This window comes from Hevea brasiliensis, chromosome 4 (genome assembly GCF_030052815.1).
Source record: "Hevea brasiliensis isolate MT/VB/25A 57/8 chromosome 4, ASM3005281v1, whole genome shotgun sequence".
Lineage (NCBI taxonomy): Eukaryota > Viridiplantae > Streptophyta > Magnoliopsida > Malpighiales > Euphorbiaceae > Hevea > Hevea brasiliensis.
The window spans coordinates 17,451,800-17,595,978 of NC_079496.1; the positions used below are offsets into that span (position 1 = coordinate 17,451,800).

The following is a 144,179-nucleotide window of genomic DNA, read 5'->3' on the forward strand; positions in this document are numbered from 1 at the left end:
AATTTATTTACAATAAATTGAAAAATTTTTTATGAGAATAAAATTTTATTGAATTATAAGATAATTTTTCGTTTTCTATTTTGACTATTAAAATAATATTCTAAAAAATAAAATAAAAAATCTTATATAGCTTGTAATTTTCTATTTACAAAGAATTTTTATTATATTATAATTTGATTTTCTAACAAAAATAATTGTATTTACAAAAAAAAAATATATATAAAAATTATTATGGTAAATTTAATAAAAAATAATTGTAAGAGGTTCAAAAAAACTTTTGAAAAATGTTTTAAAATTTTAGATAATTAAAGAAGGGTATTATAGGCAATTTCAAGAAAAAAAAAACTACAATTATAATGCCAAAACTTTTTAGGGAATGTCAATATCACCTCCCTTCAAAAATTCCGTATTATCTATATGTGTAAAGAAGACAATCGATTAATCCTATCAAATTAAAAAGAAAAAAAAATCAATTAATCTCTCTTTCCATATTATGTTATTTTTCTCTGTTATTTGTTAAATAATATTAAAGAAATAATTAATTATTGTAAAACGTACCATACAAATGTTTTAATACTATAGTAAAACATAAGACTTTTTTTTTTCTTTGCATATCTATAATTAAATTTATAATTAAAAAATTTTTTTGATAAAAAAATGTCATAGTGAATATATTGAAATTTAGTTATTTTATGTAGGCAGAAGTTAAGTAATTTAATTATTAAGATAAGAATTAGATAGCCTAATATGATAAAAAAATTTATTTTCTATTACTATTTTATCCCTTATATACCAAAAAATAAGAATTTCTCAAAATTAAAAGGCAAGCATGTAGATATAATAAGAAGAATTATACCAATTTGATTAAAAAGATATTAAATAAGGATTGTGAAAATAGTTATATGCTTATATTTCATGTAAGCCGTTAGTTTTTTTGTAATATAGTTTTAATTATAAATACATTAAATTATATTATAATTCTTAATTATAAGTGCATTATTCTATATACTATACATATGCTTAATTCATAATTATATTTGCATCTTATAGTTAAATATTATATAATTAATAAATAGCTAAAATGCATCCTATATGATACACTTATACTATTATATTATATATAATATGTTTAATCCTAAATTATATATGTACCTTATAATTAAAGATTATATAATTTAAAAAAAGCTAAAAAATATATTATATGATATACTAATTATCCACTTCAAAACTTAAATGATAATTCAAGTATTACTTTTTATAGAAATAACTGCCTAAAATTTTTTTAAGAATTGCGAACCGAACTTGAATTATATTAAACCAAATTGAAATCGAAGAATCGAGAACCGTCCTAAACTAAAATCGTACCAAAATTTTGGTTTAATTCTAGTTGCTAGATAGATCTTAAATCAGAACCACGCACCTCTAAGAGTGTAACAAATCAAAATTTTTTTACTTATTATTAATTTAATTATTAAATTGTTTTTAGAGTTATATAGTTTTCTTCCATTTGCATAAAAATATTTTTGAGTTTATTTATAGGTTATAACTTTTGTCAGGTTAACTTGTACAATTTTTGAATTTTAAATTTTTATATTATGAATTATAATTTTGTAAATTTAAATTCATTTAAATTATTTGTTTGGACAGAATGGATGAAGAACTAGTGTAGGGCAAAAGTGTAAGAGCTTGGGACCTAATTCAAGAATTTTTGAAAGTTTAGGGTGTAACACCTCTAACTTTTAAATAATTATTTTATATGTAAATATAAATATTTTAGTCTAACCCTTGGTATTGTGGGCTTTGCATAGGTACTTTCGTTTCGTGGCAATTTGACCGTCGCCCAGATTTACAATTTCGGGCTGAGCAGATAAGCTGCTAAAATCACTTCGGAACTGGATCAAATTTATAGGCTATCATACCATTTTCAGACACCCCGGACGCATTTCAAGCGTCAGAATTGGCATAGGTAAACCCGAACTCCGAGTTTCTTCAATTTTATAGTGCTAGGTTTAGAATAAAATTTCATAAAATATTCGTGGGTAGTTAGAAAACTATAATTCCTTTTGTATTAGCTTAGTAATATTGCTAAGGACCGCAGAGCAAAATTTTAGAATTTTTAGAGCTCATTTTGATAGTTTTTGCAAAAAGTGTTAGTTGTAAGGACTAAATTGTAATTTTTCAAAATTATAGTTTTTGACTGTTTGGATGGGCCTAGGAGGGGCCATGTGATATGATTGAGTTGTTTGACTTATGGATATAAAAGTGTATTTTTGAGCCCTTTTGCAAATTGGATAAGTCCTAGGCATAGGGAGAATTCTGTCAGATTTTCGGCACAACTTAGGGTGTCTTTAATTCTTTTTAAGTTATATTGAGTCAATTATATTAAATAAATGTAATGTAATTGTCAGGTGAGTTAGAACAGCATTCCTCCTCCGTCCAGCCACCACATTGACCTCGGTTTACGTCTGTGAATAAAATATTGATTTTAATTATAATTTCGATATTATTATATATTCAGGCATGTCCATGCATCACTTATAAATATATATCTATGTAGTTAAATACTAGGCACGTTTTATATTGCATTCTTAATTGATGAAATGCTATGGATGTTGTTTTATGATAATTTAGAGCAGTGTACGTGTGTTGGCGTGCGTGTGGTATATGGTATTGGATATGGACATGACACATAGATGCGGCTAGAGCTTGACTCACTGGGACCCGATCCTTTTATGGATAATTCAGGGTAAGCACAGCTCGAGATGATCTCGTTGGCCCCCGCATTTAGTCTATTAAGTGAAAGTCCGGCTTGAGATGTACTCGCTGGCAGATGTTGGATTAAGAGAGCTGTATAGGGGATCAGCTCCCATATATGTACTGTTTGAATATTATATGGGTGTGTGAGCCTCTATTTGGAGGAAGGTGAATTAATAAAAGATAAGGGTAAGTAAGGGTAAGCCTTACCCTCATTCACTCCTCAAATCTCAATTTTTCTTATATCCCAAACTGGGTGTGGTGTTAAATGAGCAAAAGTTCCCACATCATTGACGGGTGTGGGTAAAGAAGTTAGTCCATAGGACAGATAGTAGAATAGATAGTGGAATAAAATACAACATAAGCATAGAGAACAATAGAAGATATCATAGAAGGAGATCAATTAGGGAGGGACAGGATAGGAGGAGAATCAAGGTTGGTACTTAGAATGTTGGATCACTTACAGGAAAATTAATGGAGCTTGTGGATACCTTGGAAAGGAGAAGGGTGAATATTGCTTGCATTCAGGAGACTAAATGGGTGGGAGAAAAAAGCAAGAAAGTAAGTAATTCAGGGTACAAACTGTGATTTACCGAAAAGGAGAGAAATAAGAACGGAGTGGGCATAATCATAGACAGGACATTGAAAGATCCTGTAATAGTTGTGGAAAGAATAGGAGATAGAATTATACTAGTAAAGGTAGTACTAGAAAGAGAAACAATAAATGTAATTAGTGCTTATGCCCCTTAAATAGGACTAGATAGTGAGAGTAAATAAAGGTTTTTAGAAGATATAGATGATCTAATACAAAGCATGTCGAATGAAGAGAACATTTTCATCGGTGGAGATTTGAATGGACATGTAGAAAGTGATAGGCAAGGTTATGAGAATGTTCATGGAGGTTTTAGTTTTGGCAGCCGAAATGAGGAGGGAAAAAGCATCCTGAATTTCGCTATGGCATACGACCTAATCCTAGCAAATACCTACTTTATAAAAAGAGAGTCACATTTAGTGACTTTCAAAAGTGGCTAACATATAAGCTAAATTGACTTCCGCTTAACCAGGAAGACAAATAGAGCTATATGCAAGGATTGCAAGGTCATTCCGGGAGAGGTTTTAACAAGTCAACATTGGTTAGTGGTCTTGGATGTCAAGTTTAGGAACAATTCAAGTAAGGTTAGAAAAAATAGTGTAGCTCCAACAAAGTGGTGGGAGTTCAAAGGAATAAAGTAAGTGAAGTTCAAAAATGAGCTTCTCGAGTCCGAAGCATGGAAGCTGGATATAAAGGCCAATGGTATGTGGATATATATGGCATTAAAGATTAGAGAAGTAGCTAGAAAAGTAGTTGGAGAGTCTAGAGGACATAGACCACCCTCAAAAGAGAGATGGTGGTGGAATGAGGAAGTATAAAAGGCAGTAAAGAGAAAGAGAGAATGGTATAAGAAATTACCTAAGTGTGATAATAATGAGACATATGAACAGTACAAGATAGCAAAGAAAGAGGTAAAAAAGGCAGTTAATTAAGCAAGAGCGCAGGCCTTTAAAAAGTTATATGAGAAACTTGAAACTAAAGAAGGGGAGAAAGATATTTATAGATTAGCAAGGATGAGAAGAAAGAAATGTCAAGATCTTAATCAAGTTAGGTGCATTAAGGATAAAGAAGGAAAAATGTTGGTGAAAGATGAGGACATTAAAGAAAGATGGAGAAATTATTTTAATGTTCTCTTTAATAATAGTCAAAATGGTAATAGCGTGAATATATAGTACAAAGTAATAGAAAAGAATGTGAATTATACTAGAAGGATTAGATCTTTAGAAGTAAAGGAAGCACTTAAGATAATGAAAGTGGGTAAAGCATGTGGATCGGATGGAATACCAATTGAAGTGTGGAAGTGTTTGGGAGATATGGGAGTGACATGATTAACTAAATTATTTAATAAGATTCTAAACTCAAAGAAAACGCCTGATGAATGGAGGAGGAGTATTTTAGTACCTATTTTTAAAATTAAGGGAGACATACAGAGTTACTCAAACTATAGAAGAATTAAACTCATGAGCCATACTATGAAGTTATGAGAGAGAGTTGTGGAATATCAACTACGTCATGATGCTTCTATCTCTCCTAATCAATTTAGCTTTATGCTCGGTCGTTCAACTATGGAAGCGATCTTTCTCATTAGAAGTTTGATGGAGAAATATAGAGATGTGATGAAATATCTACATATGGTTTTTATAGATTTAGAGAAGGCTTATGATAGTGTTCCAAGAGATATCTTATGGAGAGTGTTAGAATAAAAGAGGGTATCTATTAGGTACATACAAGTATTGAAAGATATGTATGAAGGAGCAACTACTATTGTGCGCACAGTGGGAGGGGACACAAGAGATTTTCCTATCTCAGTTGAATTACACCAAGGTTCAGCTGTAAGCCTTTACTTTTTTACTTTAGTTTTAGATGAATTGACGAAACATATACAAGAGAGTATCCCTTGGTGTATGATGTTTGCGGATGATATAGTTCTAATAGATGAGATACGAGAAGGAGTCAATAGAAAGCTAGAGCTTTGAAGAAGTACTCTAGATTCAAAGGGCTTTAAGTTAAGTAGAACGAAAACAAAATACATACATTGCAAGTTCAGTGAAGGCCGAACTGGTGATGGGGAAGGAATTAGTTTGGATGGAGTGGTACTGTCCCAAAGTAATCACTTTAAATATCTCGGCTCAGTCCTTCAAGTAGATAGGGGATGTGAGGAGGATGTTAGTCATAGGATTAAAGCCGAATGGTTGAAGTGGAAACGTGCCACTAGAGTTTTATGTGATCGCAAGATTCCCAATAAGTTGAAAGGAAAATTTTACCGTACAGCCATACGACTGACCATGTTATATGTTAGCGAGTGTTAGGCACTGAAGGAGTCGTATGTATCTAAGATAAGAGTTGCGGAGATGAGAATGTTAAGGTGGATGAGTGGCCATACTAGACTAGATAAATTCTGTAATGAGAGTATTAGAAAAAAGTAGGAGTGGTGCCAATTAAGGATAAGTTGAGAGAAGAGAGATTGAGATGATTTGGTCATGTGAAGCATAGACATACGGAGGCTCCAGTTAGACAAGTAGAGCACATTAGGTTAGAGGATAGAAAGAAAAGAAGGAGTAGACTTAAACTGACTTAGAGGAGAGTAGTACAATATGACCTAGAAGCATTATACATTTCCGAGGATTTAACCCAAAATCGTTTAGAGTGGAGAAAGAGAATCCATATAGCCGTCCCCAAATTTTTGTGATAAAAGCTTAGTTGAGTTGAGTTGAGTTGGGGTGTAAGAAAGAGTAAGGAGGGGAGTATAAGAGCTAGAACTATTTTATTTCTTGCACTACTGAAATTTACCATTCATTTAATCAAATATAAAAAATATACATTACCTCTATTTACCTTTCCATTAATTTACTCATTTCAAAACATGATTTTTTTTATTATAACCCTCTTTATCTTTCCTCTTATTTATTTATTTTTTTACCCTTATATTAATTACATTTTCCCCACCGCATCTAATAAGAGTTTAATGGCATATTTGAGAGATAGAATGGTCTGATATTGGGAAAGAGAGGGATTAGAAATTTGAATTTTAGGGAGTGTGGGAGAGAAGAAAGTAATAAGAATAGGCGATGAGTTATGAGGACTTGTAAAGAGAGGAAGGATCAATAGGATGAAACATAAGCTCGATGGATGTATGTGAAGGGTAGAGGAGATAGAAATGGCCATGGCATATAGAGAATATGAGAATTTTGAAGAAAAAGTATGGCGGGTGAGAGCAAGTTATGGGTAATTAGGTTATTATATATTTTTTTAAAAGGAAAGTAACATTAGATTAATTTGATAATTAAAAATTTGAATAAAACAGGTAAACAGATTTTTCAAAATGTAAATTAAAATGAAGTGACTTATTATAATAAATTAAAATTAAAAAATAAAAATAAAATAGTTTAAATTTAAGCAATCATTAATTAAAATTACTTTATAAAATCTTTAATTTATAAATGTAATAAGTTAATTAAGAGTGACTATTCAGTATTTTTAGAGCACATACTCATTCTATCATAATATTTAAAATTTATCTTCTTTAATATGAAAAATAACTAAATTTTTTTTTTATGAGCATCAATATTTTTTAATATTATAAAAATATTTTATAAATTTCATTTAATTATATCTCTTTCTCTTTTCAAAATATTTGCTCGAGATTTGAGGTTAAAAAATACTTAAAAAAAGTATTATTTTAAATAATATTTATAAAATTAATTTAAAAAAATTATTTTATTATTTTATATTTTTAAGACAAAAATTTAATTTTATATTTAATTTTTAATTTTCTCTAACTAATATATATCTTAAAAAATTAGCTCTAAAATAAACCCTACTACTCCTTTTATTTGATATATACAAAAATAAAAAGAAAGTGAAACAGTTAAAAAGAGAGACAGAGGAGGGTGTGAGAGAGAGTTTGAGATCTGATCCATTCTGTTTGGTTTTTGCCAAAACTCGAAACTTGGGGGCCCTTTCTCAAGAGGGTCTTCTCTTTCTGCTTCCCTTCCTTTCTTTCTCTGGTAAAATTCCGTCATTTTTATAATTTCTTCTGTTATCATATTCAATTCTGTTTCTTTTTATTTCTCCCTCTTCCCCTTCTTTTTTTTTCCCTGTTGGTTAATTTGTATTGATCTTGACCTTTAAAGACTATTTTACGTACGTGATCTATTCTGGGTTTTTGTTGTTTCTGTTCGATTTGTTTGTTGGGTATCGATCTTTGTGATGAACATTTTTTTTTATGATTTAATGTGATTTAGTTGATAATGGTTTGTTGCTCAATTGAGTTAGATTTGCTTTTCTTTTCTAATTAATGGATTGGATATATCAATTCCATGGACATGTTCCTTTTGTTTTCTTTCTTGATTCTGGATTTGCTTTCACATCTAAATTGATTTTATTTATGGGTTTATCTATTTTTGGTTGTTATTCAATGATCAGTTTATGTTCTAGTTGATAGCTTATTGTGGCAAACTGCTTATTGTCTGTAAGATTTATAGATTCATTGATTAGTTGATCTAAAATTCTTGAATATATTTATTTAAATAATTTTTGTTAGTATTTGATCCTTCATCAAGGACGCTTGCAAAACAAATGGATTTGTACTGGCTTGACATGATTATAAAATGTGTTTTTGTTGAAATTTAATTTACATGATATTTTATTGCTTTTTAAATCAGGTTTTTTCATTTTTAAGCCTGGTCTTTGCACAGAAGGATGGGCGTGGAGGTTGTGGTATCTGAGATGGTTCAAGTACCTGTTGAGACTGTCGTTGAATTAGATAATTCATTTATGCATGAGAAGGAAAATGGAAAACTGGATAAGGAATCTGGGATTAAAGAAACTATAAATTTTGGTTCACATGAGGAGGAGCCAGCTATACAAGAAGGGGATGAGGTTGCAGATTCCAAGTTCCCAAAAGATGCTGTTGATGAGTGGCCTGCTCCAAAGCAGATCTATACGTTTTATTTTGTCAGATACCGACCATTTGATGATCCAAAAATAAAATCCAAAATTGACCAATTTGACAGGGAGATTCAGAAGAGCAGTCAATCTCGTTTTCAGATTACTGAAGAATTGAAAGCAAAGAGGGTATGTTAAAAAAAGTCACTTGTTCTGATCACTTGAGATATCGTTTTCAGTTGTATGATCGAGATAGATAAATTATTTTCTTTGCGTAATCCCATTTGCCAACTGTTATTTATTTGTTCAAATCTAACAAAATTTGGAGCAATTATGATAGTTAAGGCCGTAAAGGAAGTGCTTAACTATCATAAATTCTCATGCCATACAAGCCATTTCTTTCTATGCTGCCACTTGTTGATTGGTGATGTAAATAACACTCTTGTAGAACTTAATGAATTTATCGAGAGCTACAAAGACTAATTGGAATCCAGGTATGTTTACTGTATGCCAAAGATTTTTATTTATCTGGCAAACTGTTATAGGTAAAAGAAATTACTTAGTTACTTTATAGGTACAAGATAAATATGACCAACTTTTTCATGTGAAACCCATTTCAAGACACAATATTGACAATGTGTTTGGTGATTAATTTTTTTTTCCTAATTTTTTAAATTATTCCATTCTCTTGAATTCTTATTTGGAATGATAAATAGGAGGAATGATTTTGGTAGAATTTTCCTTTGATTGACTAAAGTTTTAGGTGCAATAGTTGTGTGTGAGTACACGTTTAGCAAAGTGGAAGAGTCGAAGTTTCTTGTCCAAAGAATCATGGATTTTTTTTTCTTTACTTTCTCTTTAAAAGGTTGATAGAATGGAACCCTTGGATTTAACATGTCCGTGATTAATGTTTGAGTTTTAGATCAGCTTATGGACTTAACTTATTAACTTGTAGCAGGCCAAATTATTTCTCATCTTAAAGCATCTGGTAAATGTGCATGTCACCAGATTGATGTGTATGGTGTAGTTATTCTTTCCAATGTTTTTTTTTTTCCATACATACTTATTGTGGCTTTTGAAACATCTTTTAGATGTGAGGATTATTTAGCATTCATTGCATTACCATGTAGTACACATTTATTGGACCATGTAGATTTTGACTTAAAACATGAGTTTGAGGAGGATAATATCAATCTATTATGTTGAATGCTGTTCCATACATTGATTTAGAATTCCATTCAAGTTGTAGACGACATCATGCCTAATGTTACAGCCAGTCATGTTCCAATCTCCACACTGTTAATTCTAATTGTTTGTTTCCTTTTCTCCTGCAGTCAGAGCGTTCAGAATTGATGGAACAATTGAGGGCTCTAAGAAATGAGAATGAACAGTACAGAACAATTTTTGATGAGAAGAAAAAGGAAATAGAACCTCTGCAGCAGGCACTGGGAAAGCTACGCAACACAAACAATCCAGGTCGTAGTGGTCTATGTTCATCTGAGGAAGAGCTTAATGATCTTGTATGTTGTATTTGCTTTATTGATCTTTTTATTTAATTGCTAGGTTTCTGTAATATTGTTATTCAATAATTTCTTTTGAGTAGTTGCTGTTACTGCATTTTTACCTAACATCTTGCTTTGGTATTGTTGAGTATAGATATACAGTTTGCAATATCGCATACAACATGAGAGCATCCCATTAACTGAGGAGAAGCAAATACTTAGAGAAATCAAACAGCTTGAGGGGACAAGGGAAAAAGTAATTGCTAATGCTGCTATGAGAGCAAAGATTCAGGATTCATTGGGCCAGAAAGAAGCTATTCAAGACCAGGTCAAAGTAAGAGATTTGTAGTTTTGGCTTTTATTTACAGAATTTGTAGTGTCATTGACTTCTAGGGTTGTGATGAATGTTCTTTGTCATTAGCAAGTGTATGCTAACTTATTACATTTACGGTATTTTAGCTTATGGGCGTGGATTTGGATGGAGTTAAAAAAGAGCAGCAGGCAGTTAGGGGAAAAATTACCCAACTCAGGGAAAAAGTGAAGGGATTAGAAGCTGAAATCAAGTCTTTACAGGATGATCTGACAGCTGTGACAGAGAAGAGGGACAAAGCATTTGAGAATATCAAGTCATTAAGGCAACAACGTGATGAAGGGGTATGTTTATTTTATGTCAATTATTATTTGCAACTGTGTAATCCCTTTTTTTTTTGTTTTTTTACATTCGTCTCTCTCTCTCTCTCTCTCTCTCTCTCTAGACAAGAATATCATGGTCTATCCACAATTTTCTTGATAAATGATTTCTGCAGTAAATTATGTTTACATTGAACCTGGGTACTGTTTGGGTCAACTTTACGTGATTGGGCAAAACATGTTGTCAAATTAAAGAAATGGAATATTGAAATGCTAAACAATTGGAGCTGATGTGTTAAGCATGTTATTCTCATTGTAGCAAGCTGTTTGCAGCAGTTAATCATGTAATATCTACAGCAAATTAAGACTTCTCTTTCTATTTCTGTTTAATTTCCCCCCTTTTATCTTTCCTTTCTTGCCTCTTCAGCTTACCCTGCATCATTTTGGGAGGGTAACTACTTCTGTTTTATGCCATCAAAATAATGAAGAGTGGATTGAAAATATATCAATACCATCAAAACCTCTAGCTACTTTTGTAATCAGGAAGAATTTTATGGGTTCATTGGATTAATCAGTTCGGTTTCAACAGATGAAGAAGCTGAGTCCATACATCTTTACTATGAACAAATTCTGGGTGCATGATAAACAAAATGCTTATTTGTGTTGTGTATGGCTTTCAAAGCTTGGTGAGTGAGATTTGTAGCCTAGATAATATGCTGAGAAGCATTCCTTTTAACATCATGAGTTTATTTGATTTTTGATTAACCAATTGTGTGAAAGCTTGTTGTGGAAAGTCATGCCTGGACGAATTATTCACTTGGAGGCTGTTCTTGTAATTCTTATTTCTCTCCATGCACTTTGTACTTATTATGTGCTCCCTATCTGTATTCTGAGGCACATTATTGAATTAACTTTCTGTTTTTGTAATATGGAAAATCAGATTTACCTTGGATTCGTCTTTCTTGCTACCTTTTTTTTCCAATATGCATTTAGATTAATGTTATACTGTCTCTATCAGAATGTTCACTTCTATAATAGCCGCAAGGCCATGACTGAAGCTAAAGACCTTGCTGCCAAGAAAGATATAAAGGCTCTTGAGAATCTTTGCTATGAAGAGGTAAGAGTAGTTGTTGGGAACATCTCTTATTTGATTATCATTGTAACATTCTAATCTTGTACTTTGAAATGTTAACTAGGTTGAGAAATTTATGTCCCTCTGGAACAACAACAAGGCCTTTAGGGATGATTATGAGAAAAGAATTTTGCCATCGCTTGACAGTCGACAGTTGAGCAGAGATGGACGAATCAGAAACCCTGATGAGAAGCCATTGGTGGTATTGGAGACAACAGTACCCCCTGAGCAGGAGCCAGTGGCAAAAGCTAATATAAAACGAGCGAAGGAAGAACCAAAATCCACTCAACAAATGGATAATTTGCCCACCCAGAATGTCCAGAAAGAATCAAGCAAGACAGATTCAAAGGCCACTTCAGAGCATGTTATTGTGTCTGAAGAGATCTCTGGGTTAAAAAAGCAGCAAAATAATCCTCCTGCAAAGCAGGAAATAGATGAAGCAAAATTGAAGGAGCTTAAAAGAGAAGAAGAGATGGCAAAAGCTAAACAAGCCTTGGAAAGGAAGAAGAAATTGGCTGATAAAGCTGCAGCTAAAGCCGCTATAAGAGCTCAAAAGGAAGCTGAAAAGAAGCTTAAGGAAATTATTACTTTATTCCTTTGTTCTGATAATTACTTGCTACATACCATTTGGTTGATTTTGAATCTTAAACATTTATTTGATTTTTGCTTACAGGAGCGTGAAAAGAAATTGAAGAAGAAAGCTGCAGCATCTGGACCTTCGGTTGAACCTGAGGATCCAGCTGAAGAAGTTGCAGAGGCAGCAGACACTGAGAAGGTGCAAGTGCATGATGAGCCTCCTGCTTCAGTGAAGGGAAAAGTTAAGAAGGAGAACAGCGTCAGGCACAGGACTCGGCCAAGGGGCCCAGATTCACTTTCAAAAGCTATCCTGAGGAGGAAAAAGTCGACCAACTATTGGATGTGGGCTGCTGCTGCTGCTTCGCTACTTCTTGTGCTTGTAGCTCTGGGATGCTACTATCTTCTGTGAAGAATTTAAACTAGGATTAAGCAGAAGAGTTGTGGACAATTTTCTGCTTGATGAGCGTGCGAGTGGGTAGGTTTGTAGTAGCAGGAATTAAGACATTTTTTGTTCGTTGCATCCTGTGGTGGATGGACTGAAAGCTCATAATGTTGGTGGTAGTAGTAGTTCAGGCAGTTAAAAAATATTTATCTGGGAAGAATTTGATATTCATTTGGTTTGTTTTTATATCCTTCCAAATTTTGACTTTGTTAACTTTGATGAATGTTAATTTAAGCCTTTGCCTTATTTGGCATGTTTGATGAGTGTTTACTTTCAGCATATATTTTGAGCTTATTTCCTTTCCATTTGACGCGAGAATTGTTAATTAATGGGCATCTCTCCTTGTCAGTTTCTTTTTTAGGGAGGTTTGGATTCCAAAGGTTAATCCAAACCTTCCACAAAATTAGTATCTAAAAATGGTTGGAATAAGGTTCAATTTTCCCCCCTATACTTGTTAGAGTTAGGGAGGTTTAATTTACTCCAATTTTAACTTTTGGTTCAATTTAATCTAAAAATTTTAATTTATATCCGATTTAGCCCAAATTTAAGGAAGGTGCAACTAACTCACTCATCGTTTTAGTGCGTTAGTTGTCTTTTTTTTTTTTTTTAATTTTTTAAATATTTTTAAAGTTAATTATTTTTTATTGTTAATTGCTTAGTTAATAATTTTTAATCTTAATTAATTAACTATAATTAATTATTTTTATATTCTATTTTTTTAATATTAATTAATAATATGGAAACAAAAAAAAATATTTTATATTTTTAATTTTATTTAATTATAATTTTCTAATTTTAAATTAAAAGCATGAAATACAAAAATCATATTTTTTTCATTTAAATAATTAAAATTAATTATAGTAATAATTTTTAATTTTAATTAATTATATGAAAATGTAAAGATATCTTTTTTTTATATTTTCAGTTTAATTAATAATAAAAATAATATTTTTATTTTTATTTAAATAATTATACAATATAAAAATAATATTTTAATATTAAAAAATAATTAAATATTAAAAAATAACACATATTAATTAATTAATTAAGCTAATTTAAGCATAAATCAATTTTTGTAGGTTAAATTTAATCAAAAATTAAAAATGAACTAAATTGAGCTTCCCCGAGTAAATTGACCCTTATTCCAAAAATATTTATGCTCTCTCGATGCCAATACTGCTATTGTAATATCAGCTATCACACCGAGATTTTGCTTGGTTAGGGGTAATTCAACTTTAGAAACTTTAAGTTTACAGGGAGTATTAAAATTTGGTTTGTTTGGTTGGTCATTATTTTTTATTTTTCGAATAATTAAGATTCTTAAATCATTCACTTTTAAGGAAATAACTTATTTATCCCAAACTAGTTTAGTTACCTTTTGGGATAGGTTGTTTGGTAATAACTTTTAAGCTAACATTTAATGTTTTAACCTTAGTCATAATATTATTTCTCTTATTTTTATAAGATAATATCATTATTTTTTATATATAACTATTATTTTTATTGAATACTTTTGCTTTAAATCACTGTATAAATAATTAATCACAGACCACTGATAATTACTAAAATAGTTAACAATTATTGGAACAGCTAATATTATTGAACAAAGTTCATGTCATTTAATTAATCACAGACCACTGATAATTACTAAAACAGTTAACAATTATTGGAACAGCTAATATTATTGAACAAAGTTCATGTCATTTTAACCCCTCCTCTCTTTTAACTTGTAAATCATTTGTAATTTTGATCACAAAGTAGTAGGATGATCCCTTGTGAGAGAAGGAATACAAGACATTCCATCTCATAATTTCTCAAGTCTTATTCTTAATGATCAAGTAAACTTTACCTTTCCTTTGGAAAGAAGGGGGAAAAAGAGTCAAACATCAACATTGTTCCATCTAGTTTTGAGTGATAACTTGCCATAAACAAACATAACCAAGAGTCAACTTGAAACAAACTTGTTCATGTATACTGCTGCCTGAAGAAATACAGCTAAATCCATCTATGCATTGTGTTTGTGCCTAAAATATATAATCTGTTAAGCATACCCACATGATCCATAGTTGCAGGGAGTACCTGGAGCACATTTATTGTTGCACTTGCCACAGTGGTAAGCATTATATGCAACGTTAACACAACTTCCATTGCAGCAGAGCTCTCCAAACCTGCATTTGTTACCACACTGCCCACAGTTGTTCTCATCTCCTAGAACATTCCTGCAATGAGTCTTGCAGCACTGCAACAAGCTTGTGCCACTGTTTGCTGAGACTCCATTACATATGTTGCGAGCAATGTGATTACAATCTGTACCTTCCTTTATTACAGTGGCTAAGAACCTGCTTCTTGACCTGAGATTGGGCAGAGGCGTGTCAAGAACATACTCTTCATCTTCTTGGATATTGGAAGATAGGGTTTTCTGAGTATGCAGGGTGAGTAGTACAAAGATGGAGAGAATGGTAATGAGCTTGAGTAGAGAAGGAGCCATTCTCTCTTTCTGAAAGGGGAAATTTGTGCACAGAAGTGTAGTTTAAGGGAGATGCATGGAATGCTATTTTAAGATGAAAGTTTATAATGAAATTATTCCATAATCCAATGGGAAAAAGAAATGGTTGCTGCTGCCTCCCAAGTTGTTAATCAAGTTGATGAGTTTAAGCATTCTTAATTATTGATAGATCTCTAGATTCTCTGCTGAGTTCATTAAATATCTGCTTTGACTAATTGGAATGAAAGCTGGCTCTCTGCATGGGGTTTGAACTAAAGGAGCCCTTAATGCGACCATTGGGCAAGACATCAACGCTTAATTTTCTGTGAAATAGGAATTGATCACAAAAATAATAATAACAGTAGTAATTGCTTGATTGGGAACTCCAGAGGCTACGTCACCGGAGATCGCGTGGAGGATCTTCTTTCCCGGCGGCAAACTCGTTGAAGCCATCCATCAAACAAGAGACATGGCACTTTATTGTCCCATAAATACCATAGTCTCCTAGTTTGCACTTTTATTATATATAAATAATTGGCCAATTGCTATTGTTTGATAACTTCTTTTTCCAGAAAATTCCAAGTTTTCATCTATCAAAATGTATAATAATGATGATGATAAGTTTTTAATTCCTTTCTTTTTTTTTTTTTAATGTAAATTACTAGAAGTTGACTCAAGTTTATCATAATATATCATAGTGGTCTCTACTTGAATTATAAAAATAAAAAACAATTTTAAATTTACATTTATTATAAATATTAAAATTTTATTTAATTGAATCATAAAAGATTTGATATTAAAGAAATATCTAATTTATTATTATCACTTCTAATACGGGTTTACATAATTTAGTTTGGTGCGATTTGGAATGATTTTCAAATGAAAAAAAAATTAAATTAAAATATTTTTATTTTCATTTTTAATAGAGTTAGAATTTAATTTTTATTTTAAGTATATTAAAGAATCAATATAGTTGGTTTGAGTGGTAAAAGACTCTATATCTCTTAAATAAGGTGGAGTATTTGATCTTTGTGAATGGAGAAAATTTCTACTAAGAGCGCGGCGTAGCCAATTCATGGAGTTGGAATTGGAGTCGGCTTGAATTCTATTTAGGAGGAGATAAAATAAAATAAAGTTGTATCCTTTAAATAAGATCGAGTGTTCGATTCTTATAAATCTAAAAAATTTCTCTTAAGAGCGTGGCATAGCCACTTCCTGAGGCTGGAATTGGAGTTGGCTTGGATTCCATTTAGGCGAAAATAAAATAAAATAAGTTTTTGTAAAGTAAAATTTTTTAAAGTTTTTTCATGATTTTTAAACCTCTCTAATTCAAAAATAAATTTTAGTAGGCTTTTCACTAACTCAATTAAAATTTTAGATTTAAATAATAAATTTTATTTTTCATTTTGAATGGAAAAATAAAAATAAATTGGAAAAAAAAGTAGTATGAGAGGAAAATAATAATAAATGATAAAATTTTAATATATAATATTTATAAAAAGTTTTTTAAAAAATCAAATTACTAGACCTAAGGCCAGTTGGTTGTGGATGGGTATAGCCTATAGGCCGAAGAAAATGGGCCTGCTTTACTGGCCCTAAGGCCCAAAAAATTCGGAGCCAACGTCTCTATCCCACGCAAAATTCAAATTCAAAACTAATTCTTCACCTTCAGGCTTCATTTTTTCTCTTGAATCTTACAATGGCAACTGGAAATGCTTACCTGCCAACACCCACAAAAACCCCATTATCGACGTCCTCTTCATCCCTCTCCAGGAAACAACACAACCCAAACTCCACCACGACCTCCTCCTCCAGCTCCAGATTCGAGGCCTACAATCGCTTGCAAGCGGCCGCCGTAGCCTTCGGTGAGAAATTCCCTATCCCCGAGATCGTAGCACTTGGTGGACAATCCGATGGCAAGAGCTCGCTTCTCGAAGCACTACTGGGATTCCGCTTCAATGTCTGTGAGGTCGAGATGGGCACCCGCAGGCCCCTCATTCTCCAGATGGTCCATGATCCTAATGCTCCGGAGCCCCGTTGTCGTTTTCAGGTCCATTATTTTTTTTGTAATTGCTTGTGTGGGTTTTAATTATTTTTATGGGTTTTGTATCATGGAATGGTAAAATTTGTTATTTTAGGGATTTTATTTTGGCAATTAGGTTATTGCGTGCTAACAATGGGGATTTTCATTTCTGTTTGGTTTCTGAGAGATGGAGAAAAATGAAATAATATTGGTTAGTTCCGATATGAATCCAGTTAAACCAAATTCATGCAATTTGAATCCTTAGCCTTTGGTTCTATGTATGTATGACACGTATATACTTTGATTAAATGCTGATGAATGTTTATACTACTTTGCTTTTACAGCTACCTCTTTTGTATTAGTATTACTTGCCTCTTTGAGAAGCTTTGGTGTTTCTAGTCATACAAGATACTGAAAGCTTACAATTAAAATAGGAAGAGGATTCTAAGGAATATGGGAGCCCTGTTGTGTCAGCCACAACAATTGCAGATATTATAAGATCACGTACAGAGGCACTTTGAAAAGAACTAAAGCTGCAGTTTCTTCTAAGTCAATTGTGATGAGAGCAGAATATGCACATTGTCCTAACCTCACCATTATTGATACCCCAGGCTTTGTTCTTAAGGTGAATCATGTCTTGTATTGAAGCTATTAGAGAAGAGAAAATCTGCTACCTTTTTTGTTTTAATGTAGTTTTGAACTTTGAATGCTCTTAATGGTTTGAAAATCTGTTGGCAGGCAAAAAAGGGAGAACCGGAGAAAACTCCAGAAGCAATTCTTTCAATGGTGAAGTCATTGGCTAGCCCACCTCACCGCATTCTCTTGTTCCTTCAACAAAGTAGTTTGGAATGGTGTTCATCCCTGTGGTTGGATGCAATTAGGGAGATTGACCCGACTTTCAGAAGGACTATAATAGTTGTCTCCAAATTTGACAATCGGCTCAAGGTAATATCACGCTTCTCTTCTTGCTTATTTGAAAAAGAACTAATGCAATGGAAGTGCAATGGTAAATGAGACAATAGGACCAATTTTTATTTGTATACTACACAGATTGGATATGAATCCTGCAGCTCTGCCTAATTCTGCTGTCATTGTAACCATTTTGAGGCTCCAGTTAGACAAGTTGAGCACATTAGGTTAGGTTAGAGTATAGAAAGAAAAGAAGGGGAAGACCTAAACTGACTTGGAGGAGAGTAATAAAACATGACTTAGAAGCATTATACATTAACCCAAAATCGTTTAGAGTGAAGAAATAGAATCCATATAGCCAACCCCAAATTTTTTGGGATAAAGTCTTAGTTGAGTTGAGTTAAGTTATTGGTAGTTAGCCGAGAGAATAATATAATGGCCATCTTTAGGTTAATTGTATATTTGTATTGGGCAAAACTGGGGATCATTCATTTGTTTAAATTAAATGGATAAATTAAGAAACCTTTTTTCCATCCTGCAGAACTATATTTTGGTAACTTAACTTTTGCAGTGGACTTGTAACCGATGATTCTGATTGGAGGAGTTTCAAACATATCAGGAATTTAGTGATCGGTGGGAAGTGGACCATTATTTGAGTGCAAATGGGTACCTTGGTAAGAGTACTCGCCCATTCTTTGTGGCTTTACCGAAGGACAGAAGCACCATCTCAAATGATGAGTTCCGCAGGCAAATATCTCAAGTGGATTCAGAAATTTTACGCCGTTTGTGTGAGGGTATTAAGGGAGGGTTTGATGAAGAAAAGTTTGGGACCAATATTTGTTTCAGCAGTCTGAGGGTCTATTTGGAATCAGAGCTGCAAAAGAGATACAAAGAAGCTGCTCCTGCGACCCTAGCTCTACTGGCGCAGCGCTGCAGTCAAGTTACCTCTGAGTTGGCCAAAATGGATTAAAAAATACAGGCTACTTCTGATGTTGCTCAGCTGCCCAAATCTGCAATGTTGCACACAGCTTCTATTTGCAATAATGTGGCATGCAATTTGTTTGACCATTTCACAAATTGTCTTATAGACAATTTGTAATTTCTCAATCAGGGTAGATAAACTATTCTTTCCCTTGATATTTAGTTAGTTAGAAACGTGCTTCCCTTACTGGTTTTCAAAGATTTATGAGCCTATTTTCTATTTTTGTGCGATTACTTTTTCATTTCCAGATGTTATATTTCATTGTAGGTTGTCCTTCAATAATATATGGTACCTGGAAGTAAATATTTCCTCATCTGAAGAAAGCAAAACTTGGCATTTCCATTTTCATTATATAAGAAAGCCTACAGAATGTAAAGTTTTCATTGAATAATAAATTCTTTGTGAACTTTATTTGTTGTTGAAGGGATCTTTGATTGATGGAGCAGCAGATCCTTCACCAGAGCAGTGGGGGAAAACAACAGAAGAGGAGCGGTCAGAGATTGGTATTGGGAGTTGGCCAGGTGTTACTGTCATCATAAAAGCTCCTAATGCTACTCTTAGGCTCTATGGAGGGGCTGCTTTTGAAAGATTGATGCGTGAATTCAGGTGTGCTGCATATTCATTGAATGCCCCCCAGTGTCAAGAGAAAAGGTAATTATTTTCAAAAACTACTTTTTTCTGGGTAATCCAATCTAGGGCATGTGAATTCGATAAAAAGTGTAGCGGTGCATTTTCCTTCTTCAAGCAGGTGGCAAATATATTGCTTGCCCACGCTGGCCAAGGAGAGGGTAGAGGTGTAACAGAAGCAGCTGCAGAGATTGCCCGTGCTGCTGCTCGATCATGGCTTGCTCCTCTTCTTGACACTGCTTGTGATAGACTTGCCTTTGTTTTGGGGAACCACTTTGATCTTGCTGTAGAAAGAAATAATATCCGTGACTCAGAATGTAAGAGGCTGATTTAAGTCTTTGTTGGCCTACACTAAGTTATTCGATAGATGTTTCAGTTTCTTTCGCAAACCCATGAAGCAAAAAGCTGTTGTAGTTTCCTGTTAAGAATTCTGCATGTGAAACTTACTGGACGATAAATAATCATCTCGGGGTTGGTTCTTCCATGATTGATTGTGGAAATAGAAGCCTAAGCTTTCCTGATGGTTTGTACTATCTGAGAATATCATTAGCTGAACGTATTCATAGCTGTGCATCACTTGAAATCCAGCAACAACAGTGAGTCTTTAGTGACAGCATCTACTCATTTCTGTGGGAGGGCTGTTAGAAATGCATTTCATGCCTTTGGAGTCTGGGCAGTTAGTATTCACTGCAACATTTTCTCTTTTCCGATCTTTTTTTTCCCTAGTTCTTTTAATGCTAATTGTTCCAAAATTATTTGCAAACTATGGCTAACTCTTCCAATTTTTCAGATGCAAAGCAAAGTGGAAATTTGGACGGATGTGTTGGCTTCTTTCCTTCCTTAAGGCCTGCTTACAATCGATTCATAAAGGATCTTGCTAAACAATGCAAGCAATTAGTTCGACATCATCTTGATTCAGTTACCAGCCCATATTCTCAGGTTTGTTATGAGAATGACTTTCAAGGAGGCTTTGGCTTGGGTGAAACATCTATTTTTAAATTAAACCAAGCATCTGCCCGTTCATTTTATGTCTAGCTATCACTTGCCACGGAATCATCTCATGATGAAACAAAGAGAGATCAAGAGAACATATCTCCAGAGAAGAATGTACAGCAAACCACTCCAAGAAAAGTAGCAGAAGCCAGAGAAGCTCTCAAAGAAAGCCAAATGACTGTGCCTGAGACTCCATCTCCTGACCAACCATGTGACATGGTATATGGTGGGGCAAAGAAAGAGCATGGAAACTGCATTGAAATTGGACCAAGAAAGCGGATTTCAAGAATGACAGGAAATAGCAGAAATACTGAGCATTTAAGAGCTCAAAATGGTGGTGGTCTTCTCTTTGGAAATGGGGATAGTGGTTTGAGATCGTGCTCTGCTTACTCGGAAATCTGCTTATCTGCTACACAGCATTTTGGACGGATACGTGAAGTTCTTGTCGAGCGAAGTGTGATGTCAACCTTGAACTTTGGATTTTTAACCCCTTGGTGAGTTTCCTTTCTTTTCTAAAATTAAGTTGAATCAAAAAGAAGATATGCATAACAAATTTAATAACACATGCATGGTAAGCAATGCCCAGAATTAGTGTGTACATGGGTCGGTTTGGGCGAATTCAATGTATTTTATCAAATCAAACTGAAAAAGTCGGTTTGATAGTATTCAAACTGTTACCAACAAATTAAATTACGAAATCACATATGAGTTTGGTTTGGGCAGGTTTTACTTGTTTTAATACTTTTTTAGTTTTTATAATTCAACTCTTGTTAAATCTTTTTCATATATATATATATTATCATGCATTAATTGAAAAATAAGATATTAATTTAAGATGTATTATTCACTAAAAATAAATAAGAATAAAAAATGAAATAAAGTTATTTAAGTATTTCTCTCTTATATATATATATATATATATATATATATATATATATATATATATATATATATTTATTTATTTATTTATTTATTTATTTGGTTTGGGTTTGGTTTTTATTATGACAATCCGAAACTCAAACAAAAAATTTAGTTTATAATTATTTTCAAATCATAACCAATATTTAAATATATAAAATCACTAATTTCGGTTTGGATTTATTCGGGTTGGTCGAGTTAATCGGTTTGTCAGTTTCTTTGTATACTCTTACCCAGAAGCACTATATATGGTGAGATTCAGGGATGAAAATTATGGTCTGTATCCTAGCACTAGCCACAAGGTAGATAAGGCTGCCATCTAAATAATTATAATAAACTGTTATCTTGACCATTACAATTGTTCAGAGGCCTAATAGCTTTTGGTGTTATGGTATAGTCACCTCAACTTCCTTTCTAGAGTTGTATTGTTGACGCTAAATTGCTATTGCTTTCTTATTCACATATCAAAGACCTTTTGATCCATTTCTAAGTGCACTCTTATTTTAAGTTAACTCTTACCTTCATACTCTTGTTCTGTAAGCAATGAGGACAGGATAAACATGCTTCAAATTTCATCCAAAAATTTCACCCTCTTTTTTTCAAGTTTTTTTATTTATATTTTCTGACTAAGAGCAGAGCTCTGGTTCTAGAGATGGTCAATTAACTAGGCTGCAAAACTTTGTTTGATAATACTAGGCAAATTTCTGCAGAGGCCTTGTAGTACAAATGCCACCTAACTCACCTAAACAAGTGAGACTCTGAGAGAAACTGGGTTCAAGCCAAGATAAGTAATCGTTAAGTAGGGAAGCTGTTATATAATGACTGTTATTGTTTCCCCCGCGTGAATAATAGACTTTTTACATGCCTTACTTGAGAAAATCACTTTGCTTTAGAGGTACTAACAAGAAAATTTTCATGTTATATTGTTTTTTTATAGCCAGGATAAGCTCGTTGTGGCACTTGGGTTGGATTTGTTTGCTGTAAGTGATGAGAAATTTATGGACATGTTTGTTGCACCTGGTGCCATTGATGTGCTACAGGATGAGCGACAATCTCTTCACAAGGTCAGAAAATACTCCAGTCGTGCATGAACGAGTTCAAAAGTGTTGCTTGTGCTCTTTGATGGCAGCCTAGTTCCATATCTATCAAATGTTTCACTTCTAGTGAACATGCAAAGTTCTTACGCCAGGGACCTACTATCAATTTCCTTTTCATTATTTGAAAACCAATTTATTATTCCTGCAGTGCTTGCACTCCTGCCATTGAGTATACAGGATAAGTTTTTTATGATATTCACCTAGCCTCGCGCAGCTTGGTGGCATAAGGCACTTTTCGAAGCTGGGCCAGGCCATGTTCGAGGCTCTCCCTCCCCTTTTTCCCTGTACCTTGACGACAAAAAAAAAAAAATAAATAAATAAAATAATTGGATGTGTCAAATATCAACAGGGAAACTGCCAAATTTATATGTTCAGGGCCTCAGGCAGAGACTTGAGTTCTTGTATAGTTTCTTCCTGATATGGTTCAGATGAACTCCTTGTTACTCATTTTTTGGGGTTTTAACAAATGTGGAAAAGGACGACTCAAACTTGGAACTTTTTCAAATTCAGAGAAGCGTTTGCCATCGAGCTAAGCTTGTAAGTGCTCCACTTTTGGTGAATTCTAGTCCTGAGGATTTTAATCCTTAACTTGATGCATGTTTTTCATATCACAGTTCTATTAACCAATTTTATACTAAATTAATTTAATTAAATCAATCAATCACCTGATACGACTCATCTTATGGAATGAAAAATAATCTCAATAATTTTTTTTTTTTTTTTTTTAAAAGAAGCATATACTTAAGTGTGTGATGGCAATCCATTGTTCCTGCTAGTTAAAGTTATGAAAATTTTCATTCTGAGAAGCTAAATATTCTTCTCTCAACTTCAGTTAGGTTTTGGCTGCGATGATCCACATATTTATATAAAATGATTGACAAGGGAAGTCTGATTCTCTTAACTGTGTGCTTAGAATATATTCTGAAATTATGATGCTAAGTTTGATTTGATGGCTACCAAAATTCTCAATGTTTCTGCAAAAGGCTACATAATTTTGGATGCTTGAAACCATTTACATGATTCTTAGTTTTATTCTTCCATGACTCCTTGTTTAGCAGGCCTGCAACAAATAGACAGGAAATTAAAAAAAAAAAAAATTAGAAAATGATTATGTGCATTATTATTACTACCATTTCAGTACTAAATCAACTTATATATATTAGTTTTAACTATTTAATTCATTCAATTGGCCAACCAGGTTGCCCACCTAATTGGCCATTAATCACATTTCTTAATCTAAGCGTTCATAATAAATCACATGGTCCACATGTATCTTTCACATGTTTTAAAATGTGAAATGACCATCTTATCCTTTTAGCTTGGTAGGTGCATAGAATACAGTATATCTGAATGTTAACCATATAGGTGAATAGTTTTGCACATATAAACACCACTTTGATATTATATTACCTTTTTTTTTTATAGATATATACAAACTATAAGTCAGTATTTAAAATTTGATTAAATTTACAATTGAATTCCTATAGTTTTAAAATTAAACAGTTTAGTTTTTGAAATTTAAATAAATTTCTAAGTTAATTTTTACGATTAAAATTTTAGTTAAATTATCATTAATTATAGCACAAATGATAAAAATTCCTTAATTTTATTTCAATTTGAAAACAATTTAGCTTCTAAAACTTTATTTATAGATGATTTAATTTTTGAGATTTAATTAAATTTACAACTTAATCATATAGTTTTAATAAACTTACAAATTAGTCTCAATTGGTATTATAATCACCATTAATTACGTATTAAATATAACAAAAATAATCAAAATGTAACTTTATTCTTTACACTAGATTATAAAAGAAACGGATGCATCTCTGAATTAATTAATGATTGGCGGCTTATGGGTCGTTTAGTTTAATTAATTTTCTCGAGCGTACAAAAGTTTCCTAGGAATTGAAGGTCATTACTCATCTTTATTATTATTATTATTATTATTATTATTATTATTATTATTATTATTATTATTATATATCTGCCTTGAGCTAGGTTCTGTTTCATGCATGAATCATATTATTATATATCCTTAGCCCTTCTTATTTAAGTACACAGTCAAGATTCTCCACAATTATTTTTTTTTTGAAGAAAAAATAACATTAAATTTTCAAATTCAAACTCTTAAAGCAGTACAAGAACATTGCACCTATTAATTAAGAATTAAATGTTAATTACATCTAATTTATCACAATAATATCATGTCAAATAATGGACAAATTTATTAATGATTCATTATTATTTTAAATATAAATAATATAAAAATTATTATTATTATTAAATTAATTTATAACTATATAACAAATTAAAATATTATTTTAACAATAATTTTTAGAGTTTTTTTTTTTTATTATAAATCGTAGTATCTTACCTCTTTTGTTTTATTCATTTAATTTTATTCCTTATATATATTTTTTGTGAGTATGTAACGTGCCATTGGATTGGAGTTTCCAAGAAATTCATACTACTGTCCATGGATTATATCTATTATATTAGCAGAGGGAGAAAATTATTTAAATACTGTTACGACAGTAAAACTTATATATTAATTATTATATTTTTAAAATTTTCTACTTAATTGTTAATATTTTAATAAATTTATATATTTATTTCTGCTTAAATTATTTTTTATTCCTTTCATTATAAAATAATATAATATAATATAATAAAAACTTTTAATTAATTTTTTTAATTTAAATATATAATGAATCTAGAATATTGATAAAATAAAAAGATAATATTATAATTAAGTTAATCAATATTATAAAATAAAAGGATTATTTTATAATAAAATTTATATTATAAATTTATAATATTTGTTTGATATTTTTGATATAATTAATAATAAATTGAATGAAATGATTAATTTGTAAAGTTATTTAAATGCTAAAGGCTAGATAGGTTTTAAAATATGGAAACTAATACGTAAGTTTAGAAACTAAATTATAACTTACCTTAACTTTTTTTTCTAACAACGTTTAGGCAATTTTCTCTCCTTAGTAATGGAGTTGAAGCTAAGGCCTCAAGTTATCATTTTATCACAAATTTAGTTTCAAAACCCCAATGAATGCGCCAAATTACATGATAGTAAATTATAATTTTACATTTTCATTTATAGAAGATTTGATTGTATAAAAATTAAACATTTTTAAAATTTTATTATTATATTCACTTATTCTAATTTTAGTTGTTTTATTTTAATTTTAAAAATTAATTATAAATTTATCCAATAATTATTTTTTAGTTTATTTGAGAAGATTATTTTACCCTTTATAACAATAATAAAAAAAAAGCAACTAATTTTTTTAATTCTCTAAAAATCCTATTTAAACATTTTTTTTTATTGTATTTTGCATCCAAGTTTATATGAGAATTGACAAATAAAAAAGAAAAAAAAATTGAGGAATCTCAATTTTTCTTTGACCTTAATTTAAGATCATCACTCAGTGTGGATAAATTATTCAGAGGTCAATTTTCATATACTTGAAGCCAACATAATTAAGCGAATCCATAAATTTGGAGGAGGGCGAAGATGAAAGACTGACTCTGAATCAATAGGTCTAATTGACTTGCTCATTAAAATTAAACATATTCACTATTCATTTCAACATAATAATGAAATTAAATTGAAATGCAATTTCTGTGATCAATTCTTCAAATTTATAAATAAGAGCTGGATATGACAAGCACATTTAATTTCATAGGTTAAGTGGTAATTAATTATATTAACACTTATCCATCACATATAACTTTCTTTGGAATACACAATTAAAAAAAAGACCCCCACCACCCTCCCTTCCTTTTACACAATATGGTTGGTTCTTGCTGTTGACATCGTTCAATGCAACTAAAATTATATATGAAAAAGAAATTATTTTATTTTATTAGTCCAATCCATACTTTCCTTTTGATTAGTGCCAAATTAAAAGAAGCTTTTCTTGCAAGATTTGGGGCATTGGATGGAATATAAAGTTGGAGAGATAATAATAAGAGTTAGGAATTGATATATATCTTAAAAAAAAAAAAAGAAAATATAAGATTTAATTTGATAAAAGTATATATTTTATTCAATTGATAAGAATTATAAATATATTTGGCTTATAGATATGAAGAGCATATTATTTTGAGTGTGAATTTAAAATTATTTATAAAATGGTAATAAGTAAATTAATGTGATTTAAAATATATAATTTATTAATAACTTATATTTAAATTACATATAAGTCACTTTTTTTCCAAATAATAGTATCTAAATATATCATTAATGTATTTAAATTTGAATTTATTTAATAATATTATTATTAAATTTATTTTAAATTTTATTTATTGTTTATTTGTAGTCTTCTTGTATTTGATTATAATTATTTTTATTGATAATTTATATTTTAGAAATTTTATTTATAGTATTTTAAAATTTATAACTAAAATTGTAAATATGTTTTTTATTTAATTAATAATTTATATAAATATATTTAGATAATAAAAAAAATTAATATATACAAAATCTGAATCCAATACAAACTCAAATAAGGGTAATAATGATCAAATTTGCAATCATTCTATTACAGTTAGATTAAAATGAATATTAAAAAATATCTGATCTATTGTTATTCTTAAAAAGAGAAATTTAAAACGAAATTTATGAATTATTTATAGCATGCATGAAATTATGAGTTTTATTAATAAATCTCAATAATCTTATTTTCATAATTGATTTTTTAAGTTCAGCTTTTATCCATTTATGTGAAAATTAAGAGTTCAATTTCAAACTAATTTTGCTAATCTTAATTTGTTTTCTTTCATCTCTAAAGTGCAGGAAGTGAGAAGATCTCGAATTCGAGTCACCACATCTACTTTTTTTTATGATTATTTATCTTTATGATGAGAAAGAGAGATGATTACTCCCACTATATAGTTTATCAGTTGTGCCGATTCATAGTGTCTCCATTAAATAAAAAGTTTTAAAACTCATCTATTTATTTATGTCACAAAGAAAGTGAGATGTAATATACAAACCAAATGTCCAATTATAAGTTGCAATATTACAATTAGAAGAAGGAAAGGCAGCTTGGATTGGCTTATAACTAGACCTACCTAAAGCTCAAAAAAAGCATTGATTCATGAATGATAAGCATTATTGACACTGAAATGTTATCTACAGAAACTACTCAGTCATTCTCATGCAGTCATATCTCTTCAGTGTATCTAAATAATTTATCTTTATATCTGGTGAAAGATCACATAATAATAATTTAAAATTTTGCTTTCAAGTGCCTCATTCATGCTTGTCCCTTTGGACCTACTTCAGGATATATTCATGCATTATCCATTATAGATTGTATTCTCTTCTCCACCTCCTCTTATTCTTTATTTTCTTCTCTCCCATTTTCTTACTTTCTTTTTCAGATAAGGCTTCATTTTCTTAGTTAACAACCTAGAAGTTACCATAGTGATTCTATTACCTTGCATTGATTTTTTGTTATTTTGATAAAATATAACTTTTACCCAATTGAGCAAGATTTTACTTTGATGAAAATCTCAAATTTCTATCATTGAAAATTATTAGTTTTAGCATCCTAGACCCCAGTAATATTAGCTATTATAGCAGCTGTTAGCTGTTTTAGTAACTGTATGCTGTTTTAGTAACCGTTAGCTAGTGGTAAGTTTTTTTTATATAGTGATTTAAAATAGAAGTGTTCGGTAAAAATAACTATTAGATTAGCTATTAAATGTAAAAATAGTGGTATCATCTTATTGATTCTGATCAAAATGTTCTCCCAATATCTAAAAATTATGAAGAGTATCTTTTTATAAATCATTCCCTCAACTTTTAAACACTATTATAAATACTATGTCACCAAACAGTATAAATAAAAAAGGTAGTGTTTTAATTATGATCAAAATACTGAACGCTACCTTGAAAGCTATTGTCGAACAAGGCCCTAAACTGTGACTTAATGCACAAAGTATTATGCACTTATAGGCTGAGTTAATATATATGTAATTTTATCCCTGTTTTGCGACCTCTTACCTTCATATCACAAACGGTGTAACTATATCATTACACCAAACCATCCTCTAATTTTTCATCATAACCATGTAAAAATTTTCTAACATAATTTTAGATATATAAACCTATTATAGTAATTTTACCATGAGATAAAAAAACATAGGTTAAAATTTAAAAAAAAGTAACTTTATTAAAAATCAAATGATTTTGTCGATATAAATTAAAAATTTGTAATCATATACTAAACTTAAATAATAAATTTAATGACAAAGAAAGAAATTAACATGACAAATCCATTGAATTATTTGATTGATGAATCAAGTTGCATGATACAACATATAAAGAGATTTGAAGTTAGCTTATATGCCATCATAATATAAAAATATATATTAAATATATTGAAAGTTCACATCATCAGCCGCACCTTTTGCAGGTTTCTTGCTTGAGGTTTAATAAAAAAAAAAGAACTCTTTTTTTTTTACCAACTTAAAAGCTAATTAATGGCTTTTGCACTATAAATGGAGTTTGTTAGGAACTCCACAAACCAGACATAATCATTTTAGCTATGAAAGAATATGTGATCCCTTTTCTTGCAGCAGTGCCCTCTAATGGAGTTTTGGTCCCCCCATCCTTCTTTAATTTCCTTCTAGTTTTTCAATTTCTTAATTTAAAAATTAAAATTCTTTCCAATATTTTTAATTAATTATGGGTATATATTTTTATTCTCTTTTTCATAATATTTATCAACTATAATCAAGAACCTCTAAATTCGATAATAAAAACCAGAATCTGACCTTTGCTTTAATGGTTGCACACCAATTTTTGGAATCGAACAGATTCACCTATGTACAAAAGCTTTCTAAAAAAATGAAAATTAATTTCTAATCATCCTTATGCTCATTAAATTAATTGGTAATTAACGAGGATATATTAATTTGTAATTCTATATGGTTATTATCAATTTATTTATCAAGAAATAGTCTTAAGCATTGAACGTAAATGCAATTAATTAATAATGAAAGAATGAAAGTTTCTCTTTCTTATCAATCGAATTTCAGAATTATTTATTTTAAATTCATTAGGCCAATATGAATAATACGCTCTTAAATTGCTGGGTGCACAAAAGTTGGCCAGAAGATACTCTGATCGAAAGTAAAGTAAAAAAAATAATGATATTACTAATAAAATTTCAAATGTGTGCTAGGAAAAAAAAATTTAAAGAAGAAGAAGTTGTTAAGTTGTTCCTAATTATTTTCTCAAATGGTGGCTCAACTCACTTCTTTCTTTTCAATATAGGTGACTAATCATATCTTCCCTAAAATGTTAGTAGTGGTTGTATAATGAAACCCTAGCTGCAATTTATCCATTAGGGATCATTTTATTTTCAACTGTAATTGAAAGAACTTCTTAACCTTAATATCTTTTAAGCATCATTGAGGTTTACTGTTGATGGTTAAGAGAAAAAAATTTAAAAAAAATAGATTGAAAAGACAAATATAATTAATTATTTATTCTTAAATTAAAATATTATATAAACTAAAAAGTAAAGGGACTAATTCAAGCCTTCATTTTCTTAATCTCCTTACTTAAACAAAGATTTCAAGATTCGGAATACTACATAATAAATAACTAATTAATAAAATATTTAATTAAGTCTTATAATTCTTTGATATACTCATTTTAAATGCACTTTTTGTTAATTAAATTTTAATTAGAGTTCAAATTCATAATTTAATTTAATATTTCTGTAAAAAAATAACAGATAAATATAGCTATTTATATATCAATATCCATTTTAGTACCAACTTAAAACAAAATAACGAATGAAATGAGAAATTTTCTGATGCATTGTAAGTAATGACTTGGAAAAAGGGAACTGTCCAACTGAAATTTCATTAGATGGATTTAAATAGTGATTTCAGTTGAGTGTGAAATTGGGGTGAAACTGAGAACTCAATTGTCAGTTGACAACAGCAATTAACCAACACACGGTGGGAAAATGGAAGGCACCTCCAAGGCAAATGAATGAAGAACCAAATCTATCAAACCAAGTTCACTTGCTCGAGGGTGGAGAACACGCGCCAGAAACACTGAATCTTTCCTCGTTTAAGATTTGGTTGGAGAGTGAGCAAACAGCAGAACACAGGCGAGGGAAAATCCTTGGGGTTGAGAATAGCATAATGGATGAATGAATGAATGGCTATGGTATGGTTTGTTTCTGATCAAATGTCGCCTTCATGTCCAATCCCATCACACAAGGGTCCTTCCAGTCAGGGCTCTGAAGTCAATGCCACACACACATATATGTATATATACATATATTCTTATATTGGATTCCTAAAGACTTTGCTGCTGGTGGCACAGATGCTTGTTGCCTAAAAATTCCAAATACAACCAATATCCTTTTCGAAGTTTTGATCTTTATTTCTTTGTAATCCCAAAACCGTTGGGGACATTTTCTCACCTAGCCAATCACTCCACCAAATTAAAAGAAAAAGCATGGAAAATTGAGCGCTAGATATATGATCTTGCGGCACACAAGTGCAACAAAAGCAATACAAAACAAAAAGAAAGAAAAATTAGCTAATACCCCCTTTTAACACCCTCCTCATCAAGCCTTGTTTTTCACTCCTCCTCCATCTCTTATTCTTTCCTCCATTCCGCATCCCCAAAAGTTCATTTCTCATTTCTTTGATCTCTCTCTCTCTCTCTCTCTCTCTCTTGGTGGCAGTGGCGGTGAAGGTGAAGGAGGAGAGCGTGATTGGAGAGGTAGGAGAGAGAACAAACCCAGGAATGGAAACTACAACAAGAATTCAAGAAAGCAAAATCCCTTCTCCAATAAACTCTCCTCACAGCAATGGAAGCAACAATGGGATCCAAATCCATACCCCACCACTCACTCCAATACCCATCTCCAGATCTGACGCTAACCCTTACCCAACAACCTTTGTCCAAGCAGACACCTCTACTTTCAAACAAGTAGTTCAAATGCTCACTGGGTCAACAGAAACAGCAAAGCAAGCTTGTTCAAGAACTGCTCAAGATCCAGCAGCAGCACCACCACCACCAACACCAACTACACCCACATCGACTACTACTACGAGAAACTTCACCATCCCTCCAATCAAAAGCATTCCAAAGAAGCAACAAAATAGCTTCAAGCTTTACGAAAGGAGAAACAGCAATCTTAAGAACAGTCTTATGATCAACACTTTGTTGCCTAGTTTTGCAAGTAATAACTCAGTTACAGGATTTTCGCCAAGAAACAAGCAGGAGATTTTGTCTCCAAGCTTGCTTGACTTCCCTAGTCTGACACTTAGTCCGGTAACTCCATTGAATAATGAAGACCCTTTCAATAAGAGCTCCCCATCTTTAGGGAATTCATCGTCAGAGGAGGAAAGAGCGATAGCAGAGAAAGGGTTTTACTTGCATCCTTCGCCCATATCTACTCCTAGAGATTCAGAGCCACAATTGCTGCCGCTGTTTCCTGTGACCTCACCAAAAGTTTCAGGTTCTTGATTTTCTTGAAGATGGAAGAAAAAAGGATTGTAAGGAGTTGATGGGTTTTGGATGGTTTTGAGGGAGAGGTAGAGAACTTTGGTTTAATTGTACAATTTGATCTCTCTTTTCATGATAGATATGGTAAAGCCTTTGTTTAGCTTCCTCTTTTTTTTTTTCTTTTTTTTTTTTTTTTGACTTGAGTGTGTTTCTCCTTTTTTGCCTATTTCATAAATGGGGATTATCATTATCAGACAATATTATTTAGGTAAATTTTCATTTCTGAGATTATACATGAGTATGGGATAAAGAATCTTTTATCCTCTAACTCTTCTCTGTGTATTCCATGGGAACTTGGTTTTCTTGAATTTCTGTCATCTCTCTATCTGAATGGACTAATTTTCATGAATTTGTAGGCAATTACTATCTTTTTTTATGCTCTTTCCTGTGTATACTCATCTTCTTCTTGTGTTCCTCTCTCTCTTTCCCTCTGTGAAGGTACACATGTGACTAGTAGATATAAACTTAATATTATCAACTCAAATAAAGTAGAATATTTATAATTGCACTAGGCATGTTTCCTTCCAAGTGTGAGGAGGGAAAAGTTCCTGCTTAATCATTGTATTAGCAGACTTCATACATTAAGGAACAAAAAGGAAATTTGGTGCAATGATATTAATGGCAAATTTGAAAAAATCAACTTTCTGAAATCACTATACATACATGTTTTGCAATATTTTTAACTCTGTAAATTGATCAACCTCAAGTTATACTTCCAAAGTGTTAAATATTTTATCTTAGTTTATATATTTCTCCTTAGGATTATTAATTACACAAAAGAAAAGCTGTTTACATTTACATACAGAAGTTGTATACAGAAAAGTTGCTACTTCTACAGTGCCTTCCTCTCCTTGTCCACTGAATCTTTGATATAAGATATTGTTGCAGTGTTATTAGTAGTCAGATTCTTGGTTGGGTGGGAATGCACAAATAGCTAGCAATTAGGGGTGTCAGATTTTAGGGTATCCAATAAGATTTATAAAGTGCAACTATGAACAAAAGAAATCAATGGTCCATCTCAGCTGTTTCTTTCAACAAGGAAGTGAAGTCATTGTCCTTTGCTGCAACTTTAAGCCGCTATGCAATCATGCAGGTTAACTATTTTTTTTTTAATTTTTTTTCTTTTTGGGTTTTTTTTTTTTTTTTTTTGGAATTAAGAGGAGACTTGTTCTCATGTGAAATAAAAGAAAATAGAGGAAAGGGAAAGCAGGACTTCGCTATCGATGATGATTGAAAATGAAGGAAAAGTAGCAGAGAAAATGTGAGAAACTTTCTTTGTTGTTTCTCTTCAATGTTTAATTTCTTTACTTTGTCATATACGTGGAGCTGGACTGAGTTAAGGCAATAGACAAAGAAGCACTAAGATTTTTTTTTCTCTCCCTTTTCTATACTTGAAATATTTTATTAAATAAATAAATAAATATCATATACTCAATCATCTTTAAAACTTTTAAAATTATAATCTTCTTTAAAATTCTGAAGTCTTAAATTTAAATTTTAATTAGAGACTATTATATTAAAAAAATATCATGTAATAAGAATATTTTATATTTAATAAATAAATAGATGATATATATATTTCTAAATAATATTTTCTATTTAATAAATAAATAAATGATACATATTTTTAAATACTTTGTATTTATAATATTAGACTGTCATTCATTTACTGCAATGTATTGAATGTAGTAAATAATTTTTTTTTTTTAATTATTAGAGCACCTATTTGGTGCCTTGACAAGGGTAGTTTCTATACTTACTGTTCAAAATAATCATATGAAGATACAAATATAATAAACAAAAAACAAAATTATGCATTACTTAATTAAAATATGTACTTTCATGTGTAGTGTCTGATGTGATTATTGAGTGTGAAGATATTGAAAATTGCTATCATCAAATAATGGGGAGGCTGTTGTTTAATTCTCATATTGATGCATATAATTTTTATGTTGTACCTTATTCATAGTTTAGTTTTTAAGTTGAGTAGTAATAAGAGTTGAATCAATTATATTATTTTCTTTTTGTTATTAATTTTATTGGATAACAAATATGTATTAATATTTAAAAATTTTAAATTATTTGATATTATTTCTCTTTATATCATCTTAAATTTATCTTTTTCATCTTTTTCCGGTTAACATTTTACATTTCTATACTCGACATTAAATTTTCCATATTGAATATGATCAAATCATCTGAATAAACTAGTTTTTATTTTATTTGTATTTTCTGACAAATGTGTTCGTTCTTAATTTTATCTGTTATTTATTATTATTTAAAATCTTATAAAATAAAAAATTTATATGTATTTTCTTTAAAAATTATTTATATAATATATAAATGGATGTATGCACTATATAGATGTTTTAATTTAGGTAAAGCATGTGGATTCAATTTAGACCTTAAAAAAATGGAAAATAAAGCTGAAAACAATAATATTGTTTTAAACATCCATCCATTAAAATATTAGTTGTAGGTGGTGGCCAAAGTGGAAAGGAAATCAAGAAATGAGCTAAGCTTATATAGAGATAAACAATACAACAAAATGGTGTGGATTTTAATTTCTTAATAGACTTGTAAAATTTTGAATTAGTCATGACCAAATCTAATTGAATTTGTCTAAAACCAATCAAGTGGTAGGCCCTTTCTTAAATATCTCAATTTTTACGATATGTTTTTTAAAATATGCACTATCAAAGTGGTAAGAACAATAATTAGGCAAAACATGTGATCAACCAATGTCAACAATTAATGGGTTCTTTTATTTCTTCAATTTCTAATGATGATGGCTACTAATATTAGGGGAAAAAAATTCACATCTTCATAAAATTTTCTTTAAAAACCTACTAATAGCTATTTTGACATTCCCAAAAAGTGCTTTTACATGCTCTCATGATGATTTTTACTATTTTTTTTAATATAAATGATTTTAATTAAGATTTAAATTCTAGATTTCTTGGTGCTGAAAATTATTTCAATTCATTAATTTCATTACTTTTTTTATTATTAAATAAAATTAATTTACTGAAATGTGAATGCAATAAACTCATAATGGAGAATTTCTTTAATCTTTTTTATTGAAAAAATAAAATTTCCTTATATTAATGGAAAGCGTATTTGAATTAGAGTAAGACATTTTTTTTTTATTCTTTCAAACAGTGTGACAAGATAGATCATATTAAATTTGATTGGCCATTTGGAAAATCATATTTTATTAATGCTTTTTTTTTTTTCCATGATTAATGTGTTGTCTTCTTTGGACCTCAAGCACTAATTTCTCGAGTTATTAATGCCTATAGGCTCAAAATGATGTATACTTTTGTCTTTTGTTTTGCTGCCTTCTCAGTTCTCATACACATGCTTTAATTTTACAACTAATCATTAGAAATTAGAATTCATACCCAACCTCGTTGCTTCAACAGGGTACCAAAATTTTTTGCCATTTAGAAGTATTTTATGGTAATAATATCTAATATACAAACATTATTAGAGTAGTTGAGACTATCTGAGCAAGAAATGCTACTGCTAGCACTATATTTTATCATTAGAAATATTACCAACATGTCCAAGTGACTCAAACTGGCATTCAAATCCACATTTTGATTGCTTGTCAGATCAAGCATCAAATCTTCAAAATATTATAAGAAAGGCTCTATAGGTTAGGTTGATGCAAATGAATAAAGAGGCCAGAATTGGAAAGCTGAAATAGATTCTTATTTATGCATAAATTATATTCAGTTGTCATTATACAAGTACAAATCTCATTTCAGATTTCTGAAAAACTGTTAATTGTCTTGAATCCGTGATTCACTGGAAGAGGAGCATTTCCTCGTCGGATAGAGATCGCCACCTCCAAACCTAAAACAGGGATGAAAAGTCTTAATACTCATGCGAGAGATAATATGAACATCTTAAGACAGCTGAAAGTTGGAAATTTATCAGGCATAAGTGTTTTTGATGCATAAAATCACATTTGGTACTCCTTGGTAAAATCTAGCTTCTCAGTATGCAAAAATTTCAGGCAAAACTAGAATCAAACAAGCAATCTTTATTGAAGATGGTCAAACCAGGTGATCATAGTCAAAGGAACTGTACAGCACTTTTGCATTATGTTTTCAAATCAGTCTTCTTAGACCTGGCCACCTGAACTGCCGGTTCACCGTTCACTGGCCAGAACCTCTTCCCACGGTTCTAGTTCCGGTCCCGGTTCAGGTTTCAATCTTGATTCCAGTTCAAATCCAACAGTCCAATTTTCTTTTTTCCATTTTTTTTAAATCAAAAATAAAGTTTGACCCGAAATAGAACTGGACAGTTCCAGTTTAATTCCAGTTTAGTTCATTCACAGTTTGAGTCAAACACAGGATTAGAGTCCATTTTAAACTGGTCCAGTACCCGTTCTGAACCACTTGGTCTAAGTCTTCTAATCCTGTGTTCCGGATTTGATTTCCTGAGATGCTGACATCTAATAAGTACATAAATGAACTAGCCCATCATCAATGCTCAAACTAGAGTATGGTGACTAAGACATGGAAAGCATCTATTCAAGTGGTCAAGTGGACAGAAAAAAAAAATGTCAAATCAGGATTTCACTGGCTTCCCTAGTAACAATCATTTAAAAAAATAATAAAAAAAAAGAGACCGAAAGAGGAGAGACTGATAGGTTACCTGCTCCTTTTGCAGCTACGGCTTCTTGCAAGACATCTGTGATAAACAAAATCTCAGATGGTTTATCAACTCCCAAAGACTCTGAAATTTCAACATAGCTGCGTGTTTCTTTTTTGTTCCTGCCAAAAAGAGAGGTGACCAATGAGATGTTACCTAAACCAAATTAAAGGCATGCTGGAACTAGAGCCAGAATTTATAAAGCTTACCCCACAGCGGTATCAAAAAATCCAGACAAATATTTTCTCAAATCTCCATAATTTGTCTTTCCAAATATAAGTCTTTGAGCCAATCTGCTACCGCTAGAATATATATACACCTGAAACATGAGAAAAATAGCAACTAAGACTATATATATATATATATATAAACAAACGATAGCAAATTTCAAATAAAATATAGAAGAATTTTATCGACACTACAGGAATAATTGTAAACTCCGCCTAAGTAGTTTGCGCTTAGCCGGTCCTAAGCCCGGATAAAGGAGGAGGGTTGCGGTAGGTAACAACCAGCGTAAAAATTTTGTCACACCTTATGATATGAATTTAAATTATATAAACGTTGGGGCGTCCTCTACTTACGAAGCGCTACATCGGAGCCCGGGTGTAGTGAGAAATATACAAGAGTGTAAGGCATTCACCGAAAGCGACGCGCCATGCCGCTGCCTGGTTGTGGTGTTAAGTGAACAAGGGTTCCCACATCATGGACGGGTGTGAGTAAAGAAGTTAGTCCATAGGACAGATGGTAGAACAAAAAGTGAAACAGAACACAAAATAGATATAGCAAAACAATAGATGATATCATAGAAGGAGACCAATTAGAAAGGAACAGGATAGCAGGAGTATTAGGGTTGGTACTTGGAATGTTGGATCACTTACAGGAAAATTAATGAAGCTTGTGGATATCTTGAAAATGAGAATAGTGAATATTGCTTGCATTCAGGAGACTAAATTGGTAGGAAAGAAAAGCAAGGAAGTGGGTAATTCAGAGTACAAACTGCGATTTAGCGGAAAGGAGAGAAATAAGAACGGAGTGGGCATAATCATAAACAAGACATTGAAAGACGCTGTAATAGCTGTGAAAAGAGTAGGAGATAGAATTATACTAGTAAAACTAGTACTGGAAGGAGAAACAATAAATGTAGTCAATGCTTATGCTCCACAATTAGGACTAGATAGTGAGAGTAAACAAATATTTTGGGAAGATATGGATGATTTAATGCCAAGCATACCGAATGAAGAGAATGTTTTCATTGGTGGAGATTTGAATGGACATGTAGGAAGTGATAAGCAAGGTTATGAGAATGTTCATGGAGGTTTTGGTTTTGGCAGTCAAAATGAGAAGAGAAAAAGCATTCTGGATTTTACTATGGCATACGACCTAATACTAGCAAATACCCACTTTATAAAAAGGGAATCGCATTTAGTGACTTTTAAAAGTGGACAACATAGAAGCCAAATCGATTTTCTCTTAACTAGGAAGACAAATAAAGCTCTATGCAAGGATTGCAAGGTCATTCCAAGAGAGGTTTTAAAAAGTCAACATCGGTTAGTGGTCTTGAATGTCAAGTTTAGGAACAATTCAAGTAAGGTTAAAAGAAATAGTGTAGCTCGAACAAAGTGGTGGAAGTTTAAAGGAGTAAAGCAAGTGAAGTTAAAAAATGAGCTTCTCGAGTCCGAAGCATGGAAGCTGGATATGGAAGCGGGATATGGAAGCCAATGATATGTGGATACAAATGGCATTAAAGATTAGAGAAGTAGCTAGAAAAGTATTTGGAGAGTCTAAAGGACATGGACCACCCTCAAAAGAGAAATGGTGGTAGAATGAGGACATACAAAAGGCAGTGAAGAGGAAAAAAGAATGGTCTAAGAAATTACCTAAATGTGATAATAATGAGGCATATGAACAGTACAAGATAGCAAAGAAATAGACAAAAAAGGCAGTTAGTCAAGCAAGAGCACAGACCTTTGAAAAGTTATATGAGAAAGTTGGAACTAAAGAAAGGGAGAAAGATATTTATAGATTAGCAAGGAGGAGAGAAAGGAAATGTCAAGATCCCAATCAAGTTAGGTGCATTAAGGATAAAGAAGGAAAAGTGTTGGTGAAAGATGAGAACATTAAAGAAAGATGGAGAAATTATTTTAATGATCTCTTTAATAATAGTCAAAATGGTAATAGCGTGAATATAGACTATAGAACAATAGAAAAGAATGTGAATTATACTTGAAAGATTAGATCTTTAAAAGTAAATGAAGCACTTAAGAGAATGAAAGTGGGTAAAGCCTGTGAACCCAATGGAATACCAACTGAAGTGTGAAAGTGTTTGGGAGATATGGGAGTGGCATGGCTAACTAAATTATTTAATAAGATTATAAACTCAAAGAAAATGCCCGATGAATGGAGGAGTATTTTAGTATCTATTTTTAAAAATAAGGGAGACATACAGAATTGCTCAAACTATAGGAGAATTAAACTCATAAGCCATACTATGAAGTTGTGGGAGAGAGTTGTGGAGTATCGACTACGTCATGATACTTCTACCTCTCTCAATCAATTTGGCTTCATGCCCGGTCATTCAATTATGGAAGCAATCTTTCTCATTAGAAGCTTGATGGAGAAATATAGAGATGTGAAGAAAGATCTACACATGATTTTTATTGATTTGGAGAAGGCTTATGATAGTATTCCAAGAGATATCTTATGGAGTGTGTTAGAACAAAAGAGGGTATCTATTAAGTATATACAAGTGTTAAAAGATATGTATGAAGGACCAACTACTATTGTGCGCACAGGGGGAGGGGACACGAGATTTTCCGATCTCAATTGAATTACACCAATGATCAGCTATAAGCCCTTACCTTTTTACACTAGTTTTAGATGAATTGACAAAACATATACAAGAGAGTATTCCTTGGTGCATGATGTTTGCGGATGATATTGTTCTAATAGATAAGACGCAAGAAGGAGTCAATAGAAAGCTAGAGTTTTGGAGAAGTACTCTAGAGTCAAAGGGCTTTAAGTTAAGTAGAACGAAGACAGAATACATGCATTGCAAGTTCAGCGAAGGCCAAACTGGTGATAGGGAAGGAGTTAGTTTGGAAGGAGTTGTACTATCCCAAAGTAATCACTTTAAATATCTCGGCTCAGTCCTTCAAGTAGATGGGGAATGTGAGGAGGATGTTAGTCATAGGATTAAAGCCAGATGGTTGAAGTGGAGACGTGTCACGGGAGTTTCATGTGATCACAAGATTCCCAATAAGTTGAAAAGAAAATTTTACCGCACAGCCATACGACCGGCTATGTTATATGGTAGTGAGTGTTGGGCACTGAAGGAGTCGTATGCGTATAAGATAAGAGTTGCAGAGATGAGAATGGTAAGGTGGATAAGTAGCCATACTAGACTAGATTAAGTCCGTAATGAGTATTAGAGAAAAGGTAGGAGTAGTGTCAATTGAGGATAAGTTGAGAGAAGGGAGATTGAGGTAGTTTGGTCATGTGAAGCGTAGACACACGGAGGCTCCAGTTAGACAAGTAGAGCACATTAGACTAGAGGATAGAAAGAAAAAAAGGGGTAAACCTAAATTGACTTGGAGAAGAGTAGTACAATATGATCTAGAAGCATTACACATTTCTGAGGATTTAACCCAAAATCGTTTAGAGTGGAGAAAGCAAATCCATATAACCGACCATAAATTTTTGGGATAAAGGCTTAGTTGAGTTGAGTTGAGTTGAGTTACAGGAATAATTGTAAATGGAAGATTAATCTTCAATTTGACAACCCCAAAATTAAACAGCGAAAGACCACTACTTGACTTTGAATGTACACTGGTTTGGCTTGTCCGTTGTTGACATATTTCATAGTCAACTTTCAAGGCATCAAATTTAGGTACACATCTCTACAAGACGCCGAGTTAAACTGCCTAGCCAACCAAAAAAAGGTGTGATAGAACTCACCAAACAGGAAAGATCAAGGGGTTTAAATGTTTATATGTTGCAGTTGGAAGACATCATCATACTCTTACTAATGATTCATTATGTTTCAACGGTAATGTTCCTCTTTCACATTCGTATCATGAAAACTACTATGGCGAGCAACCTTTTGAAATTATTGTTGATCCACTCATAAAGCTGGGTGTGAAACGCTTTGAATACTGAAGAGTAATCTAAGACAAATCTGATAGGTTGACACCAAACAGTGATTTTCGCATTACATGATGGTATAGATGAAAACTGTTGGAATATCACTTGTGGGAAAAAGTCCCACATCGGCAGTGTACAAGAAAATTAAAGGGCACATAAGCGTTGACAAACCAAACCAAAATGCCATTTTGGTGATGTGGAGCCTAGTTCAAGGCGTAGCCTGCCAGTTTGATATTCACACTCCTAGCTCCATAATTTTCAATAGAAACCAAGTAGGATATAGGGAGAAAAAAAGGAATACAACCTTGATGCCCAAGGACTGCCACTTCTCCAGTGCTTCTGGTACGTCATCAAAAACTACTCCTTCCAATTCATTTTTCTCAAATCCAGTTCTCCATATATGACCCTGCAAAGTTAGAACATAACAGTATCTTAAAGACAAGCTCCATACCAGGTACACAAATCTCTTGGAAAGATACCACTATATGTTTCTAAATACTTACTTGTAATTGTTTTAAGGCAGTGATCTTCCGATCTGCTTTTATCATTGCTTCAACATTAGCAACCAAAGCTGCAATTACCTCCTCTTTACCTTCATCATCTGGTGGAATGGACACAGCCCCATTAACACCTTGGGCCAGGTCATCTTCAACCTGCAGAATGATTGTTGGAGAATTAATCAATTCATGAAAACAAACTTTTAAGGAGCCTTTGGAATTTCAAACAAACCAAGGCTTATGATCAACTCCTTAAGTGCTAATACTAATTGTTCAGCTCTGGTTCATCAAATTTTGAGTACTGACTTCTAACAGGTGAACAAAGCATGTCCACAAAGTAGCTCCTGTCTCAACATCAGTTACATCAGATCCCACACAACGTCATAAACTCAAACACAACATCATAAACTCAAAACAGTGGATGCGCCCACAATGCTGAATTTGATTTTTTAGCTCAATTAATGACCCAAACTTAGTTTGAGTATTACAATAATCAACAGTAGTAGTTTGCATGTCTATACAAGTGTTCAACTTTATATATATATATATTTTATATTATATATCATATTCTATATTTGAGCTTAGGCACAGGCTTACTTGAGTATATGAAAACTTAAATTCCAAATTGGCTTAAAATTTGTCTTGAATTTTAATGATAATCAACTAGAGCCTTTGAGCACCATATTGAGCCTGGGATGAATACAAAAATGTAAGACTAACAGAGTTGAGTTCTCTCTTGAGTTTTTGAGTCAAGCCGAGTTTGAGTATACTTTATTAAATCAACTTAGCCCAATTGCACCACCATAAATATGAGGCAATCAAATACATCAAACAATTCAATTGATAGCAAGCAATAGAAAAGTAAAGCTTCATCCCAAATTAGGAGGAGGAAGTATGCAATAAGAAGCATAAGTCAATGCACTACAGCAAATTGATACTCTCTCAAAATGCACAAACACATCAAAATTTCCCACAAAAAATCTTACTTGAGAGCGCAACAATTTTATATCCTCTTGAGTTTCTGCAGTCTCATAAGTTAAATACAAATGCCTCCCAACATTATCACGAGCATATGGAAAGAGAACATCAGCGACAAATGATATGGGAGTAGTAGTCCCTTCAATGTCGAGGACAATGCAGCGCTGCAGCCAAATAATTTGAAAATTTAAAATGTAAATTTGGTCATGAAAATATTTTAATTTGGAATCTAAAGCCTTTTGCATTGTTGCTCAAGAAAACCATAAATATTATTAAGCCTTGAGGTACAGGACTTATCAAAAGTAAGATGTTGAGTATTAGTATTAACTAGGTGAACAATTAAGAACTTACTGGCAATGGCTCAATTTCACGATTTGAATCCTTCATTCCTGCATTGACAGATGTTTTTATTCCATGACTACCTAGAATTCCTTTGCTATTCTGAATTGGACCATGGTTTGGAGTAGACCAGTCCAACCCCAGTTGATGAAGTTTGATTGCAGCATCAAATAGATAGTGATAGCATTCAGCCTGAAAAAATGGTCATCAATTTAAGGAAGGCATCATAAGCTCTGAAATGCACCGAGATGCTAAAGATGAATCAAACACTGGAGAAGAAAAAAAAAAAATCTGTAGCAAAACATATATATGCATAAAAAAAGGCATCTAGTTTAATGTGATCTAAAACCATTGAAATTTAACTATTTGATAACTGTGATCTGTCTCTCAAATATGTGATCTTGCAATGCTAGTCAGTCTTTAATGACAGAAGAGGTCCAGAAGTAAAATATAAAGTATGATATCATATTTGGCAGAGAAACAATCATCATATACATAGGTTCTTCTTTTTTAATTCAGAAGTAAAGTACGAAGTATGATACTGTATTTGGCAAAGAGAGGATCATCATACAGCTAGGTTCTCTTTTAAATACTTCTTAAAAAACAAAAAAGGATTTGATCTAACTTTCTTTTAACTGTTGTAATTCCAATGTCTTTTTAGGCTTAGTGAAATAGTACTGATGAGTGCATTTACAAAAAGGTGATGTAACACCCACTAAAAACAAATTGACAAATTAGTGACAGATGGTTTGGGAATGTCTAGTGTATCTAGTCTCAATCAGCAAAAGCACCTCTACAGAAGGTTGAGCTTATCCAAATTAAAGGAATAACAAAGACGAAATGTAGACATAAGAATGACTATGGATGAAATAGAGAAGAAGGGTTGAGTCTTAAACCAAGTACAGTAGAATAAGGGGAAAACATCCATATAGTAAGACCAGCTATATTGGAATTAAGGATTAGTTGAGTTGAATTGAGCAAAATAGTGCCGATAAGATTACCACATAAAAGACATGAAGAAGAATTTGTGAGTGCCCAAAGGAATAAAGAATAATTACCCAATTCAATATTCCAAAACAGATTTGTCATAAAGTAGGATACTGAAATATTAAACAAAGATAAAATCTGGAAATTAGCCTCTATATAGGATCGTTCATACCCTTTAGTTTAGTAAAGTTATCTTCCACATTTTTACCACTACTTTGAAATTTGAATGTGCCCTCCTTCAAAATATTTGTAATTGGAATACTTCCGATCTAAGCTATGCCCCTTTAACCACGCTCTTCATCTTAAAAACTGATGGAAAATGGTTGCATAGATTGTTATGACTTTGTAGTAGTCTTGAAATTTGCAACTATACATAATATGGGTAAGAAAATCCAATAACTTATGAATTTAGGATCAATAAGGCCAATCTTCACTAAAGATTGTATTCTTGGTGTTACTTTTCAGTATCTACTGATGAAGCAGAAATTGAATAAACAAAGAAGAGAAGAAAAATTCTAGATAAACATTTTGCATGGGTAATATGTAATAACTTTTTTCAAACCATTCAGTAGGTGGGCACAAACCTGAGTCTTGGCATTGATCCATGAATCTCCCCATACATAGATGCCATGGTTACGAACAAGCACAGCTGTTGTTTTAGGGTAGGCTTCTATCTGAAAAACATGAATGAAGTTTCAAATAGTTTAGAGCATTATTCCTCCAATTAAAATATAATATAAAAACATTTGCCGGATACTTTAAAGCAAAGCCAATTTCTGATGTGATATACAATAGAAACATCCAGGTTGTCTTACTAAGAAGGCAATAATTCAGTCCCCCATTACCATCTAGGTTATCCTACAATAAAAAGTAGAAACATGTTCATATTGGCATTTAATATGCCACTCAACAAAAAGACAAGGTGGCACGCAGATCAAAATCAGAATAGCAGATGTGGCCACAATGACAATTGCAGTCACCTGATCGAGGCCATTAGGCCCATTATAGATGTACTGTCACATTTGCAGAACTGCAGCACTTTTCTGTTCTATTGGAATGACAAATTGCAACAAGTACATAGTTTTGCATTATAAGAACATGTAGAAAGAGATGATTCTCCTTAATTTCAATTAATCTGTACATGAGTATATATATACAATTGATTCCTTTAATTGTGTTCTACTAATAGGAAGAAATCCTAAATAGGAATACAAAATATACAGAGAAATAATATAGTGATTGATTTTCCATAACACTCCCCCTCAAGTTGGAGTATAGACATTAATCATGCCCAACTTGTTACAAATGTAGTTAATCCTAGCTCCATTCAGAGCTTTTGTCAAAATATCTCCTAACTGCTCTCCAGTTTTGATGTGTTCTGTTGAGATGATCTGTTATTGAATCTTTTCACGAACAAAGTGACAATCAATCTCAATATGTTTGGTCCGCTCATGAAATACAGGATTAGAAGCAATATGGAGAGCAGCTTAATTATCACACCACAATTTCGCAGGCAGGGAGGACTTAAAACCTGTCTCATCTAGTAATTTAAGTATCCACATTACCTCACATACTAATTATGCCATGGCTCTGTATTCCGATTCAGCACTAGATCGAGAAACTACACTCTGCTTCTTGCTTTTCCAAGACATCAAATTTCCTCCAACAAAGACGCAATATCAAGTAGTTGACCTCCTGTCAACCTTAAATCCAGCCAAGTCGGCATCTGAAAAACATTCAATATTCAAATTCCCATGATTACCATATAACAAACCTCTTCCTGGAGTACCCTTCAGATAACACAAGATTTGTCCCAAGGCTTCCCAATGAGCAACAGTTGAGGAAGACATAAACTGACTTACCACACTAACGGCCTAAGCAATGTCAGGACGAGTGACTGTAAGGCAGTTCAATTTTCCTACCAATCTCCTATATCTCTCTGGATCTTCAAACAACTCACTATCCCCTGCTAATAGTTGTAAATTTGGAGTTATTGGTGCACTGCAAGGCTTAGCACCTAATTTTCCTATCTTTGTCAATAGATCGAAGACATATTTTCTTTGAGACAAGAAAATACCCTTCTTACTTCTCATAACTTCAATACCCAAGAAATACTTTAACAAGCCCAAGTCTTTAGTCTGAAACTAGGTTTGGAGGAAGGTTTTAAGAGATGAAATACCTACAGAGTCACTCCCAGTGATGATAATGTCATCCACATAGACTACCAGATTGCCTATAAAATACTGAGTGATCACACTTACTTTTTTGCATACCAAATTCCTGTACTGCTTCACTGAATCTCCCAAACCAGGCCCTAGGACTTTGTTTCGAGCCATAAGAGACTTCCGAAGCCTACAAACTTTACCCAACTCCCCCTGAGCACAAACTCAGGTAGTTGCTCCATATACACCTCCTCCTGAAGATCACCATGAAGGAAAACATTCTTGATATCCAATTGGTGCAGGGACTAATCATATGTAGCTGCTAAAGAGATAAACAAGCGAACAGAAGTAAGTTTAGCTACAGGAGAAAAAGTGTCAGAATAATCAACCCCATATGTCTGAGCATATCCTTTTGCCACAAGGTGTGCTTTTAACCTAGCCACAGAACCATCAGGATTCACTTTTACTGTAAATACCCATTTGCAACCAATAGCTTTCTTACCGGGAGGCAAAGGCAACAGTTCCCATGTACCATTAGTATCTAAAGCCTTCATTTCCTCGTTCATAGCAACACACCAGCCAGGATGAGACAGTGCCTCACCAACAGTATTAGGGATAAGAACAAAGTCCAAAAATAACAAAACACCGAGAACAAGAAGACAATTGATTATAAGAAATAAAAGAAGAGATAGGGTAAGTGCATGAATGCTTACCTTTACGAAGAGCAATGGGTAAATCTAGGTCAGAATCATGATCAGTATGAGGCACAGGATCTCCTAACGAAGTAGCTGGTGGAGGATCTGAGTCAGGAATCTCCAATCTCCTGGAATAAACATGAACAACGGGAGGTCGAGTAGGTCTAGAGACAGAAAGAACAAGCTGTGGGAGAGGACTAGACATTGGTTGGACAATATATATTAAGAGATCATCCTCCTCTCCTTGATTCTCATACACAGATGATTGAAGAAAGAATAGAGTGGACTCAAAAAATGTGACATCTGCATAAACAAGATAACAATTAAGAGTATGAGAGAAATAGTGGTATCCTTTTTTGAGCCGAAGTATCCAAGGAAGACACATTTGAGAGACTTCGGATCCAATTTAGTAACCTCTGGACGAACATCACGCACAAAATAGGTACAACAAAAAATATGGGGTTCAACAGGGAACAAAGACTTTGTAGGAAACAAAGCAATATAAGGAATATCCTCATTAAGGACAGAAGACGGCATACGATTGATCAAAAAACATGCCATAGAAACTGCATCCGCCCAAAAGTGTTTGCGAACTTTAATATGAAAAAGAAGAGCACAAGCTACCTCAAGAAGATGCCGATTTTTTCTTTCGGCCACGCCATTTTGGGACGGGGTATCAATACAGAAAGACTGATGAAGAATGCCATTTTTGTGTCATATAAGACTGAAATTGTGCTGAAAAATATTCTTTGGTATTGTCACTTCTTAATATGTGCACAGAAATATTAAATTGAGTTTTGATTTCATTACAAAAGGCACAAAAGATAGAAAACAACTCAAAACGATTCTTCATTAAATATAACCATGTAACACGAGAGTAATCATCAACAAAAATAACAAAATAACGAAATCCAGTTTTAGAAGTAACAGAACAAGGACCCCAAATATCATAATGAACTAACTCAAAAGAGGATGAAATCTGTTTATTGACTCTAAACACAGAAGGCAAACGATGATGTTTTGCAAACTGACACGACTAACATTCTAGTACTGATAAAGACTGAAACTGAGAACACAACTTCTTCATGGAAGACAAAGAAGGATGGCCCAATCTACAATGAGCTTCAAGAGGTGTTAAGGTACTGGAGCAAATAAGCGACTGCGGTACATGATTTTTCAGAATGTAGTGATCACCTGACTCACGTCTTCTACCAATAATCTGCTTCGTCGTAAGATTCTGAAACAAACACTGGTCAGGAAAAAGAAAACAGAACAATTTAAGGTACGAGTAAGTTTACTAACAGAAAGTAGATTAAAAGAGAATTTTAGTAGACAGAAAACAGATGACAAAGAAATTGACGAAGTCGAGTTCGCAGTTCCAGAATCCATGACACAAGAAGTAGAACCATCAGCTAAAGTAACAGTAGAGGAAGTGAGATTAGACTGAAAAGCAGATAAAATACTAAAATTACCTGTCATGTGATCTGTCGCACTAGAATCAATAACACATTTGGATGAGGAAGACACACGACATGTAGTGGATTTACCTGACTCAGCGATAGCAGTGACAGGGGAACTGATAAGCTTTAGAGATGCCTGATACTGGGAAAACTGTGCAAAATCCTCTTCAGATACCAAAACAGTTTTCTCAGAGGAATATATTGTAGAATCCTCTGCAGTCATATTTGTCATCTGTGATAGCTGATTTTTTCTCTGAAGTTGAGGATAATTATATTTTGTATGGCCAGGCTCATGGCAATAATAACAAATGACTCATTTTGAGTCTTGATTAGAACTAGCCTCTCTATTACGTTGATTACCTCTGTTGCCTATAATTCCTCATCTACTTCCTCTTCTATTACCCTGTTGTCCTTTTGGATTACGGCTAATAAGAGCACTACTGACAGGTTGTGAAAATTGAGTATTTCTCTACGAAGGACCCATGTGAACGTATCATGCAAAGAGGAAATCTCAGAACTGGAGAAAATCTGAGATTTAGCAGTCTCATACTCTGAAGAAAGGCCTGCAAGAAAACTCATAATAGCCAGTTGCTCCCGTTGAGCTTGCTAAACTTTCACATCAGGATTAAAAGGCAACAATACATTAAGTTCCTCATATACCCGTTTAAAATCCATAAAATAAGCCGTGAGAGACTTATCCTCTTTCTCAGCACGGTAGAATGCCTTACAAACATTATAAATATGGAAAATATTCTCTTTACCAGAATACAAAAAAATCTAAGTAATCTATCAATTCCTTAACAAATTCATAGTGATTAATTAAACTAATTACCTCACTGTGAATCGAGTTCCGAAGCTGCAAAAATAACCGAGTATCCTCTATTAGCCAAGTTTGTCGTGTATCATCAGTAGGAGGGTCTTTAGTAAGATGATCATCCTTATCAATGCTACGCAAATAGATCCTAACAGTCTTACTCCACTCCAGGTAATTCGAACCATTAAGTTTGTATTCCGTGATCTTAATCATCACCGAAATCACATCATAAATAACATTCTTATTGTCTGCCATTTGTTGAGACAAAGAAAACTAACCGAAACGCTAATCCAAAGTGCTTACAGCGGCAAAATAACCCAAAATCACAAATCAAGCAAATACCGAAAGAGGATCTGAAAGTCAAACCTCAAAAGTCCTTTAATGGTGTACTGGACCAAGCAACAGCACACAGTGGTGGAATAAAGGGGTTGAGGCGATGCCGGCGATGCTGATCAGAGTTGAAACGGCCGACGGAAGCGCCTCTACACGCCAGCGAGTGAAGAAACGGCAAGAACCTGAGTTGGGCGTGTAAGCCTCACGCGCTTGGATTTCGGCGATCGGATCAGAGAGGCCGGTCGGTCGGTGGCGAAGAACTCTCCTGAGCTAGGTAGTGAGAAAAAATAGTCACCCTAGATAGATGACCTAAGATAACAGTGGGTTTCAGTGCAGAAACAGACGGGAAAGAAATTCCAGATTTAGATTCCTTAATGAACCAACTCTAATACCATGTAGAAAGAAATGATTCTCCTTAATTTCAATTAATCTGTACGTGGGTATATATATACAATTGATTCCTTTAATTGTATTCTACTAATAGAAAAAAATCCTAAATAGGAGTACAGATTATACAGAGAAATAATATAGTGATTGACTTTCCATAATAGAACAGAATGCTTAAACTGAAATTGTTACAATCCTTTTTTAATTTATTATTTATCATCAAGCTCAAAACAAAAACAGGGATGGAAATATCACCACAAAAAGGAAACTCAAGCCAATTAGCAAAACATATCTACTTTAACTTATATTTTGCATAGAGAACCAAAAACTTCTCAAATTTTGTCTTGTAAATAAGGATTTATGCATTTAGCTCTTGAATGTTCAATCAAGTTGGATTGCAAAGTTAGAGAGATTTGATTATCTCTTAATGTGAAGATTGGAGAGATGTACAAAAGTTAGCTAAGTAATCACATAGCGCTAAAGGTAGACAAGTGAACTTTCCAAGTTTTAATAAATATCGTATGATATGATGTGAGCATACTCTAGCCTAATCATAGACAGGTTTTATGGCTCTACCTCTCAAAGATTATTGATCATGTACTCTCACAGTATTGTTATGTTGCACTGATGTACATTTAAGAGTCACATGATAGAATCAAGACATGGTTTAACAGTCCAATATATAACAATTTATAACAAGAACATACAGCTTTAGCGAGAGAATCTGTAAGCTCATTTTCATAGGCTGTATTCTCTATTATTGGTACAACAAGTTCATCATAATAGCCATGACCCTTGATTCCTTTTATCATCTCCATATGAGTAATCTGCACATTTTAAAAATTGAAAGGGAAAACAAAATTAGAAGCGTTTGAATACAAAAATTACATAAGTGTTGATTGTTTGACATTAAATGAAATATCTTTTAGGACGCATCAACAATTACCAATTGCAAGACCGATCCTTTAACAATTTTATAGGGATATTGGAGAATTATATTCCTATATTGGAAGTCATTTTCACATACAAGGTATATCAGTTGTTTTACTTTTAGTTTATGTTATTTCCTTTCAGTTTAAGGGGCTTCCTTTTTTGTTATAATTAAGGCATTATATATTTTAGTCTTTCTCATAAGACAAAACACAAAAACTAAATGAGAATAATGTAGTCATTGAAGTTTTTATGAATTATTGCTTGTTCTTTCTTTACTCTCAACACACTTTCATATATCATGTTATTAGAGCAAGTTGATCCAATCCATTTCAATATGGTTCCATCTTACAAGTGATTCAGTCTCATCATTAGTTTTTTGGCCAATCTATTTCAACATGGTTCCATTTTTCAAGTGATTTACATTTCATTGGAAGCATCAAAATGATAAGGGATATCACTTTATAACCTGAAATTACGATAAAGACGAATAATATCACACACAAAACCCTCCAATATTATAGAGAAAACCCTTACTCTCAAAATGTCATTTTCAAAGATGAGAAATTCAAAACTTATGAAAAATGATTCACCATTTCTTTGAACAGCTAGGATGAATTTATAAACCATTAAGATATTGGAAAATTTGCAAAAACTTTTCCTAATATCCACTTTAGTCATCTCTTTTTAAGAGGGTAAATTACAAACCAACCCTCCCTGCAACAAGGTCTCTGTTGAGACCCCGTGGGGGTTTTGTGGTGGGGGGGGGGCGCGCAGTGGCGCCGGGGGCTGGGGGCGTGTGGGTGGAGAATTTATAATGCTGCTCTATTGTGAAAAACAGATCATAATAAATTAACCAAAAGAAATATGGAAAAGATTGGGAATTATCTAAGTCCCACACAATACTTACTCGAAATTCCTTTGATAATGGTTTGATCATTGTTACAAGGCAAGAGTCAATACCATGACTGTGAATAACAGCACCCGCATTACGCATTTCATATGCCTGGAACAAGCCAGAAACTTAATGACTGAAAAAAATCCTAATTCATATTATGTATTGTAATCAATGATCTTAAAATGAAGATTCAACAATCATAAACCCCATAAATAAGACATTATATAGCAGCGCTAAAAAATTTAATAAGACCATTGACACAATTGATTAAATGTAGCAAGATGGCAAACAAGAACATTTGTACAGATTTTGGAAAAGTTAAACATTAAAACAACTTTAGGACCTAGTCTCACAACTATTGGTCCAATTCCAGGATTTTGTTCAACCAATTTGCTCAAACTTCACAGCATTACTTACAATTTTTAGAACAACAACAACTAAGTTCTAATCTCAAACCAGTTGGGGCAGCTATATAGATCTTTTTCTGGCATTTAGTTTTGTTTGAAATCAATTCCACATCAAATTCCAAATATTGTAAATCTTTTGATGCTACTTCCCTCCGCGTCATTTTAGGTCTCCTCCTTTCCCTTTTCATTCCTTCCAACATCAACTTATCACATTTTGTACTTACAATTCTTAGAAAAACAGATAATTCAGTCTCACACACTACATGAAATTGATATCTTATACATTGTGAAGTGAAAATTTAAACACGGACAAAAATGCCTCATAAGACAAATAAATCGAGAAAGAGATAACTTCTAAGCTGACACCAATCACCTTTCTTCTTTCTCAAAAGCAATCTGACATTTTTTCATCTGATTATAAACATTAAAAAAAAGGGTTAATTAAGATGATATTTTACTTATCAATTAGTAATTTTTTCCAATAATGATTGGAAGAAAAAGAATGCAGGTCAAATGAATTTCAAAGCCTGAATCAAGATATGCAAAACTAGGAAGTGTGAGTTAGGCTGATTGTTAATTGCCATTGGGATTATTAGGCTGATTGTTAATTGCAGTTGGGATGAATTGCAATTGGGACACCTCAGCCATTTTGCCATGAAGCCCTTTGGCTCTTGGCTACATTCTGATTGCACTTGCAGTCATTAGAAAATTAAATTCTGCAATGCTTACCCTAATAGAAGATGATAAAGTGCAATAGTTAGAGTTAGGTCAGTCTGCATATGAGACTACTAGGAAGTTCAACCTCCATCCAAGATAACACATCAAATCTCAAGGTCACTTCCTTCTTTCCTTCACTTTGACCTTGACCAAACAGAAGGTAACTAAGCTGCAAAAGTCAGTATTAGTCTTTGCAATCAAGAGTTTAGAGCATAATGCCTTTTTCCCCCAATAAAAGTTGGGAAATTGTTGTATAGCAGAACTTGATGAGAAAAATACGTAAGGTCTTATATCACAATTAATCGAAACATCAATACCATAGCATCTTTCTTATCTCAGAATGAATCAAATAGCAGCAGTAACTATTTTACAAATTCCATGAGCAACTGCACTCATAATAACCCACTTCAAAATTGAATGCCATTAAAGACAAATCAACTTTCCTCATTTGGTTGATATCAGAGAAAAGATGTGATTAACTATATATTAGTCACAGTTAAAAGATTACGAATAAAGAAATCTATACCTTCAAGAACAAAGGAGCACAATCAGAACACTTAGGAGGCTTGTTTGGGTAAGGCTTTGGAGATGGCGAAGACAATATAGACCCATTTGCAGCTAAGACGTACATGTCTTCTGGTTCCATTCTTTCTTTCTGCACACCTGCCATATTCAAAATGACAAAAAAAAAAAAAGACAACTGAGTTTCAACAGAAAGAGAAGACTAATATAGACAGAAACACTTACGAACATAAAAAAATTCAGGGCCTACTTAAGCTACACAAACAGACACTACGCAGATAAATAAAAAATGGCCATAAATCTCTGATAGACTCGTAGTTCAAACAATTGAGCTAGAATAGGAACAACTGAACTTTTACTCAGACATACAAAACTGAACAACCATATTTAACTGGGTCAGCTAGGTGATCCTTCTATGCAGTTGAGCCCTTTCTGAATCTAGGCAATAAACTCAAATGACAACTACCCTGAACTCAATATAACAAAAAGCATACAGAACTCGGCGTATAGGTTGAAAAAATTAGACCCAGAATTGAAGCAAAACAAAAGCACCCTTGCAAGTTCAGATATGCAGTTTAGCAATGCATTGCATAAAGGAAAAGAAATCAAACCACAAAATAAAAAAATATATTTATGTATACTAACGATTAAGCTTTCATTTACAAATACCCAGTAATCAAGGACCACGAAAACAAACACAAACAAGCAATTGAGTTGAAATAACAAAAACCAAGCAATCAAACAAACCGTCAAAATAACAAACTTTCAATTCATCTATATACTACATAACCTGTAATCTGACAAGACAACATGTGAACAGATAAACAGAAGAGCTCAAGTTTGGGAATAAGCTTATCAATGACAATATTTACCAGAAGGGGACATTAGGACAAGCTGTTGAGGCTTAGGGATGGAGTCATCATGGACCTTAATGGTGATGCTGCCACCTGTCCCAGAGACCCATCCAAGGCTGTAGAATTGGCGGCAGAGATCAGCTATTAGCACCCTCGTGTCCTCCACAGGCTTACTCTCCAGATAAGCTTGCGATGCCACCTTCACTCCGTTCACCGCCACTGCCGGTATTGCCGCAGCCGCCATTCCCTGCTTGTCCAGAGAGAGAAAAAAGCGAATTTCTTCTAGCTCGAAAAATGAAATCCTTTTTCTGTTGCTGTTTTAAAGAGAGACAGCGGCTGCGATTGATTCTGGCGAAGGAGAGAAGTGATATGATCACCGCTAGTTCCCTGAAATGTGGGTTTTTATTGATTCACGTCCCACGTGGGCTGCGAATTTCGGTGTGCGACTCCCTGTAGAAATGAGGATTTTGGTGATTATTTAGTTCATTAATTGCTTTGTTTTGGGATTTAATTATTGTAATAATGAACACTAAAAATTAATTGTGTAATTCAACCTTATTTAGTATGAAATTATTATGATTATTATCATTATTAAAGACAACGGCTCTATTTAAAAAAAAAATTAAATCCATAAAAAAATTTGTCTATAGTGGAGCATGTTCAAGAGTTAATCTTTTATAATTTCATATTAAATATAGAGTATGTGTAAATTATATAATAATAAATACTTTATTATATCTATTAAAATATAATAATAATTTTAACAATAATTTATTTTTACTATTAACTTTTATATTGTTTATTAAAAAAAATATATCATTAATTAATTAATAAAAATTTCCCATATATCCATCATCAATTTGCAAGAATAAACAGTACAAGAACAACAGCAGCTAACTTGAAAATAAACATGTGAAGGCAAGATTTTCAGAGTTACTATTCCCATATGAGATAGCACCTTAACTTTTCCATGAAGAAAGCCTCTTCTCTAATTTTTGAATAATTGCCATGTGGAAAATATATATTAAGCACGAGATTAGCGCCAATAGGTAGCTCTAAATACTTTTACAGGTAACCTATCCAGCTTGCGTTAGCTAATTGCTTTTCCCTAGAAGCTTCAGTATTAACTGCAACAATTGCTCTCTTGTGCAAATTGATCCTCAATCCAAACACCGAGGAGAAGCACTTCAGCATTCTTTTAATTGTAAACACTGATCTCATATCGATCATGGATGCGTGAGTTTATATAGATTAGTACATCTTCATAAAAGAAGAAGCAGTGTTATTTATTATAAATTTAAAAAATAAATATATAAATTTTATTATATATATATATATATATATATATATATTATGTTATGACAATATAATACATCAAATTTAAATAAAAATATTGAATATATTTAAAGAATTAATGTGATTATTTCATTTTAATTACTTAATTTCAATTTATTATAAAATAAAATTTCTTAATTTTAATTTTATTTGAAAAAATATTTCTTTAACTTGCAATAACGTATTTTTAGAATCATTTTCTTTTTCTTAATTAATATTTAATCAAAATAAATCTATAAATTATTATTTATTGTTTATTATTTTTATAAAAAACAAAAATATTGATAAAATATCATATATTTTAAAATTTATTATTCTTATATTATTATTTTTCGGGTTGTTACAAATTAAATTCTAATTATATATATATGTAATGATTTTATTAATAAATTTACTTAAAATAAAATAATTTTTTATAACAATTATTAATTAATTTAATAATAAAAGTAAAAAAAGATAATGAAATGGAAAAGAAGATAAAAAGATAATTTTATTTTTTTTAATTTGAAAAATTTGCTATCACGGATTAGAAAGACTTTTTAAAAAAAAAATTAAATTTAAGAGATTTTATTTTAATAAATTAAATTTAAGTGGTTAAAATAAAATAATCATAAAAATTAAAAGCAGATTGATACACTTTACCGATATTAACATGAGTTCCTTTGGGCAATTATCTCAAAAATTGACAACTAGGTCGTATTCTGATTAGTGCCTTGTACAAGGTCATAGCTAATAAGTTTTTCATCACTATTTCCGAAAAATGTGCCAACCCCAAGCTTCTCCAACTTCAATGGAACTTATAAGCAGCATCCCAATGATCACCATTGTCATGCCAATTTTACTTGCTTCCATGTCTCAATAATTTGCTTAAATTGCAATTTTTTTACTGTTTTCTTTATTTATTCTACCCCACTCATCTCTCTTCTTCAACCTCTCAACTCTTCAAGGAGAAATTCTAGACATGCATACATAGGATATTTCAAACAATTCATATTTACAGCGTTATAGGTGTTACTTGGTAACAGGTTTTGGATTATTTACTATATTTGTGATGGTTTTAAGAGTTTGAATCAAAATAAATCAATGGATGTTATTCATTTTGAATTTGATCACATCTACCTGGACTTAAATTTTTTTTTCCATTTTTAGAATTTTCTTGTTGGATTTTTTTTCTTCGTATAATTTTTTCTGGATATTAGATTTATTTTTGAAAAATATTGTAGAATTGAATAAATCAAAGTAATAAATTTAACTAACACAGCTAGAGAAAGTTGGAAGAAATTAAAGTAATAAAAAGTTTTGTAGACCTTATGTGCTTATATATATATGTTGGGAGAATTCTTTTTGATAAACTTTGTGAAATGATACATTCATATATTTTATATTACAATGAATTTAAAATTTTGAGATAATGATTCCAAAAATTATTTTAACTTATATATTTTTCATTCATTTTATTTATTTTTAATGTAAAAATTTTAATTTAGTGCTATTTATATATATTTTTCTCAATAATTATCCCTTTAATTGCGAGCCTCTTTGGCTTGCTAGGCCTACTACTGTCACTTAGGGGTGAGCAAATTTTGGTTATAATGAAAAAATCAAATCAAACTATTTTAATATAATTTTTCAGTTCAATTTGATTACTATTTTATAAAAAGTTTAGTTTTTCGATTTAGTTTGGTTCGTCTTCGTCCCTTCCCCTCCGCTCGATGGATTTCAGACAAAATTCCTCTCTTACATCGTCTGCAACTCCACGGCTCTTCCCATATTCTGCACTCGGTTTCCTTCACTCCTCTGTTTCCTTTCATTTGCAACTCTACAGCTCTACCAACCATCACCGTCTTCAATTTCAACTACACAAGTGGGTCTGTGGACAACAAGTAAGGTTTGAGTCTCTGCTCTATGTTTAGTCTGTGATTCTTTTCGTAATTGTTAATTTGTCTCGATTTTTAAATAGTGATCATTCATTTTTCAATTATTTAAAGCTTTAATATGTATTTGTTGGGGAGAGGGGTGGTTTGAATATTGCTTGTTCATTTTATTCGCTTGATTTAAGTTCTTACAATTTGGCATTGTAAAAGAACTTGTGTTTTTACTGCTTGCCCAATGCTGTAACCAAATTAAACCAAAAGTTTTGATTTGATTCCATGCTTTTAATTTTTCATTTCAATTCAATTCTTAAAATTTTAACTTTTGATTTTTTTTAGTAGATCAGTTTGATTCAGAACAGAACCAACTAATCGTGAGTATGCACCTTTAAGAGCCACATTGAATCCATCATTTACATCAAGAGTCTGTACTCCATGCTATACTCTTCTTAGGAGGATGCTTTCTGTTTTATTGGGAGTCTTTGTATTGGGAATCACAATTTCACCGGTCTATCAGGAGTCTCCTTTTTCTTCCTTCTACTTGTAAGTGTTTCATGGCAGTCATTGACCATATATACTCATCTCAGTTAAACCTAGCTTTGATACCATTTATTAGAGATATGAGGAGCCCAAAACGTCTCGAGATGTTCCTGAGGATCTATTGCATGTCATTCTTTAGTGCCAAAAAGCCAAAGCTTGTTGGGACTTGCTGAGTGTGTATTATAAATAGCTTGTATGTTAGATAGTAAAGAGAGAGAATTCATATATTGTTAAACTATAAGAAAGTGAAGGAATGACAAGAGTGAAATATGTATAGAATTATATATATATATAATTCAATATATATTATTCTATTATGGCACTTGACAATTATATGTGTGAAATAAAATAATTATCATATTATAATTTTTTGTAAATAAATTACGAACGGATGTGTTTATTAACAAGTAGATGTGTCTGTTAATAGACAGACATATCAATTCTATACAAACAGTCACAACTGTTTGTATAGGTGTCTGTTAATAAACAGATATGTCTATTCTATACAAAAAGTCATAACTATTTATATAGGCGTCTGTTAATAAACAGACATGTCTATTCTATACAAAAAGTCATAACTGTTTGTATAGGTGTCTGTTAATAAACAGACATGTCTATTCTATACAAATAGTCATAACTATTTGTATAGGTAGCTTTTAATAAACAGACATGTCTATTACACAAATAGTTGTATCTATTGGAGATAGACAGATGTGTCTATCAAGTAAAGGTGCCATAACTTTTCATTCTTTATAAATATGGATGAGTTTTTTTCAATCCATATATACTACTTCTACTTCTTCTTCTTTTCTTCTAGTCTCTCTAAATTTAGTTCATATAAAGAGTTCTTAAGGGAAATCTTCAGAGTCTTTGTCACAGATTTCGTGCTTTGTTGTATCCTGGAGGTATATTGCCATAACATTGCAGCAATCTAGTGGGGGCAATTAATACCTTAAAAGATAGTGATTCATCACGCTTCAAAGCCTATTCTACACCCACTGTCTCAACAATTTTAAGGTATTAAACGCAATAGAGTCTAAGGCTATTTTCGTGATGAATCAAGAGTTCGTGAAACTTGATCATTTTAAGGAACAACTTATATTCACTGAGAAGGTGAAAGCAGATCAAGAAAAGAAGATGAATTGCCATGCAGATGTCGTATTCTCAATAACTCATCAGATAGGCTATAAGATTTATTTTCCTCTGAGAAGCCTCCAAAGGAAATATGGAATTCGTTAGAATTCGAATACAGTACAAAAAAAAAGGTATGGATAAATGTCTCATTATGAAATATTTTGAATTCTAAATACTTGATAATATGCCTGTTATGGATAAGTCCATGAGTTGCATATCTTTGTTTCAAAGTTTAAGGATTTGAAAGTGGTAGTTCCTAAATCATTGCAATTAGGAGAAATAAGAGCACATCATACTTCTAGTTTGAATGATTATAGGAAGAAATTATTGTATGCCACATACGACTTTTCTCTTAAATAGATTCTGAAATACATACACATTAAAAGTTTTTAATGTGATAATTTATTTTATGTTGATGACATGCTTATAATTAGAAGAAATATAAGGTTATATTATGATGCTAAAGCTCATGGTGAATGTGTTAAAGAAGATAATAAGATTTATGTGCATAAGTCGAAAAACACTTTTTATATGCATAAATCCTAATTCATATTGATTGTGTCTATCACTAACTAGGTGGGGATATTGTTAAAAATATTAGTGATAGGAAAGTTTGTCTCATTTCAAAAGAGTTATGTCTGTTAATTAAAAGATATCAAAATGAACAGTTATATCTGTTGTAAAAGGTATAAGTGAACAAATATAATTGTTCTAAGATATACAAAGTGAATGGTTGTATCTGTACTAAGAGGTATAAGTGAATCATTGTATCTGTTCTAAAAGGTATAAGTGAACGGTTGTATATGTTCTAAGAGGTATAAGTGAACATATGTAATTATTCTAAGAGATACAAAGTGAATAGTTGTATCTGTTGTAAAAGGTATAAGTGAACAGATGTAATTATTCTAAGAGATACAAAGTGAACGATTGTATCTGTTGTAAAAGGTGCAAGAGAATAGATGTAATTGTTATAAGAGATACAAAGTGAACTGTTGTGTCTATTCTAAAAGGCGTAAGTGAACAGATATAATTATTCTAATAGATACAAAGTGAACTATTATATATGTTTGAAGAGGTGCAAATGCTTTATAAATAGCAGTTTAGAACAAAATCTATTAACCTTTCTTTTTTGTCTCTTCTCTTCATTTTTACCTACAATCAATATTATTATTCTTTAATTTTTTCTTGGAAGAATTTTAAAATTACTGTCTAGATTTATATTTTAGTTATTATCCTTGAGGGATCTGCCTAAACTACCTAGCTGTAACATAGTGGAGGTTTTACTCTTTGTCAATTTCATTATATTGAGGGAAACAAATACTCCATATGATATTTATTACAAATTGATTGGAAATTTTGGTAGAATAATTACTCAAATTGAGTATACTAATGCTATTGATAGCTTACTATATGCTATGTGTTACACTAGACCTGATATTGCTTTCACAGTATTTAAATTATCAAATTATATTAGTAATATTAGTATGAAATACTGGAAAGAAATTTTAAGGTTTGGATATTAAAAAAAAAAGAATTATAAACTATAAATTATTCTGTGATAAATTTCCTAATGTGCTAAAACCATATAAAGAGTTGTATTCATGTAAAGAGTTGTGTCTCTTGGCCAAAAGATGTAACTAAATAAAAAGATACAATTCTTCTTAATAGTTACATGTATGAAGAGATGAATTTATTGGCCAAAAGGTTGATACATTTTGAGTAGTAAATATAAGAGCCTTACAAGTCATTTGTAAGAAGTGACAAAAGGACAAATGAATATGCATTTGTGTGTATGTGCAAGTTTAGCTTGGTTCTTTATTGTTGGATACTCTCATTTTAAACAAGTTATGGAGCAATTTATTTCTACAAAGAAGGTACAAATCTAGATTGTGAATTGTTTATGTAGTTCATGTTATAAACATATGATTATATGGTTGACTAGTGAAACAAATATGGTGGAGATCCTAGAGTTATACAAATGCCAATTGAATAAGTAGTACTAAGAATAATAAGTCAACCTTTGGTTGGGTGTCCACTTTAAGTGGAGATTCTGTTTCTTAGGCATCAAAGAAACAAACTTGTATAACTCATTCTACGGTAGAATCTGAATTTATAACTTTGGCGAATGTTGGTAAAGAAGTAAAATGGCTGAGAAACTTGTTATCGGATATTAAGTTGTGGCCACAACCTGTGCCATCTATTTCTTTATATTGTGATAATCAAATCATGATGGTTAAAGCTTGTAGTAAAATATACAATTGAAAGTATATATAAGCTTAAGACATGAAAATGTAAGACAATTAGTCTCTAATGGTGTTATTACTATGTTTATGTTAAATCCTATAATAATCTAGCAAATCCTTTAATAAAAGGGCTCTCGAGAGTTATGATCATAAGTACATGTGCTGATTAGGATTTAGAATATTCCATTAAATTTACTAATGATGGAAACCCTACTTTATAGTATTATTACTAAATAAAGTTTAAAGGGTAACAACAAATCATTAGTAAATGTTGTAATTATAGTATTTAATGTACTAAGTTAATGGAATGAAGATGAGTATTTATACTCTTAATGAAGTTTAAAATTATTACAAAGGAAACTTCACCTATATGAACATAGGAAGTGGTGCCGCTTCAACAAAAATGAGAATAACTTTTGTAAATGTTCATGAAAACAGGAGGTAGCACAAGGCCATATTTGTGCTAAAATTTTGGTGAACTTTTTAAGTCGAATTAATTGATTCGTGTGTGTAGTATTTCCGGTTCTATTTAATAGGAATCTAGGTTTAAGCTAAGGCCACCATGATTTCTTTAGAACTTTGAAATACTTACACTAAGGAAAAGTTTAAATCAAAAGATACTTTTCATTATGCATGAAACAATGAGATCTAACAATATAAGCTAAGTGGGGGATTGTTATAAATAGCTTGTATGTTAGATAGTATAGAGAAAGAATTCCTATATTGTTAAAATATAAGAAAGTGAAGGAATGACAAGAGTGAAATATGTATAGAATTATATATATATAATTCAATATATATTATTCTATTATGGCACTTGACAAGTATATGTGTGAAATAAAATAATTATCATATTGTAATTTTTCGTAAATAAATTACGAACAGATGTATTTATTAACAAGTAGATGTGTCTGTTAATAGACAGACATATCAATTCTATACAAACAGTCACAACTGTTTGTATAAGTGTCTGTTAATAAACAGACATGTCTATTCTATACAAAAAGTCATAACTGTTTGTATAGGTATCTGTTAATAAACAGACATGTCTACTCTATACAAAAAGTCATAACTGTTTGTATAGGTGTCTGTTAATAAACAGACATGTCTATTCTATACAAATAGTCATAACTATTTGTATATGTAGCTTTTAATAAACAGACATGTCTGTTACACAAATAGTTGTATCTATTGGAGATAGACAGATGTGTCTATCAAGTAAAGGTGTCATGACTTTTCATTCTTTATAAATATGGATGAGTTTTTTCAATCCATATATACTACTTCTACTTCTTCTTCTTTTCTTCTAGTCTCTCTAAATTCAGTTCATATAAAGAGTTCTTAAGGGAAATCTTCAGGAGTTGCTGTCTGCAGATTTCAGGTTTTGTTGTATTCTGGAGATATATTGCCATAACCTTGCAGCAATCTAGTGGAGGCAATTAATACCTTAAAGATAGTGATTCATCACGCCTCAAAGCCTATTCTACACCCACTGCCTCAACAGTGTGAACATTGAAGAGTTTCCTTCTGAATCTTTTTCACAGTTTTTACTTCAAATTCTTCAGGTTCATGATCCAGAGACTTGCGCCAAAATTATGCAATATCCTGGAAGATTTGAAGCACAAGGAACCTGTCTCTTTGGCAAAACAAACACCTTTCCAGCACGAAATCATTAGCTTTGCTATTCAGCTCCTTCATGACTGGACTGCTGCTAGGGAATCGAGGGGTGTTCTTCGGGTTGGTGTTGTCAGCAGCAACAATGCTTCTCAATGGAAGTGCCCTCCTGATCCTATATATGGGTTCGTTAAATGCAATATCAATGCAGTTGTCTTCGAGAATCAATTTGCAGGTCTTGCGCGATGCCCGTGTAGTTGTAATCTCTGCTATGACTTGTTCACTACCTAGTTATTTGCATCAAGAAAGGCTGAAGCTAGAGGGTTTCGGGAAGCCATTAATTATAGTTAGGTGGGTCTTGCGAGAGGATGTCCATCGGGTTATCTTTGACTCTGATGCCCAAGAAATTCTGCATGCATTGAGTTCGCGTGCTGACAATGTATCTGAGTGTGGTACTATTATTGCTAATTGCAAGCTGCTTTTGATACGAGGAGCTTTTGATCCGAGGAGATGAACTTTATTGGCAGAAATTTTTCTATATTTATAATATATTTTTGTTTTTTAAAATTTCAGAAATTTGTTAGAATTATTTCAGAATTTAAAAATTAAGTTTTAAATTTTTATTCCATTTTATTTTAATAATTTATTTAAAAATATTTTAAATGATTTTATATTTTAAAAAATTATTTTGAACTTTTGAAATATATAAGGTGTTCCAAATTTTTAAAGATTTTTGAAAATAATTTATTTTATATTCTAGGACAAAGCAAAAAAAAAAAAAAAAAAAAAGCCAATAGTGAATTAAACTGATCTAAGTGAGTTGGATGGTGAATTTTTTAACCAATTCAAACGCACCCCTGTCGTCCGTTTCTCTCTTTTCTTTCTCCCTTTTTCCCTGTTCTATTTTCTCCCTCCCCTCTCTTTCCCTTTTCTGGCGAAGCCAATGCTTGTTATGGCCATCAAAGCTCCCTTGACCGTCAGCACCCCTTCTCGCAGCTGAATGCCATATCCTCCTCCGACTGGAAAGTTTAGCTCTTTGATGAAAAATGACTCATAGGTCCCCTTGCTTCAAATGGCTGAATCTTCTTCTTTAGCTACCTCAAGTCGGCTTTCTTGGGCTCTATGAGTTCCTCTCATCATGGGCTTCAATTTAAGAGCAACATGTGCATCACAACTTGTTATAGTTTGTGTGAATCTAGTAATTGAACACGTTGATGCTTATCATGTATCGATGCTTGTTGGTTTATGTGAATTGAGCAATCAAATCGTTCCTTTTATTGAAACTCTCTTAATTATCATCATTGATGGTTGCCTGTTACTTTTCGTTAAATACTTTGATTAATTATTGCTGCACAATGATATTTTATAGTGTGTTGACATAAGCAGAAATTATCTTTCCTATTAAATAAGTCCACCTCAAATTTGGTGTTTATCAACTTCAACATTTCAAAATATAGCTCTAATATCACTTGTAATGAAAATTAACTCACAAATTAAAAAAATTTAATATTTAAAATGATTTCACAAAACTTACTTCATAAATAAATTTACTATAAAAAAATAAATACAATCACCAATTATGTTTCCCACTCCCTCACAAATTCAATATACATACCCACAGCCAAAGTTCTCAAATTTTTTTGGCTCACTGCATCAAACTATGGCCACACACACACACTCTAGGTTTTTTTTATCTTTTCGTGCGTGCTCTCAAGGATCAACCTTCAGTCGGTGCCCCCTTTTCTTTACTCTTATAATCATTCCTGTGCAACTAACATGTCCACTTCCTCATTTAATTCAGGAGTGTCCAATTTGAACCCACAAATTCCCTTTTTATTTTTTCTAAACTTTTAATTGAAATTCAATCTTGCTTATTAAATTTTAACTCTAGATCTTAGGCTATGTTTAATATATGGCATAATTAAAATTGTAATGTAATCGCGATTAAATTATATATTTTATTACGTTGTTTGATAACATAAAAAAATTTGACATAATAGAATTACCATTACTTAATGTAATTAATTATAGTTAAAATAACATAATGTCATTATATATAAAAATTGATGTAATTTGTCAATACTATTACCAACACGATTAGGCTACCACCACTACTTCTATTCTATCATTACCATCACTACCACTACCACTACTACTATCATTCTGTTACTATTATTGTCATCACCATTACTTAATCACCGTCATTACCACTTAGTTATTGTTACCTCTACTACCATTTGACCACTACCACTATCATTACCCCATCTTATCACCACTACCACCATCTAACTACTGCTGTTACCACCACCATCATTTAGTCACTACTACCACTGAAGTATCAAACTACTTATTATTAACATTAGAAATAAATTAAATATTAAAATAAAAATTATCATTACATTACAATATTTATATTTTTTATTTTACAACCAAACAGAGAAATGTAATAATAGTTATATTATATTATATTATAATTTTGATTACATTACATAATTTATTACATTACACTCTATTAAACGTAACCTTAATTTTATTTGAATTTGAACTCAACTAATTTTTCCAATGCCAAAGATATCTCTAACATTGTCTTCCATCCATTTTAATAGACATTCTGTGAATGGTTAGACAACAACAAGGATTTCTTCATCTGTGCCTATAAGAAGTTCTGCTTTAGTCCATTTTGTCTGCACTGTGATCAACAAGAAGGCGCAAGCTTGGCAAGTAAGGCCGCAGATTAAGCCAATCCACAGACCCTGTCACAAAATCTCAATTAAAAATAATATATAAGGAACTTGGGAAAACTTACTTAAACTTGGTCTATTACGAATTCAATAAACAAAATATGAATTTTACCTATTTTACATATTAATCTTTTAAAGCACGTGTATTATAAATGTGTCACATAATTTATGATGTAACACCCCAAAATTTTAAATTTTATTATTTTATGAGCATTTTTAGTATTTTAATTTTATTTAAATTTTTGGAAATTTTTTTGAGATTTTTCGGATTTTAAAAATCGGGTTCGATTTTCCGAAAATATAAACTTTGATGATTTTTAAAAATTAATTTAAAGATCACGTGGCAAAACTAAAATTATATTTGGAATCTACAAATTTTTCTGAGTTTTCTGGAATTTTTTTCGAAATTTTTGGACCTCGTTTTCGGTCCTGAGGCAAAGTAAAAATTCAAAATTTTGTATCCTGAATCGAACGGGCCGAATCGAACCGGACCGGATCAGACCGGTCGAATCGGACCGGCCTTTTTTTTTTCTTCTTCCCTTCCCCACGCGCGTCCAACCTCCTCCCCTTCTCTCTCTCTTTTCTCTCTCTCTTTTCTCTCTCCTCCCTCCTCCCCTTACCGCACCGCCACCTCCCCTGCCTCCCACCTCGCTGGCGCGCTGCCTCAGCCCTCCCCCACAACCGGCCGCCTCCTGGAACGCCGGAAAACGACTCCAGAAGCAACGCGCAGCACACGCGCGATCGTTCACCTTCCCGCCAAAATCCGGCCAATCCGGCCACCAATTAGACCGGGTCTTGTGTCTAAATTCATCTACTCGTCGAGAGCTTTCCATAGATACCAAGAACACCGAAATCCATCGAGCGGTTTGTCCAATTTTTGCCCGAGAAGTTTTAGCCCATTTTGACTTTCGGGCTAGATTTCTCACAAACCGTAAACCCCACGAGAAAATCGAGAGTACCAGAGCGCTCCACTCGTCGAGACCTTCGCGGGGATATAAATTTCAAAATTTTTTGACACCGTTTTTCGGTGGGTCCCACGGAACTTCACAGTGTTTTTTCGAGCATTAAATGAGCTTAGAAAATTCTGAAAAATTTATTTACTAACCCCCGTATTGTGGGCTTCGTGTAGGTATCCTCAATTCGCGGAAATTTGATAGTTGACCGAGTCTGTAAATTTTCGGCCAGACAAACCCGCTACCGGAAAAGTCTCCGAATTGGACCGAGGTTTTAGCTACCCCCCATTGTCAGATGTCCTGAACGCGTCCCAGAAGTCGGAATCGGCAAAGGTAAACCCGAACCTTGCTTTTTCGTAATTTTCTAGTGCTTAAATAGGATTAAAAAATTCATAAAATATTCGTGGTAGCTCATAAAATTATAATTCTTTTTGCAATAGCCTAGTAATATTGCTAAGGACCGTGGGGCAAAGTTTTAGAATTTTTAGAGCTTGTTTGGATAGTTTTTGCAAAAATGATCAATTATAAGGACTAAATTGAAATTTTACATATTGTGATGGATGACTGATTTGATGGGCCTAGGAGGGGCTGTGTGATGTGATTGAGTTGTGGATATATGGATTGTGAATATAGAAGTGTGTTTTGAGCCATTTTGCAGGTTGGGTAGGTCCTAGTATAGGGGAGACTTTGCCGGATTTTCGGCACGACTTAGGACATACTTGGTCTTTTCTTGATTTGTATGGAGTCATTTGTATTAAATAATTATAATGTAATTGTCAGGTGACCCGGGACAGCCTTCTTCCTCCGCTCAGCCGCCACAGTGACCGTTGTCCAGTCTGTGAGTAAAATATTAATTTTAATTGTAATTTCGATATTATTATATGTTCAGGCATGCCCATGCATCACCTATATGTATGTATCTATGTAGTTAAACTTTAGGCACGATTTATGTTGCATTCATAACTGTGAAAGTGCCATGTATGTTGTTGTGGTAATTTGAAGCAGTGTGCGTGCGTTGGCGTGCGTGTGATGTGGTGTGGACTATGGATAGGACGGGTAGGCACGGCTTGAGATCTTCGCTGGAACCCTGTCCTTCGGGGTAGACACGGCTTGAGTTCTTCGCTGGGACCCCGATTTGGTTATTAAGTGGAAGTCCGAGCTGAGTTCTTCACGCACGCTTAGAATTAAGAGAGTCAGATAGGGATCACCCCATATATATATGATTGATATTGCTGGGTGCGTGAGTGCTCAAAATTACCTTTTTACTGTTATGATGTGCAATTATTGCTGTTGTTGCATTTCACTCTACAGGGTGCATTAGTTTTAGATAGTTATAGAGATTATGGTTAAAAATTGATATTTTACTCTCTGAGTCGAACGCTCACTCCTGTTCAATATTTTTCCAGGCCACAGGAGGATATTTTTGAGGTTAACCTGCTTTCTTCCTCGCAGGTCGATTATTAATGTTTGTATAAACTTGTTAAATCTTAGAATTTCCGCATGTGTTAGAAATATTTATTTAATTTGGGTCTGTAAACTAAATTATTATTTTGGACCTGTAAACTTAATATTCTATGCATGTTTGATGGATTGGATGAGGGAGCTGAGCTCCCATTTATTTTTATGCTGATGACTATGTGGAGGGTGAGCTGAGCTCCCCAATTGAGTATTTATTGTGTTTACAGGTCGGGTGAGTCAAAAACTCCCCGTTGGTAGGTCCATTTTATGGCGGACTGTCCGGTTCATTTCTTGAAAATGGGCCCAAATGGGCCTTAGAGTTGGGTGATGAATAGTTAGGCTTACTACGGGCCTCGGGGCTTTAGGTCGCCTGTGTCCTAGTGCCGGTCCGGCCCATAGGTTGGGTCGTGACAATTGTGGTATCAGAGCTTAGGCTCCAGATTCTTAAGGAATGTTTGTCTAAAGTGTTGGGAAGAGTCTACTAGGAGTCACATGCCGAAAAATAGGGTCCACATTCGTCTTGCATTGTCATCATTGCTTCTAGTTTCTGCTTCATATAATTATGTATAAATATGAGTCAATAGAGCTGTGTAATGAGTAATTTTGAATTTTGTGGGCTAATGCTGCTGAATTTCAGGAAAATGCGTAGAAGGTGAGAGCCGCCATCGCACTGTAACTGCATGTGCCTGACGAGGTGTCAGCACAAGATGAGGCGCCTGCCCCGAGGAGGCGGGTTAGGAGGCCTAGAGCTGCTCAAGTAAGAGTAGCCGCCAGCTCAGATCGCCTTTTCATGGCACAGGGTCCCATGGACCCCATGGCAGCTACTCTAGCTGGATTGCAGAGAATCATCGACATGATGGCGCAGTATATGGTCCACCCCCCACAGCAGCAGCAGTCCACCGCACCAAGAGGAGAACCTTACAAACAGATAATAAATTTCAAGAAATTGGTGCCTAGTACTTACGATGTGTCTGATGATGCATATCGGTTTTTGGATTCCTGCAGACAGGCAGGGACAGAGCTGCAGTTGACTGACAGAAGACTTATAGAGTGTATGCAACATGTCATGGGGCCTATGCCTAGACAATGGATGAATGACTACATATTACCTCGGATGGAGGGTTTATCGTGGACTTAGTTTGTGGAACTGTTCATCAATCGGTTTGTGCCAGAAAGCTTCAGGGATCAAAAGCAGTGGGCCTTTGAGGCCTTAAGACAGAATGGCGTGTCCAGATGAATATGCTACAGAATTTCTGGAGTTGAGCAGGTATGCCCCTACAGCAGTAGCTACAGAAACTATGAAGGTGAAGAGATTCCTAAAGGGGCTTGACAGGAGGTATGCAAACCTGGCCATGATGTCTGATCAGTCTTTTGACGTGGTAGTTGATCGAGTCAGACAGATTGAGATTAGCTATGCTGTGGATGACAGCGGAAGGGCAAAGAAAAACAGAGCAGAGGGTTCTTCAGGTGTTTCACACATGGGTACTACGGATAGTGGTGGCCAAACTAATTACAGAGGAAGAAGCAGAAATAAGAGGAGTGGATTTAGATACAAATCCTGAGGGTTCGCACTGTGCATGATCCAAAGCAGGTGGTCACAGTCAGGTACAGCAGCCTGGTCCGGTTCAGATCCTCCTTGACACCTTGTGCACAAGTGTGGAAGAGGACATTCAGACCTTGTATGATGGGTTCGTATATGCTGTGTGTGGCCAACCAGGTCACTTGGCTATGGAATGCCTCGTGTTCAGTGAGCCACAGATGGGGGCACAAGGTTTTGTTGCAAATGTTCCTCGTCGATGTATCCGGTGCTTCCAAAGATGGCAGCGATGGTTCATTCAAGTACAACAGGCCGAGGACAAGGGGGACATGGATTTGGAGGCGATCAGAGGTAGAAGTCGAGATCGTGGTTCTGCCACTCAGGGTAGGGGTCAAGCTCGGGTTTTCACCCTGACCCACCAGGATGCTCAAGCTTTAAATGCAGTTGTGGCAGGTATTCTTTTGGTCTATTCCTATGAGGCTCGTGTTTTAATAGATCCGGGTGCTACGCACTCATTTGTCTCCCCTGTGTTTGCCATGAGGTTGGGTAGAAATCGTACAACCTTAGAATGTCCTTTGTCGGTAGCTACCCCACTTAGTGACAACATAGATATAGATATGATTTTTCCGGGTAGCCCAGTAGTAGTGGATGGAAAGATCCTCCCAGCAGACTTGGTTCCTCTACCAGTGATTGATTTCGATGTAATCTTGGGGATGGATTGGTTGGCAACTCATTATGCCACCTTAGACTGCAGGAACAAAAAGGTGTATTTCCACATACCTGGTGTGGAAGAGTTTAGCTTTGATGGTGACAGGAGCGTGGCTCCATATAATTTGGTGTCAGAAATTAATGCTAGAAAAATATTGAGGCGTGGATGCCAAGGGTATTTGGCATTGGTGAGAGATACATCTGTAGAAGGTGCCAACATGAAAAATGTTCCTGTTGTCAGAGAATTCATGGATGTCTTCCCTGAAGAGCTTCCAGGGTTGCCACCAGAAAGGGGAATAGAGTTCTACATTGATTTTGTTCCGGGTACAAACCCCATATCAATGCCACCTAACAGGATGGCCCCAGCAGAATTGAAAGAGTTAAAGGAGCAACTACAGGAGCTGTTGGACAAAGGTTTCATACGTCCGAGCACTTCACCCTGGGGTGCTCCTGTTCTATTTGTGAGAAAGAAGGATGGGTCATTGAGGTTGTGCATTGACTATAGAGAGCTGAACAAGGTGACTGTGAAGAACAAGTATCCACTTCCTCGGATCGACGATCTGTTTGATCAGCTCTAAGGGGCTAGATTCTTTTCCAAGATATACCTGCGATTAGGCTACCATCAGTTGAGAATCAGGAATGAGGACGTGTCCAAAACAGCATTCAGGACAAGATATGGTCATTATGAGTTCTTGGTGATGTCTTTTGGACTCACTAATGCACCAGCAGCCTTCATGGACTTGATGAACCGGGTGTTCAAACTATTTTTGGACCGTTTTGTCATCGTATTCATAGATGACATTCTAATATACTCTCGAACCGAGGAAGAACACGTGTGGCACTTGAGAATGGTGTTGCAGACTTTGAGGGAGCACCAGCTATATGCCAAATTTTCAAAATGTGAATTTTGGCTAGAAAGCATCTCATTCTTGGGACACGTGGTTTCTAGTGACGGCATTCAAGTGGATCCCAAGAAAATTGAAGCTGTAACTGATTGGCTTAGGCCTACAACAGTCACTGAGGTGCGAAGTTTTCTGGGTTTAGCTGGCTACTATAGGCGTTTTGTGCAAGATTTTTCCAGGATAGCGGCTCCCTTAACTAAATTAACTCGGAAGAATGTTCCATTCATTTGGACAGATGACTGTGAGAGGAGTTTCCAGAAGCTTAAGGAGTGTCTAACCACCACCCCTGTGTTGACACTACCTACGAGTGGTGAAGGATACACCATGTACTGTGACGCCTCCAAAGTTGGCCTAGGGTGTGTTTTGATGCAGAATGGAAAAGTAGTGGCTTATGCTTCAAGGCAGTTGAAGAGGCATGAGCAGAACTACCCCACCCATGATTTGGAAATGGCGGCTGTAATCTTTGCACTAAAAATCTGGAGACACTACCTGTATGGTGAAGTGTGCGAGATATACACCGACCACAAGAGTTTGAAGTACATCTTCCAACAGAGAGATTTAAACTTGAGACAGAGGAGATGGATGGAGCTTCTGAAAGACTATGATTGCACCATCCAGTACCACCCTGGGAAGGCCAATGTAGTAGCAGATGCTTTGAGCAGAAAATCTTCTGGTAGCTTGGCGCACATTTCAGCAGAGAAGAGACCGTTGATTCAGGAAGTACATGAGTTGATGGATCAAGGTTTAATCCTAGATCTTTCAGATGAGGGGGTATTGTTGGCTCATTTTTCAGTGAGGCCAGACTTGAGGGACAGAGTTAGAGTTTCCCAGCACAGAGACCAACAATTGATGAAGACCATAGAAAAAGTACAGCAAGGTGAAGGTGGTGAGTTTGGATTTGCCAATGATAGCGCCCTAGTGCATGGTCCTAGGATATGTGTGCCCGATGTGGACAATCTCAGAAATGAAATCATGCAAGAGGCACACTATACCCTATACAATGTCCACCCAGGCTCCACCAAGATGTACCATGATGTGAAGGATAGCTATTGGTGGAATGGCATGAAGAGAGACATAGCAGACTTTGTGTCCAAGTGCTTGACTTGTCAGAAAGTGAAGTTTGAACACCAGAGACCATCAGGGAAGCTGCAAGAGCTCCCTATCCCAGAATGGAAGTGGGAAATGATCACTATGGATTTTGTGACTGGGTTGCCTCGTACCACACGAGGATATGATTCGATATGGGTAATTGTGGACCGTCTAACCAAATCAGCTCACTTCTTGCCTGTGAAGACTACATATTCTGTGGCACAGTACGCTCGACTCTAAATTTGAGAGATAGTCAGATTGCATGGAGTTCCAGCTTCCATAATATCTGATAGAGGGCCCCAGTTCACTTCTCGATTTTGGAGAAAGTTGCAGGAGGCACTTGGCACACAGTTGAACTTTAGTACGGCTTTCCACCCTCAGACAGACGGACAGTCTGAAAGGACAATCCAAACACTGGAAGACATGCTTTGCATGAGTGTTTTGGATTTTGGAGGTCAATGGGATGATCAACTAACTTTGGTGGAGTTTGCCTACAACAACAGTTACCATTCTAGCATAGGGATGGCACCCTATGAGGCACTATATGGAAGAAAGTGTAGGTCTTCGCTGTGTTGGACGAAAATGGGAGAAGCGAAGGTGCATGATGTAGACCTTGTGCAGTACACATCAGAGATAGTTCCTTTAATCAGGGAACGATTGAAAACAACTTTTAGTAGGCAGAAGAGTTATGCAGACCCCAGACGGAGGGATGTGGAGTTTGCAGTAGGCGACTATGTATTCCTGAAGGTTTCTCCAATGAAGGGAGTGATGAGATTTGGAAAGAAGGGCAAGTTGGCACCTCGGTATATTGGACCTTTTGAGGTTACTGATAGAGTGGGAGCAGTTGCCTACCGGTTGGAGCTACCACCCAACCTTTCTCACGTTCATCCTGTGTTTCACATCTCCATGCTCAGGAAATACATTCCAGATCCTTCTCATGTACTACAGCCGGATGTAATAGAGCTAAAAGAGAACTTGACATTTGAGGAGCAACCTGTAGCCATAGTGGACTACCAAGTGAGACAACTAAGATCAAAACAGATCCTTATGATTAAGGTTTTGTGGAGGAGTCAGTCAGTGGAAGAGTGCACCTGGGAGTCAGAACGGGACATGCGTAGCAAGTACCCTTATCTGTTCAATGTTTAATCCTGTACTTTATTCTGCCTTGTGTAAAATTTGAGGACGAATTTTCTGTAAGGGGGGAAGAATGTAACACCCCAAAATTTTAAATTTTATTATTTTATGAGCATTTTTGGTATTTTAATTTTATTTAAATTTTTGAAAATTTTTTTGAGATTTTTCGGATTTTAAAAATTGGGTTCGATTTTCCGAAAATATAAACTTTGATGATTTTTAAAAATTAATTTAAAGACGACGTGGCAAAACTAAAAATATATTTGGAATCTACAAATTTTTCTGAGTTTTCTGGAATTTTTTTTGGAATTTTTGGACCTCGTTTTCGGTCCCGAGGCAAAGTAAAAATTCAAAATTTTGTATCCTGAATCGAACCGGACCGGATCGGACCGATCGAATCGGACCGGCCTTTTCTTTTTCTTCTTCCCTTCCCCACGCGCGTCCGACCTCCTCCCCTTCTCTCTCTCTCTTTTCTCTCTCCTCCCTCCTCCCCTTGCCCCGCCGCCACCTCCCCTGCCTCCCCACCTCGCCGACGCGCCTCGCCTCCCCATGGCCGGCCACCGAACGCTGAAACGGCCTGCATAACGCAGAGCGCGGGCACGACCGTTCACCTTCCCGGCCAAAATCCGGCCGATCCGGCCACCAATTGAACCGGGTCTTGTGTCTAAATTCATCTACTCGTCGAGAGCTTTCCATAGACACCAAGAACACCGAAATCCATCGAGCGGTTTGTCCAATTTTTGCCAGGGAAGTTTTAGCCCATTTTGACTTTCGGGCTAGATTTCTCACAAACCGTAAACCCCACCAGAAAACCGAGTACCAGAGCGCTCCACTCGTCGAGAGCTTCGCGGGGATATAAATTTCAAAATTTTCCGACACCATTTTTCGGTGGGTCCCACGGAACTTCGCAGTGTTTTTTTCAAGCATTAAATGAGCTTAGAAAATTCTGAAAAATTTATGTACTAACCCTCGTGTTGTGGGCTTCGTGTAGGTATCCTTCGCAGAAATTCGACAGTTGACCGGGTCTGTGAATTTCCGGCCAGACAAACCCATTACCGGAAAAGTCTCCGAATTAGACCGAGATTTTGGCTACCCCCCATTGTCAGATGTCCCGAACGCATCCTCGGAGTCGGAATTGGCAAAGGTAAACCCGAACCTTGCTTTTTCATAATTTTCTAGTGCTTAAATAGGATTAAAAAATCCATAAAATATTCGTGGTAGTTCAAAAAATTATGATTCTTTTTGCAATAGCCTAGTAATATTGCTAAGGACCGCGGGGCAAAGTTTTAAAATTTTTAGAGCTTGTTTGGGTAGTTTTTGCAAAAATGATCAATTATAAGGACTAAATTGAAAATTTTCATATTGTGATGGATGACTGATTTGATGGGCCTAGGAGGGGCTGTGTGATGTGATTGAGTTGTGGATATATGGATTGTGAATATAGAAGTGTGTTTTGAGCCATTTTGCAGGTTGGGTAGGTCCTAGGTATAGGGGAGACTCTGCCGGATTTTAGGCACGACTTAGGACGTACTTGGTCTTTTCTTGATTTGTATGGAGTCATTTGTATTAAATAATTGTAATGTAATTGTCAGGTGAGTCGACCTTCTTCCTCCGCTCACCACCACAAAGGACCGTTGTCCAAATTGGTGAGTAAAATATTAATTTTAATTGTAATTTCGATATTATTATATGTTCAGGCATGCCCATGCATCACCTATATGTATGTATCTATGTAGTTAAACTTTAGGCACGATTTATGTTGCATTCATAACTGTGAAAGTGCCATGTATGTTGTTGTGGTAATTTGGAGCAGTGTGCGTGCGTTGGCGTGCGTGTGATGTGGTGTGGACTATGGATAGGACGGGTAGGCACGGCTTGAGATCTTCACTGGGACCCGGTCCTTCGGGGTAGACACGGCTTGAGTTCTTCGCTGGGACCCTGATTTGGTTATTAAGTGGAAGTCCGAGCTGAGTTCTTCACTGGCACAGTTGGAATTAAGAGAGCTGTATAGGGGATCAGCTCCCATATATATATGATTGATATTGCTGGGTGCGTGAGTGCTCCAAATTACCTTTTTGCTGTTATGATGTGCAATTATTGCTGTTGTTGCATTTCACTCTACAGGGTGCATTAGTTTTAGATAGTTATAGAGATTATGGTTAAAATTGATATTTTACTCTCTGAGTCGAACGCTCACTCCTGTTCAATATTTTTCCAGGCCACAGGAGGATATTTTTGAGGTTAACTCGCTTTTCTCGCAGGTCGATTATTAATGTTTGTATAAACTTGTTAAATCTTAGAATTTCCGCATGTGTTAGAAATGTTTATTTGATTTGGGTCTGTAAACTAAATTATTATTTTGGACCTGTAAACTTAATATTCTATGCATGTTTGATGGATTGGATGAGGGAGCTGAGCTCCCATTTATTTTTATGCTGATGAGTATGTGGAGGGTGAGCTGAGCTCCCCAATTGAGTATTTATTGTGTTTACAGGTCGGGTGAGTCAAAAACTCTCCGTTGGTAGGTCCATTTTATGGCCGGACTCTGTCCGGTTGATTTCTTGAAATTGGGCCCAAATGGGCCTTAGAGTTGGGCTGATGAATAGTTAGGCTTACTACGGGCCTCGGGGGCTTTAGGCTGGCCCAGGTCCTAGTGCCGGTCCTGCCCATAGGTTGGGTCGTGACATACGAAACATAATTTTATATATATAGAGAGAAAGAGTTTAATACGTAAGTGTGTAGTGTTTTTGTACCTAGTATTTTATTGTTACTAGTAATTTTTTTTAGTTTTTTAGATACTGTAAAACTATTAGATTAAATTTTTGGAAATATGATAATGTCACTTCTTTTTATAATTTTATTGCATCAAATAATTTGACTACAAATATCATGAGTGATAGTGTAAATATTTACTATTTTAAAATAGTTTTTTAAATTGTTTATTTTTGTAATAATATTACAATTAATATTTGCCTAATCATACTCAAAATATCAAACCTTTTCACTTTTTTATAATTTAATCCAATTGTTTCAATTTTTACACAAAAATATAAATCTTTAAAAATTGAAAAAAAATAATTATCTAATTGTGAGATTGAATTTGCGGAAAACTGATGTGGCATTTTTATTATTAAATAGTGAAACTTACATATCATATCATTTAAAATTAAAAGCCACATGGTAGAATGAATCTAAACTTTTATGAGTACTGCTCATTTTATCCAAAACTTTTAATTTTGGACAATTTATTCATAATTTTCAAAATTGAAGAAATTTTATCAAAATTCATAATCTAATTTGGAGATTTTTACTTTTGCATATGGGATGCCAAGAAGCTTAACAAGTCACAATTTTTATTTTTTATTTATTTGATTCATCTATCTCTTCCTCTACCTTGTTCTCTCTCTCTCTCTCTCTCTCTCTCTCTCTCTCTCTTACCATCTCCTTCTCCCTCATTCTCCCTCTCCCTCACTCTCTCTCTCTCTCTCTCTCTCTCTCTCTTACCATCTCCTTCTCCCTCGTGTCTTCTCCTTCTCCCTCGTTTTCTCTCTCTCTCTCTCTCTCTCTCTCTCTCTCTCACACACACACACACACACACACACACACACACACACACCAAAATAAAAATTATGGAGTTTGTTTTGTAAGACTTGAATAGCTTATCTTTCGTAGCTGATAGGCTGGTAGAGGTGTGGGAACCTTGCAATCCAATAAGACATTGAGCTGAATATGCATTTTCCTTCTAGGATGAGGAACTTAGCTGGGGCATCATTGGATTATGGCACCTAGACTTAGGAGCTAACATGGATTAAAGTTTTGCATCCTCCCTTCTAGAAGAGTTTAAGAATAATAAAACTAAATGTCTTGAATTTTTCAAAATTGTTGGCCATGTTGTTGAGTTTAGGTAATTCCTACACAAAAGTACTCTTTGCTCAATTATTATATAATAATCCTAAAATTTTTTTCACATGCATGGACTTGACATTTTTTATGTGCAGTGTTGACCAGTATGGAAGTCGGATCATTGAACAAAAACTTGAGGCAACCACAACTGATGAGAAAAATATGTTCAAGTGATTTATATCACTTGCAAAACATTGTTTGTCTGCTACAAAAACTTTCCCAACTATTAGTTTGTTTATGAGAGAATTTTACTACTCTAGATTTTTAATTTAGTGGAGAGAGAGAGAGAGAGAGAGAGAGAGAGAATGAGAGAGAACGAGGAAGGGAGAGAGAGGGAGGGAGGGAGACATGAATCAAATAAAAAAAAAAAACTAAAAATTATAACTTGTCAAGTCACTTGACATCCCATCTAGCAAAAGTCAAAATATCCAAATTAGATTATGAGTTTTGGATAAAATTTCTTCAATTTTGAAAACTATTATTAAATTATCCAAAATTAGTTTTGGATAAAATGAACAATACATGTAAAGATTTGAATTTATTCTACTATTTAGCCTTTAATTTTAAGTGATGTAGTATGTGGACTCTATTATTTAAAAATAAAAAATGTTACATAACATGTCACATCAGTTTCTCTCAAATTTAATTTCATAATTAGATATAATTTTTCAATCTTTGAATGTTTATATTTTTGTGCTAAAATTAAAACAATTGGATTAAATAACAAAATATGGAAAACGTTTGACTTAATATGATTAGGTCTTTAATTCTCTACAAAATATAAATAAGTTAATAGAATATAATTATGAAAAGATTTTAAATTTTAAATTATATTATTATCGATCAAAATTATGTTGAAGTGAACCTATTTTCTTTCACATTATTGATATGTTGACCTAGGAAAAAATTAAAAAAAAAAGATAAATAATAAAATTATTTGACTTCTTCAAGAGTTATAATTTCACCTAACTTTTTCTTTTTTATTTGAGTTGTTTAAGAGTTTTAACTCTATCGTAGATCTTCCATTAGAAGGGAAATGTATATAAAGTAGGTGAGTGAGGAATTCTATAAAATTTAATAGAAATTATTAAAAAAATTATAATTTTTAATATTTTAATTATTTTATAATATCTCAAATAATTTAAAATTTAAATATTTTAATACGTTCATAAATTTGCCACTAATTCATACTTTTGCATGAAAATTCACTTTGTAGTTTATATTTATTTAATTCATTTGTTATATTATTATTATTATGATAACATTTATATATAAATAAGTATTTTATATAAAATTAATAATATATTATTAGACTTAGATTTTTATGTTATTAAGTAAGAATTAAGAGATTAATTGATTAATTAATTAATTATCCTTCAAACAAAATATTGTTAATTTATAAATTTTCTCATCATTTAAATATATAAAAATTTATATTAAATAAAATTTTACTTAATTAGAATAAGATTAATTTATTCCTTTTGTTGTGACATTGGCAGTGAGTGTGTTTTTTAATTTTTATATATCTTAATTGTATTCTTGAAGAATTAAATTTTTTTAATACCATAAATAATTTACAAATGCATTTTATAGTTTATTTTTTTTTATTATTTGATGCATTATAATTATGGTCACATACATATATAAATAAGTACTTTTACATAAAAAAAATGTTATTAGACGTAGATTTTATATTTATTAATTAAAATTAAAATATAATTATTTTTTATTAATTAATTAAATTCTATATATTTTATATTTGTTAGTTTATAAATTTTTTCATAATTTGATTATATTATAAAGTTTAACTTAGTTAGAAATTAATTATCTAACTAAGGTAGGGTATGATTAATTTGTTTTTCCTTTTATTTTGACGTTGGCAATATGTGTGTGCAGTTTTTTTTTTTAATTGTCAGTTTGTTTGCATTATTGAATAATTAAATTTTATAAAATGTAAAAGAATTTCACCTATTTTAAAATTACATTTAAGATTACTTATCCAATTAAAATAGAAATTATTATTTTTAATTAATATTTAATTAAATAAATATTATTTAAAAATAATATTATTAGTAAATTTGTTAATTTTTTTTTGCAGGTACGTTGTCAAAATGAAAGAAGGGGAAAAACCCTAAAAATTATGCAGAAAAAAAAAACTAAGATTTAGTAATAGTTTTTGAATTTTTAAGAAATTATAATAAAACTATAAACAAAGATTACACTTATATAATATTTTGAAAACAAAAAAAATTTAAGACTTATAAAATATTTAGAGTAATAGAAATCACAATTTTAGTAAATAATATAAATTTATAAGAATATTTTACTCAGTTTAAAGTTCGTTTCCCATTCATACTTTTATATTATTATTATTATTATTATTATTATTATTATTATTATTATTATTATTATTATTATTATTATTATAGATAACTAAATAGATCTTATTATTCATATTGTATCTTAAATCTATAATAGATTAACTCCAAATAAGAATTTCTCATAACTAACTAAACCATAATAAGTAATTTTATTTATTCAAATTAAGAGTTATGATATATGCATTTTATGTAGTCATTTATGTTAGATTTCATAGTTATTTTATTGATCTATTAGTTATTTTTAGTTAATTTTATTAGTAATTTAGTTAATTTTTCATAATTATCAATTTTAAGACTACTTTGTAATTTTGATTTTGTTTTGTAGATAAAATGATATTTTTGAGGAATTAAAAAGTAATTATACAAGTGAGGAGTGATTGTTAGGTCCAAAAGTGCTAAAATGAAGCTTGAAAATTGAAAAATGTGAAGTTGCCAAAATCTGCACAACATGTTGCACAGGCTGTGCAGCTTTTGCATAGAAATCAGAAGTAACTGAAAAGTGCACAACTTACTGCACAACTTATGCAGGCTCCTTATACACTTTCACGGAAGACTTCAAAACATGCAGAAACTTGCACAGGCAATCTACACATCTTGTGCAACTTCATGGAAAGCCTTTGAAAGCTGTCAGATTTGCACAAGATCTTGCATAACCTCTTGTACAGCTTATGCATAATTTCATTAATGGGCTAAAAGGGAGATCTTCTCACGTGAATCATTACCTCACACATACGGTTTTTAGGATTTTTGTCAGAGAATATAAATAGAGACTTTTTACCTCATTTGTGGGGGGGGGGGGGGGGGGGGTGTAAGAAGTAAGGAAAAAAAGATAGAGAAAGGAAGGAAAAGAAGAGCAGCAGCTGACACTTCTATTTTTGAACCAAAATTCGGATCCTTCTTCTCTTTTTCACCATTTCTGCATTTCTTCTATTGGGTTTTTTCAGTTTTAGTTTATTTTTCATGTTTTATTCCTTCTTCTATCTTGATTTTCTTATAATGAATATGGATTGTGAGCAGTTTCTTTTGATTCTGGAGTTAAGGATGTAATATTTGAGGTATTTTTGTGGATTTGAATTGGGTTAGTCTTAATTTAATGAAATTTATGAGGTTTAATCTATTTTTTATGTGCTTATTCACATGCTTAATGAAGAGTCCCATTAAGATATGTTCTTAATCCTTGGTTGAAGCATCGAAAGGAGAAGACCAAGTGATAAATAATTAAGAAATTGAACTTAATTAGCTTAGATCTAGAAATAGACTAAGGATTAACAAGGATTAATAGATTGATTAAAGAACCTAATGGGTCTTGGTTAATTTTAACTACACGAAAGTAGGATTAAGTTAATTAAAACACTCTTTGTCTCACACGAAAGAGATTTCAAAGAACTTTAGAATTGGTCTCTTTTAAACCCATTGATTTCATAGATTGGGCTAGTTAGGAAAATCCCAAATTGACTTAAATATGAACCTTTAACTCTGGAATCATCTTTTATCAATTGTTGCTTGAAATTTTACTTTTGAGTGTTTAGTTTAATATCATTTCATTAATTTTCATTATTAATATTCTCATTTTTTTTATTTTACGAATTATTAAATTAGTTATTATTTGAATTGAATTTTGTATTTTCATACCTTAAGATTCAAATTTCTAAATTTCTTTTGTTTGTTTGATTAAAATATAATTTTAATATAATTTATTTTACATCAAAAATTCAATTGTAAACACAACTCTCTATGGGAATGATATCTTTTTCTATGTTACTTAAACGACCCGTGCACTTGCGGTAGTCCACATTAAGTTTTTGACGCCGTTGTCAGGGAGTTGTTTATTTAAGATTGAATTCTTGATTATTTTAGTTGTTTATAGCTTTTATCGTTATTATCTTTTTATTTTGTGTTTGTTTATTCTTTTTAGGTACTTTTCGATCTTTTATGAGAGGAGCCAGAAGCACAAGTGACACATCTCTCTTATACAATCCTAAAATTAAGAAGTTTTGTAGAGCTAATAAGAAAGAGACCACAAGAAGAAAAGAAGTTTTGAGAGCAGCTAAAGTTGAACCAGAAATGGCTGAAGAAAGAGTTAGAATTAGTGAGGGTAATGCTGAAAATAATTGAAATAATGAAAATGAAGCTCGAAGGGAAGAAGTTGTTAATGCTAATGTGCCTAGGGGGAGTATGATGGATCATGCATTCCCTCGCTTTGATGATTTAAGACCAAGGATAGATGCAAATAACTACAAGATGGATTTTAGAGCACTACAAATGATTCAGAATTCTCAATTTGGAGGTCATCCTTCAGAAAATCCTCATACTGATCTTATGAAGTTAGTTATGATCTGTAACATGCAAAAGCAACCAGGAGTGTCTGATGATGCAGCAAGGCTAAAATTGTTTCGATTCTCTTTGAAGGATAAAGCATTGGATTGGCTTGATTTTTTATCTCACAACTCAATTACTAATTGAGAGCAGCTCACTGATGTATTTCTTGCCCAATACTTTCCACTTGGAAAAACTCAAGAGTTGAGGAATCAAATGATTGCTTTCAGACCAAGAGAAGATGAGACTCTTTATGAGTCATGGATGAGATGGAAGGAGTTGGAGAGACAATGTCCACATCATGCCATTCCTAAATGGATGATAAACTAGAATTTTTACACAAATGTCACTCCTGCTATTAGAGGAATCATTGATGCTCAAACTAGAGGGGAATTCATCATTAATCATGAAATGAAGCTTATGAGTTGTTAGAGAAAATTGCAAAGAACACTCATTTATGGAGTAGTTCAAGAGGGCCAGCTCCAACTCAAAAAAGGCAAGTTGTAACACCCTTATATGCATAGCCTGGTTTATTTCACTGTTCCGGTGACCAGTGTCGGTCTGGACAATTAAAGAGATTAGAACCACATTTAAGACATTTAGAAAAACCCTGAATGAAAATAAATAGTGATTATTAGATAGTTAAGTATAAGTAAAAAAAACAAAGCATAAAAAGTTAAATGAACCGAGGGTCACAGCGATGGGTGACCTTACCGGGAAGTGACTGCAAAGTCAGTCCTAATCCTACTTTTGAACCAAAAATTGTGACACCGCGGTCCTAAGGACTATTACAAACCTAGTGGAAAAGAGAAAATCACAGAAAATGGTTGATAAGTAGGTCCAATAATTAGTTCAGGGTTTCAGAAGAAATACTAGATTATATGCAAACTGGATCAAACCGGCAAGAGGCAAATTAGTCAATTCACCCCTAGAAGTAACTCCTGACCTAACTGTCTAATAAAATTGGAGAAGCAAAAATTTTGGAATATAAAATTTATTTAAAGAAGAATGGAAAAATAAAGGAAAAAGAAAAGAAAAATGAAGATGACATCACTCACATGACCTCACATATGATGTCATAATTGGATTTTACTTAAATAAAATTTGACCAAGTCAATTTAAGACATAAAAACCAAAAATTGGAAAAAAAATTGTTATCTTCTTCCCACAACCCTTATCGTCTCCACTCTCCTCCCTCTCTCTTTAAAACCTCCATTAAAATACTCCATTAAAGCTTAGTCTCAAGCTTTTAATCCATACATTTAACCCTAATTTCCCCAAAAATTTCCCATAAACCTTGCTAATTCCACTAGAAAAGAAGATTGAAGAAACAAGTTAAGGAAGAAAAGTGAAGATTTGGAGAATTAGAAATCAAAGTTGAGGTTAGTAAGTAAACTTGAATTTTGTTGTTTAATTTCTATGTTTTTAGTTAAGTTAGCTTAGAATTTAACTTAAATTCAAACAAAAACCATTATGGGGGACTAAATAGAAAATTCAACTAGCAATAGGGGGAAATGGAATTGCATGAATTTGATAGAATTAAAGTGTTAATTTAGTTGAATTAAGCATGCAAACAAGATTTATGTACTTTAATTTTATTAGATTACACAATTGAGGAATTAGGGTTTTTGAACCTTGAAATTTGGGGAAAAAATTACAGAAAATGGTCAATTGATGCAAATAACCTTAATTGAGATTAGAAATGGTCAATTAGGACCATTTGTGATGTGTTAGAATTGGTAGAATTGAAAAGCAATTCGGATTGCTTAGGGGTCCCAATCTAGCAGTTTGACCTAGGTCCTTTTGAGAGACAAAAACTGAAATTTTACCAATCCAATTGGTATGAGGCCAATTGAGAATGAAAGTAGACACATTTTTCACTTAGAAATCATGCCCAAAAAATGACATTTAAATAGTGAACAATTAGGTCAAACCCGGATATTGTGCACTGCCACTATACTAAAATGACCAAATGAACAGTGTTTGCTTATTTAGCCATAACTTAGGCTAGACAGGTCCAAATGACCTGATTTTTCTGGCATTGTAAAGGTATGACATAGTACTATAACTTTTATGGAGAAAACCAACCCAAATTCTACCCATAACCAAGTGAAATTGTCATCCAAAGTTAGTAGTCCAAAACTACTAGAACCAATTAGGTGTCCAGAAATTTTGGGTAACACCAATCCGGCCAGCCTTATTCAAATGGCCATATCTTGGGCTGCAAAACTCCAAATAGAGTGATTCAAAAAGGGAATTAAAGATAAGACAATAAAGAACAACTTTTATGAAGAAAACTTAGCTAAATTTCTACAGTAACTAGACCAATGGAATAGTGCAAAATAGAGCACCAAAACTGAAAAATTAAGTTTTATCTTAGGAGACCTAGAAATTGAAATGGCAACCTAAACTCACAAATTAGGCACCCAAAATATGGTATGTGGGTGTAATTAGAATTCACATACCTATTAAGCATGAGAAAGTCAACATTTTGACTTGAATGTACCATGAATAGTGACCCTAAAATGCAAAGTTTAAGAAATGTTATTTTAAGTAATTTTAGGGGTGCAATTAAATAGGCATAAATTTATTTATTGGATTTATTATAAGTTGTGATACTGAAAAGCTGTAAATTGTCTATTTCAGTTGAGAAGAATACGGAGAAAGGAAAGGAAACATCGAGTTAAAGCCTAGAGGCGGCTCGTACGAGGTTTGTGCACAACATAAAAATTTCTGTAAATTTTCTTCTGCAAATTGTTTTGAATGAATTGTGATATTGAATTGTGACTTATTTGTATTGAAATTATTATTAAAAGGAACAATATGCTTTTGATATAAACTGTTGGAAAAATAAATTGTGTGTATTTGAATTACAAAGTAATGTTTAGAGAATTGCTAAGATAGTTTTGAAACCACAGTATCATGACCACATATCTGAATGCCTCACTAGCTTGACTAGTGAGAGGAATTACTTTTGTATTCCCTCTTTGGCTGAAGTTTTGAGGTGTGTGCCAGTAGAGGAAAAAATTTGAATGGGTACCCATAGATTTGAGCTAGTTAGCCTTGGTATTCCTCATAAGCCTTTGGCTATTGAGATGAACAATATATTAATGGCATGATATGACTGTGTGTTTTTATAAAATTTGTTTTATGACTTCTGAAGTGAAAAAAATTAGTTGACTAAAATTTTAAATTGTGTTTTGTATCTGTGTACCATTTTCAGTACCATATTTGGATAAGTGTGATTTAATTTATGCATAAATTAGTATTTTTAGTATGTTGTGCACCACTGAGTCATTGTACTCAGCGATAGCTTTTTATTGCTGTCGCAGGTAGAGAGACTAGTAAAGTAGCTGAGTGAGCTGCTGAGGATTATAGTACTACCTTTAGATCTTTTATCGGGTATTACATTATACCTTTATTGTACATATTTATTTTGATGTATATGACTGTATATACACTCTGTAAATTAGTCTTGAGCAGTTATATAGAACTTGTAATAATATTATTTTAGATTTTCTGATCTAAATTTAGATTAATGAATGTAAATCAATTTTTCTTTAATGGAATGTAAATAAAATTATTCAATATTATTTTTGAAAATATTTGAGTTGAGAATTATGAATTGTGGAAATTTGCATTGAATTGTGGAGATGGAGTAAATTTGTGCTGAATTGAGTTGTATTGGTGGTTGATTTTGATGAAGTGAAATATTTGGAAGTATTTTTTGCAGGTCAAAATTTTTGGTTTTCTTAAATACAGCCGGCACTCTGCCGAAATTTTTTCAAAATTTGCTGAAAAAAAAGGACAAAAATTTTACTTAATTTTTGAACTTCAATTAAATATTTTTAATACCTGCTAAAAATGCTCACCACTTTCAAAAAGTAAGAAAATTATTTTAAAATCCCTTGTAGTGTATTTAATAGGTTATTGGTAGGTGAAGTTCAGTAATTTATTAGGTATACTACAGGATCATGTTATGCCGTACAGAGGGGTAAGGTATGACATGTTTTAGTGGTATTAGAGCAAGTTTTTAAAGTATGTTTTGATTTGTGAATTTGCATAGCTTCTTTGATAAGTACAACTCCTCAATGTCCTTATTTGATACATACAGTGCATTACATTATAAATATGAACTAATGGAGGGAAATCTCCTTGTGTTATTTGTTCAGAAGATAGAATACCCTCTAATAGATTATGGAAGAAAGGGATCATTTTGTAGAACAATCAGTAGAGGTTGAGGCACAAGGGGAAGCCCCAGCCCTTCAAAATGTCAGTGGTTCAGTGGCACCAGCCCCACAAGTGCCGTAGTTTCCTACACAATTTGCTCAGTAGATGGCTGTGATGTTCCAACAGATGACTAGAAGCATGCCTGCTCAAGCTCCACTTCAGACACCGTTGGTGCAACCTCAGGCTCCAGCCAGACAGTATGATAAACTACTGAAGTACAGGGCTATAGAGTTTAAGGGCACAGTGGACCCTTTAGAGGCAGAGCAATGGCTGGAGAGAATGGATAGAGTATTCAAGAAACTGCACTGTCCGGAAGATTTGAAATTTGAGTATTCAATGTCATTGCTACAAGGGGATGCGTATGATTGGTTGAAAACCATCCCTCACAGTTTGATGGAACCTCCAGTGCTGACCTGGGATGACTTCCTCAGAGAGTTCAGACAAAAATACGTCCCAAATGCTTATGTGGACTAGAAGCTACAGGAATTCTTAAGTCTGAAGTAAGGAAATAGAACAGTGGCAGAATATGAAAGGGACTTCTCCAGCATGAGCCACTATGCAGGGAGTCTACTTTCTACCAGCAGAGAAAGATGTAAGAGGTTTGAGATCGGTTTGAAGCCCAGTCTGAGGATGCAAGTGGTTGGATTCAGACATAATAACTTCTCTGAACTTATTTCTCAAGCACTTGAGTTAGAAAGAATTGAGTTAGAAGGGACACCAGTGAAAGAGAAAACAGAGAAGACAGAGAAATCAGAAAAAGAGAAAAGTGGAAAGGTAGTGGATCAAAGTTCCAGTGGCAATACTGGAAAAAGAAAGAAATTTGGGGGATCAAGTAGAGGTGGAAGGTCTGGTAGGGATAGATTTTCTGGGCAGAGACCCCCTTGGTTTGGTTAATAGACAACTAGAAGTTCTCAGCCTCCTCGCCCTTGTGAGACATGTGGCAAGACCCATGGCAGGATATGTTACTGGGATACAGGAGCCTATTTTAACTGTGGGGGTCCGGGGCATTTAGTTAAAGATTGTACCAGTGCCTGTAGATTTGGGCCACCTCCTACTACTGCAGAAGGGTCTATTCAGAGTTCTGCTATCAAAGGTTCACAACCAGTTAGTAGAGGTAGAGGCAGAGGTTGGGGCAACACTTCAGGCAGTCAGGGTACAGTAAACCAGTTAGAACAAGGTAGCGCTCCGACTAAAGTCTACACGATGAGACAACGAGAAAAAGCTGAGACTTCTGACATTATGGCCGATACATTCTCTATCTCTCATTAAGATATATTTGTACTATTTGATCTGGGCTCTACTCATTCGTATGTCAGTGCTAGCATTGTTAGTTCCCTTACTGTTCCATGTGTTAAAATGGGTTTTGAGGTACTGGTAACTAGTCCGTTAGGACAAGAGGTCTAGGTCAATAGAATGTATAGAGATTGTCCTTTGGTTATCCATGGACATATTTTTCTGTCAGATTTGATTAAAATGCCCTTTAGAGATTATGACATCATCTTGGGCATGGATTGGTTAGCCAGGCATCATGCTATGATTGACTGTAGACTGAAAACAATCACTTTTGGTCTTCTTCAGTACGGTAATGTAGTGATACATGGGGAGAGGTAGCTATTGCCATCAAATATCATTTCGACTGCACTAGCCAGAAAAATGATCAGAAAAGGGTGTGAAGCATACTTGGCACATGTGATAGACAACCAAGTGGGGAGTCCAGCATTGAGAGACATTCCTACAGTATGTGACTTTCCAGATGTGTTCCCTGATAAGTTGCCAGGATTACCTCCGAAAAGAGAGGTGCAGTTTGAGATTGATGTAATATCTGGTCTGGACCCAATCTCTATAACACCATACAGAATGGCACCAGCAGAATTAAAAGAGTTGAAGATACAGTTGCAAGAGTTACTTGATAAGGGCTTTATTCACCCTAGTGTGTCACCTTGGGGAGCGTCAGTGTTGTTTATTAAGAAGAAAGATGGCACTCTCCGCTTGTGTATTGACTACCGGCAGTTGAATAAGGTGACAATAAAAAACAGATATCCATTGCCCCACATTAATGACTTGTTTGATCAGTTGAGGGGTGCAGCTGTGTTCTCCAAAATTGACCTGAGATTGGGTTATTATCAGCTGAAGGTACAAGAGCAGAGTATCCCAAAAATTGCTTTTAGAACTCGATATAGCCATTATGAGTTCCTGGTCATGCCATTCGGGTTGACTAATGCTCCAGCTGCATTTATGGATCTGATGAACACTATCTTCAGACCATACTTAGATCAGTTTGTGGTGGTGTTTATTGATGACATCTTAGTGTATTCGAGGAGTACAGAGGAGCATGATAGATATCTGCGGATTGTACTGTAGACCCTAAGGGAGGAATAGCTATACGCCAAATTGTCAAAGTGTGAATTTTGGCTGAAAGAAATTTCTTTTTTGGGGCACATAGTATCAGCAGAAGGTATTAAGGTAGATACCAGCAAGATTGAAGCTATCCTTAATTGGAAGTCACTCAGGAATGTCACAGAAATTCGTAGTTTTCTAGGTTTAGCTGGATACTACTGCCGATTTGTGAAGGGATTCTCTATGTTTGCTTCTCCACTGACCAAGCATCTTCGAAAAGATGTGAAATTTCAGTGGACGGACAAATGCCAGCAGAGCTTTGATGAGTTGAAGAGATGTTTGACTGAAGCTCCAGTCCTTACTTTTCCTATACCGGGTAAAGAATACACAGTTTACAACGACGCTTCTCACAATGGGTTGGGCTATATATTGATGCAAGATTGGAATATCATTGCTTATGCATCACGCTAGCTAAAACCACATGAGAGGAACTATCCGACACATGACTTAGAGCTTGCAGTTATTGTATTTGCTCTTAAGATTTGGAGACACTACTTATATGGGGAAAAGTGCTACATCTACACAGATCATAAGGATTTGAAGTATTTGGGTACTCAGAAGGAGTTAAATTTGAGACAGAGGAGATGGTTAGAACTTATTAAAGACTATGATTGTCTGATAGACTATCAGCCAGGGAAAGCTAATGTAGTGGCTGATGCCTTAAGTCGCAAGACTATGGCAAGTCTACAAGTTTCTCCTTTGTCCATGGTACATGAGTTGAGAGCATTACATGCCAGCTTAGAAATTAATGATGAGGGGCGAATAGTAGTTGCATGGCATGTATAGCCAGTGTTGAGTGATCAGATCAGAATGGTTGCACATAATGATGAGAAATATCAGAAGCTACTGGAAGAAGTCCAACAGGGCAAGAAAATCAAATTCTTTATGAGAGATGATGGTCTACTATTACACCAGGGCAGAATGTGCGTTCCTAATGATGTTGACTTAAGATAGATCATTAAGAAGGAAGCACATGAGTCTCCTTTTGCTATGCGCCCTGGTGGAACTAAAATGTACAAAGGGCTGAAAGAACATTATTGGTGGATGGGCATGAAGAGGGATGTAGCTGATTTTGTCTCCAAATGCCTAACTTGTCAGCAAGTGAAGGCAAAACATTAAGTACCAGTTGGTTTACTACATCCACTACCAGTACCTGAGTGGAAATGGGAACGGATAACTATGAATTTTGTGATGGGACTTCTGAGGACACAAAAGAGCTATGATGCAGTATGGGTTATAGTGGACAGATTTACCAAGTCTGCTCATTTTCTGCCAGTCCGGATGGACTATAGCTTAGAGAAATTGGCCAAATTGTATATAGATGAGATTGTAAAGCTACATGGAGTGCCAGTATTGATTGTATCTGATGAAGATCCTAGGTTCACTTCTATATTTTGGGGTAGTATTCAGAGAGCCCTAGGAACTAGATTGAACTTCAGTATGGCATTCCACCCACAGACAGATGGTCAGTCTGAGAAGGTAATACAGATATTGGAGGATATGCTGCGGGCTTGTGTAATTGAGTTTGAGGGCAGTTGGGATACACACTTGCCTCTGATTGAATTTGCTTATAACAACAGCTACCAATCAAGCATTGGGATGCCTCCTTATGAAGCTCTGTATGGCAGAAAGTGTAGGACTCCTTTATGTTGGGATGAAGTAGGTAAAAGAAAGATGATTGGGCTAGAAATTATTCAGCAGACAGAGGAGCAAATCAAACTGATCAGAGATCGACTCAAGGCTGCATCAGACCATCAGAAGTCCTACATTGATTTAAAGAGAATGGATATTGAATATGCAGTGGGTGATAAAGTATTCCTCAAGGTTTTTCTTAGAATAAAATTATGAGATTTGGCAGAAAAGGGAAACTGAGTCCTCATTTCATTGGACCATATGAGGTTCTGGACAGAGTGGGTCCTTTGGTATATCGTTCAGCACTACCTCCAGAGTTAGAGAAGATACATAACGTCTTTCATGTGTCCATATTAAGGAGGTATAGATTAGATCCATCTCATATACTACCAGTAGAAGAGATTAAAGTAAATCCAAACCTCACATATGAGGAAGAATCCATAGAGATTCAAGCATATGAGGTGAAACAGCTAAGAAATAAGCAGATACCACTGGTGAAAGTGTTGTGGAACCATTACTCAGGCCAGGAGGCTACTTGGGAACGAGAAGAGGACATGAGGAAACAACACCCACAGCTGTTCAGAGACTGATATCAGGTAAAATTTTGAGACGAATTTATTTTAAGGGGGGGGGGGGGAGAGAGAATTATAACACCCCTATATGCATAGCCTGGTATATTTTATTATTTCGGTGACTGGTGTCGGTCCGGACAATTAAGGGGCTTAGAACCACATTTAAGACACTTAGAAAAACCCTAAATGAAAATAAATAGTGATTGTTAGATAATTAAGTATAAGTAAGAAAAACAAAGCATAAAAAGTTAAATGAGCCGAGGGTCACAACGATTGGTGACCTTACCGGGAAGTGACTGCGAGGTCAGTCCTAACCCTACTTTTGAACAAAAAATTGTGACGCTGTGGTCCTAAGGACTATTGCGAACCTAGTGGAAAAGAGAAAATCATAGAAAATGGTTGATAAGTAGGTCAAATAATTAGGTCAAGGTTTCAGAAGAAACACTAGATTATGTGCAAATCGGATCAAACCGGCGAGGGGCAAATTGATCAATTCACCCCTATAGGTGACTCCTGATGTAACTGTCCAATAAAATAGGAGAAACAAAGATTTCAGAATATAAAATTTATTTAAAGAAGAATGAAAAAATAAAGGAAAAAGAAGAAGAAAAGAAAAATGAAAATGACAACACTCACATGACCTCACATATGATGTCATAATTAGATTTTACTTAAATAAAATTTGACCAAGTCAATTTAAGACATAAAAACCAAAAATTGGAAAAAAAAAAAAACAAATTAGTTATCTTCTTCCCACAACCCTTGCTGTCTCCACTCTCCTCCCTTTCTCTTTAAAACCTCCATTAAAATACTCTATTAAAGCTTCGTCTCAAGTTTTAAATCCATATATTTAACCCTAATTTTCCTAAAAATTCCCCATAAACCTTGCTAATTCCACTAGAAAAGAAGATTGAAGAAAGTAAGGAATAAAAGTGAAGATTTGGAGAATTAGAAATCAAAGTTGAGGTTAGTAAGTAAACTTGAATTTTGTTGTTTAATTTCTATGTTTTTAGTTAAGTTAACTTATAATTTAACTTAAATTCAAATAAAACCATTATGGGGGACTAAATAGAAAATTAGGCCAGCAATAGGGGGAAATGGAATTGCATGAATTTGATGAAATTAAAGTGTTAATTTAGTTGAATTAAGCATGTAAACAAGATCTATACACTTTAATTTCATCAGATTACACAATTGAGGAATTAGGGTTCTTGAACCTTGAAATTTGGGGAAAAAATTAGAGAAAATAGTCAATTGATGCAAATGACCTTAATTGAGATTAGAAATGGCCAATTAGGATCATTTGTGATGTGTTGGAGTTGGTAGAATTGAAAAGCGATTCGGATTGCTTAGCGGTCCCAATCTAGCAATTTGACCTAGGTCCTTTTGAGGGACAAAAACTGAAATTTTACCAGTCCAATTTGTATAAGGCCAATTGGGAATGAAAGTAGACACATAATGACACATTTTTCATTCAGAAACCATACCCAGAAAATTACATTTAGATAGTGAACAATTAGGTCAAACATGGATATTGTGCATTGCCACTGTACTAAAATGACCAAATGAACAGTGTTTGTTCATTTGGCCATAACTTGGGCTAGAAAGGTCTAAATGACCTGATTTTTGTGGCATTGGAAAGGTATGACATAGTACTATAACTTTTTTTTGTAGAAAACCAACCCAAATTCTGCCCATAATCAAGTGAAATTGTCACCCAAAATTAGTGGTCCAAAATTGCCAGAACCAATTAGGCGCATAGAAATTCTGGGTAACACCTATCCGACCAACCTTATTCAAATGACCATATTTTGGGCTATAAAACTCTAAATGGAGTGATTCAAAAAGGGAATTAAAGATAAAACAATAAGGAACAATTTTTATGATGAACACTTAGCCAAATTTCTACAGTAACTAGATCAATGGAATAGTCCAAAATAGGGCACCAAAATTGAAAAATTGAGTTTTATCTTAGGAGACCTAGAAATTGAAATGACAACCTAAACCAATAAATTAGGCACCCAAAATGTGGTATGTGGGTGTAATTGAAATTCACATACCTATTAAGCATGAGAAAGTCAATATTTTGACTTGAATGTGCTATGAATAGTAACCCTAAAATGCAAAGTTTAAGAAATATTATTTTAAGTAATTTTAAGGGTGCAATTAAATAGGCATAAATTTATTTATTAGATTTATTATAAGTTGTGATACTGAAACACTGCAAATTATGTATTTCAGTTGAGAAGAATACGGAGAAAAGAAAGGAAACATCGAGTCAAGGCCTAGAGGCGACTCGTACGAGGTTTGTGCACAATATAGAAATTTCTGTAAATTTTCTTCTGCATATTTTTTTGAATGAATTGTGATATGAATTGTGACTTATTTGTATTGAAATTATTATTGAAAGGAACAATATGCTTTTGATCTAAACTGTTGGAAAAATAAATTGTGTGTGTTTGAATTACAAAGTAATATTTAGAAAATTTCTAAGATAGTTTTGAAACCACTGTGTCATGACCACATATCTGAATGCCTCACTAGCTTGACTAGTGGGAGGAATTAGTTTTGTATTCTCTCTCTGGCTGAAGTGTTGAGGTGTGTGCCAGTAGAGGAAGAAATTTAAATGGGTACCCATAGATTTGAGCTAGCTAGCCTTGGTATTCCTCATAAGCCTCTGGCTATTGAGATGAACAATATATTAATGGCATGATATGACTGTATATTTTTATAAAATTTGTTTTGTGCCTTCTGAAGTGAAAAAAATTATTTGACTAAAATTTAAAATTGTGTTTTGTATCTGATACCATTTTCAGTACCATATTTGGATAAGTGTGATTTAATTTATGCATAAATTAGTATTTTTAGTATGTTATGCACCACTGAGTCATTGTACTCAGCGATGGCTTTTTATTGCTGTCGCAGGTAGAGAGACTAGTAAAGTAGCCGAGTGAGCTGCTGAGGATCATAGTACTACCTTTGGATCTTTTGTCGGGTATTACATTATACCCTTATTGTACATATTTATTTTGATGTATATGATTGTATGTACACTCTGTAAATTGGTCTTGAGCAGTTGTACAGAACTTGTAATAATATTATTTTAGATTTTCTGATGTAAATTTTGACTGATGAATGTAAATAAATTTTTCTTTAATGGAATGTAAATAAAATTATTCAATATTATTTTTGAAAATATTTGAGTTGAGAATTATGAATTGTGTAAATTTGCATTGAATTGTGGAGATGGAGTAAATTTGTGCTGAATTGAGTTGTATTGGTGGTTGATTTTGATGAAGTGAAATATTTGGAAGTATTTTCTACAGGTCAAAATTTTTGGTTTTCTTAACTACAGCCGGTACTCTGCCGAAATTTTTCTAAAATTTACGAAAAAATAAAAATGGACAAAAATTTAACTAAATTTTTGAACTTCAATTAAATATTTTAATACCTGCTAGAAATGCTCACCACCTTCAAAAAGTAAAAAAATTATTTAAAAATCCCTTGTAGTGTATTTAATGGGTTATCGGTAGGTGAAGTTCGGTAATTCATTATGTATACTACGAGATCATGTTATGCCTTACAGAGGGGTAAGGTGTGACACAAGTTGCTAGAATGTATGAGCCTGATTCATTTAACATGATTAATGCCAAATTTGATGCACTCACTAATGTCCTTTCCAAGAAAATGGAGGATTTAAGTATGCTAGTCAGTTCATCATCATCTTCTGGAAGTTCTCAACAAGTTGCTTATGCAAAAGGAACAATGAGTTATGAAGTAGATTATCCTTCATATGCTTGGATGAATCATCCTAATTTTTTATGGGGAAATCAGCAAAATCAAGCTTAACACAGAACTTTCCACCACAACAACAAGGGAATCAATATCAGTAACGTAGGTAACCACCACCTGGTTTTTAACAATGGAATATAAATCCAATACCTTTACCAAGACAGCAAGAACAAAGTTCTACCACAGAGGCTTTATTACAACAAATTCTTGCTAATCAAACTAAACATGATGAAGAGATGAGAGAGATGAAAGTAAGGCTGGAACAAATGCAAACACACAATAGGATGCTGGAAAATCAGATTGCACAATAAGCATGCTCATCAAGTACCAAATATATGGGGAAATTTCCTAGTCAGATAGAAAAGCCAAGGGAGCAATGTCATGCCATTACACTGAGAAGTGGTAAAATAGTACATAATGAGAAGAGTGAAAAAAGTGAGAAGAGAGAAAATGAGGAAGATGTTGAGGAAAATGAAAAATAAGAGAGTGAAAAGAAAGAGAGTGTAAGAAAAGGCAAAGAGAAGAGTGAAGAGAAAGAGGACAAGTACATACCTCTAGAGCCTTACAAGCCATAACTTCCTTTTCCCTAAAGATTTCAAAAAGCCATATTGGATAAGCAATTTGGGAAGTTCCTAGAAGTGTTGAAGAAGTTATATATCAATGTGCCTTTCATTGATGCTCTTTCCTAAATGCCCTCTTATGCAAAGTTTCTGAAAGAAATCCTCTCAAATAAAAGAAGCCTTGAAGATCATGAGACTGTAGCCTTAACTGAGGAATGCAGTGCTATCCTCTAAAGGAAACTGCCTCCAAAGCTTAAGGATCTAGGGAGTTTTTCAATTCCATGTCACATTGGGGAATCATGTTCTATAAAAGCTTTATATAATTTAGGGGCTAGTGTAAGCCTTATGCCCCTCTCCATCTATGAGAAGTTTAACATGGGAGATCTTAAGCCAACTCACATTTCTCTTCAGTTGGCAGACAGATCAATTAAGTATCAAGAAGGGATCTTAGAGAATGTACCACTGAAGGTTGGAAAATTCTACATTCTAGTTGACTTTTTCATTTTGGACATGGAAGATGATTCTCATATGCCAATCACTTTGGAGAGGCTTTTCCTAGTTACAGCAGAAGCATTGATTAATGTCAAAGGTGAAAAGCTCACTCTTAGAGTTGGAGAGGATGAATTAGTTTTCAACATTGGCAATGCTAAGAAGAAGCAACATCAAGATGTAGACTTTTTCTTGAGAGTTGATATAGTTGATGAGTTAGTGGAAGAACACTTTAGAAAGAGTTGTCCGAAGGTTTCTCTTGAAAATTGTCTTGTTTATGAAGGGAGTACAAATGATGAAAAACCAAAAGTGGCAGCCTTTGCACAATAATTGAAGAGTAATCCACCTTTTCCAATGGAACCAATCTTTCAAAGAGAAAAGTAAAGTCAAGCAACCATCTCTAAAAAAAAAAAGGTGCACCAAAGATTGTCAAGAAAGAAACGGTTAGATTTTTAAACAAAGCAACCTGGATCTTCTCATGCAATAGAAAGAAGATGAAGTATAGATTCATTGAAACACCTGTTGGGAATAGAGACAACAAATTCCAATTCCAGTCACCATGAAACATGACAAGGGTTAAGCAAATGACCTTAACTTAGCACTCTTGGGAGGCACCCCAAGTTCTTTTTGTTTTGTTTTGGTTAATTTTATTTTATTTGTTTTGTTTTGCTTTGTTTTTAGTCACCCCTAGATTCAACTTTTGATAATTGTCTTATTTTATCTTTTACATATGCTTGTAAGATAGAAGATGCAAAATTGTGGATTGAGATTTGGACAAATTGACAAGGAGAAAGTTGTTGTCACAACTTACATTCTTTAGATTGGGACAACATTTAAAGGAGTTCATCTCTTATTTTTTCATTCTGATAAGTGGTTGAGGTGATGTAATCAATTTATTTTCTTGATGTTGATGTTTGATGTGAGAGAGTGCATTTAGATTGAAGAGTTGAATGATTCATTTATTTGTGGAATTGAAAATTGAATTGAGTGTATATTTTGATTTAATGTGTTGAGTTTGAATCCAGATTTTTGAGATGGATATTTCTTGTTGCAAATACCAATTTAATTAAAATTTGAGCTTTGGAATGCATATTCTTTGAATGAGAACGAGTTGGCATTGTTTGAGATGGTTTTTAGTATTTTAACATTGCCTATTAAGTGCAAAAATTGATATTTCTGCAGAATTTATTGTTCATAAGGTAAATTCTACAAAATTTACAGTTCACAGAGCAATTCTGTAGAAATTGGCTCTATTTATATACATATTTGTCCAAAATTACTATTCACAGTAAAATTTGGTGCTTTTACTTTGCAAAAATAGTATATTTGTTTATATTTGGTCCTAATTTTGATGTTAATGGAGTTTATGTAGCTGATATTTTTCATTTCAATTGAGTTTTAAACTCTAGCAATTGTTTTGGAATGCAATTTTATATTTGCAGTACTGTTCATGCTCTTTTGTTTATTCTGCTGAAAACTACATAGCTTGGTGCACAGCTTATGCAATTTTACTGCTACTTAGCTAATTGTATAGAAAATACTATTCACAGTGCATATTTCTGCAGAATTTACTATTCACAATAGTTTTTGCACAGCTTATGCACTAACTTATGTAGCAACTATTTTCTAAAAAAATTCATTCACTTTAATAGCAATATTGAGAGACTTTTCAACCTTAATTATTTCCAAATTGCTAATTCTTCATTCAAAGTAAATTCTTCTCACTTTCTGCAGCATGCTTTATGTTATTGCCATTACAAGTAAGCTCATTCTTTTCATTTATTAAAATTTTACTCTAACTATTTTAGCACTTACTTGTAATTCATCAATATCTTACATCTTGTTGAGCCTTTTGAATTCCTTCATTCCTTAGATCTTTTTGTTCCATCTTGGCATTTATTTTGATATTGAATACAATGTGCATTTTGAGTTTGGGGGTGTATATAAGATTTTTGCTTAAATTTTTTTTTTTCGCATTTTAGTCTAAGTGCATTTTATTTCATACAATACATGCATCATACATTCATATTGTAAATATTTTACACACACATACATACATATATACATACATATATACTTCATATAGCAACCATATAGAAAGTTGCATATAAATTTCTTATATTTAGTTAATGCATTTTTCAATTTAAGGAACTATGCATTCATAAAATAAAATTTTTGCTAAGTCTTTTGAGTTATGAAAAGTTGCTTATAAGAGTGATTTAGGTTACCTTTGGTTAGGTTTGTGGATTGAAAGTTTCCTAAGAGGTGCAAAGTTTTGAAGTGTTTATTCTTTGCCTATATCTTCTTAGCCAAAAAGTTTTGAAGTGTTTCCTAACTAGTTATTTGGAGATGGGAGTGTTTAGAGAGAGCTATAGGATAAAAAGTAGTCAAATGATGTCTCACCAATTTTAAAATAAATTTTCTAAACCTTTCAAGGTGAAATACTAGCTGGCACTTGAAAGTGAGATGATTAGGCATTCTTTAACTTAAACTTTCTTATTTCAAAACTTTGACCTTTTTCCTCAATTAAAATTAACCCTTGTAAACAGCTTTGAGCCTATATATACCTAAATTTTTCTTGAAACCCTTATTGTTACCGAGCCAATGAACCAAATACTACCACCCTTTTCATGAGAATAATTATGCATAATATTTGGTACACATTATAAAAAAAGAAAACAAAAAGAGAAAAAGAGAAAAAATATATATATATATATATATATATATATATATATATATAAAAGGGAGAAGAGATGCCTATCTTATGCAAAAGTGCTAGTATATGAGCTTTTTATTATTGTCATTCAAATTGAAAGAAATACACCTAAAGTAATTAAAGAAAATGAATTTGGGAGTGGTATTTTTAGGGACAATCATCGAGAGAAAATACAATATACAAATTTAAAGTATCAAAGTGTCCCTTCATTTAATGCATTTTGTAAAATATGCTGGCACTTAAAAAATTCAATTGTGTATTTTTCTCCTCTTTAAAAAGAAGGTTAAAAAAAAGAAAAAAAAGAAGTGTACCTTATGTTCTCATGATTGAAAATATTCTCATGCTTTAAATCATTTTTACTCCTTTTCTTGTTAACCTCATTCTAAACCCCATAGCCCCATTACATTCCTAAAAAGACCTTTGATCTCTTGATAGTACTTGCTATATTAGTTGAGATAGGGATATGAAGTTTGCCTATGGGATTAGGAACTTATTCATGCATTCATCAAATTCACTATTCTATATAGAGGCACTTTGATTATTGATTGTTCTAGAGTTCTTTTTGAGCATAACTTTCTCTTATAATTAGTTGGTTTGGGCACTTGATGGCTAAGCGGTGAAAGCTTGGGTGAACATTAGATTCTTTACATCTTGAAGGATGGATATATGGATTGTTGGTATGGCTAAAGGTGTGTTAAGTTACTCTAGTAGGTGATTTTCATAACTCCATGGACAAGGCACCCCAAAATTGCATTATATTTTAAAGTTTCCTTGAGGACAAGCAAAGATTTAAGTTTGATGGTATTTGATACATACATTTTATATAATCATTTAAGTTAGATTTCATAGTCATTTTATTAATTTGTTAGCTATTTTTAGTTAATTTTATTAGTCATTTAGTTAATTTTTCATAATTGTCAATTTTTAGACTAATTTATAATTTTGCTTTTGTTTTGTAGATAAAATGGTATTTTTGATAGACTAAAAAGTAATTGTGCAAATGAGAAGTGATTTTTAGGTCCAAAAGTGCTAAAATGAAACTTGAAAATTGAAGAATGTGAAGTTATCAAAATATGCACAACTTATTACACAGACTATGCAGCTTTTGCATAGAAATTAGAAGTAACTGTGAACTTGCTGAAAAGTGCACAACTTACTGCACAGCTTGTGCAGGCTCCTTATGCACTTTCACTGAAGACTTCAAAAAATACAGAGACTTGCACAAGTAACTTGCATAGCTTGTGCAACTTTATGGGAAGCCTCTGGAAACTGTCAGATTTGCACAAGATCTTGCATAACCTCTTGTACAGCTTGTGCATAATTTCATTAATGGGCTGGAAGGTTGATCTTCTCACGTGAATCATTACCTCACACATACCATTTTTAGGGGTTTTATCAGAGAATATAAATAGAGACTTTTTACCTCTTTTTTTTTTTTTTTTTTTTTTTTGGGGGGGGGGGGGGGGGGGGGGGGGGGGGTGGTTTGTAAGAAGGAAGGAAAAAAAGACAGAGAAATAAAGGAAAATGATAGCATCAGCTGTCACTTTCATTTTTGGACCAGAATCAAGGTCCTTCTTCTCTTCTTCACCATTTCTGCATTTCTTCTATCGGGTTTTTTCAGTTTTAGTTTATTTTTCATGTTTTATTCCTTCTTCTACCTTGATTTTCTTATAATGAATATGGATTGTGAATAGTTTCTTTCGATTTTGGAGTTAAGGATGTAATATTTGAGTTATTTTTGTAGATTTGAATTATGTTAGTCCCAATTTAATGAAATTTATGAGATTTAATCCATTTCTTGTGTGTTTATTCACATGCTTAATGAAAGGCCCTATTATTCTTAATCCTTGGTTGAAGCACCAAAAGGAAAAGACGAAGTGATAGATAATCAAGAAATTTAACTTAATTAGCTTAGATCTAGAAATAGACTAAGGATTAACAGAGATTAATAGATTGATTAAAGAATCTAATGGATCTTAATTAATTTTAACTCTATGAAAGTAGGATTAAGTTAATTAAGATACTCGTTATCTCACTCGAAAGAAATTTCAAAGGATTTTAGAATTGGTCTTCTTTAAACCCATAGATTTCGTAGATTGAGCTAACTGGAAAAATCCCAAATTGACTTAAATATGAATCCTTAACTCCGGAATCATCTTTTATCAATTATTGCTTAGAATTTTACTTTTAAGTGTTTAGTTTAATATCATTTTATTAATTTTCATTATTAATATTTTTAATTTCTTTATTTTACGAATTATTAAATTAGTCATTGTTTGAATTGAATTTTACATTTTCATACCTTAAATTTCAAATTCTCAAATTTCTTTTATTTGTTTGATTAAAATATAATTTTAACATAATTTATTTTACATCAAAAATTCAATTGCAAACACAACTCTCGGTAGGAATGATATCTTTTTCTATACTATTTAAACGACCGTATACTTGCCATAGTCCACGTCAAGTTAATAGGCAGTAGCATATATAACAGTTAAAATTTTTGCAATATTTAAAATTTGTTTTACCTTAGCATACAGCTGCAACTTGAATCCAAGAAGACAAGCTAATGGCATACCAATGAAATAAAATGTTGCCAAGTTCACCCACAGAGCCAAGTGCTGCCAACCACGTCCTCTTGCTACACCTGCAAATCTCACTTGATATATTAAAGAAAGAAAATTAAGCCTGTTCAGAAACTAAAATTTTATAATAATTTAATTTATTAAATTTTTTACTTTTTATATTTAAAATAAAAAATTTTGGTTTTTAAAAATAAATAAATTTATTTTTAAAAAATAAAAATTAAACATAATTGTATGAAAATTACGATTGAATTATTTTATTTTATTGTGTGTGTGTGTATATATATATATATATATATATATATATATATATATATATTTCCAAATGAAGCCTAGAAGCGCTGGAGAACTCAAATTAACCTGATAAGACACCTTGGACTGAATCAATTGTAATTGAAATAGCAAGCAAGAGCAGCATCGATTCAAAATCTTTTGTTATAATAGGGCTGTCGCTGAACAAGTTGGTCCAGATTTTGTGACCGAAGACTAGAGCCAACACAATTATGAGAGCAAGAATGACAGAGAGTTCGAGAGTCGCAACAATTGCACTCTTCGCTCGATCTGGGTTGCCTGCTCCCAGTTCATTAGAAATTCTCGTGCTGTATCACAGGAAGTCTCCGTAGTTTCAGTATCTAAATAAAGCAGACGGTAAAAACAAACTGGATTTAGTATTATTATTTTATCAGCCAACCTTGCAGCAGCACTGAGACCATAGGCAAACATGAAGGCTAAGGTTTCTGCATTCACACTGAATATGCAAAAACCCAAAAGACGATCAGACTCGAAAGTAAGAAATTAACTAACATTTGGAATGAGGAGAAGAAGACTTTTAGTCACGAAATTGAGAATGTACCACATTGCGAGCAATGAAGTAGTGATTTCTGAGTCAGGCATCAATCCTGCTAAAAACACAAGAATCTCGAATGCCCAATCCTCCAAGCTGCGCGCATGCATTTGCACAGAAGACAATAAAAAATGGAAAAATATTGAGATTTTTGAAGTCGGGAATCAATCATGAACCAAAATGGTTGGTATTAGAGGAGAAAAATCATTAATATTTGATTACTCTTACCATACCATTGCAGCAGAAGGCAGGGCCAGTTTTAAGGGGATATGCATGTAACGGAACGATTCGAATGAAAATCCACCCCATGTGTGCTCAAACTTCTTTGCGGAAAGCACATACATTGCCAAAACAAAGACTAATATCCATAGTGAAATCGAAGTTGCCAATGAAGCTCCCTTGAAACCAATATTTGCACAATGAACCAAAGCATAAGTAATGCCAATATGAATACACATCGTTATCGCTGAGCATAGGACAAGGGGAACGACTACAGATTGTGCTTGAAGAAACCTCAGGATGTTTTGCAGAAAGCCATATGCAAATAACCCAGGAATTAGATACTTCATATAAAGGGCAGCAGTCAAAGAAATTTGAGGATCTTGATTTAGTATGATCAAAATTTTCTCTGTATATAGCCATAGTATAGATAGGATGATAGAGAAGAAGAAGGATATGATGCAGGAGGCTTGCAGATATAGTCCCAGCATTTTATATGTTTTTGCACCAAAGCCTTGACCACAAAGTGTTTCAAGCGCTTCACTCAACCCTGTCTACAATAAAGCAAAAGTAGGAAGAAGAAGAATCAACAAGCAACAGTGCACACGTAACGATTAAAAGACAATTTTAGAGAGATCCTCCATTATTAAAACAACTATCTTTATTGATGTTTCTATTTATACTTCAGTTCTAAAAGGTTAAGCATATTCATTTTATCCTTTCATCCGAGCCCGATGACTAATGGACTAAACTAGTGCATAATATAAGTCCCAATCAGATCCTAATGAACTTGAAAGAAAAAAAGAGTGATAAAGCCACTTTCAGGAACAGCTCAACCGTGCTAAATGTAATTAAAGGACATAGGCAGGCTGCCTCTTTCTTTTCATGTTTTAATGGTCATTCATGTGAAGAACATTTTACTACACGTAAGAATAACAAAAAAGCAAAAAGAATAGTTAGAGAGGGGAGAAAAGGGAAAATCTTTAAGCAAAGTAAAGCAGTGAACGAGAAAAAATGTAATTCCCAGCAAATTTGAACTTATGATTTCTTGCGCTATAAATCAATCACAATGGTTTATTTCAGTTTTCTTCGCAAAGGTTTAAGAAATTACGAACCAAAAGCACCAGAAAATATTGAATATTTTAGAAATGAATAGTCTAAGAATTAAAGTGAAAGATGAGTTTACCATAAAGGTAAAGCCGGTGACACTAGCCCATGAATAAGCAAGGGTTGCACCGGCGAGCTCAAGGTTGCCGAGGCGACCAGCGAACATGACAGATACCAGAGTTATTGAGTAATAGAAAACACTTGTAAGGATCATTGGCAGAGAAAACAACATCTGGTTCTTGGCCTCTTCCACATCCAACACATTCTTCCACCATCTTTTCCTTCTCCTAGTTTCTTCTCCTTTGCTACTAGCTTCTAACAAGGGTTTTGTTTCTAAATTACTTTTCTTTGTCGACATTATCTCTTCGATCATTTAATTTGCTTTGTTCATCACTAGTATTGTATAGATGTGTAGCGCTCCTAGCCCTCCACTTCCAGCAAAATTTTTGCCTAAATTGAATCTATATGAATTTATGTATTTAATGGATAAGTTTTACCATATATTTTATATCTTAAGTATATAATAGATCGGGTCTAAATAAGAAAAATTTAAGTGATAAACTCCTGGTGAAGTTCTTCTTCATTTAATTTGCTTGGTCCATCACTAGTCTTGTACAGATGAGTTCCTTTAGTTCCAGTGAAATTCTTATCTAAATCGAGTCTAAAGAATTCATACATTTAATAGATAAGTTCCACCATACATCTTATATTTTAAATCATAATGAATGAGGTTTAAATAAGAAAAATCTCTAATTCTAAGATTATGAACTCTTGGCGAAGTGGTTATCTAGAAAAATATACACAAGGGTACAAATTTATTATATTTCCATAAATGCCCCTTTGAGATTTATTGATGAATTTTATTTATTGAATTTAAAGAATTGCTATTTTTCTAAACCTCATGTTTTTTACTTGAATTTATTATTATTTTTTAATTAAGAATAGACTTGAATTGTGGAACTTTCGGCACTTTGAGCAATTGAGCTCCTGAGTAAATTCCTTTTTAAACTTTTTTTTTAATTGAAATTAATTAATTTAAATTAATTGAGTCTTCCAACACCAAATTGTATTAGGATTCTCTATTCCCTAATTATTTAAAGAATAAAAACTTAATATTCTTCTTGGACTTCAACTCAATAAATTAAAAACATTAAAATCTTTATCTTAATGACTTTGAGAATTTTTAAGGGAGAGAAATTCTCTCCTTATAGCTATAGGTTAAATATATATATATATATATATATATATATATATTTCTTCTCAACTTGATATGTTTGCCAATCAACTTCAAGTTTTTTTTTGGCCAAGCACATTACTAAACATCTGTACTATTGTATTTTTGCCTAACACATATTTGAACTAACTTTTTTACCTATCATATATCTAAAGTTGAAAAAACAAAAAAAAATTAACACAAACTCAAAGTTGTACAGAGCCTCAAAAGTGAGTAACATGCATAACTAACTTGGCAAGTGGCTGCTAAATGGACCAAAAAAAAAAAAAAAAACTTGAGGTGGCAAAATAAACTAAGAGAAACGTTTTTGGGTTAGGCAAAACAGCTTTAGGAGAGAAAAATCCCTAAGTATACTCATTCTCTCTAATTGTTCTTGTCCTCAAAGAATTCATAAATTTATAACAACGGGAAGAACCTGAATTTGGCACATGAACAATTAAATGATGAAAGAATCTGCATCCATCATCTTGCCTTAATTTAAATTTCCCATTGGCATTAACAAATAGAGGAGAAGAACAATGTTAGGGTTCAAAAATCTCTCACTCCCATCACCTATCTCATCAATTTCACTACCCGAAGTCTCTTTCCCTCCTTCCTTTCTTTTACAAAACCATCTCAAAATCCCTAAAACCCAATCAAATTTTTTTCCTTTTTGCGTTAAATAATAGCAATTCACAACAAACGCAAAGATCAAGAATAGGAAAAGCTAAATGAGTCTGCTAATAATGACAGTGACACTAGTGGTGGTGATGATTTGAAGAAAAATCAACCACTCTTATTGAATATCAAGTGGGGTGAGCTACTACTGGATCCAAACTCGAACAACATCTTAGCCATTTGATTGATCGGGTTGCTGACATGGGCAAGTGTTCAAGTTTTGTGGTAGTTGCTTCTTGTCTTTGTGGTCATTCTTGTTGCTTCTCTTAAGTAGTCTTTTATTGCCGATTTCTTATTTTCACTCTTATTACACTTATTTAGTGATTTTGCTTTCTTCATAGTAATTTTTCTACTGATTTCTGTACACTTATGCCTGTAATTCCCAATTGTATGCTAAATCTTGAGATTTGATATTTTTTCTGCTTCTGTTGCCCATTTGAAAGGCAAGAGCTATTATTTGTGTAAAGAGAATAAGGGAAGGGATATTTCTAATTGTTCATGTGCCACACTGCGGCTTTGATAAACTTGGTTTAGTCCAATGGCTAAAGATATATTACTTACATGATAAATTCAGGTTCAAGACTATATTTCCCAATTCTCTACTCAAAGAAAAAAATTGTTTTTAGACTTTAAGCTCTTTGTCACCCGTGTATTTATTTTATTAGAGAAGTTTAATTTAATTAATTTTTAATATTTTGTTAAATTAATTTAACAGTTTTAATTTAAATCCAATTTAGCTAAAAAATAACTAAAATCAAAATATTAAAACTTTTTTATATTAAATTAAGGAATCAAGAAATTTAATCTAAAAATTAAAAAATTAAACTTTTAATTTTTTATTTAAATTCAAAAATTTAAATCATAAATGTTAATTTTTAGAGTAAATTATATTTAAATTAAAATTTTTAAATTAATTTAAATAAAAAATAAAAAATATCAAATTTAACCTCTCTACAGAGTACAAGAGCGAAATTAAATATTTTACCCTTCTTTTTAAGTACAATTAGTTTCAAGTGATTCTTTTCAACCTAACCTTCTGAACTTTTCCACCAGCTTGACGATGATCTGAGCTGTTTTCCTTCAGGCTGTCAATCTATTTTTGGTACAAAACATACACACACACACACACCTATCTATCGTCTTTTTCTTTTCAACTTTAAAAGAATAACGTACATATAATTTAATGTATGTTGAGTTAATATTAATTTTTATCCACTTTAAAAGAATAATGTACACATGATAATTTAATGTATGTTGGCTTTTTTTTTTTTTTAATTGTAAATAGTAATAATTGCGTTTCATGACTAATAATGGCAAAGATACAAACCCGGGCTCAAGAAATAATCAGTAGTAGAGATCATGAAGGCCCATAAAGTCAAGCCTGTAACAAGGCGAGGCAAATCAATATACAAAGAAACCAGCGCACCCCCAATCTAAAATCTACTCTAAATAGAGAAGGGAACAGGACCACATTTCAGCGCCGTCGATCGTTTACCACCTCAAAACTTGACCACCGGTTAAGAAGCTGGGTAAAGAACATGTCATTATAGACACCCTAGTTTGGCCAGCCTCCGAAGCCAAGAAACTTTTAAACTTTTAACTTCATTATCCGCTTTCAACCGATGTCCCCAATCACAAATAGCTTTTTCGGACTCACCGATTGCTCATCCCTGGAGCAAACCGATCTCACGCTTAAGTTAGATTGTTTTCTGATCTCTTGGTCTTTGTCAGATGAGTTCGAGACAATATCAGGTCTCCGGACCATCCAATCTTGCCTACCAATGTTTTCTGATCTCTCTGTGTACAAACATCGCAGAACTTCGCTTGACTAATGTTATGATCGGGCTTCTCGCTTGAATGCCCCAGATATTCCTTAAAATGAAGTTAAGGTTTCTATTCGGTCTAATGATGGTTTCGATCTTAAGAGTTCAAGACAATGTCAAATCTTTGCAATTCTAAATGTTCTAAAGTTTCATCCGATACGTGGTCATGACTTAGTCGGATCTCATGTTCGCTTGTAATGTTTTTCCGATCTCTTATCTTCTGATTAATAGTCGCTTTCAAGTTTAATGTTCAACTATGTTCAATCAATTAAGTACTCAGACAATTTGGGCACTTTCCGATCTCATCAAGAAATTGAACAAAAAACTATAATTCATTTCAAAGTACACATTTACAAATCATTCGACTAGAGGGTCTCCCCCTTCAGGTACATTTCCAGTTCTCTCATCCTCTCCCATCGCTCTCCTCTTCGGCCTCTAGAATGAGCTGATTCATCTAGGAGAAGTCCTCCTTAGGATAACGCTTCTTCAGCTCGGCTAAGAGGTCATTATGGGCGTTCACATATGCCCCAGCCTCTTTTGTTGTGCTTTCCTCTTCCTTAGCCTTGAGCTACTCCTCCTTACCCTGGAGCTCCTCCTCCTTTGCTCGAAGTTTCTCGGTAAAATGAGCGAGATCTGCAGATCGATGAGCTCGAGAGATTTCAAGTTCCCGCTCCACTTCAGCTATCCTCTCTTCACAATACTTCATCCGATCTTCCAATTTGGCAATGTAATCATTGGCAGAGGAGAGCTGGGCCTTAGCAGCTGAGGCATCCTGGACCGCCTTAAGAATCTTCTTCCTTAAGGCATGGGCTTTTTCTCTGATCACATGTTGATTCGCAATAGCCTTCAAGCCCAAACTCATTGTTTGAGTTGAAATATCGTCGATACTCTCCTCTGTCAATCTGTTCTGATCTTCTTGGAAGCAGATGGAAGTGCCTATGACTTTGGCTAGGCCAGGATTCTCTCGGGTGGAACGGTTCCTTTCTAGTGATTGGATGAGGAGTTGAGCTCCTCGGGAAAGCATCCTAATAGTAGGGCCAGAAGACTCCCCTTCTATATTGGAAGAGATCAAAGGAGGCAGAGGAGGTGGACATTCAATCTGTCGAGGTGGAGAAACGGTGACCTTTACTTCAGAGACCGGCTATTCTTAAGGTCGAGGAGGGGAGCTCGGTATGTCTATCAAATCTCGTTGAGGTGTCTGAGCAGCAGTAGTAGTAGCGTCCTTCATCGCCCATACCTTTTGGGAGACCTCCCTCTTTCACTTGTGGCTCTCTTTAGAAGCATCGCCACCCGCTATACTTGCACAAAGAAGAAGTCAGTGAGTTCGCTAAGATTTAGAGGCTAGAGATATGGATTATACCAGGACCAAGGTCAGAGAGCTGAAGCTCGTAGTCTTCGTCGGTGATCAGCCGCATCATCCACCACTTCAGTTCTGCTATAACCGCATTTAAGCACAAGAATTTGTGGGTGGACGCCTGAGTCTTTAACTCTTTCACCATGGCGTCTTCATCATTATTTAAGGTGAGCTTCTTAGGGAGTTGGGGGACCAAATAATTCCAATTACGTGGGATCCCTTCAAAGCCGTTTCGATCCTTAGTCCTAAGGATGAAAAACTGATCCTTCCAATTCTTCAGCGAAGAAGGGAGATCGGTAAAAAGCGTGCAGTTCAGCTTTGCCTGAAAAGAACCAGAATTCGTCATCCTTCCTTCGGGCAAGCCTAGGCAGCTCGGCAAAGACTTTAGCCATGGGCTCCAGTCTCTTGGCTAGGCAGAGGCCCCTGAAGGCTACTAAAGTCCGCCAAGAGTTCAGATGTACTTGAGCTACCGAGACATGGTGGAACTTTAGGATGGCTTTGTAAAATTTATCCAAGGAAAAACGGAGCCCGGCCTTTAACTGCTTTTCGTATACTATGATGAGATCGCCTTCATCAAAGAAGTGATCGGCCCGATGGTCGCCATGGCATTTGATCAATTTGAAGGAGTCAATCCGTAGATTGCACTCCTGACTTATGGATTAGAGATCAGTTTCTCTCAGGACAGATGGCAACTCATCAACTGGCAGGTTTTCCCTTCTCGAAGAGGTTCCTCACTTTGGTCTGGTAACCGGAATGATGGCTGTGTTGGATCGTCCGCCTGATCTAATCACATCGCCTTCTTCCGAGTTCCACGAAATATAAACAGAAGGCGGGCTTGTAGCTCTCTGACCCTCGGTACCGCTCATTTTCAGAAAACAGAAAGGAAAATTAATCAAGGAAAGATCAAAATCCTTACCGGAGTGTGATCGGTGCTTGAAAACTCTAAAAAGCGAGAAGAAGTGCTAAAATTGCTAGGGGGAAGTTTTGAAATGACAGAAGGAAGCAAATGAGTCACCTCTCCCCTATTTATACTCGTTTGAGCATTAAATGCTCACGAAGTCCCAAGCGACGCATCGGTTAGCGGAACCGGGTCGCCTCCTTGACACGTCGTAAGAAGGTTCCAGAAACATAATAAAAATGTCGAATGAATGAGATCGGTTAGCCAAGGTCATCGGATTGAATGAATTTCCAAACCCACGGATTGGTGAATGGTGATTCGTTTAGGGATTAGATTGGATACACTTATCAGAGATCGAAAAAATAACTAATGTAATAAAAAACAAAAATATTCAAACAAAAATTTCATTTCATTTCCGAAAGATCAGATTACATCATTTGGGCGATCTACCTAACTTAAGACTACTCCAAGGCCCAGAAGGCTGGCCTATGTCAAAGCCTAGTCTTGTGGCTGAATCAAAAGATGTGTTTGATCAGAAAGCCAGCCACAAATATTGGATAGATGTGCAGCTCAGATAAGGTGACTATGACTCTCATGATATTGAGCGGAGTCATCGCCGATGTCATCAATTAGAACCGAGCTGCAGTCGGGACGCCCGATACAGTTGAAAGCCAAATGAACTTTAAGAGGCGGTCACCGACATCAAGAATGAAATTAGCAGTCCTCTTGTCCGAGATCGGTCTACCGATTGTACCGATAGACAGATTCGAGATCAGCATGGCCATCACTTTCGATCTTGATTGGTAAATTAGTCCAGTTCCCTCACTGTCATTAGATGACGTTCTCATAGCTCTCCGATCATCGGGGTCATAAATTTTCAGGCGAGGGGTGACGGAAATGATCAGAAAAAGATCAAAAGGGCCATCATAATTAGAATTTTCACCGAAAAAGCTAGAATTGGGGAAGTGGTGCATTGAAAATTGACTGAAAAAAGAGAGGTGAAGTGTGAAAGTGATTTCTTACTGCTACATATATATAGGGCCATGGCATTTATTGCATATAGAACCCAAAGCGGATGCATCGGTAACTAAAGAATTTATTACTTTGACCAATGCAAGTTAGATAGAGAGGAAGGATCAGGAATGTGAGAGATCGGGAAATATGAGGGGACCCGATGCAAGAGATAGAGATCGGAAAGGGGGATGGTCGTGATGGGAAGATCGGAAGAAACTGGAGGCGACCTATAGAGATCGGAGAACATAGAGGGGTTAAATAACTTCCAATTAACTCTCTTCATCGTCAGATACGAGTTAGTTAAAGCATTTGCAGGCATGATCAAATTGTAACACCCCCCTTTGCATAGCCTGGTATATTTTACTGTTCCGGTGATCGGAGTCGGTTCGGATAATTAAGGAGATTAGAACCACACTTAAGACAACTAGAGAAGCCATAAACACAAATAATTAGTAATGTTCAATTAGTTGAGTATAAATAAGAAAAACAGAACAGAAGAAGTTAAACGAGCCGAGAGTCACAGCGATAGGTGACCTTCTCGGGAATGACTGCGAAGCCATTTTAAACTCAAATTTCAAACCGTAAAAAGTGACGCTGCGGTCCTTAGGAACCTTATAAACACAATGGAAAAGAGAAAATCACGAAAAAGAACTGTTAAGCCAGTTAAATAATTAGGTCAGGGAGCCAGAAGAAATATGAAATTAATTGGGCAGTTTGGTCAATTGACCCCGAGAGCTGACTCATGACCTAACTGTCAAATAAAATCGGAGAAAAGAAAATTTTGGAATCGAGAATTAAATTAAAGAGCTAATAGAAAAAAAAAAGAAAAAAAAAGAGAATGGAAAAGTTAAAAGGTGATGACATCATGCATGACCTCATGCATGATGCCATAAAGAATATAATTAATTAATTAATTTATTTATTTGGATTTTTGGTCTTCCTAAAGAGATAAAAGACAAAAGAAAAGAAACTAAAAAAAAAATTAAAAACCTCATCTTCCTCAAAGTGGACGTCTCCATCCTTCTCCCTCCCTCACCATTGCAAGTCTCATTTTAAGCTTGCTTGAAGCTTTGAAACCCTTACCAAATCCCAACTTCTTCTATAATCACTCCATAAAACCTTATTCCCTTCCCTTGAGAAAGAAATTTAACAAGAAAGAAAGAAGAAAAGAGGAGGAAAATTGAAGATTGGATATCAAAGTTGAGGTAAACACATCAATTTGAAAGTTTGAGATTATTTGTTGTGTTTTTAGCTTGAATTACTTGTAAATAAACTTAAAAAAAAATATATGTGTGAGGGACTAAATTGAAATTCATCCAGCAGGGAGGGGAGAGTGATTTGCATGAGTTTGATTGAGTTAAACATGTTAAGATGCTTGAATGAGTTGAAAGATTGTGTTTATATGCTTTGAATTAGTTAATCGTAATGGATTAGAGTGGTTAGGGTTTGAGACCTAGGGTTTTGAGGCAAAAATTTGGAGAAATTTGTAAATGGTGTCTTTGACCTAATGTGAAGTGAAAAATGGTCATTTGTGACCAAATGAGGTGTGTTAGAAGTGTTGGAATTAAAAGCCAATTCGGATTGGATAAGGTCATGTGCTGGCAGCATGACCAAAATTTCCTTTGAGGGACCGAAAATGAAATTTTACAAGTCCAATGGATATGGGACCAATTGGGGATGAAAATAGGCACTAAATGACACAATTTTTATTTAGGAAGCCTGCCCAAAAAGTGACTAAAACCTAGTGAACAAAATGACCGAAGTTGGAAAATCACAGGCTGTCCTACACAAACTGACCAAATGAACAGTGTTTGTTCATTTGGTCATAACTCGAGCTAGGCAGGTCAAAATGACATGAAATTTTACCAGTGGTTAGATGAAATATAGAACTAAAACTTTCATGAAGAACATCAACCCAAATTATGCCATTAACCCGATCAAATTACTGAGCAAAGTTGGGTCACTGAATCTGCGGATTGCAGATTTTCCATTTGAACAGTAAAGTTTCAATGGCTATAACTCTCTCTAGAAAACTCCGATTTAGGTGATTCTTGAACCAATGGAAACCTAAGACATAGTAGAACATTTCATATGAAGAAAGTTAGACCAAATTATGGACCTAACTTGATCAAATTGCTGAACGAAGTTGGAATTAATAATTTGCTAGAACAAAATTCTGCAGCATGAATAGTAAACGTAATTTGCTTATAACTTGAGCTACAAAACTCCAATTGGGGTGATTTAAAAAGGAGAATAAACTTAAGATAATAAGGAACATTTTCTATGAAGAAAGTTTTGCCAAATTCCAACAGTAAACTGACCAATGAAACAGTACAATTAGGGACACCAAAACTAAAAATTTGGCAATTTTGCCTAAAAGACCTAAGTTTTGAGAAAATGACCAAAACCAACAAGTTTAGTGACCAAAATGTGGTATGTGGGTGAAGTTGGAATTCCCATACCTATTAAGCCTTAGAAAGTCAATAATTTGACTTGAATAGTGTAGTGAATAGTAACCCGAAACACAAAATTTCAAGAATGTCGAATTTAGCGCGTTAGAGCTAGGTAAAAGTGAAGCTAAATTTATTTTGGATTTATTTTAAGTTCTAGTACTGAAACATTGTAAAATTGTGTGTTTCAGTTGAAAAGAATACCGGGAAAGAACCCGAGGAACCGAGTCGAGGCCAAGAGGCGACTCGCTTGAGGTTTGTGCACAACATCACTATGCTTTAAAATGTATTGATAAAGTGAATGAAATATGTATTTTACATTAGCTTTGAATTGTTGAAAATTTATTTGTGACATTAGTTATGATGTTTTGACTTAAATTGTTAAAAGTAATTGTGTATATTTGAAATGACAATGTTTAGCAAATTGTTAAGATAAGTTTTGAAACCACAGTGTCATGACCATATATTTGAACACCTCACTAGCATGACTAGTGGGGGTAATTAGTTTTGAATTTTGATTCCTTCTCTGGAGAATTGTTGAGGTGTGCCAGTAGAAGAGGATGTGAATGGATATCCATATATTTGGGCTAGCTAGCCTTGTGATGTGACTTCTCTTTAGCCTCTGGCTATTGACATTATATTTTTTTTCGAATGGCATGATATAACTGTGGGTTTTATAAAATGTGTTTTGATACTTTGAAATGAACTTAGTTTGCATTTAAAATCTCATAATGCATGATTTGTACTTAATTCTCATGTTCAGCCAAATTTTTGAATAAATGTGATTTAAGTTTTGAATAAAGATTATTTTAGTATGTTGTGCACCACTAAGTCCTAGTACTCAGCGATAGCTTCTATTGCTATCGCAGATACAGAGACTAGAGGAGCAGCAGATTGAGCTGTTGAGGTGTGAGGAGCTATCAGCTTAAAGTCATCGGGTATAATTTATACCATAATTGTAAATATTTCTTTTGATGTATGTATTGCATATAAATGTATGGACATGTAAATGGATCTTGAGCAGCTTGTACAAAATTCGTATTAAGTTTGTAATAAAGTTTAGTTCTAATTCTTTTGATGTAAATTTTGTAAGGATGTATATAAATTGTTTTGTCTCTAATGAAATATGAGTGAAATGTATTGCTAGTATTTTGAGGATTATTAAATTTTGAACTTGAGAAATTGATTGAAATGATTGTGGAGTTGTTGAAATGGATTGAGTTTGATTGTGAAATTGAACTAGTTACTGAGAAAAATTTTTAGAAGTGCTTTTTACAGGTATTTGAAGAGCTGGTTTCTCAAAATACAGACAGAACTCTGTGAAAATTTTTATAAAATTTGCGAAAAACTAAAATGGACCAAAAATATTAACTAGTTTTAATTTTAACTAAATGTTTTTAAATACCTATTAGAAAATGCTCATCACTTGTCAAAAGTAAGAAAATTGTTTAAAATCCCTTGTAGGGTACTTAATGAGTTATCGGTAGGTGAAGTTCGGTAGTTTATTAGGTATTCTACGGGATCATGTTATGCCTTACAGAGGGATAAGGTGTGACACAAATCCTCACCATACATCTCATCTGTAAGGACTCCCACCTAGCCGCCAGATGCCAAAATAGTTAAAGCAACCCATACACCTCGATCTCTATTATCGATTATAATTGTGAGGATGGATCTAGAGCCCTCGGATCAAAAGCAGACGACAAATTCAACGCTTTTTATGGTTTACTTATATTGCAAAATGATGATTGAAATATACACTATGCTTTTGATCTAAATTGTTGGAAATTTAATGATATATGATTTAATTGTCATTAAATGTTTAGTAAATGGTTAAGATAGTTTTAAAACCACAGTGTCATGACCATATATTTGAATGCCTCACTAGCATTACTAGTGGGAGGAATTAGTTTTGAATTTTGATTCCCTCTCTGGCTGAAGTACTGAGGTGTGTGCCAGTAGAGGAAGAAATTGAATGGGTACCCATAGATTGAGCTAACTAGCCTTGTGATTTCTCATAAGCCTTCGGCTATTGAGATGAATATTATTCTGAATGGCATGATATAACTATGTGTTTTTATAAAATTCGTTTTGAGATTTCCTAAATGAGATTGTTTGGACTAAAAAATTTATAAATCATGTTTTGTATCTGTTTTTCATGTTCAGTACCATATTTGAATAAATGTGATTTGAATTATGCATAAAATGTTATTTTTAGTATGTTGTGCACTACTGAGTCATAGTACTCAGCGATGGCTATTATTGCTGTCGCAAATATAGATACTAGAGGAGCAGCAAAGTGAGTTACTGAGGATCTTGGAGCTACATCCCTGAGATTTTATCGGGTATAATTTTATACCCTGATTGTAATATTTATATTTGTGTATGTAACTGTATGTACATGTATAAACTGGTCTTGAGCAGTTGTATAGATTTTATAATAATATTATTTTGGATTTTCTATTGTAAATTTTGGGATGATGAATGTAAATTGCTTTTTCTTTCATGGAATATGAATGAAGTATTTAGTATTATTTTTGAAAACAATTGAATTGAAATATTGATTTGAATTATGGAGTTGGGTGAAATGATATTGATTGTGTTGTGGAAGTAGTTGATTTTGATGAAATGAATTATTGGAAGTGTTTTTTTTATAGGTGTTTGAAGAACTGTTTTTTCCAAATATAGACGGCACTCTGCCGTAATTTTTCCAAAATTTGCGCAAAAATAAAAATAGACAAAAATTTTAACTAGTCTTTAAACATTAAGTAAATGTTTTTAACACCTACTATAAAAGCTCACCCCTTTCAAAAAATAAGAAATTTGTTTTAAAATCCCTTATAGTGTATTTAATGGGTTATCGGTAGACGAAGTCGGTAATTCATTAGGTATACTACGGGATCATGTTATGCCTTACAGAGGGGTAAGGTGTGACATGTTTTAGTAGTATCAGAGTAAATTTTTTTTAAGTATGTTTTGACTTGTGAATTTATGTCTTTTCTTTGATAAGTACAACTGCTCAATGTCCTTATTTATTACATACAGTGCATTACATCATAAATATGAACTAACGGAGGGAAATCTCTTTGTGTTTTTTTGTTCAAAAGATATCCTAACTCCAGACTGAAATGGAAGAAGGGGATCGCTCTGTTGAGCAGTCGATAGAGGCTGAGGCCTAAAGGGAAGCCCCAGCTCTCCAAAATGTTAGTGGGTCAATAGGACCAGCCCCACAAATGCCACAATTTCAGGCACAATTTACTCAGCAGATGGCTGCTATGTTTCAGCAGATGGCTGAGGATATGCTTGCTCAAGGTCCCCCCTAGACTTCTGTGGTGCAACCTTAGGCTCCAGTTAGACAGTATGATAGGCTATTGAAATATGGGGCGACATAATTTAAGGGTATAGTAGACCCTTTAGAGGCAGAGCAGTGGTTGGAGAGGATGGTCCGAGTGTTTAAGAAACTGCACTGCCCAGATGAACTGAAGTTTGAATATTCAGTGTCTTTGCTGCAAGGGGATGCGTATGACTGGTGGAAGACCATCCCCCATAGCTTGGCAGAACCGATATTATTAACCTGGGATGACTTCATCAGGGAGTTTAGACAGAAATATGTCCCATATGCATATGTGGATCAAAAATTACAAGAATTTCTGAGTCTGAAGCAAGGCAATAGATCAGTGGCAGAGTATGAGAGGGAGTTCTTCCGCTTAAGCTACTATGCTGGGAGTCTCTTGTCTACCAGCAGAGAAAGGTGTAAGAGGTTTGAAACCGGCCTGAAGCCTAGTCTAAGAGTGCAAGTGGTCGGATTTAAATATAGCAACTTCTCTAAACTCATGTCTCAAGCACTAGAAGTAGAGAGAATTGTATTAGAAGCGACACTAGTGAAAGAGAAATCTGAGACTATTGAAAAATTAGAGAAAGATAAAGGTGGAGAATTAATAGAGCAAAGTCCCAGTGGTACATCTAGAAAGAGGAAAAACTTTGGAGGACCGGGCAGAGGTAGAGGTGGAAGGTTCGAAAGGGGCAGATTCTCCGGACAGAGACCCCCTAGATCTGGTCAGCAGTCGACCACGGGTTTATATCCTCCCCGCCCCTGTGAGACCTATGGCAAAACTCATGGGGGAGAATGCTAGTGGGATACAAGAGCTTGCTTTAACTGTGGAGGCACGGGCCATCTCACTAAGGACTGCACCAGTGACCATAGATTTGGGCTAGCTCCTACTACTGCAGAAGGGACTATTCAGAGTTCTGCTACCAGAGGTTCACAACCGGTTAGCAGAAAAAGAGGCAGAGGTAGAGGCAATACTTCTAACAGTCAAGGTACCATTAGCAGTCAGCACAAGGGAGTGCTCCGGCCAGAGTTTATACTATGAGATAGCGGGAAGAGGCTGAGAGTTCCGATATTGTAGTCGGTACTTTCTCTATCTTTAATCAGGATGTCTTTGTGTTATTTGATCCGGGTTTAACCCACTCATATGTTAGTGCTAGCATAGTTAGTTCCCTTGCAGTTCCGTGTGCCAAAATGGATTTTGAGGTGATAGTAACTAGTCCATTAGGATAAGAGGTCCGAGTCAACCGAATCTATAGAGATTGTCCTTTGGTGATCCAAGGACATGTTTTTCTGTCAAATTTGATTGAAATGCCCTTTAGAGATTATGATATCATCTTGGGCATGGATGGGCTAGCCAGGCATCATGCCATGATTGACTATAGACTGAAGACAGTCACTTTTGGTCTCCCTCTGTACGGTGATATGGTAATACATGGGGAGAGGTAGTTACTGCCATCAAACATCATTTCGGCTACACTAGCCAGAAGGATGATCAGGAAGGGGTGTGAAACATACTTAGCACATGTGATAGACACCTAAGTGGGGAGTCCAGCACTAAGGGACATCCTTACAGTATGTGACTTTCCGAATGTGTTCCCTGATGAGTTGCCAGGATTACCTCTGATGAGTTGCCAGTAAGATTGAAGCTGTCCTTACTTGGAAGCCACCTAGAAATATCACTGAAATTTATAGTTTTCTGGGTTTAGCTGGATACTACCGCCGATTTGTGAAAGGGTTCTCCATGTTGGCATCTCCATTGACTAAGCTACTTCAAAAAGATGTAAAATTTTAGTGGATGGATAAATGCCAATAGAGTTTTGATGAGTTGAAGAGATGTTTGACTGAGGCTCCAGTCCTTACTTTACCTACCCCGGGTAAAGAGTATACTGTTTACAGTGACGCTTCTTACAATGGATTAGGCTGTGTACTGATGCAAGTGGAATGTCATTGCTTATGCATCACGCCAGCTGAAACCGTATGAGAGAAATTATTCGACACATGACTTGGAGCTAGCAGCTATTGAATTCGCTCTTAAGATCTGGAGACACTATTTGTATGGGGAGAAGCGCCACATCTATATAGATCACAAGAGTTTGAAGTATCTGAGCACCCAGAAAGGGTTGAATTTGAGACAGAGGAGATGATTAGAGTTGATAAAAGACTATGATTGTCTGATAGACTATCAGCTAGGGAAAGCTAATGTGGTGGCTGACGCCTTAAGTCGCAAGACTATGGCAAGTCTACGGGTTACTCCTTTGTCTATAGTATATGAGTTGAGAGTATTGCATGCCAGCTTAGAGATTAATGATGAGGGGCCAATAGCAGTTGCATAGCATGTACAGCCAGTGTTGATTGATCATATCAGAATGGCTGCTCAAAATGATCAGAAGTATCAGAAGTTTTTAGAAGAAGTCAGACAGGGCAAGAAACCAAAATTCTCAATAAGAGATGACGGTCTATTGCTATGCCAGGGCAAAATGTGCATTCCTAATGACGTTGACTTGAGACATATCATTTTGAAGGAAGCACATGAGTTTCCTTTTGCTATGCACCCTGGTGGCACAAAAATGTATAGAGGGCTGAAAGAGCACTACTGGTGGATGAGTATGAAAAGAAATGTGGCAAAATTTGTTTCCAAATGCCTAACTTATCAGCAAGTTAAGATAGAGCATCAAGTACCAGCTAGTTTGTTACATCCACTACCAGTACCGGAATGGAAATGGGAGAGATTAACTATGAATTTTGTGATGGGACTTCCGAGGACACAGAAGAGCCATGTAGTATAGGTCATTATTGACAGACTGACCAAGTTTGCTCATTTTCTACCAGTACGGATGGACTATAGCCTGGAAAGATTGGCCAAGTTGTACATTGATGAGATAGTAAGACTGCATGGAGTGCCAGTATCCATCGTATTGGACAGAGATCCTAGGTTCATTTCTAGATTCTGGGGTAGTCTTCAGAGAGCCCTAGGAACTAGATTGAACTTTAGCACGACATTCCATCCATAGACAGATGGCCAGTCTGAGAGAGTAATTTAGATCTTGGAGGATATGCTACGGGCTTGTGTGATTGAGTTTGAGGGCAGTTAGGACACACACTTGCCTTTGATTGAGTTTGCTTACAACAACAACTGCCAATCAAGCATTGGAATGCCTCCAAATGAAGCTTTGTATGGCAGAAAATATAGAACCCCATTGTGTTGGGATGAAGTGGGTGAAAGAAAGATGATTGGGCCCAAAATTGTTCAGCAGACTGAGGAGAAAATCAGATTAGTTAGAGATCGACTCAAAGCTGCATCAGACCGTCAAAAGTCCTATATTGATCTGAAGAGAAGAGATATTGAGTATGTAGTGGGTGAGAAAGTATTTCTCAAGGTTTTCCCTTGGAGGAAAATTATGAGATTTGGCAAAAAGGGGAAACTGAGTCCTCGTTTCATTGGGCTATATGAGGTTCTGGAAAGAGTGGGTCTTTAGCATATCGTTTGGCACTACCTCCAGAGTTGGAGAAGATACATAATGTCTTCCATGTGTCCATGTTGAGGAGGTATCGATCAGACCCATCTCATGTACTACCAGTGGAAGAAATTGAAGTGAATCCAGACCTCATATATGAGGAAGAACCCGTAGAGATTCTGGCTTATAAGGTGAAGCAGCTACAGAACAAGCAAATACCGTTAGTGAAAGTGTTGTGAAACCATCATTCAGGCCAGGAGGCTACTTGGGAACGAGAGGAGGACATGAGGAGACAGCACCCACAGCTGTTCAGAGACTGATACCAGATAAAATTTCGAGACGAAATTTATTTTAAGGAGGGGAGAATTGTAACACCCCTATTTGCATAGTCTGGTATATTTCACTGTTCCGATGACCGATGTCGGTTCGAACAATTAAGGGGATTAGAATCACATCTAAGACACCTAGTTAAGCCTGAATGCAAATAATTAGTAATTGCCAAATAGTTAAGTATAAAGAAGAAAAACAAAGCATAAAAAGTTAAATGAGCCGGGATTCACAGCGATGGGTGACCTTACCAGGAAATAACTGCGAGGTCAGTCTAAACTCAAATTTCGAACTGAAAAATGTGATGCTGCAGTCCTTAGGACTATTGCGAACACAGTGGAAAAGAGAAAATCACAGAAAAGAGTTATTAAGTAGGTCAAATAATTAGGTCAGGGATCCAAAAAAAATATCGAATAACTTGCAAACTGGATTAAACCATCGAGGGGCAATTTAGTCAATTCACCCATAGAGCTGACTCTTGACCTAACTGTCTAATAAAATTTGAGAAATGAAAATTTTGAAATATAGAATTAAATTAAAGAAGTGAGGAAAAAGAAAGGAAAAAGAAAAGAAATGGAAAATTGAATTATGACATCACAAAGATGATGCCAAAAATGAGGTCATAAATAAATTTTCTATTTAATTAAATTATTGACTAAGTCAATTAGAAAATATAAACTAAAAAATTAAAAAGGGAAAGGGGTCTTCTTCTCTTCATTTTTACCGTGGGTTTCTCTCACTCTCCCTTCTCTCACTAAACCTCCATTGAAGCTCAATTTTGAGCTTGAGTAATCCCAAATTTAACCCTAAAATCCCCCAAAATTTCCCATTAAACCTTGTTAACTTCACTTGAGAAGAAGATTGAGCAAGAAAGAAAGAAGGAAAGAGAGAAGAAATTGGTTGAGTGAACTTCAAAGTTGAGGTAAGTTATTTAAAGTGAAATTCTTTAGTTAAAGCATATGATTTAAGTTAAGTTAACTTAGAATTGTGTAAAATCAAGAGAAAACACTTGTTGGGCAAGTAATATGGAAATTTTGGCCAACCTTAGTTAGGGTTTGAAATAAATGAGTTTGAAGTGTTTGAATGGTTGTTTAGGTTGAGTTGTGTATGTGAAGTATGGATATATGTTTTGAATACATTAGATTTTAACTCTATGTAATTAGGGTTTTGAGCATTTTGAAAAATTACAGAAAAAGTTGAGAATTGTGCAATTGATGTAGTTGACCTTATTTGAGTTGAGAAATGGTCAATTGTGACCATTTGTGGTGTGTGTGAATTGTTAGAAATAAGTTTCAATTTGGATTGGTTAGGGTCAGTCTACAGGCAGCTTGACCTAGGTTCCTTTTAGGGACCAAAACTGAAAATTTACCAATCTAATTGGTTTGAGGTCACTTGGAAATGAAAATAAACACAAAATGGTACATTTTTCATTTAGGAATCATGCTCGGAAAGTGACCATAACTTAATAAACAATTAGGCCAAATCCGGAATTGGGCACACTACCCTGTACGAAAATAACCAAATAAACAGTAGTTACTTAAATGAGCATAACTTGGTATAGGAAGGTCCAAATGACCTGAATTTTATACTGATAGAAATCTGAGACATAACCTTACAACTTTTATAAAGAAAACAAACCCAAATTTTGACTATAACCTGTCCAAAAAGTCACCTGCAATCAATGTACAAAAATTGCCAAAATCCAGAAAATGCCCAGAATTCTAGGTAACACGAATTTTGGCCAGCCATATTCAAATGGCCATAACTAGGGCTACAAAACACCAAATGGAGTGATTCAAAAAGGAAAATAAAGTTAAGACAATAAGGAACAACTTCTATGAAGAAAACTTAGCCAAATTTCAACAGTAACTTAACCAATAGAATAGTGCAAAATAGGACATCAAATCTAAAATTTTGAAATTTCACCTAAGAGACTTAAGACATGAGGAAAATAATCAAAACCAACAAATTAGGTAACTAAAATGTGGTATTTGGGTGAAATTGAAATCCCTATACCTATTAAGCATGAGAAAGTCAACAATTTGACTTGAATAGTGTCGTGAATAGTAACCCCGAAATACAAATTTTAAAGAACATCAAGTTAAGTATATTAAAGCTAGATAAAAATATGTTTGAATTTATTTTTAGACTTATAATAAATTATGATACTGAAACACTGTGAAATTGTGTGTTTCAGTTGAAAAGAATACCGAGAAAGAACCTGAGGCATCGAGTCAAGGCCAAGAGGCGACTCGCATGAGGTTTGTGCACAACATAAATATCCTTTAAAATTCCTTTGCAAAGTGCATGAAATGATTTGTGGTTTAATTATATTGCAAAATGATAATTGAAATGTACACTATGCTTTTGATCTATATTATTGGAAATTTAATGATATGTGATTTAATTGTCATTAAATGTTTGGTAAATGGTTAAGATAGTTTTGAAACCACATTGTTATGACTATATATTTGAATGCCTCACTAGCATGACTAGTGGGAGGAATTAGTTTTGAATTTTGACTCTCTCTCTGGTTGAAGTGTTGAGGTGTGTGCTAGTAGATGAAGAAATTGAATGGGTACCCATAGATTGAGCTAGCTAGCCTTGTGATTTCTCATAAGTCTTCGGCTATTGAGATGAATATTGTTCTGAATGGCATGATATAACTATGTGTTTTTATGAAATTCGTTTTGAGATTTCCTAAATGAGATTCCTTGGACTAAAAATTTATAAATTATGTTTTGTATTTGTTTTTCATGTTCAGTATCATATTTGAATAAATGCGATTTGAATTATGCATAAAATGTTATTTTTAGTATGTTATGCATCACTGAGTCATAGTACTCAACGATGGCTATTATTGCTGTCGCAGATATAGATACTAGAGGAGCAGCAGAGTGAGCTACTGAGGATCTTGGAGCTACAACCCTCAGATTTTATCGGGTATAATTTTATACCCTGATTGTAATGTTTATATTTGTGTATGTAATTGTATGTACATGTATAAACTGGTCTTGAGCAGTTGTATAGATTTTGTAATAATATTATTTTGGATTTTCTATTGTAAATTTTGGGATGATGAATGTAAATTGCTTTTTCTTTGATGGAATATGAATGAAGTATTTAGTATTATTTTTGAAAACAATAGAATTGAAATATTGATTTGAATTATGGAGTTGGGTGAAATGATATTGATTGTGTCATGGAAGTAGTTGATTTTGATGAAATGAATTATTGGAAGTGTTTTTTTTACAGGTGTTTGAAGAACTATTTTTCCCAAATATAAACGACACTCTACCAAAATTTTTTCAAAATTTGCGTAAAAATAAAAATGGACAAAAATTTTAACTAGTCTTTAAACATCAAGTAAATGTTTTTAACACCTGCTATAAAAGCTCACCACTTTCAAAAAGTAAGAAAATTGTTTTAAAATCCCTTGTAGTGTATTTAATGGGTTATCGGTAGACGGAGTGGGTAATTCATTAGGTACACTACGAGATCATGTTATGCCTTACAGAGGGATAAGGTGTGACAGATCCTATAAAATTGGACCTTAGAGTATTATACAAGACTCTAAAACTCTATACATAACATAAACATCCTATTCTAGGCCCTTAGGAACCATGAAATTGGGTTTTGGAACCTTGAAATCGAAGGAGAAAATAAGTGGGCAGAACCAAGTTTGGTTGCCGGAGTCTATGGCTTCAACTGTTAAACCTTGGAACATCAAGTGCCCATTTTGGGCAGTAGCCACTGTGTTAGTAGTATGCCCTAAAGCATATCATTTATTATGTATCTTGTACATATTTTTATTAATAAAAGGCATTTCTACTTTTCCGTTTACATAAGATATTTATGTGTAATAGAAAAGGTACATTGATATTTTATTAGAAATTCTATTCTTAAGTTGTTAAGAATATGAGTGACAGTATTTCTAGTACAAAGTATCATAAATAGGTTCACAATCGAGGATACTTCATAATAAGGACATGACTTATCCAGAAAGATTTTATTCATGTTTGTTCCCAAGTTATTTATATGAGATATAAATAAGATGGAATGGTGAGTCTCATGCCATATGACAAACATGATAGGCACTTATAAATGATAAGTAGGCCAAACCAGTGACACTTATGACAAGTACATGGAGTTTACTCTTGTCAATATTTTATCATAAATCATATCAGTGCATATAATCTTTAGACTTGAGATAGCATAATTATCTTGTATATAGGTAGTTTGAGTTTGATACTGCTTTCATACTTGTACTGTGTATGGGTATATGGGCATGTGTTGGCTCTTACTAGTTATATATGGAGGTAGGTGTTGATCAAGATGGAATCTGTTCCTCTAAGTAAATAGAGATAAAATCCTATGTTCATTTAATTGTTCTTGATGTTTCTAGTTCCTGGCCAGGACAGATAGATTTATTCAGAAAAGAGTTTCTGATGAGAAAATCTTTTTAATGAAGAACTGGAATTAAAAGAGAACATAATATTCATAGCAAATGGAGTTTGACATAAACCATGACTCCAGCTTGAGTTGGGATTTTGTAACAGAGAGATTCTTTTGCATGGTAACATATGATTATAGGTTCATTTAAGGTAAACCTTATTACTAATTTGGTGGCCATGGCATGCTATGCTAGGTGTTAACCATGGTTTATGAGGTGCATAAAATGATTTAGAGAAATCATTTATGGTAAGAAAGAGTTCTGATGATATTAAGAGTTGATATCATCTCTCATTGCCAATTAGTGATGAGCCTAGTAAGTCACACACATACACAAGTTATCACCTAATTAAATATGATTTAATTAATTAATTAAAGAGTTTAATTAATTAATTAATTAGGTTTGATTTGCAATTAGATTGCAAAGTCCCTAGCATGACTTGAAATCAAATCTACATTATTAGATGTATATGGGTAAGTTAAATTTATATTTAAAGTGTTTAAATATGAATTTAATTAATGAGAAATTAATTAATAGAGATTAATTAATTAATTTATATTTGATACAAATTGATTAGAAGAAGGGAAATAATTATTTTGGGTTAAGAATTCAAAATTAAGACACAGGGGCATTTTGGTCATTTCACAAGGTGACATGTGGCACCATGAGATAGTGACACATGGCATTACACTTAAGCTAGCCAAATGTCTTTTAATCATGTAAGATGATTAAAATTAAGATTAAATATAGGTTTGACACTTGGCACAATGTAATTGGGTCAATTAAACCTAGAACCAATTAGAAGATGACATGTGGCAAGGGTTTTTGTGTTGACCTACCTATATAAGTGTTGTTATGAAGAGAAAAAATACAACCAGCAGCTATTTTCTTTGGTGCCGCCACCCAAGAGGCTCTCCTTCCTCTTCATCTTCTTCTCTCATCTATTCCAAGAGATTAGCAAATAATTTCTTAAATTAAAAATACTAGAAATTGTTTCTAGTGTCCTGTTTATATCTTTAATCTCTTAAAAGGCAAAACTTGATTTTCTAATTAATAGAAAAGCTTTAGAAGCTGTTCAAGGGCTGCCATAGGTGTTCTTGGTGTGGACAAGCTAGAGGGACAATGGTGTCCTGAAGACACATCTCAAAGACGCAAATACACTGCAGTGCATCAAGAGGTTAGTGTATTTATTTTTGATCTAATCTAAGGTTCTAAAATTAATTTGATTAATTTTTAAAATCTTAAATGGCAAATACAGATCCAAAAACATATTAAAAGAGTTTTAATATGTTATTTATCATTGAAATCAAATAGATAAAAATAAATCTTGCATGATGCATGTGACCCTAGGTGAAAATTTTTGAATTCAATGATACAACTTGTGTTTTTCATGCTTTCGCACCTTCAATTGGTATCAGAGCCACTATATTTGCCATTTAGATTGTTGATTATATGATTTAATTGTGTGTTTTGATCATGAGATGATTTATCCATTGCTGGTTGCAATGGATGTGTGGCGGCATGTAAGAGAACACCTTCATGGTGCGCAAGGTTTGTGGCTTCATGGTTGGCTCAAGGTTTGGCTTTTTAATTTGCAATTGCTGTATGATCTAAAAGCTCATCCTATGTCTAATTAAATTGTTTAATTAGAATTTCAATCACACAATTAAATTTTGATCCAAATCAAAATTTTAAAATTTTTTTGAATGTAATTCAAATCTGAATTTTAAAAGTTATTTGAATGTGATTCAAATCTGAATTTTTAAAGTTGTTTGAATCATATTTAAATCTGATTTTTTAAAGTTGTTTGAATAATATTCAGATCTGAATTTTTAAAAATTGTTTGAATGTGATTCAAATATGATTTTTTAAAAATTGTTTGAATGTGATTAAAATATGAACTTTTAAAGTTGTTTGAATCATATTTAAATCTGATTTTTTAAAGTTGTTTGAATAATATTCAGATCTGAATTTTTAAAAATTGTTTGAATGTGATTCAAATCTGAAATTTTAAATTTATTTGAATCATATTCAAATCTGGATTTTTAAGTTGAATATAAGATATTCAATGTAATTTAAGTATGTATGTTTTATGCATGATGGATGATCATGGACTATAAAAGACCAATGTGATTGGATTTATTTCTTTTATATTTCTTTGGGATTGTAAATTAATTAATTTATTTTGGGCATGTATTATTAAGTTTGTAATAATTTTTGGGTTGTAATTTCATTTATTTAAGTTCTTGTAAATTCACCTTGGTATGCCAAGGATTACTATGTAATATTGGATTGCAAGAAGTTCAAGGAGGTCAAGAGCATTGGTGGGACCAGTGGGAGGAATTCAAGATCAAGTGTTGATTATGTACTCCTTCAGCAACTCTTGTAAAATGAATGAATGAAATGCACTTAGGAATGCCCTGATTCAATTCTTGGTGGCTCAGAATTGAATCCCTTAGAAAGTCCATGATCATACCATATTTACTGCTTATCCATGAATGCATGAGATGTATGGGAATATATGCAATTATATGATATATGCATACTAAATGGATAATGTGCAAAGTGAGACCTTAATAGTAATTAGGATGACCATAAAATCTTCCAAACAAATGATTAAGTTAGAAATGCTATAATTAAAGTAATTATAACATAGGCCCTCCATTGGGGCAATTATTTTAAGAAATTTTAAATAGTTGCATAAGATGCAATTAATTTGTAACACCCCGTTTGCATAGCCTGGTAGATTTCACTGTTCCGGTGACCGGTGTCGGTCCGGACAATTAAAGGGATTAGAACCACACTTAAGACAACTTGAGAAGCCATAAACACAAATAATTAGTAATGTTTAATTAGTTAACTATAAATAAGAAAAACAGAACAAAAGAAGTTAAATGAGCCGAGAGTCACAGCGATGGGTGACCTTCTCGGGAATGACTGCGAAGTCGTTTTAAACTCAAATTTCGAACCGTAAAAAGTGACGCTGCGGTCCTTAAGACCCTTATGGACACAGTGGAAAAGAGAAAATCACGAAAAAGAACTGTTAAGCCAGTCAAATAATTAGGTCAGGGAGCCGGAAGAAATATTGGATTATTTACAAATCGGGATGAACCAGCCAGTGGCAATTTGGTCAATTGACCCCGAGAGCTGACTCCTAACCTAACTGTCAAATAAAATCAGAGAAAAGAAAACTTCGGGATCGAGAATTAAATTAAAGAACTAATAGAAAAAAAAAAAAACCTCATTTTCCATCTTCCTTGCCGCCCCACTTTCTTCTTCATTTCACCATTGCCCATCCTCCATTAAAGCTTGCACTCAAGCTTTATTCCTCCATTCAACCTTAATAACTCCCTTAAAAACCTCCCTAGAACTTGTTATTGCAACTTAAGAAGGAGTTTACAAGAAGAAAGAAGAGTTAAGATAGGGTTTTGAAGCTTTGAGAAAGGTTAGTATATTAAACTCCTTATTTTTCCATTTAAATGCATCATTAGTTATTGAATTAGCTTGTAATGTGTTAAAATGAAATAAAAATATGGGGAAGGACAAACTGAAATTTCGGCCAGCCATGGATGTAGGAAAGTTTGATGTATTTTGAATGAATTAAAGGTGTTAGTAAGTTTGTATGAGTATGGTAGTAGGATAGAGATGCATAAATGTAGTTAAATACAATAATCTAGTAAGTTAGGGTTTTGGGACTTAGGGTTTGTGAACCAAATTTTGAAAAAATGTATAAATGATATCTTTGACTACTTGTGAACTGAAAAATGGTCAATAATGACCAAAAGAGATATGTGGGAATTGTTGGAATGAAAACTAAATTCGTAGGTCAAATAAAACCTACTTTGAAGGACCAAAATGGGAATTTTACAAGCCCAATTGATATGCCACCAATTGGGGATGAAAATAGACATAAAAGGGCACAATTTTCATTAAGGAAACATGCCCAAAAACTGACCAAAACTTAGTGAAACAATTGACCAAAGTGAAATGAGAGCAGTCACATCGCATTAAATCGACCAAATGAACAAGAATCGTTCATTTGGTCATAACTCGAGCTAGGAAGGTCAAATTGACCTGAAATTTTACCAGCAATTAGATAAGGTATAGATCTAAAACTGTAATGAAGAACACCACCCCAAATTATGCCATTAACCCATTCAAATTATTGAGCAAAGTTGAGTTACCAAACCTGCAACTCTGCAGAATTTCTATTGAGCAGTAATGTTTGAAGGGTTATAACTCTCACTAAAAAACTCCGATTTAGGCGATTCTTGAACCGATGGAAACCTAAGACAAGGTAGAACATTTCATATGAAGAAAGTTAGACCAAATTATGAACTTAACTTAATCAAATTACTGACCAAAGTTGGATTAAAATCTGCCAGAACCCAAAATCTCAGCATGAACAGTGCACGTGAACAGTAATTTTATTTTGGCCATAACTTGAGCTACAAAACTCCGATTGAGGTGATCCAAAAATGAGAATACAATTAAGACAATAAGGAACATTTTCTATGAAGGAAGTTTTGTCAAATTCCAATAGTAGATCGACCAATGGAACAGTGCAACTTCGGAGCACCAAAATCGAAAATTTGCAATTTTGCCAAAATGACCTAAGCTTTGAGAAAATGACCAAAACCAACAAGTTTAATGACCAAAATGTGGTGTATGGGTGAAGTTGGAGTTCCCATACCTATTAAGCCTTAGAAAGTCAACTATTTGACTTGAATAGTGCAGTGAATAGTAACTCGAAACACAAAATTTAAAGAACGTCGAATTTAGCACGTTAGAGCTAAGTAATTGTGAAGCTAAATTTATTTTGGATTTATGTTAAGTTCCAGTACTGAAACATTGTAAAATTGTGTGTTTCAGTTGAAAGGAATATCGGGAAGGAACCCGAGGAACCGAGTCGAGGCTAAGGGACGACTCGTTTGAGGTTTGTGCACAACATCACTATGCTTTAAAATCCATTGATAAAGTGAATGAAATATGCATTTTACTTTTGCTTTGAATTGTGAAAGTTTATTGTGACCTTATTTATGATGTTTTGCTTTGAATTGTGAAAGTTATTGTGTATATTTGAAATGACAATGTTTAGCAAATTATTAAGATAAGTTTTGAAACCACAGTATCATGACCATATATTTGAACACCTCACTAGCACGACTAGTGGGGGTAATTAGTTTCGAATTTTGATTCCTTCTCTGGAGAAGTGTTGAGGTGTGCCAGTAGAAGAGGATGTGAATGGATATCCATATATTTGAGTTAGCTAGCCTTGTGATGTGATTTCTCTTTAGCCTTTGGCTATTGTGATTCTATTTGTTTCGAATGGCATGATCTAACTGTGGGTTTTATGAAATGTGTTTTGATACTTCGAAATGAACTTGGTTTGCATTAAAATTTCATAATTCATGTTTTGTGTTTAATGCTTATGTTTAGTTAAATTTTTGAATAAATATGATTTAAATTTTGCATAAAGATTATTTTAGTATGTTGTGCACCACTGAGTCCTAGTACTCAGCGATAGCTTTTATTGCTGTTGCAGTAGAGACTAGAGGAGCAGCAGACTGAGCTGCTAAAGATTGAGGAGTAATTGTAAATATTTCTTTTGATGTATATATTGCACATAAATGTATGGACATGTAAAAATGGGTCTTGAGCAGTTTGTATAAAATTTGTATAAAGTTATAATATATATTGTAGTTTGAAATTCTCTTAATGTAAATTTTGTAATGATCTATTTAAATTGTTTTTTTTCTAACGAAATATGAATGGAACTATTTTATTTAATTTGAATGAAATGGATTGTTAGTATTTTGATGATCATTGGATAGTGGATTTGAAATTGAAAGTTGATAAATGTGTTGAGAACTTGATTAAGATTGCGTATGAAATTGAAGCAGTTGTTAAGAAAATTTTTAGAAGTGCTTTTTACAGGTATTTGAAGAACTGTTTTCTCAAGATACAGAGGGAACTCTGTCAAAATTTTTATAAAATTTGCGGAAAAATAAAATGGGTTAAAATTTCCAACTAGCTTTCAACTTAATTACATGTTTAAAATACTTATTAGAAATGCTCACCACTTATCAAAAATAAGAAAATTGTTTTAAAATCCTTGTAGGGTACTTAATGAGTTATCGGTAGGTGAAGTTCGGTAGTTCATTAGGTATTCTACGGGATCATGTTATGCCTTACAGAGGGGTAAGGTGTGACATGTTTTAGTGGTATCAGAGCAAATTTTTGAAGTATGTTTTAACATATAAATTTGTGTCTTTCTTGTTAAGTACAACTGCTCAATGTCCATAATTGTTACATACAGTGCATTACATCATAAATATGAACTAATGGAGGGAAATCTCCTTGTGTTACTTGTTCAGGAGATACCCTACTCCAAACTGTTATGGAAGAAGGGGATCGCTCAGTTGAGCAGTCTGTTGAAGTTGAGGCACAAGGGGAAGCCCCAGCTTTGCAGAATGTTAGTGGGTCAGCAGCACTAGCCCCACAAATGCTGCGATTTTACAGCATGATTCGCCAGATGGTCGCGATGTTTCAACAAATGGTCAGTATGCCTGCTCAAGCTCCACCCCAACCACTGTGGCACAACCACCGCCTCCAAATGGACAATATGATAAATTACTGAAGTATGGGGCTGCAGAATTTAAGGGTACAGTGGACCCTTTAGAGGCAGAGCAATGGCTTGAAAGAATGGACAGAGTATTTAAGAAGCTACATTGCCAAGATGAACTGAAGTTTGAGTACTCTGTGTCGCTACTGCAAGGGGATGCGTATGATTGGTGGAAGACCATCCCCCACAGCTTGGCTGAACCACCAGTGCTGACTTGGGATGACTTCATCAGAGAGTTCAGACAGAAATACATCCCAGACGCATATGTTGATCAGAAGTTGCAAGAATTTTTGAGTTTGAAACAAGGAAATCGATCAGTGGCAAAGTATGAGAGGGAGTTCTCCCGCTTGAGTCACTATGCGGAGAGTCTCCTTACTACCAGTAAGGCAAGGTGCAAGAGATTTGAGACGGGTTTGAAGCCCAACATAAGGATGCAAGTTGTGGGATTTCGACACAGCAACTTCTCAGAGCTTATGTCTCAAGCACTTGAACTGGAAAGAATAGAATCAGAAGCAACTCCAGTGAAAGAGAAATCAGAAAAAGCTGAGAAATCAGAAAAAGACAAGGGGGAAAAATCAGTTGAACAGAGTTCTGGTGCTACCTCTGGAAAGAGGAAGAAGTTTAGTGGACCCAGCAGGGGTCGGGGTGGAAGATTTAGTAGAGGCAAATTTTCCGGACAGAGACCCCCTAGGTCTGGTCAGCAGTTGAGCAGGGGTTCACATTATGCCCGCCCCTGTGAGACTTGTGGCAAGATTCATGGGGGGGAGTGTTATTGGGCCACTGGAGCCTGTTTTAACTGCGGAGGCAAGGGCCATATGGCTAAAGATTGTACTAGTGCTCCGAGATATGGTCCAGCTCCTACTACTGCCGAGGGATCTATTCAGAATCCTGCCCCCAGAGGTTCACAGTCATTTGGCAGAGGAAGAGGCAGAGGTAGAGGCACTGCTTCAGGCAGTCAGGGCATAGTTGGTCAGTCTGCACAAGGAAGTGCTTTAGCCAGAGTCTACACAATGAAACAGCGAGAAGAGGCTGAGACTTCCGATGTGGTAGCTGGTACATTCTCTATCTCTGATCAAGATGTATTTGTGTTGTTTGATCCGGGTTCAACCCATTCATATGTTAGTGCTAGCATAGTCAGTTCACTTGCTGTTCCATGTGTGCAAATGGGTTTTGAAGTGCTAGTAACTAGTCCATTAGGACAAGAGGTCCGAGTCAACAAAATTTATAGAGATTGTCCTTTGGTGATCCAAGGACATGTTTTCCTATCAGACTTGATTGAAATGCCCTTCAGAGAGTATGATATCATCTTGGGCATGGATTGGTTAGCCAGGCATCATGCCATGATTGACTGTAGACTGAAGACAGTCACTTTTGGTCTCCCTTTGTACGGTGATGTGGTAATACATGGGGAGAGGCATTTACTGCCATCAAACATCATTTCGGCTGCACTAGCCAGAAGGATGATCAGAAAGGGGTGTGAAGCATACTTGGCACATGTGATAGACACCCAAGTGGGGAGTCCAGCACTAAGGGACATCCTCATCAGATGTGATTTTCCGGATGTGTTTCCTGATGAATTGCCAGGATTACCTCCAGAAAGAGAGGTGCAGTTTGAGATTGATGTTATGCCTGGTGTGGACCCAATCTCCATAACGCCATATAGAATGGCACCTGCAGAATTAAAAGAGTTGAAAATACAGTTGCAAGAATTGCTTGACAAGGGCTTTATCCGCCCTAGTGTGTCACCTTGGGGAGCGCCAGTATTGTTTGTGAAGAAGAAAGATGGCACTCTCCGCTTGTGTATTGATTATCGGCAGTTGAATAAGGTGACAATAAAGAACAGATATCCATTACCCCGCATTGATGACTTGTTTGATCAGTTGAGGGGTGCAGCTGTGTTCTCCAAAATTGACTTGAGATCAGGTTATTATCAGTTGAAAGTACAAGAGCAGAGTATTCCTAAAATTGCCTTCAGAACCCGCTATGGCCATTATGAGTTCCTAGTTATGCCATTCAGGTTAACTAATGCTCCGGCTGCTTTTATGGATCTGATGAACACTATCTTCAGACCATACCTCGACCAGTTTGTTGTGGTATTTATTGATGATATATTGGTCTATTCGAGGAATGCAGAAGAGCATGATAGACATCTGCGGATTGTACTGCAGACTTTGAGAGAGAAACAGCTACATGCCAAATTATCGAAGTGTGAATTTTGGCTGAAAGAAATATCTTTCATGGGGCATGTAGTATCAGAAGAGGGCATTAAGGTAGATCCAAGTAAGATAGAAGCTGTCCTTAATTGGAGGCCACCCAGAAATGTCACAGAGATTCGTAGTTTTCTGGGTTTAGCTGGATACTACCGTAGATTTGTGATGGGATTCTCCATGTTGGCATCTCCATTGACTAAGCTGCTTAGAAAAGATGTAAAATTTCAGTGGACGGACAAATGCCAGCAAAGTTTTAATGAATTAAAGAGATGTTTGACTGAAGCTCCAGTCCTGACTTTACCTACTCCGGGTAAAGAATATACAGTATATAGTGATGCTTCTCACAATAGGTTAGGCTGTGTATTGATGCAAGATCGAAATGTCATTGCCTATGCATCACGCCAGCTAAAACCGCATGAGAGGAATTATCTGACACATGACTTGGAGCTTGCAGCTATAGTGTTTGCTCTTAAGATCTGGAGACATTATTTGTATGGGGAGAAGTGCTACATCTATACAAATCATAAGAGTTTGAAGTATTTGGGTACTCCGAAAGAGCTGAATTTGAGACAGAGGAGATGGTTAGAGTTGATAAAAGACTATGATTGTCTGATAGACTATCAGCCAGGGAAAGCTAATGTTGTGGCTGATGCCTTAAGTCGCAAGACTATGGCAAGTCTACGGGTTACTCCTTTGTCTTTGGTACATGAGTTGAGATCATTGCATGCCAGCTTAGAGATTAATGATGATGGGCAGATAGCAGTTGCATGGCATGTACAACCAGTGTTGATTGATCAGATCGTAAGGGTCGCTCGTAATGATCGAAATATCGGAGTCGATGGAAGAAGTCCGACAGGCAAGAAACCGTAATTCTCAATCGAAATGATGGTCTCATTGCTACACGAGCGTAATGTGTGTTCCTAATAATGTTGATTTGAGGTAGATTATTTTGAAGGAAGCACATGAATCTCCTTTTGCCATGCACCCTGGTGGCACAAAAATGTATAGAGGGCTAAAGGAGCATTACTGGTGGATGGGTATGAAAAGGGATGTGGCAGAGTTTGTATCTAAATGCCTAACTTGTCAGCAAGTAAAGGCAGAGCATCAAGTACCATTGGTTGTTACATCCACTACCAGTACCAGAGTGGAAATGGGAGAGAATAACGATGGATTTTGTGATGGGACTTCCGAGGACACAGAAGAGTCATGATGTAGTTTGGGTCATTGTTGACAGACTGACTAAATCTGCTCATTTTTTACCAGTCCGGATGGATTATAGTTTGGAAAGATTGGCCAAGTTATACATCGATGAGATTGTGAGACTACATGGAGTGCCAGTATCCATTGTATCAGACAGAGATCCTAGGTTCACTTCTAGATTCTGGGGTAGTCTTCAGAGAGCCCTAGGAACTAGATTGAACTTCAAGATCTTGCATTCCACCCACGCATGCATGGCCACCCGAGAGGGTAATTCAGATCTTGGAGGACATGCTACGGGTTTGTGTGATTGAATTTGAAGGCAGTTGGGATACACACTTGCCTTTGATTGAGTTTGCTTACAACAATAACTACCAATCAAGCATTGGAATGCCTCCATATGAAGCTTTGTATGGCAGAAAATGTAGAACCCCATTGTGTTGGGATGACGTGGGTGAAAGAAAGATGATTGGACCCGAAATTATTCAGCACACTGAAGAGAAAATCAGGGTGATCCGAGATCGACTTAAGACTGCATCAGACTGTCAGAAGTCCTACATTGATTTGAAGAGAAGAGATATTGAGCATGCAATGGGTGAGAAAGTTTTCCTCAAAGTTTCTCCTTGGAAGAGAATTATGAGATTCGGCAGAAAGGGGAAACTGAGTCCTCGTTTCATTGGGCCATATGAGGTTCTGGAAAGAGTGGGTCCTTTGGCATATCGGTTGGCACTACCTCCAGAGTTGGAAAAGATACATAATGTCTTCCATGTGTCTATGTTGAGGAGGTATCGATTAGACCCATCTCATGTACTACCAGTAGAGGAAATTGAAGTAAATCCAGACCTCACATATGAAGAAGAACCCATAGAGATTCTGGCTTATGAGGTGAAGCAGCTACGAAACAAGCAGATACCGTTGGTAAAAGTGTTGTGAAACCATCATTCGGGCCAGGAGGCTACTTGGGAACGAGAGGAGGACATGAGGAGACAGCACCCACAGTTATTCAGAGATTGATACCAGGTAAAATTTCGAGACGAAATTTATTTTAAGGGGGGGGGGGGGAGAATTGTAACACCCCGTTTGTATAGCCTGGTAGATTTCACTGTTCTGGTGACCGGTGTCGGTCCGGACAATTAAGGGGATTAGAACCACACTTAAGACAACTTGAGAAGCCATAAACACAAATAATTAGTAATGTTTAATTAGTTAACTATAAATAAGAAAAACAGAACAAAAGAAGTTAAACGAGCTGAGAGTCACAAATGATGGTGACCTTTCTGAATGATCACAAGTCATTTTAAACTCAAATTTCAATCAGTAAAAGTGACGCTGCATCCTTAAAACCCTTATGGACACAAAGGGAAAAGAGAAAATCATGAAAAAGAAGCGTTAAGCTACCAAATAATTAGGTCAGGGAGCCGGAAGAAATATTGGATTATTTACAAATCGGGATGAACCGGCGAGGGGCAATTTGGTCAATTGACCCCGAGAGCTGACTCCTGACCTAACTGTCAAATAAAATCAGAGAAAAGAAAACTTCGGGATCGAGAATTAAATTAAAGAACTAATAGAAAAAAAACAAAAAGAAAAAAAAATTAAAAACCTCATTTTCCATCTTCCTTGCCGCCCCACTTTCTTCTTCATTTCACCATTGCCCATCCTCCATTAAAGCTTGCACTCAAGCTTTATTCCACCACTCAACCGTAATAACTCCCTTAAAAACCTCCCTAGAACTTGTTATTGCAACTTAAGAAGGAGATTACAAGAAGAAAGAAGAGTTAAGATAGGGTTTTGAAGCTTTGAGAAAGGTTAGTATATTAAACTCCTTATTTTTCCATTTAAATGCATCATTAGTTGTTGAATTAGCTTGTAATGTGTTAAAATGAAATAAAAAAATGGGGAAGGACAAACTGAAATTTCGGCCAGCCATGGATGTAGGAAAGTTTGATGTATTTTGAATGAATTAAAGGTGTTAGTAAGTTTGTATGAGTATGGTAGTAGGATAGAGATGCATAAATATAGTTAAATACAATAATCTAGTAAGTTAGGGTTTTAGGACTTAGGGTTTGTGAACCAAATTTTGAAAAAATGCATAAATGATATCTTTGACCACTTGTGAACTGAAAAATGGTCAATAATGACCAAAAGAGATGTGTGGGAATTGTTGGAATGAAAACCAAATTCGTAGGTCAAATAAAACCTACTTTGAAGGACCAAAATGGGAATTTTACAAGCCCAATTGATATGCCACCAATTGGGGATGAAAATAGACATAAAAGGGCACAATTTTCATTAAGGAACCATGCCCAAAAACTGACCAAAACTTAGTGAAACAATTGACCAAAGTGAAATGAGAGCAGGCTGCCACTGCACCAAACTGACCAAATGAATAGTAACTGTTCATTTGGTCATAACTCGAGCTAGGAAGGTCAAATTGACATGAAATTTTACCAGAAATTAGATAAGGTATAGATCTAAAACTTTTATGAAGAACACCACCCCAAATTATGCCATTAACCCATTCAAATTATTGAGCAAAGTTGAGTTACCAAACCTGCAACTCTGCAGAATTTCTATTGAGCAGTAATGTTTGAAGGGTTATAACTCTCCCTACAAAACTCTGATTTAGGCGATTCTTGAATCGATGGAAACCTAAGACATAGTAGAACATTTCATATGAAGAAAGTTAGACCAAATTATGAAATTAACTTAATCAAATTACTGACCAAAGTTGGATCAAAATCTGCCAGAACCCAAAATCTCAGCATGAATAGTGCACGTGAACAGTAATTTTATTTTGGCCATAACTTGAGCTACAAAACTCCGATTGAGGTGATCCAAAAATGAGAATACACTTAAGACAATAAGGAACATTTTCTATGAAGGAAGTTTTGTCAAATTCCAACAGTAGATCGACCAATGGAACAGTGCAACTTCGGAGCACCAAAACCAAAAATTTGCAATTTTGCCAAAATGACCTAAGCTTTGAGAAAATGACCAAAACCAACAAGTTTAATGACCAAAATGTGGTGTGTGGGTGAAGTTGGAGTTCCCATACCTATTAAGCCTTAGAAAGTCAACTATTTGACTTGAATAGTGCAGTGAATAGTAACCTAAAACACAAAATTTAAAGAACGTCGAATTTAGCACGTTAGAGCTAAGTAATTGTGAAGCTAAATTTATTTTGGATTTATGTTAAGTTCCAGTACTGAAACATTGTAAAATTGTGTGTTTCAGTTGAAAGGAATATCGGGAAGGAACCCGAGAAACCGAGTCGAGGCTAAGGGACGACTCGTTTGAGGTTTGTGCACAACATCACTATGCTTTAAAATCCATTGATAAAGTGAATAAAATATGCATTTTACTTTTGCTTTGAATTGTGAAAGTTTATTGTGACCTTATTTATGATGTTTTGCTTTGAATTGTGAAAGTTATTGTGTATATTTGAAATGACAATGTTTAGCAAATTATTAAGATAAGTTTTGAAACCACAGTATCATGACCATATATTTGAACACCTCACTAGCACGACTAGTGGGGGTAATTAGTTTCGAATTTTGATTCCTTCTCTGGAGAAGTGTTGAGGTGTGCCAGTAGAAGAGGATGTGAATGGATATCCATATTGTAACACCCCCGTTGCATAGCCTGTTAGATTTCACTGTTCCGGTGACCGGTGTCGGCCGGACAATTATTGGGATTATGGCCACACCTAAGACAACTTGAGAAGCCATAAACATAAATAATTAGTAATGTTTAATTAGTTAACTGCAAATAAAAAAAAAACAGAACATAAGAGGTTAAACGAGCCGAGAGTCACAGCGATGAGTGACCTCCTCGGGAATGACTGCGAAGTCATTTTAAACTCAAATTTCGAACCGTAAAAAGTGACGCTGCGGTCCTTAGGACCCTTATGAACACAGTGGAAAAGAGAAAATCATGAAAAAGAACTGTTAAGCCAGTCAAATAATTAGGTCAAGGAGCCGGAAGATATATTGGATTATTTGCAAACCAGGATGAACCGACGAGGGGCAATTTGGTCAATTGACCCCGAGAGCTGACTCCTGACCTAACTGTCAAATAAAATCGGAGAAAAGAAAATTTCGGGATCGAAAATTAAATTAAAGAACTAATAGAAAAATAAATAGAAAAAAAAAAGAAAAGGGAAGAGGTTGGAAAAGTCAAAGATGATATCATAAAAGAATTTATTAAATATTTATTAAATTAGATTTTTTATGGTTTTCCATAGCAAAGTAAATAAAAGAAAACAAAAGAAAAAAAAATTAAAGTCATCTTCTTCAAAAAGAAAAACGTGACTCTCTCTTCCCTCTTCCATAAACCACCATTGTTACACTAGAGAAGCTTGAATCCAAGCTTTCTTTCAACCATTTAAGCCTATTTTGACCCCAACTTGACTTGTTAGAACCTGATTTAGTTACTTGAGAAGAAGTTTGATCACAAAAGAAAGAAGAAAAGTAGAGGAAAATTGAAGAATTAGATAGACAAATTCTGCTCACTTAAGGTAAACTAATCCAACTTTTCTTTTTAGTTTATATGATGGATTTAGGGTAGAAATGAATGAGATTATATGAAGAAATTGAAAAATATTGCATGATTAGGAAGAGAGGGAATTTTCAGCCAGCCATAGATGTATGAGTGTGGATGTATTTTAAATGAATTAAAGGTGTTAATAAACTTGCATGAGTATGGTAGTAAGATGAAAAGGCATAAATGTAAGTAATTGTAACAATTAAGTGAGATTAGAGTTTTGTATGCTAGGGTTTGTGAAACAAATTTGGAGAAATACATAAATGGCATGTTTAACCTATTGTGAAATGAAATAATGGTCAATTATGACCAAATAAGTTGTGTGGGAATGATAGGAAACTAAGTTAAATTCGTAGGTCAATGGTCATGCTGCTGGCAGCATGACCAAACCCACTTTGAAGGACCAAAACTCAAATTTTACAAGTCTAATTAATATGCCACCAATTGGAGATGAAAATAGACATAAAAGAGCACAATTTTCATTAAGGAACCATGGCCAAAAACTGACCAAAACTTGGTGAAACAATTGACCAAAGTGAGTTGATAGCAGGCTGCCACTGCACTAAATTGACTAAATGAACAGTAACTGTTCATTTGGTCATAACTCGAGTTAGACAGGTCAAATTGACCTGAAATTTGGCCAGGGGTTAGAGGGCATATAGATCTAAAACTTTCATGAAGAACATCACCCCAAATTATGCCATTAACCCATTCAGATTATTGAGCAAAGTTAGGTTACCAAACCTGCAACTCTGCAGAATTTTCATTGAGCAGCAATATTTGGATGGCTATAACTCCCTCTAGAAAACTCGGATTTAGGCGATTCTTGAACCGATGGAAACCTAAGACATAGTACAACATTTCATATGAAGAAAGTGAGACCAAATTATGAACTTAACTTGATCAAATTATTGACCAAAGTTGGACCAAAATCTGCCAGAACCCAAAAGTGCAGCATGAACAGTGCACGTGAACAGTAAACTTCTTTTGGCCATAACTTGAGCCTACAAAACTCCGATTGAGGTGATCCAAAAATGAGAATACACTTAAGACAATAAGGAACATTTTCTATGAAGGAAGTTTTGTTAAATTCCAACAGTAGATCGACCAATGGAACAGTGCAACTTCGGAGAATTAAAACCGAAAATTGGCAATTTTGCCAAAATGACCTAAGCTTTGAGAAAATGACCAAAACCAACAAGTTTAATGACCAAAATGTAGTATGTGGGTGAAGTTAGAGTTCCCATACCTAGTAAGCCTTAAAAAGTCAACTATTTGACTGGAATAGTGCAGTGAATAGTAACCCGAAACACAAAATTTCAAGAACGTCGAATTTAACACGTTAGAGCTAGGTAAATGTGGAGCTAAGTTTATTTTGGATTTATTTTAAGTTCTAGTACTGAAACATGGTAAAATTGCGTGTTTCAGTGGAAAAGAATACCGGGACAGAATCCGAGGAGTAGAGTCAAGGCCAACAGGCGACTCGTTTGAGGTTTGTGCACAACATATACTTTTATAATCATCTTTTGCATATCGTTTTGAATAATGTGAAATATTGGATTATGGCATTCTTATGATGTTTGATCTAAATTGTTGAAAGTTATTATGTATATTTGAAAAGACAATGTTTAGCAAATTGTTAAGATAAGTTTTGAAACCACAGTGTCATGACCACATATTTGAACACCTCACTAGCACGACTAGTGGGGGTAATTAGTTTCGAATTTTGATTCCTTCTCTGGAGAAGTGTTGAGGTGTGCCAGTAGAAGAGGATGTGAATGGATATCCATATATTTGAGCTAGCTAGCCTTGTGATATGATTTCTCTTTAGCCTCTGGCTATTGAGATTCATGTGATTTCTCTTTAGCCTCTGGCTATTGAGATTCTATTTGTTTCGAATGGCATGATCTAACTGTGGGTTTTATGAAATGTGTTTTGATACTTTGAAATGAACTTGGTTTACATGTAAAATCTCACAATGCATGATTGTATTTAATTTTCATGTTTAGCCAAATTTTTGAATGAATGTGCTTTAAATTTTGCATAAAGATTATTTTAGTATATTGTGCACCACTGAGTCCTAGTACTCAGCGATAGCTTTATCTTTGTCCGCAGATACAGAGACTAGAGGAGCAGCAGATCGAGTCTTGAGGTGTGAGAAGCTACCACCTAAAGTTTTCGGGTATAATTTATACCCTAACTGTAAATATTTCTTTTGATGTATATATTGCACATAAATGTATGGACATGTACATGGGTCTTGAGCAGCTTGTACAAAGTTTGTATAAAAGTTGTAATAAATTTTAGTTTGGACTTTCTGAATGTAAATTTTAGTATGATGAATATATAAATTGTTTATCTTGAATGGAATATGAATAAATGATATTGATGGACAGTATTTTGAAGGAATTATTGAACTTGTGAATTTGAGAAATTGATTGAGATTGAGTTTGAAATTGAAGCAGTTGTTGAGAAAAATTTTTAGAAGTGCTTTTTTACAGGTATTCGAAGAATGGTTTTCTCAAAACACAGAGGAAACTCTGTCAAAATTTTTATAAAATTTGTGGAAAAATAGAATGGGCCAAAATTTCCAACTAGCTTTCAACTTAATTACATGTTTTAAATATTTATTAGAAATGCTCACCACTTATCAAAAAGAAGAAAATTGTTTTAAAATCCCTTGTAGAGTACTTAATGAGTTATCGGTAGGTGAAGTTCGGTAGTTCATTAGGTATTCTACGGGATCATGTTATGCCTTATAGAGGGGTAAGGTGTGACACATATATTTGAGCTAGCTAGCCTTGTGATGTGATTTCTCTTTAGCCTCTGGCTATTGAGATTCTATTTGTTTCGAATGGCATGATCTAACTGTGGGTTTTATGAAATGTGTTTTGATACTTTGAAATGAACTTGGTTTGCATTAAAATTTCATAATTCATGTTTTGTGTTTAATGCTTATATTTAGTTAAATTTTTGAATAAATGTGATTTAAATTTTGCATAAAGATTATTTTAGTATGTTGTGCACCACTGAGTCCTAGTACTCAGCGATAGCTTTTATTGCTATCGCAGATTTAGAGACTAGAGGAGCAGTAGATTGAGCTGCTAAAGATTGAGGAGCATTCAACCTAAAGTCTTCGATTATAATTTATACCCTAATTGTAAGTATTTCTTTTGATGTATAAATTGCACATAAATGTATGGACATGTAAAAATGGGTCTTGAGCAGTTTGTATAAAATTTGTATAAAGTTATAATATATATTGTAGTTTGAAATTCTCTTAATGTAAATTTTGTAATGATCTATTTAAATTGTTTTGTTTCTAACGAAATATGAATGGAACTATTTTATTTAATTTGAATGAAATGGATTGTTAGTATTTTGATGATCATTGGATAGTGGATTTGAAATTGAAAGTTGATAAATGTGTTGAGAACTTGATTGAGATTGCGTATGAAATTGAAGCAGTTGTTAAGAAAATTTTTAGAAGTGCTTTTTACAGGTATTTGAAGAACTATTTTCTCAAGATACAGAGGGAACTCTGTCAAAATTTTTATAAAATTTGCGGAAAAATAAAATGGGTTAAAATTTTCAAATAGCTTTCAACTTAATTACATATTTAAAATACTTATTAGAAATGCTCACCCCTTATCAAAAATAAGAAAATTGTTTTAAAATCCCTTGTAGGGTACTTAATGAGTTATCTGTAGGTGAAGTTCGGTAGTTCATTAGGTATTCTACGGGATCATGTTATGCCTTATAGAGGGGTAAGGTGTGACATAATTTAAGAGATTTTCTTAAGAATAATTGTTAAGCATGAGATGTTATAAATATGTAAATGGTTTGGTGGCCAATATTGGATGTACCTGAGGACATTAAAATTATTTGCATAATTACTGGCTCAATGGGATCAACTTAACTAATGCAAGATAAGTCAATAATGGATGTATATGAGATTTTGAGCATTAGGGGCTAGGTAAAAGATTGAACCTCACATGAGATGTGATGGGCAAGGAGTTGCTCACTTATAGTTTATTGTAATTCCAATAATGGATGTACCTGAGGATGATCAATAGAATTATAAGAATTCAATCACCCACTAGAAATCCATCCAACTAGAATTTTCGTTTTCTACTTTGGAAGTGTAGGATTTGCTAAGTTAGTGGGAGGACCAATTTGATTAAAAGACCATAATCATTTTGGTTAATTACATGATACATTTACTAATTAATCTGGTTATTTTCTGCAGTTAATTTTCTGATAATAATGAGCACAGAACAACCACCACAATCCAATATCCTTGCAAGCATACTTGATCGCAATAGGTTGACAGGACCTAATCTCTCTGATTGGCTAAGAAATTTGAAACTTGTCCTGAACCTTGAACATATAGGATATGTTTTAGATTCAAATGTTCCTGGTCCCTTACCTCCAGAGGCCACTCAAGAGGAACATTAAACTTTGGACAAGTGGAAGGAGCATGATATAAGAGCTAAGTGTTACATGCTTGCTTCCATGAGTAATGAGTTACAGAAGCATTAAGAGAACATGCAGAGTGCGAGTGAGATCCTCCTTGTAACACCCCTATTTGTATAGCCTGGTATATTTCACTGTTCCGGTGACCGGTGTCGGTCCGGATAATTAAGGGGATTAGAACCATACTTAAGACAACTAGAGAAGCCATAAACATAAATAATTAGTAATTTGCAATTAGTTAAGTATAAATAAGAAAAACAGAACATAAGAAGTTAAACGAGCCGAGAGTCACAGCGATGGGTGACTCCTCGGGAACGACTGCGAAGTCGTTTTAAACTCAAATTTCGAACCGTAAAAAGTGACGCTGCAGTCCTTAGGACCCTTATGAACACAGTGGAAAAGAGAAAATCACGAAAAAGAACTGTTAAGTCAGTCAAATAATTAGGTCAGGAAGCCAGAAGAAATATTGGATTATTTGCAAACCGGGATGAACCGGCGAGGGGCAATTTGGTCAATTGACCCCGAGATCTGACTCCTGACCTAACTGTCAAATAAAATCGGAGAACAGAAAATTTCGGAATCGAGAATTAAATTAAAGAACTAATAGAAAAAAAATAAATAGAAAAAAAAAGAAGAAAGAAGATGGAAAAGTCAAAGGTGATGACATCATGCATGATGTCATAACTAAATTAATTAAATTGGAATTTATGATCTTCTTAAAGACAAAATACTTAAAAGAAAAAGAAAAAAAAGTTTATTACTTCTTCATTCGCGTCCACACTTTCTCTCTCTCTCTCTTTTCTCCTTTGTTCATCCATAGCCATGAAAAATTAAGCTTTTAAAGCTTGAATCAACCCCATAAACCCCACAAATTTCTTATGTAAATCTTATTGTTGGATCTTGACAAGCTTATTGAGAACAAAAAGAAAGAAGAAATTAGAAGAATTGGAGCTTTTGGAAAAACTTCAATTGAAGTAAGTTGATCCAGCCTTTTCTTTAAGTAAAAATGTTTGAATTAGAGTAGAAATGGATAGAATAACATGAAAAATTGAGAAAATTATGTATGAGAACAAAGATGTAAATTTCAGCCAGCCATGGGATTGTGAAGTGTTGATATGTTTTGGTTCAAGTAAATGTGTGTACAAGCCTAATTGAGCAAGTAGATGTGATTGGCACAGTTTGATTTGATGAATTTTAATAAATTAGAAATTAGGGTTTAT

General features: G+C 34.0%; 5 protein-coding genes, 1 non-coding gene and 1 pseudogene across 9 annotated transcripts; 3 read left to right on the forward strand and 4 right to left on the reverse strand.

Annotated features, from left to right (window-relative positions):
* The first annotated feature begins 7,190 nt into the window (after positions 1–7,190).
* Positions 7,191–12,768, forward strand: LOC110652283 (proton pump-interactor 1). 4 transcript variants are annotated; one of them, XM_058145485.1, is made up of 7 exons: positions 7,191–7,353; positions 8,028–8,422; positions 9,568–9,753; positions 9,890–10,069; positions 10,195–10,389; positions 11,384–11,482; positions 11,562–12,768. In XM_058145485.1, exons 2-7 carry the CDS (start codon positions 8,048–8,050, stop codon positions 12,480–12,482), a joined length of 1,956 nt encoding a protein of 651 aa, XP_058001468.1. In that variant the 5' UTR covers positions 7,191–7,353; positions 8,028–8,047; the 3' UTR covers positions 12,483–12,768. The 4 variants fall into 4 exon arrangements, with proteins under 4 accessions (XP_058001468.1, XP_058001467.1, XP_058001470.1 ...); XM_058145484.1 differs by having other exon boundaries at positions 7,196–7,353; positions 8,011–8,422; XM_058145487.1 differs by having other exon boundaries at positions 7,198–7,353; positions 8,044–8,422.
* A 1,624-nt stretch (positions 12,769–14,392) lies between these two features.
* Positions 14,393–15,314, reverse strand: LOC110642517 (protein GRIM REAPER-like). Its single transcript, XM_058146422.1, has one exon. It carries the CDS (start codon positions 15,001–15,003, stop codon positions 14,557–14,559), a length of 447 nt encoding a protein of 148 aa, XP_058002405.1. The 5' UTR covers positions 15,004–15,314; the 3' UTR covers positions 14,393–14,556.
* A 1,385-nt stretch (positions 15,315–16,699) lies between these two features.
* Positions 16,700–22,725, forward strand: LOC110642489 (dynamin-related protein 5A-like; annotated as a pseudogene).
* Positions 22,726–30,911: 8,186 nt separating this feature from the next.
* LOC110642487 (VQ motif-containing protein 4-like) lies at positions 30,912–32,223 on the forward strand. Its single transcript, XM_021794565.2, has one exon. It carries the CDS (start codon positions 31,359–31,361, stop codon positions 32,082–32,084), a length of 726 nt encoding a protein of 241 aa, XP_021650257.1. The 5' UTR covers positions 30,912–31,358; the 3' UTR covers positions 32,085–32,223.
* Positions 32,224–35,818: 3,595 nt separating this feature from the next.
* LOC110642497 (probable bifunctional methylthioribulose-1-phosphate dehydratase/enolase-phosphatase E1) lies at positions 35,819–54,371 on the reverse strand. The gene is made up of 12 exons (XM_021794579.2): positions 53,927–54,371; positions 53,059–53,195; positions 51,421–51,516; positions 50,288–50,407; positions 44,314–44,403; positions 42,755–42,934; positions 42,412–42,567; positions 41,432–41,581; positions 41,233–41,334; positions 36,998–37,107; positions 36,792–36,910; positions 35,819–35,984 (listed from the first exon to the last, which is right to left on the reverse strand). The coding sequence occupies exons 1-12, from the start codon at positions 54,150–54,152 to the stop codon at positions 35,893–35,895; spliced, it is 1,578 nt and encodes a 525-aa protein (XP_021650271.2). The 5' UTR covers positions 54,153–54,371; the 3' UTR covers positions 35,819–35,892.
* Positions 54,372–65,121: 10,750 nt separating this feature from the next.
* On the reverse strand, positions 65,122–103,360 carry LOC110666296 (protein DETOXIFICATION 18-like). Its single transcript, XM_058145488.1, has 7 exons — positions 102,990–103,360; positions 101,813–102,357; positions 101,594–101,680; positions 101,432–101,488; positions 101,101–101,339; positions 100,684–100,802; positions 65,122–65,398 (listed from the first exon to the last, which is right to left on the reverse strand). Exons 1-7 carry the CDS (start codon positions 103,281–103,283, stop codon positions 65,267–65,269), a joined length of 1,473 nt encoding a protein of 490 aa, XP_058001471.1. The 5' UTR covers positions 103,284–103,360; the 3' UTR covers positions 65,122–65,266.
* LOC131179744 (small nucleolar RNA R71) lies at positions 81,968–82,075 on the reverse strand. Its single transcript, XR_009148631.1, has one exon. It is a non-coding gene; the product is annotated as a small nucleolar RNA R71 (small nucleolar RNA).
* Positions 103,361–144,179: the final 40,819 nt, after the last annotated feature.

What these genes read in the sequence shown, in the direction of transcription:
- LOC110652283 (XM_058145485.1), top strand. Translation starts at nt 8,048, where the DNA reads ATGGGCGTGGAGGTTGTGGTATCTGAGATGGTTCAAGTACCTGTTGAG. An exon ending in AAGAATTGAAAGCAAAGAGG is followed by an intron (nt 8,423 to 9,567) that starts GTATGTTAAAAA and finishes TTTCTCCTGCAG; the next exon opens with TCAGAGCGTTCAGAATTGAT. An exon ending in AGAATCTTTGCTATGAAGAG is followed by an intron (nt 11,483 to 11,561) that starts GTAAGAGTAGTT and finishes AATGTTAACTAG; the next exon opens with GTTGAGAAATTTATGTCCCT.
- LOC110642517 (XM_058146422.1), bottom strand. Translation starts at nt 15,003, where the DNA reads ATGGCTCCTTCTCTACTCAAGCTCATTACCATTCTCTCCATCTTTGTA.
- LOC110642487 (XM_021794565.2), top strand. Translation starts at nt 31,359, where the DNA reads ATGGAAACTACAACAAGAATTCAAGAAAGCAAAATCCCTTCTCCAATA.
- LOC110642497 (XM_021794579.2), bottom strand. Translation starts at nt 54,152, where the DNA reads ATGGCGGCTGCGGCAATACCGGCAGTGGCGGTGAACGGAGTGAAGGTG. An exon ending in GGATCAATGCCAAGACTCAG is followed by an intron (nt 42,935 to 44,313) that starts GTTTGTGCCCAC and finishes CCATTTTTTCAG; the next exon opens with GCTGAATGCTATCACTATCT. An exon ending in GGCAGTCCTTGGGCATCAAG is followed by an intron (nt 37,108 to 41,232) that starts GTTGTATTCCTT and finishes CTCATGTTTCAG; the next exon opens with GTGTATATATATTCTAGCGG.
- LOC110666296 (XM_058145488.1), bottom strand. Translation starts at nt 103,283, where the DNA reads ATGATCGAAGAGATAATGTCGACAAAGAAAAGTAATTTAGAAACAAAA. An exon ending in AGTCCAAGGTGTCTTATCAG is followed by an intron (nt 100,803 to 101,100) that starts GTTAATTTGAGT and finishes TGAGATTTGCAG; the next exon opens with GTGTAGCAAGAGGACGTGGT. An exon ending in AGTTGCAGCTGTATGCTAAG is followed by an intron (nt 65,399 to 100,683) that starts GTAAAACAAATT and finishes ATTTTGTGACAG; the next exon opens with GGTCTGTGGATTGGCTTAAT.